Genomic DNA, 133,426 nt, shown 5'->3' with positions numbered 1-133,426 from the left:
GATCCATCAGTTTAGAAATATAATGCACTTACTCCTCGATGCTTTGATGCATGAACACAGCCAAGGGCATTTGTTCATCATCTTTTGCTAAGCGATAGGCAACCAATCTGTCACCATCTCTTATCAAGGATAAAGAATCAGCTGGCTCCTCAAGATACCGTAATATGCGGTTGTTGTATACCTGCATAGAAATTCATGACTTCAGAGGTCACTAAGAATAAAGTAGTTCATGCTATATTATAAAGAAATTAATCCAAAAGCCATCACAATGCAGCCAATTGAAAAGTATTACAATCACAATGATATACCTCGGCAACCAATAAAGTCTCATCAGCTTTTAAAGAGCATGATATACTAAGTGCTTTTATTAGATCTTCCCATTTTCCGGACTTGGGAACTGTAATGGTATGTGGAGCTGGAGTACTACCATCAGTGCTCACAACTGTTAAAGTCATTGTTCGCGTTGTTGTTGAAGGAAGAGGCAGTGATAAATACATGAATGGATCAAAGGTAGTAGAAACCTTTTTGCAAATAGGACAAACTAATGTTGACTTAAATTGACCCTGCAAGGATGAAATCAAATGATGAAAGCCTTGAAGAGATATATTAAATTGGAAATGTCACTTGCCAAACTTAGACATGCGAATACAAAAAAAGTAGCATTCATAAACAAGTCTGATACCTCAATGAACGTAACTAATACTATGAAAAAGTAGATTTGATTTAGGCAAGAACATAAGACATTCATTAACATGCTATTACCAAGGTGAAACGCATGTGGTGCAGGTTATAAAGGAAAAATAAGGGAGGAAGGCATACTTGGCACACATCAACAATAATGGAGTCATTGCGAGCCAAATGGTTTTGCCAATATTCATCTGCTACTTCATTATCGGGTCGTCCATCTCCATCCTTGACTTCTACATAAGGCTTCTTTTTCACACGATTGAGATCTTCATGGAGCCCATCCAACAAAAAAGAAAGGAGCTCCTGTAAAAAAAAATATTGAATCAGACTACAAGACAATTGATGAAATCCTGTACCCAGAACCCTCATCCCTCAGAGGAAGGAATCTAAAACCCTGCTTTTGATAGAAAAGAAACTTCACTGACTTGAGAATCATGTTGATTAAAGCCACTGAATTGAGGAGCAAATCTAGCAAGCTTAGACTTGAACGTTCTGGGTGCCACAGGACTTGCGCCAGGCGCCCATAATTTCCTCAACATATCTCCAAATGCCAAAGCAATTTCTCCCTGAAAAGTTACTGCTTGTTACGGACTTAAAGGGGAGAAAATGAGCAGATTCTTGAAAACTGAGAAATGTTCTATATAAACATTTCTTTTTGGTAGATTTTTTTTAAAAAAAAACAAGAAACAAAACTTTTCATTGATAAAATGAAAAGAGACTGGTGCTGAAAAGATACAAACACTACAAGGGAGTCAATCAAAAGAGTAAGTGAAAGCAGTACATAAAGAGAATTACAATGAAAAAAGATGGAATTCTGGCCAAGACATTAAACTTGTAAAGAGATATCAACAAAAGACTTAGAAAGAAAACAGCATGAACAAGTCTAGAGTCAAGCCAAAGAAAAGTGATACATCTGAGGGAGAAGCTTGATATGGAAGATCCTTCAATTTTTTTTTTTAACCATAAGTTAGAATGAAAAGCCGAATATCTTAAAAAATAAAAGCACCAAAGGAGTTGGAAGATTTCCTTGAAGAAAGATTTCAGACTAGCGGATTCAAAAAAAAAAAAAAAAAGAAGAAGAAGAAGAAGCACCAAGGGGGAAGATTGTTATTAAAGATTTTGAAGATCCTCTCCAACCAAATATTTAATCTGCTCTTAGCATGCTTAGGTTGCAGCATTGATAATTGAATAAAATTTTAAAAAGAAAGAGAATCACCGAGATAAATGGATCCATGAAGAATTAAAATCATAGAAAGCATACATTCATGCCCAATGGGTTGTCATGATTTATTTCTCTACCATAGTCACCGAGAAAGTAGTCAACAAGTTTCGGAGTGTGCACTAAGCATTGCAGAGCACTGTTCATGAAACAGGTGTTGCCAAGATTTTGCAAGCCCGTCAATCCTAAAGAACCAGCTTCACGAGAGCTTCCAGAAAAAACTGAAGAATTTACACGGAAGCAGCTAGCACTCCCATTTCCGGAAACACCATTCATCATAAGTGAAGAACCACATGAATTTCCAAGAATAGAATTTGCCAATTCATCCTTTTTCCCTTCTTTGCACTTTATGAAATCTGACAACCCATAAACTTGTAATTCAAGTAGAAGCTGTGCCCAAAATAAAAACAAGAAACAGCCTTCAGAAAGAAACCTTTTTATTGCCATCAAGTCGATTACTATCTATAATCACAAAGCAAGCTTATGAAAATTTCACTTCATATAATTAGGGACTGGGAGTGGGGACGGAAGAACACTCAAAAAATTATTTCTAACAATTATATTTTCTAATTTTATTTAACTAATGAAAAAAGGCCACTTTTGATCACATCTAAAGTACGCCAATGTCAGATAAGTTGCAAGTAATTACTTGCTTAATAGAGTACGTCTCCTTGTAAAAGACAGTAAAAAGATGCCTGCATCTCATTATAATACTATGAAAAATCTCAATAGTTCTCTTCTAAATTCTATTGCCGTGCCCTAATTAAGAAACCCCGTGGAATAAATGCAACAAATCAATAACGCTAGCCTCCTAGGGAACCACTCATACCTTTCTTCGATTTCATTGTTAATTGTTTTCTTTGAAACTAACCTTGCTACTCTATGCGCACTTCACTTACAAAGAAGTTTCATCAATAAACAGTGGAAGTTCACTCTCTTATAGACATGGTATATGAAATAAAAATAAAATTCTTAAACATCTCATAATTCATGGAAGCTTAGAAAATAAAGTAGATATTACACTACATTTTCAGAAAAGTATTCGTGTATTGAAAATATTATAGCAATCCAAGCATGATCTGACTGTTAATGACTCTAAGTCAAACCAGTAAAGAAGAAATTGTTAAAGACTAACCTCTTGGTCTGACTGTCGTTGCTTGTTACTGTTACTAAAAAAGGATATTGTTTCACCCGAAAAGTCCCAGATTCGCAACTGCATACAGCGTATCATAAGATATACAATTTGATCGTAAATATTTCCTTTTGGTGCTAGAGAAAGAAAGTGACATTAAAAGAGAAGAAAGATTGTTACCAACTCTGACTCGACATTGAAGATTTTGCATGCTCTTCTAAATAATTCGACTACATTATCCTGCCAATATAGAAAAAAATATACTAAGAATTAACTAGCATACATTGGGTGATAGTAATTTTTTTTAAGAAAATAAGACTTAAGTGAAAAGTCCAAGAGAGAAACTAAGTTGAAAACAGAGTTTTCTCCCCTCCGAATTTCATACTCTCTTTATTTCCAATCACATTGCAACTCAGAGTTTCACTTTAAAAGCTGCACTGGAACTACGTGATGAATAAGATGGTCCTTACCAAACAAACAGTACACGCTGGGATGGTAAAAACAAAAGATAAATGGACATTTCTTTTATAGGCTTAAGACAAGGGGATAGAGAAATCAATAGGAGGGTATTCATTTGAACCAAATTCTGTATTTTTCCCAACGGAAAGCCAAGCAAAAGAGTAACGGCAACTAGAGAAAGGGGGGATTCTATACCAACTTTCTTGTCTCAACGATGGGTGATGTACTATGTAAATTGACTAATACATAAAAAATAAAAAAAGGTAAATGGCCGGAAGTAATCTCCATCAAGAAAAATAATTTTTACTTCCCATTTGCCTTTTGCCTAAAAAGCTACTAGGATTTAAATTGAAGACCTCAAAATATTTGAGATCGGAGTTCGTCTTTTAACTGCTAATTCAACAAATAGTTGTAAATGCTAAAGGGTCCGCAAACTATCAATGAAGTCATAGAATCTAAGATTAATAAAATTTGATATGGTAATGAAGCGACCTTTTTGCTTATTCTCACTCCCAAAATATTTGCCTCCCGTTGGATAGAAAGCCTTAGCTGCAAAGGATAAACATCTGCTATATTATTTTCTGCAGCGGAAAAGCTACCACCATTCCTCGTTGAAGACTTGGAATCACTATGCCTACAACACAAACCGCAAGGAATCCTTAAATGGTCTTGCATGATGAAATTCAGCCGTAACGAAAGCATCGGCACATGAAAAAAATTCATGGTTGCAAGGAAGAGCACATCACTTTTTACTAACATGATTAACTAACAGGAGGTGCCTAGAATTAATTAGCTGACTAGTAAAAGTAAATAAGTACAAAATATTTTAGGGGAAGAAAAGAAAAAAGAAAAAGAAAAGGAAAACCCATGTAGACAGAAAGTTTACAGGAATCTATTAATAGTTCAAAATATATTCGGCAAAGACAGGAACCTATAGTGTTACTAGAAGTGATCATCGAAGCTTTCTTTTTTTCTTATGGGAAACAGTTTCATAAATGTATGAAATCGCCGTTGTTCAAGACAATGGAAGTTCAAGAAAGCTTTTTCCTTTCAGAAAACTAAATTACCTATTCTTCAATACAGAACTCAGTTCCAAAACTGGAGACATGTTGCAATTTAATTAGATTAACTTAAAATTTATAGCATTCCAAGAAGTGCTAGTGATGCGTGCAAATTAAATAGTGACATTTCAAAACTAAACTCGGATCCATGTTCGTCCAAGCTAAACTAAAATGCTACGGGCCCATGTTACTTCCTTTTCTGACCAAGTGACTATCAAACTCCAAGCAGGTTTAAGCAGAATGGTAATCGGGAATAGATGCTAACACAGTTATATGGGATAGTGGAGCTAATGGATCACAGACATCTTCAGAAGCCCTTTTAGAGAACAGAATCAGTAAAAATATCATATTTTTGTATATGCCTGGAGGCATATAAATTGAGCACCTTTAAATTGAACTAGAAGCGATTGCATTGGAGTTGTTTCATAGCATACAATATGCATACAGCAGGAATCCAGTACGAAGAGACGATAACATATTACAATCACAATAATACAATTTTATTTTTCTTTCCGAGATTCACTGGAATTATTAATTTTGATGATTGAATAACCAATCAAGTATCTGCTATTCTAGATATGCAATGGAATCAACTCAATTTCCTATCAGAAATAATCCAATTATTGAATATACGCCATACAGCTGGATGAAATAAGTCGTGGCATAGCACTCACCATTTAAGTGCCTGCACCCACATTTCTCCGGAGACCAACGCGTAGTCCCTCCCTGAAATGCCTACTTCACCATTTTCACTATTTTGCGAAGAATCCTCTTCTCTTCTTAGATTAAACACAAGATCCGAGCTGAAAATACTGTTGATGATCTTCATTGGTCCGGCATATGATGAACCTGGCGATGCCAGGAAGGGAAGTCCTCTCTTCCCACCGGCATCGCCAGTTACAGAATCGTGCGCGTCCTTCCACCACCTGAATAATTCAAATCGTAAATTCCCTTAGACACACTGCGCTCGCATTTTGACATCTCTCCACTGCGAAGCACCCTCACAACAGTTCAAAAGAGTAAAAAAGCTGCTTCATCTAAGCTACAAGGCATAACATAAAAGGTCGAAATGCACTCAGTATCCAACTTCTTTCACCATCACAAAGCACATTTCGGTTTTCTTTTATCCAAACTAACCGCGCAAAATTTCTCAACTAAACGCATGGATTAGTCGATCAAATTTGCCTAATTCAAGTTTCCAATAAAGCTGTAATTCAGATTCGTAAATGCTATACCAAAAAGCACGAAATCCAAGTATCCAACAATGAATCTACCTGTATGGAACGAAGTAAACTCGCTGATCGTTATCCGAGTCGAGATGCAAAGTGGATGTAGAGAGATCTTCGGATACACCGCCCATAGCAGAGAAAGTAAGACGGTGAAGAGAAGAGTTCAGAAATCACTGATGGAAAAGTAGATCATTGCAGAGAGATATACACACAGACAGCTCGAGAAAAAATGGCGGATTGAAGAGAAACAAGTGGAGCTTTTGTGTGAAGAGGATTGGAGGAGGGAAAAATAAAATTTTATATATTTCTTCTTCAAGAAATGCAAATTGCAATCCTGTGGTGCCAAATTATGAGATTATATATATATAATTTTTTAAAAAAATTTATTTCTGCAAAATCAAATGCGGTAAATTCTCCGCGGATAAATTTTACCTTCTTTGTTTTTTTTAATAATTCACTTTTTTACGGCTTCCTTTTCAGAGATTTATAAAAGGAAATAAATCCCAAAATTAATTTTTTACATTTTGATATTCGTGTTTAAGATAATTTTGGTGCAGATTTTTCTTCCTTTCCTTTTTTTACCTCTTCCTTACCGCCTATCCGAATGGTAAAAAATTAATAAATGTATAATTTAATGTGAGTTTTAAAAACTGCCTTTGCGGAATATAATCCGAAATTGCTTAGAAGTCCGTTCACTGGAATTATTAATTATTCTTTAATTTTATACGAGGAAAACTCGTATATTTTTATTTTTATTTTTGTTCACTAACTTTTATGGTCTCTTCAAAAGTTCCTGCAGAGCAGAGCCCCATTGTGAGAGTGGACTGTATTGGCTATGAAATCTAGCAAATAATATAAATATATTAAAATTACTTTTTCAATTCTATTTGGATTTTACCATTTTTTTTCCCTTGTCATTTTTCATTAATTACTAAATTTTTTTAAAAAAATCTTTTTTTCCTTTTTCATTTTCTGTCTCTCATCTTTCTTTCCTAGTAAATACTGTCTTGCTTCATAGTTTTAAAATTCGTGACGTCAATTGCATAGTCAACTGCATAGTTCTAAACTTTGTTGTATATCATCAACCTCATAGTTTTAAAATGGTTCTACTAGGGAGAGGTCTGATTCTTTTAGAAGAATTGAATTTAGTACCCTCTTTACCCAAGTCAGGTAAATTTTGATTTTAAATATGGAGAAAAATTACATTGAAAAGACAAACCTAACACAAAAATATACAATATCTACCTTATGTAACACATTGGAATTATTTAGCTACCATGTTTACTGAAGAATAACGGTAAATGGACTAGAACTATTGGAAAATATTCAAATATTCAAATACCTAAAAGAGCCAACTATATCAAAGTAATTAAAGAGCGTTGGAATTGAGTCGTGTGTACTAAACGGCAGTGAAGTGTAAATGGTGATGGTAAAAGAGTAAGCAATCCTTAAACCCCAATAACTTTATTTGGGAATGAAGGTAGGATTCGATTTGGCTTCAAGGAAACCAAACCAAACCCAGGCGAAAGAGAAAGGGAATGGCATCCAATTCTAACAGAATCACTCACAAAGTGAAATATTAAAGCGAAGAACAACATGATTTCTTTTCCCCAGCAAGTAAAAGTGTGTATGCTGTGAATATTGGGCAGGCAGTTTCAGAGGTGAGGCCCTAACAGATATCATTGATAATAATAACACAAAAGAAGAGAGACAGAAAAGTGAGACCACCGTATTGCAATAGCTGGTCAAGATCTGGAGGCAATGGATATGTGCTCACATGCCACGTGATGTTGCCATTGGAACCTAACCTAAAGTAACCATCAAAGAATTTTTATAAGAAAACAAAGCATTATACATTGAATAAATGCTTTCCTGAAAAGAAACTCACGTATATATGCATATTCTTTTCACCATCTTTATACTTCTGGTCACAATACGAGTATAAATGTATTAACTACTGGATTGTACAATACTCAAGTTGCTAAGCTGGTAGCAAGGGCAAAAGTACGAGTGTTCTAATCGCTTATGGATAACATGATTTTTTGTTTAAATGAAGATTAAAGATCATCTATGAGATCTTACATCGGTTGGAGAGGGAAACAAATCAATCTTTATAATAGTGTGGAAACCTCTTCCTAGCAAACGTGCTTTAAAAACTTTGAGGGAAAGCCCAAAGATAACAACAATATATGCTAACCGTGTGGGCTTAGGCTGTTACATATCACATAAAAAAAAATACCTCATTTATAAACGAGTACATTGAATATAGTCTCAAATGAGGATTAGAAGACAACTTTATATTAAATAATAAGTTTAATCAGTTCTACCGCAAGATTATATATATATATACTTAACAGTTGGAGTCCGCAAATCAAGAGAGTGTGAACCAGTGAGGAAAGGAAACCATGCAAATTCACATAAAGAAAACTTTTATGTAAAGCATTAAAGAAGAAGCTTTTATATAAAGTGGCAACGTAATTCCGATACAAGCTCATCAATCAGATCATGGTAAGCCACTATCTCCAACTCCAAAGCTCCTAAAAATTCGAGGATCCTACAACTTAAACATTGATCTGTTCAGGTCGGCAAGAACTGGGATCCAGAGATACCATAGATCATGAGCTCTATAGAGAAAAAGGGTGTGCAACATAAAAGTGCATGACTTTAGGGTGAAAAAACAGCTTAGAGGTTTGTTAAGGAAGACTAATCGGACAATATAAAAATGCGTAATTTTATACTGAAAATTAAGCAAGTTTGATTAGTAGTACCGTGAGCCAGTGTCATAAACTCGAATCCAAATTAGAATTCCGCGCAGAATTCCCAAGAAACCGAGTTCATTCTCTGTAGGAATTGAAATGTTCAGATTCATAATTTTGATGTGCTCGTCCAGAAGCAGCTACGGTTGTAACTCCACTATTGCCACGAGGATTACCTGGGCCAATGCCCCCATTTGGGTAATGGTCCCTTATTCCCTTCTGATACTGATGGTGTCGTGCACTCGATTCCCTTCGTAGCAGCTCATCACGACGACCAGCATGTTGAGCTCGAAGTGCTGCTAATTGCTCCTCGTACTGAGAATTGATAGCGATAATTCTCTGAAGATATGCATCAAAATGAAGTATGTTCGGTAAAGATGATGTGAAAAACGAGAATGCAAGTACTGAAATAGGAATGTGCAAATATACCTCTCTATGTCGAGCATTTTCCTCATCCTCAACATCATTTTGTTCCTTGGAAAAGTTAATGATGTCATCAATGAATTTCTGCTCGAGACCGTCAAAATTCTGTGGCAGCAGGCCATCTCCAAACCTACTTTCCATGTTTTTCCCATGGGATTGAAATCTGAGATCGCTGTTGCTTCCTTTCTCAAGAACGAATTTTGGATTTGGTCTCTGACCTTGAAAGTATGATCTTCTGAGATCACCCCCTTGACCTATGTTTAAACAAGCATATTTCTCAGTGCAGAAATTCTGAAAACTTCGTTTAACAAGAGAAGGCAGAAATTCTTTGCATGGGAGAAGTATATAAACATCTTAAAGGGAAAATATACAAGGGAAAAGGTAAAAAATAAATAGAATAACAATGAATAGAAATTCTCTCTATCAATAAACAATTAACAGCTTGATACTATGAGGAATATCATATCACCCAACCATTATGAAATGGATGCTGTTTTGGCATCAATTAATCGCTTTATTCTTGATAACCACATCTGTGGATACCTAGCTAATTCAACTATCATCTGACCTTGATAGCTTTTGAATGGGGAATGATGAATCTAAAAGAATTAATAGTTCGATTTCTTTTTCGTTAACGGTCTGACTAATCATCTTATATCCAAGAACTATATCATGTGAAAGTAAACTTTGTAAGAGTGTAAATGCCATAAGGCAATTATAGTCATGTTGTTAATTTCTCTTTTCAGTTTCCCAAGGAAAATACTAAATGTAGCTTTGGGAGCACAGGTGAGAATTTCAGATCATATAACCAAGTAGACTCGAACCCACAAAAGAATCAAATGAGTCAACCCAAACATAGCTCAACTGTGTCATCGACCAAGAGGTTATTGGTAGAATCAAAGAGGTTGAAATTGATATCAATAAACAAGTACCTGATATGGTTTATTTTACATGGTCTATGAAAGGGATATTGTAATGTACAAGAGAATAGAACACTTCATAAGAAAACAGGTGCAAGCAACAATAAGTGATGGATGCAATACACAGACTATTAATGCTTGCCTTCATTGAACATGTGAGAGGCCATAGAATTTGGCATCTTCGACTCATCTCTTTCCCGTCTCCATTGATCCTCATTTTTTGAAGCTATATATGAATTCTCTCTCTCTGGAGTGAAGGCTTCCAGCCGTCCTTCAAAAGGATCAGGGTGGCTTTGTTCAATCCTTTGACTGGGAACTTGATGCATTTGAGAAACTGAATATGAGCCAAGTCCTGAATCAGAATATTGCCTCTGCTGTCTCATTGTTACGGCCACCTGTAAAAACCACCAAATTTTAAAGAAGCTCGTATCAACCAAAATTTGAAATCCAACCATTCCCAAGTTGAAGTGACATTTTCAAGATCATATCAATCAAAATTTGAAAACAAACCATTCCCAATCCCAACACCAACACCCCATCCCCTCTCTACAACAAACATATTTAGGTCCTACTGTGCCTTCAAGCACTCTCTAATGCGTGGCAGCTCGTATAGAACATTGTTCCTTTTGCAACCTGCCACGAAACCCAAGTATTCGGGAACAGCCTTCTCAAACTCAGATAATTTAAACCAAACCAAAGTAACTAACAGACCAAAATTTTAAGTATTCTTGAAACTGAAGTGGCCGTGACGCCATATCCAGATACTTCTAGCTCACTCTCTGAAGATTATACACACCAACTCTTGCACTAACGCCAGTTTTAATACCTTAACAGATAAAAAATAACTATGGAAAAACGTGAAATCATTGACTAAGAGGCAGCAGACGAGCAACTACGAGCCAAATCATCGCTCTAGACCGATAGCATCTCATGTAGAACGACACATAACAGTAGTATTGCAGGTATAGCAAGAGTTTCGATCAAACGCAGAAAATTTCAAGAACAAAATATCTTTGTACCTTATATGATTTTTTCTCTGTAATGATAAAGTTATCCTCTCCAGATTGAAATCGAAGCCCGCAACGTCTCGAGGAAATGAGATGCTAGATGAGGACGATCCAGTTCGGGTCATGGCAGATCCGCACGCCCCGTAACTGTGACCCGCTACACAAACCCCGTAGCGCTTGATCAGTTGATCTCTCTACTCCAACAAAAATTCTAGCAAGTCCTTCATTTCATAATTATGTCTTTAATTTCTATAGATAGCTTTAAAATCTTGACCATATTTCTTCGTACCATTATGATGTTCATTGTTATATCATCTTTTCCTCTCTTATACTCCTAATCCGTTTTGTGCTCCTCTGTTATGTTCTTTATTTCCTTTTTTCTCATATTTATATATATATTTTGAGCTATCTCCATTTGCTCTCATACATTTACGATATTGCTTTCACGTGACACTGAAATAAATGAACTTAGCTTGTTCGTGTACAACCCTCTTCAAATAGGCTAGCTACCTTGATTTATGACTTAAATATAGACTTTTGTCCTATTATTTTATTGTAAAACTCGGCTACTATCATAGATCTCCTCCTTCGAGTAGTATAGAACGAAGAATTTTGGAGCTAATTTAACTCGGCACAACCTCACGATATATTTAATCCTAGCAAAAGTAATTTATACATTTATTACAAAATATAATTGTTGTCAATAAATTTAATAATGATCATTTTAAAGTTAAATTTTTCTTAATAAAATAAATATAAGAAAAAACGAGCGGAGTGTGGAGTGTTCGTAACAAATCAACAAAATTAAATTGATTATTCTTTACCTTCGTCAATTAAATAAGACACGTGCAAAAAAATAGGTATTAAAATGAAATAAATAATTGAGAAATTATAGAGAAATGTGTATTATTTGATAATTACAGCACATCATATTGAATAAAAAATGATAATTATTGATAAAAATAAAAGGTATTATTGTATTTAATGATATATGCATAACAGAGGAGAGAAGAAGCTTAGGGAGTTTGCGTAAAATGATTTAGAAAAGGTTGTGTATTAAGGAAAATTATTAATTTTTGAAGCAGTTGCATACTAGCTTTAATTTATGTATTTTGAATTTTGATTTATATATTTTATAAAATAAATAGAGGAAAATAAACTAAAATAAATAAATAAATAAATACACGGAACCAATATACATCACAATAAAAAAAAAAGTTACTGAGAAAAGTAAATTTTAACGAGATATTGACCATAGAAGTGAATATATTTTATTTTTTTTTATTTTTTTATTTTTTTATTTTTTTTGTTGGTTGGAAAAGACATAAAGAAAAGGTTTATTCCAATTTACTTTAAAATAAAAAATAAAAAGCAATGGAAATGACCACCAAATAAAGTTACGGTAACGATAACTTTTGGAGCGGTAAATTCAACTTACAAACAGACAGAAGGGCTTTTCTATTTCTCTCTCACCCATTTTCTGTTAATTCCCAGGTCAGCCGATAAAGCGTGCGATTTGCCCAACCGTCTATAAGAGAAACACCCACGACAAAATGGAATGTAGCAATATTCATTATGCTGGAGAAGTTTCATCATTAATTTTTCCCCACCAGGGTTCTCAATTTTGCCTGCCATGGATCCCTGGATTCACAGGTTCAGGCATCGCCTCCTCGCATGGTTTCATCGATCTCGTTCTGGTACTTCACTTCTGCGCTTCGATTTCGCCCTTTTTTTGTTTGTTTATATTTGTAATGTGTTTCGCATATTTGATTTTGTTGGCACTGGTGAATTTCAAGCAAATATGATATTTGGTCAATTGGTCCATTGGATTCCGTGAGGCTTTGTGACGATTGTTGATTGTTGTGGTTGAATTATGATGCTTCTCTGTAGCTTGGCTCTGAACTGTATCGGAATTTGGAAATTGGACGTTGACTGTGCTTTCACGTGATATTTTTACGTGCAAAATTGTTAAAGAACGCATTTCACATGAGGAATTCAACGTTTAAATGATTTTAAATCTTGCGTTATAATCTACAGGATTTTCCTTACCTTTATTCTCGTCCTGTTATGAACTTTTCGAATTTCAACACCTCATTTTCTAAAGGCGTCGACGAGCTGCTCTTGCTCATATTAATGGCACCTAGTATCGATTTGAGCGATATTATACCCAATCATACACTTAGCGGCATTATACATACGTCAGGGGCTTTTTCTTTATGTTTTGTGCTGATATGTTTGTCTGTTTCTGCATTTTTCATTTTCAGCGATCTAAATCCTATGGATTTAGATCACATCACCTATTTCCTGCAATAATGTTCTTGTACTTTTATATGTCTGGAAACAACTACCTAAATATAACTCAATTGACTTTCTATTTCAGTGCCAATATTATACGTGAGGCGTTTTTCGTACAGGGAAATAAAAAGGGCAACTGGTGGGTTCAACAGAGTTGTCTACACCAATCCTCAGTGTGCTGCTTATAATGCTAGATTTCAAGATGGCAGTGTTGCATTGGTAAAAGAACTGAGAGCTTTGAATGACGATGTCTTCAAGACGGAAGTGCAGCTCCTTGGACGCTTGCACCATCGTCATTTACTTACATTGAGAGGCTTCTCCACAGGGCATAAGAGGTTTGATGATTCTTATCTTGACTGCCAATCGAATGAGTATAGTCTTCGCTTCATCTTTGTTTGTCGGATACTTTACTCTAACATGCATAATATGAGGATATCGCTCTCTTGTATTGTTCATATGGCGCTATACACTGACTATGTTGTGAAATGTCAACTTGCATTCCCGTGGAGTCTCTACAGTTTGGGCAGAAATGTCGATTATAGTATCGCTTATCCTGGATGCAGCATAGAAATGTTTCAAATGGCTAATAATCTTTAACACTTTGTCATATATAGTTGTTTTTCGGTGCCTGTCATATTACTTCATGCATTCTCAAATGCAATTAAGTAGAATAAGCCTCTATGACATAGATCTACCATCATATGGCTGGATTATTTGAATAACATATTGGGATACTTTGTTCTACGAGGATATAGGCTTTTACTCGTTGAGAGATTGTTATGTTTCAGAGATATTGTGATTAGGTGAAAGAATTTGAGTATAGGTTTGAAATGAGATAGGTTTAGCGGAGTAGATCAAATGGGAAGTCTAACTATAATAGTTTCAAGCCCACCGCTAGCAGATATTGTCCACTTTGGGGTTTCTCAAGGATTTTAAAATGCGTATGCTAGGGAGAGGTTTCCACACCCTTGTAAAGAATGTTTCGTTCTCCTCTCCAACCGACGTGGGATCTACCATGAGGAAGAAGAGAGAACCCCACGTTAAGAACTTTTCAAATGCACAAATAAAATTTGATCTGATCGAAACATCTCTGCATACGGGAAGCAATTTTTATTTCGAATTTGATCACAGCAGTTGCTTTTGACTTGTTCAATATCAACTATTATGTCCATTGATTAGTTGCTGTCGTTTGGCATTTTCACATTTCCATTTTATCCTTTGATTCTATGCAGATTGCTCGTGTTTGACGAGATTGGCAATGGAAGCTTGAGGGATCATCTTAATGGTATCATCGAGAACTGAGTTATTTGAATGCATAGTTTCGTTTGACATAGATGATTGCATCACAATGGTCCTTCTGTGGCAGATCCTCTCAGGACTCCCTTGAATTGGAGGGCGAGGCTGCAAATAGCCGCAAGTGTGGCTGCTGCCTTGGTAAGTTCTCTAAACTTAACGACACTGTTGTCACTTGATATATCATAAGTGAGTTCCCATGACCTCCTCGAATAACATTCGAAACAAAGGGCTTAAAGCATCCATAGTTAAATTATCTTTGATGCAGGAATACTTGCTTCTTTTCACCGACCCCCCAATGTGTCATGTCTCCATTTCCTCAAACACTATAATGTTAGATGAAAATTTCACTGCAAAGGTACCGAAATAATCTTTGGAGTTTCCTCGCTCGAATTTTGCGAAAAAACATGTTAAAATTCTTCCTTTTTACCTGCTCAGATATCTGATGTTGGCTTTCTCTACTCCCCGGTAAGCAGCGGTGATCAGGCAGATGCATCAAAGGCAGATGGTTAGTTTTTCAAATAAAGAAATGGGAGAGATCTGCAGTATCATTCTCCCCATGTTTAAGATTTAAGATTGAAGTTTTCGTTGTCTTCTGATAACCACTGCAGATTTCATGGATGAGAAATGTGGAAACATAATTTACCAGCTGGGAATCCTAATCCTGGAGCTCATAACGGGACAATCATCAGATGGGACAAGCGGCGATCTCATCAAATGGATCCAAGGGAAAAACTTTGCGAGGTCAATGAACAAGATGATCGACCCTGATCTGGGAAATAGTTTTGACAACAAAGAAGTGAGAAATCTTCTATCAATAGCAAAGCTGTGTGTAAAGTCCAGAGAAAAGCCAAGATTCTCCATTCCACAGATTTTCCGGTATCTGCAGAGTAAAGTAGATGTTACTAGCACCTACTAGTATTTTCTTCTTCATTTTTTATTTTTATTTTTATTTTTATTTTTTGTTTCTGTTTTGTTCACGACTTATTTTCATACCCACGTAAATTAAATTATTTTATTAGGAAAAAGAAAAAAAATCTATTATTCTGTTCCTTCTTCCTTCATGAGTTCATATAAGAAAACATCTTTTTGGAGGTACACCTTGTGAGCTATTCCGGTGAACACATCATATTAAATGACATTTGTATACTGTAATAACAAAGGCTATGAGAGGTTGCCACGGCTAATGGTAAATAAATTTGGAAGACGGTTTTCAAAAATAAAAAATTTAAATTTTGATTGTTATCTAATGGGTAAACTATGTATATATATATATATATATATTTGTTAAGCAAATTATACAATGACCCATTCTGCCTCCTCCAATAACTACTTGAATTTACTGAAATGTCCTTGTTGAACTTGAACTCTCTGTTTAAATTTACCTGTCTTTAAATTTAAACTAGTTTAAGGAGGGTTCATTAAATTATTAAATTTTAAGTTTACATATTCTTAAATTTCTAATTTTAAATACAATAAATCAATTAATTTTTTGTTTAAATGTCATTTAAAATTATGAGCTATTTTTACCCGTGCTCATAAATGTAGACTAAACTTGTAATATAGTCTAAATTTATTTCAACATGAAGGGTATAACAATGACATAATATCTACCATTCAAAAGTACAATGACATAATATCTACCATTCAAAAGTGCGAATAGATAAATATTATTACTCGAGAAATTATGATAGAAAAATGAAATTGGGATGGAAGATTCAATCTTCATTCATACTCAAACATTTAAATATGATACAAGCTATTCATTCATACTCACACCATTTAAATATGATACAAGTTACCAACTAATATCTAAGGAAAATATAAACTAACTAAATATTGAAAATAAAATAAAATATATTACTAATCAAATCATAAAAGAAAAAATAATAATTTATTATAAATATCTAAAATATATTTTATAACTAATATATTATTCAAATATTAACCAACCAATTACGAAGATTTAACTAATTCAAACTAGTAATAATCAACATTAAATTCTGACGAATAATGTATTATTCATTAGCACAATGTTTTTTCCCCGAATTCATTAACAAAAATAATAATTTATATTATTCATCAGCACGAATAATATAAAATATACCACTAATCAAATTTTAGAACTCAAATTATTATTTTTTTTTTTAGTAAAATGGTAATAAATTAGCGTAGCTAATGTAAAAAATAAAATAATAATAATAATAAAAACAGTGATATTAATTATTATGGTTAAAAGAGAGAGAAGAGCGCAGCTATATTTAGAGGGAGATTTTAGAAAAGGAATACGTATTTTCCCCCCGACACAGATTTGGTGTTGAGGTATGTTTTATTATTATTAATAATCCAGATTACTCGATAAGTTACAAAACCACTCCGAAATCATTTTTCAAATCGCCCAAGGATAAAGAGTTTCCACTTCTTTCAATCCCGATTCCTCTGCTTTACATCCGCAAATCTAAAAGGCGTCTGGAAAGCTTCCAATAATGGCGACGGTGAGGGTCTTCGTAACAGTGCCGATGGAGCTTCTGCTCTTGCTAATGGCGCTGATGCTTCACTCAGAAGCTGTGAATACGAACAATGTATACCAACCTTGTGCGGACACCAAGATTCAGAGGTCTGACGGATTCACTTTCGGAATCGCTTTCTCTTCCAGGGACTCATTCTTCTTTAACCAGTCCCATCAGCTCTCGCCGTGTGACCGTCGTCTTTCTCTGGCATCGCTCAACTCACAGCTTGCTGTTTTCAGACCTCGAGTAGACGAGATCTCCCTTCTCTCCGTCAATACTTCCGATTTCTTTCCGGTACAAACTCGATCTTGATTTCATGATTCGGATTATTTCGAATACTCACTCAGATCAGTGTAGTTTCTAATTTGGTCGAAGTTTTTATTCCGGTTTTCCTTCCAGTTGTAGACGTTGGTAGAAGTAGGCTATATTCTTCTAGTTTTCACGTGGATTTAGCATAGGGATTCTTGATGTTACTTTATTCTTTGAATCGAACGGCCATCTTGTAACATCCTTTATTACTTGGTTGTATCTTTAGCAATCTATGAAACAGTGTCTTGTCTCTCAATATCAGATTGCTCGGTATGAGTTTAAAAACTTGTTTGACTAAATGTGTAGATCGGTAGTCTACTGGTTCTTCATCCTCGCTTCCCTCTCTTGGTTGGTTTTAACTTCGTAATATATGGCGCAATGTTTTGCCTCTCAGTGTCAGATTACTTGTTATGAGTTTATTGTTTGATGAGACGTTCTCATGGAGACAATTAGATAGATAGCACCTTCACGTGATTCGTTCTTGCTTCCATCTCTTAGTCGGTTATAAGCTTGCAATCTATGCCACTGAGTCTTGTCTCTCAATGACCGGTTACTTGGTATGCTTATCAGATCTCGTTTGAGGAAATGTGTTCATAGAGGGGACTGGATAAGTTTTTGTACTCTCCACGTCTGTGCTTAGCAGATCAGTATTCATATGGCATTTATAGAATGATGAAGCTTTACAGTTATGTAATGGCCCCTGATTAATCAAATGTCGAATCTGACTTGAATGCATCCCTAATTGCTAAAGAAGAATTCCCTGCTTAATGCAACATCACTATAAGTAACAGAAATAGCCATAATTCTTGATGCCTCGCTATTTCCAGGATACTTTTGGTGGTTACATGGTGGCATTTGCTGGAAGAAAGTATGCTGCAAGGTCTCAGCCTGCCTTTGTCGCTAATGGCACATTCATAGTGACGAGTTTCACCCTGGTAAGATTTAAAATCTCTGCAAGTAGATGCTAGAGAAGTTGTAGGTTTTGTTAGAAATAAAATTAAGCTGATGAATTCACATAATCTAATGAATGAAATCGATTTTGGTGAGAGCAGGTACTTGAATTTCAGAAGGGCAGGCTGCAGAACTTGTACTGGAAGAGAGATGGATGTGCTTCGTGCTCAGGCAAGTCCAGATCTAGTTATGTCTGCCTTAACAATCAGGATTGTGCCATCAGAACATCAAGTTGTAGAAACCGAGGGGGCAATGTGGATTGTAGTCTGGGAATACAACTGACGTTTTCAGGCACAGATAAGCATCTTGCAGCGCTAAACACCTGGTATGAAGTAAAAAACCTTCGACAATATTCCCTCTATAGTGTTTATTCAAATCTCATGGATTCTCTTACTGGTCAGTATAATAGGTTCTTCTAATTAGTTATTCATCATACTCCTCTCAAGGTCTGTCTTTGGTCTATAACTTCTATACATTTTACTGTTTGTCATGGGCTCCCTGCTTGGCTTTGATATCCATCCTTTTGCGGCCCCCTTTGCTTTGTATGAGACATCCCATTTGAAAAAACTATTTGAACCAATTACTACCATTTAACATAAACTCCTGCTGCTTTGTTTTGGGAAATGCTTACTGAAATTATATGGGATATATTTGATTATGAATTCACAAGCAGTTTATGAAAATGTAAGTTGAGAACAAGAAATTTGTAACCGTCCAAGCCTACCGTTTAGCGGATATTATCTCTTTGAGCTTTCCCTTTTGGGTTTTCCTTCAAAGTTTTAAAAACGTATCAGCTAAGTTGATGTTTTCACTCTTTTATAAAGATTGTTTCATTCCCAACCAATTTGGGATCTCACAAAATTGATCAGGAGTGTTGGTTGGTGGAGAACAACTAAAAGTTTGTTTTTGTGTTCTCAAACTTGTACATTTGCTTTATATTTCCTCTTCCATCTTTTTCTCTCTGCCATTTTTCAATCTTGTAGTGTATTAAGTTGATTGGTTTTGAAGGCTATCTCAGTTTTCTTCTTCTTCTTCTTCTTCTTCACTTGACTATTTTGATTTGTATTGAATGTCCTATGAAGATTGAAGAAATAGTGTGCTTTCCTGGTTTAGTTGATTGGAATTGAGTGTCCTATGAAGTTGGGTGCCGGCGGCATCTGTTTAGTAAGGAGGTTACTACAAGTTTGCTAAATATATAAGCTATAGAACTCAGTTTTTGAAGTGTACACATAGAACTGCCTGCTAACTTTTATAAACTATAAGCTCGTAATACTTCCTCGGAACCAAACAAAATTTAATTCTCATTTAATAAGCCACCACTCTTAGGTGGAATCATCGAACTCTAGAACTATAATTAGAATTATATTTTCAAATAGGGCGGAGTAGTTGATCATATGTATGAGTTGTAGCTTTAAAATACATTAGTAAGTTCAGCTGTAGTTCCAAGAAACCTCTAAGGTTCTACAAAATGATTTTTGTATTAATTAGTTTGTAACTTCTCCCACCTTATTTATCTTTTAGTATATGTTTAATTTTAATTTGATGAGCATAAATACCATCAATCCTAGTATGCAATCTAATTTAAGTAATTTATTTTCATAATGCAATATTTGTCTGGCTTGTTTTGTAACATTCCATATTAAATATTAAATGAAGTTGCTTTGATTGTGTTATCCCAAAGAACAAGCTATAAATTATTTGTCAAGCTATGACTATCTCAAATTACGTGCCATTAATTGACTTCCAACTTTTTTTTCTTTCTTCAGGAAGTTTTGAGGAATTGACCTCAACGTTGACTGATTCATAATATGTTTTAATTGACCTTAATTATCTATAGGAGCATTTATTCCACTTATAAAAAATCTTAAAATCCTCCTCGATAATATCAATCCTCTAAATAAAAGTAATATTGATATGGTAGACAATATAAAAATGCGTTTATTAAGTAGAAGTGGTAAAAATTTTATTTTAGTTTTAAACCCTAAGAAAAAAAATACTTTTTCATTGAAAAAAACATAATATATATATATTTAATACACATGTATATATATATATATATATTTAGCTAGGGTTTGATTGTTATTATTTTTGGTAGGGGAATGTTTTGAGTTGCATAAAAAGCTTTGTTTGTAGGGCAAACAGCTGCCCCCAAACAGAATGGCAAAGATTCACTTTTCACATCCCTACCACCTTATGTTCCCTTTACATCACTTTTTTTTCTTCTTCCAATGAACATGACTATATCATCTCTGCTTATTTACAACAACAATGTATAGAGTTAAAATAATCAAAATTATGGAGATTAAATTAAAAATATTTTAAACTATATAAAGCAAAAAATATAAAAAAAATCATTTTTTAATTTTTTTATGCAACTATCTCTATACCTACATTTGATAAAACTTATATAAGCAAATTAGTAATTTATTTATCTTTTAACATTGCTCAAAATGTAATGTTTAGAATAAAAAAGAAAAATATTTAAACCAAATTACTTTTATCTTTTTAGAAATATAAATTCAAATATTTTATAGTCTTATTAAGAAAAAATTACTGCTTTAAACCAAATTAAAAATAGTAAAAAGTCATTCCTAAATTTTGTCAAAATAAAAAAATAATTGGTCCGAAAAGTCAATTTAGAAATAAAGCATTCAATTCAAACATACTTTGATATAAAATAAAATAATTTCACTTTAGAAAAAGTCGTTCGTTTAGTCTAAATTAATTTTGTTGTTTAACTTCTTAGTGAGCACATTTCAGTAATTACAATTATTAAACTAAGTAAATTAATTAATAGGATAAATGAACTCAATAATTTCTTGTACTGATATAAAACATAAATACCACCAACGGAAAAGACTTAAAATTTAATAAATCTTAAAATGAGAGAATTAAAAATTAAAAATTAATAAATTAAAGTAGTTGAGAAGTGGGATAATAGTAAAATTATTAGTACGGAAAACCATCGGCCAAACGGCCGCGCCAATCTCCGCCGGTATTGTTGTGGCCAATCACAAACCTACGCGCCATCTCCCGCGTCGTCGTCAACACCCGACAAACTTTTGGGAAATAAGAACCGGTAATCACCGTTTATAGTTAAACCTATATTCCCGGTAAAGCCGGTGTACCTTGTGCCAGTTGTTCTACAACGCGCCGCCAGAGCTTAGATCTGACGGCCCAAAACACACTTTCCGTACATACTTAAACGGGCCGTCAAGCTTCAAAGAGAGAAACAACGGCGAGGAAATATATATGTATATATATATAAAACGAAAAATAACTCGTCGAAGCGGGAGAGATAGACATTCACTTATCATATCGTATAATTCGATTACATCTAGATACACACATTTTTTTAGAGAGAGATTGGGATTTTTTAGAGAGAGAGAGGGCAGGATTTTATTTCTGCCCACTTTTTCTTTTATTTTTTTTTTCTCCCTCAAACTTTGATGTGGGTTTGATCGTTAAGGGGACTTTGAAGATTGTCTTGTACTGCTCTTACTTCTTTTTGAGGGAAATAAGGCACAAAGAGGAAGTGATTTTGGGTAAAGGAAGTTTTTCTTTCTACTGCTGGATTTTTGTGCTCGGAATTTCTTTTTCGTTCTTTGTTAGAATCGGGAAATCGAGGATTTCTGCTAGGGTTTTGGGTATTGTTGTGTTGCGGACAACTGTGGGAAGTCCGGTATTGGACTTCTGTGGCGAATCGAAATGCCTGTTTGGAATTTTGTGTCGTCGGAATTCTAAATCCGATCTCCGAGTTTGTGGTTTCAACTGAAGAGCTGAATAAATGGACGTTGATTCGTCGATGGTTCCGGAGGCTGATCACGATCCGGCGGGGCAAAGTCACAGCACTGTTTCTTCGGCTGGTGGAGTGGATAGAGATCAGCTTAGGGAGCAACCGCAAGCCAGCTGTGGAACTCCGCCTCAGCCTTTGTCATCGCCTCAGCAGCAACAGGCCGCCGTGCAGATGCAGCAGACCACGGTTGTTGGGCCAAGGCTCGCGCCTATGTACTCAGTAGTAAACGCAATAATTGAAAAGAAGGAAGATGGTCCGGGTCCGCGGTGTGGCCATACCCTGACGGCTGTGGGGTCTGTTGGCGAGGAGGGGGCTCCGGGATACATTGGGCCGAGATTGATATTATTTGGTGGTGCCACTGCGCTCGAGGGCAACTCTGCGGCTTCAGGAACTCCATCATCAGCTGGAAGTGCTGGAATCCGTATGTTAATTTTGTTAACTATACTCTTCGATTGTTGAATTTATGTTCGGAGAGGGGTTATGGCGGTGTGCGTTATTTGGTGAAGTCTTTTTAAGCTCGCATTACTTCTTGGTGCTGATGGCGTTGGTGGGAGTTACTGCCATTTTGATTGTTCAGTTAAAAACCTTCGTTTCACTTGAATCAACCAGACATAATGTATTAATTCCCTAGGAGATTATCGTTTGAAGCAATCTTCATTTTGAATTTCTTTCTTCTGGAACTTAAATGTTGTGGTTTCTTGACATTCTAACCAGTCAATGCGTTGGTTCGTATGTACAAGTCTAACTTTGAGTGCAAACACATCTAGTTGGGAAGTTAAACCCTCCTGTTTTATTAAGGGCTTGGGATTTCTGATTATGTTTGAATCTTTGGATCCATTTTACTGCAATTTCATCGTGTTGTATAATTACTTTGTGATCAATCAAAAAGTAAAATGAAAAAACTTGTGATCAATAGGGAAGTCATCATCCCTAATTGTTGGATATTAATTCCTGTTTGCTTATTGTTGAGAAGGATGAATAGAATTAATAATACAAGTTCCCATGTAACTTAGTAATGTTTAGGTGGTTATTTCTTTTAATCTTAGCGAACTTGGCTGTGCAACCAATACGTGATAGCAAATTCATAGTTTACAGAAGAGTTAGCCATGTTAGTGATAGATATACCATGTAAAAACCCTTGATTGTTCAAGGCTGCAATTGCGTGAGTCTGTCCTTTTTTTGAGACAGAACAGCGTGTGTTGCACTTAAGTTGTATTTTTTTCACCCATACCCAAAATTCTGTTGTCTGTACTAGATACTTTAATCTTTTGGAACTAGTATGTGGTGCAAGTTTGCTGATCTACTTGTAAAGAATTGAAAATTTTTACTAGGTACAGCTCAGGATATTCAAACTCTTTTTTGGTGTCATAAATTATGTCAGCAGAGCAGACAACTTTAATTCCACTTCAGTTTTGTAAGCTGCAGTTTGATTTCACGGGAGCTAATGTAGAACGACTCTGCACATGGTTTTTGATCTAGAAAACTTTTTATGTTTAATGCTGTAAATTATGCTTATTTTGTAGTTCCTATGTTGCAGGACTTGCTGGTGCCACTGCTGATGTGCATTGTTATGACGTTTTAACTAATAAATGGTCCAGGTAAGTCCTAGACTTCATCTCCTCTCGCCCTCAATTCTCCTTATCTTCATCTGCCATTACTTCCTTCATCACACGTCTTGCAGAATTACTCCACTTGGAGAACCGCCTACACCGAGGGCTGCACATGTGGCAACTGCTGTTGGAACTATGGTAGTCATTCAGGTTAGCATTGTGGAATTTCGGATTTAAGTTGTATAATTTACTTGGTCAGGGTTCTGTTAGTTCTTCATTATGCATTTCTTTTCTTTGTTATAATGCAGGGTGGAATTGGACCAGCTGGTTTGTCTGCTGAGGATCTTCATGTTCTTGACCTTACACAGCAGCGCCCACGATGGCATAGGTTAGACTCTGATGATGTGTTTTGTTAATTTTCAGATATTTTTATATGATAGGCCCATATGACTATTTTCCTATAGAGTAGTTGTGCAAGGCCCTGGTCCAGGACCACGTTATGGACATGTAATGGCTCTAGTTGGGCAGAGGTACCTCATGGCGATTGGTGGTAATGATGGTAAGCAAGTCATACTTCTTTGTAATTTTTAATATGTTCATCTAACGCAACCAATGGTTGATTTTTCAGAAAATATCAATTTATTTTTTTTACTTTTTGTGTATTATTTTACACAACATAAAATTTGGTCTCTGTTTTAGGAAAGCGGCCTTTGGCAGATGTATGGGCACTAGACACTGCTGCTAAACCTTATGAATGGCGTAAGTTGGAACCAGAAGGGGAGGGTCCACCTCCTTGCATGTAAATCCCCTTTCTCTTTGCTTTTTATGTGGTCTTTGTCTTACTTTGTTGTGTGCTTCTGCAACATTTCATAAAATATGATAACAACACAGTAGGTGTATCTCTCGCTTTGTTAATTGAGTTACTTTGAGAAATATGATAATAAAGACGAGTTACTTGAGAAATATGATAACAACACAATAAAATATCACATGTCAACTGTGTCTGTCACTTTGTTACATTCTCTTTGACAATATTTGTGCTTCGGGGTAGAGAAAATAAAGAAAGGCTCTGGTGGTTTTTACACCTCAAACTTAATTCCTTATTTTGAGGTTTTGGCGCAAGGTAAATTGCAATCATGTTATTCAACCAATTTTTTATTCTTCCCAATCATTACTTTTTGGGTGCTTGGAATTGGAAAGTAACTCTTGTTTCGCTAATGCCAAACAAACCACCTCTTGAATGATTAAAAAATCTCATAATTCGAGTTCACCTGTTTTGATATCGTTTGCATTACTTGTTCATATCCTGTAGAACCAATTTTCTTCTTCCAAATATTATGAGTTTCAGCCATTATTTGACACTTCACATATCACTAGGTATGCAACTGCTAGTGCGCGATCTGATGGTCTTCTTCTGCTATGTGGAGGGAGAGATGCTAATAGTGTGGTAAGTAAAAGAATCATTTTTGCACGTCACCTGACTTTGTTAAATGGTTCAATATGAGATATCCTTTTAGCCGTTTGATCTGGACTTGAATAGATCCTTAGCGCTTGTTATAGCTTGCTTTAGTGTCCTTCACATAATCTCAATGGTATTCCTCTTGCCTTGTAATCAAGTTGTCAATTTTAGTTGAATATTGATTTATGAGGTTGAGTTCTCAGCAACTTTTCCTTGTGGGTGAGTGATTGGAATTGGTATTTTATTACTTGATATCACATTTGTTTAGGAAGTAATTCCTGTTATATGATGGGTCAAGAGAAGATAAACCTAAAATAAAGAAACAGAAGAGAGCAGTCAGTGAGTAAAATAGATAAAAGCATTGACACATATGAATAGATAGAAAATCCCGTATTACTCAGTATGTTGGTAAAATATATTAAAGATAAGTATTTACTAGAGATGACTAGATATTTCTAATGTAAATCCTAATGTAATCAATCAATATGCATAAATTATGAGATCCCAAAATCATAAAAGTTTTTATTTATTATGAAAAATATTTCAATTGATCTATGATTTAGATCTTATTTCGTTTGTAAAATTAGTTGAGGTTTGGACATATGGAACACTCATGGTTATAATTAAAGTTTGACTGGCTAGATGCTATTAGAAATGGATAAAATATTTCAGCAGCACAACTTCAGAGTTACATTTACTTTGACATAGAATGTCTCCACTTATTCTGTCTTGAAAGACTCGTATCATTACGAGGAGTCAAGTGTGACATTTGTCTATTTGGTTCTCTGAAGGAAGAAAAGGAAAAAAAAAAAAAAGTCTTTACCGTAGCTAAAGCTATATTATTTTACAATATTTTAAACTTGTATTGAACATGGTTAACGTTCTTCTTACTACCTATCTCCATTGCCTGCAGCCGCTGGCAAGTGCATATGGACTAGCTAAACACAGAGATGGTCGTTGGGAATGGGCAATTGCTCCTGGTGTCTCACCATCTCCTAGATATCAGCATGCTGCTGTGCGTTCAATCATCTTTAATTTTCCATCTTGCTCTCTCTCTCTCTCTCTCTCTCTCCTCTCTCTCGACCCTTACTATTAAGAATCTTTCTGCACTTCCTCTTGTTTCAGGTATTTGTCAATGCACGACTCCATGTATCTGGAGGGGCCCTTGGAGGTGGGCGCATGGTAGAAGATTCATCAAGTGTGGCAGGTACTAAATCAGTATTATTAAGAGCTATCTTCAACTTTCGTCAATGTATTCTACTATTCTGTGAGGTTGTTATTACCCATGCAAAGTATTTTAGAACGAATAGAGGCCTTTATTAATCAACCGAGGTTGGGAAGATTACATGACATAGGGCTCTAAGTTGAGAGGCCAAAGCATCATGAGTGGTTGTTTATCGTCACTTCATCTTCATGTGTGAGGATGTTTTTTCATAGTACTCAACTGTTCTGCAGATGCAGATGATTGTTGATGCTTGTATCAATTCTTAAATCAGCAAATTTGGACTTGATTAAAAATGAGTTGCATAGTTACTGCTGTAGTCTTTATTCATTTTTTTATATCTAATTTACTTGTAATATCATCGTGCCTCCTCCTTTATTCCCGCTTGCACCCCCTCCCCTCATCCTTAGTTGCTGCTGTTGCTTTCGACGTTGCTGTTGCTACCCACAGTCTTCCACCATTGCTGCTGCTTCAGCAGAGGGTTTGTTATTTGTTTTTTGTTTGGAATTTTTACGTCTTCTTCGTTTGGGTAGTTTGGATTCTTCTAGGTCTGACCATTTGGGTTCAGTCTGCCATTTTGCCGCTTCTGTTGGGAATGACACTTCTAGTTATGGGTTTATGGAATTGTTGCATTAAAAACACTTCTAGTTGGGAATGACATTCTCCCAAGAATTCTCTCTTTTGTGATTGTGTCTAAGTACGATCCACAAAATCTTTTACTTTCAATAGGAGGCTCAAAAAGATGCTGAATCTGCTAATGATGTTGTTTCATGGAGAGTTTCTAAATTGCTTAGGTCATTTTTCTGTTCATCTTTGACTTACTGTGCTCAAATGACTTTCATTCCTTCATAAATTAATTGATTTCAGTTAATGTTGACCTAAAAAGAAATTTCTATTCTATTTAAATTGTGTTAGCATTGATTTCTTGCTTTTTCTATTTCATTTTTGTAGTTGTTCTGGCCCTTCAAGTACCTACTGTTTTTGCCTTTTTCTCTACCTTAACATGATTATTTATGTGTGTTTCTTCTAATCCTTGGATCTCTATCCTTGGGAAGTCTTACAAAGTTCTCACTTTACTCTGTTTACAGTGTTGGATACTGCAGCTGGTGTCTGGTGTGACATAAAATCTGTTGTTACCTCTCCCAGGACAGGGAGATATAGTGCTGATGCAGCAGGTGGTGATGCTTCTGTGGAATTAACTAGGCGTTGCAGGCATGCAGCCGCTGCTGTTGGTGACCTAATTTTCATTTATGGTGGTTTACGCGGCGGTGAGTCATAAAAGTCCACTTGCATTACAAATTCTTCTTGTTTTTCAGATTGATAATAAAAGGGGTTTGGTAGAAAAATGGATGGTATATCCAGAGAAGATATGATGAAAAAACTAGCATTGTAGTGTTCAACCTAAGGGGAAACAGCTTTACTTTGTTATTTTTAAATGAAGATAAGATTGGATTACCCAAGGCACCAAAGTTGCCAATAAGCTTCACTTTCCTTGTACAAAATTTATTACAGTAGAATACTCCGTTTAAAATAAAAAGCCACTTAATTGTATTGCAGTGAGGTAAAACATTCTACCAGGGATCTAAGTGTCTCCTGATCCGACTTTAATATTTTACATTTTCATGTATATGGAAATCTTAATTCGATAATTTTCTAGTTGTGCATTTTTTCACAAGGGTTCATTACCGACACAAAGTGAATTATAAAGCAATTATGATGAATCATAGCGGCAAGGGTAGATTTGGTATCCTATGGGCGACATGGTCTAGCTACCCAGACAATCTGGGAACATGCATCATTATGAGTTGATTTGTTGCATATCCTATGATGCTGAGATTACTTGTGCAATTCTAGATTTGGGTGCAAAAACTGTTAGGAGTGTGTTATTCTAACAAAGTGTACATCTTTTTGATATTTTTCATGTCAATGAAGTTCATAGAAACAGTATTCTGAATGTCTGAAGAGCTGAACTTCTTATACTAATATAGTATTTTGTTCATGAGTTTTGACAGAGCATCTGTACCTCAGAATTCATAATACATGGCATGGTAATATTTTTCATGTATTTTCATGTATCCCACAGGTGTTTTGTTAGATGACCTTCTAGTTGCTGAAGATATGGCTGCTGCTGAAACAACAAGTGCAGCTTCACATGCAGCAGCGGCAGCTGCTGCATCTGTTCAACCTGGGCGGTTACCACCCAGGTACGGATTCACTGATGAAAGAGCTAGACAAACGATGACAGAAGCTGCTCCTGATGGTTCAGTGGTGCTGGGAAATCCTGTTGCTCCCCCTGTGAATGGTGACATGCACACTGATATAAGCGCTGAAAATGCAATGCTTCAAGGCCAACGGTTAGTAAATTTTCTTTAGGCTAGATTCTCAATTCTCAACGTGTATTGCAATGTCTTTACTCAGAATCCTGGAACTGGATGTACAATAATACTCTGCAGGCGAATTAAAGGTGTTGAATATTTGGTTGAGGCATCAGCAGCAGAAGCTGAGGCTATCAGTGCTACATTTGCTGCAGCTAAGGCAAGGCAAGTCAATGGGGAAGTTGAACTACCTGATAGGGATCGAGGGGCTGAGGCTACTCCAAGTGGGAAACAGATTTCTAGCTTGATAAAGCCTGATTCTACTGGATCAAATAACATTGCTCCTTCTGGAGTTAGGCTGCATCATAGAGCTGTTAGTATATCTTACAATTACTACTCTGGATGTTTGGCGGGTTCTTCATTATTATTACTTCAATATATGTGTGTGTGTGTATAAGTGGTTGTGAACTAAAAATGCTGTGCTATATTTTAACCCTTTCACCATTAGGTGGTGGTTGCTGCTGAGACTGGTGGAGCTCTAGGTGGCATGGTGAGGCAACTTTCAATTGATCAGTTTGAAAATGAAGGTCGGAGGGTGAGCTATGGGACTCCCGAGAATGCAACTGCAGCAAGGAAACTATTAGATCGTCAGATGTCCATCAACAGTGTGCCCAAGAAGGTATTCAAGGATCAGCTCATTATAATTTAGGTCCTATTAAAGTTATGCAGAATTGTTCTGTGTTGAGTGTTCATTATAGCCCCAGTGAGGCATTGAATATCCTCCAAGCATATTTGCTATAAGTTTATGGTGAATTCTGCTCTGAGATGTGAATTTTTTGTGCCACTTGTTTCTTTATTTTATCTTAAACACAAGACAATTTAGAAAACCTTCAGAATTTTAATTAGTTGTCAATCGCTCATTCTCCTTGATAGGCTTTGCCAGGTCACCACTGGATAGTTGAAGTCAATTATCTCTCCTTCCTTTTATGAAACATTCTTCTTGATTATCAACTTTCTCTGGTTTGCTTAAAACAGTGCTAGAGCTCTCTGGAATGATGCAGAATGGGTAATAAAAAAAACAACTTATTCCTGAGCATATGGGTATCGCTTCCCCCTCCAGAGATAACTAGTTTCTGTGTCCTCTCAACAACATTTTCTTTTTGGCACAATCCTAACTCTCTTCCATTTTCTTCTTAGATATTAGTCTTCAGTGTGGATATTATGATTTCAATCTAAAGCAATATTTTAAAAGGCGCTGGAGTCTTTTTTTTATTTTTTTATTTTTTTTAACGATGCTAAGAATGACCTTTAAAAAACTCGAGTTAGAAATTGATAGATGGGATCTCTCTCTTTTTGTATCTTTTACATAATCAATAATGATTTTCTCCTTGTCTTTCTAATTTAAATCCATGGCTTACGCTTTATACTATCTTGAGGGCCATGCCAAGTTTCCTTTCAAGAAATGCCCAAAGCTGCCTTTGGCCTTTAGTAGAAGGAGGCAGATCAGATGACACTTTCACTTAATTGCAATGTTCCATTATGCATTTTTTTCTTGATTCCCGTTATCCTTTTGGTTTGATATAGTATGCTTTCTTCTTTTATCTTTTTCAGGTGATAGCACACCTTCTAAAGCCTCGTGGTTGGAAACCTCCTGTTCGCCGGCAATTTTTCTTAGACTGCAATGAAATAGCCGATCTTTGTGATAGTGCTGAGAAAATATTTTCAAGTGAACCTAGCGTTCTACAGCTTAGAGCTCCAATAAAAATATTTGGTGATCTACACGGTCAATTTGGGGACCTTATGCGACTCTTTGATGAGTATGGTGCACCTTCAACTGCTGGAGATATTGCGTAAGTAAAGGATTGTTTGGAATATTTGGTTTATGAAAGACAAACATGAATCTTCAATTATCTTTTTTTCAATCTATTTTCGTAATATCTCTTGATGAACAACTGTCAGATATATCGATTATCTCTTCTTAGGAGATTATGTTGACAGAGGTCAACACAGCCTTGAAACTATTACCCTCCTACTTGCTTTAAAGGTACTTGAGTGATGTCGCTTATGTTAGTCGAATACCAATCTGTCACATACCGTGCATTTATTGGCTGATTTTGTATACACTTACTGCAGGTTGAGTATCAGCAGAATGTACATTTGATTCGCGGGAACCATGAAGCTGCAGATATTAATGCTCTTTTTGGCTTCCGGATTGAGTGTATCGAGCGGATGGTATTATTATTGTATACACCCATATATATTTGTTCCATTATATAAACTGGTTATAGTGACTCATTTCATTTCTTATGGAACAGGGAGAGAGGGATGGAATTTGGGCATGGCATAGGATTAATCGATTATTTAACTGGCTTCCTCTAGCAGCTTTAATTGAAAAGAAGATAGTTTGTATGCATGGTGGTATCGGTCGGTCAATAAATCATGTGGAGCAGATTGAGAATATTCAGCGTCCAATTACAATGGAAGCAGGTTCAATTGTCCTTATGGATTTGTTGTGGTTAGTGCATATCTCTACAGTTGTTCTCAACTCTTTTGACTAGCTGAGTAATGATCTAATACATTATCTAGTATGCTGTTCTGTTAACACTTCATCACCGCAATATACTTATTTCATATATTAATGTGAAATTCTACAGGTCTGATCCTACAGAAAATGACAGTGTGGAAGGACTGCGGCCAAATGCTAGAGGTCCGGGTTTAGTTACTTTTGGGGTGAGTGTGCAATGTGCTCAACCTTCTGTCGTAGATAGTTCACATAGTTTCTGCTTGCTACTTGGTGCATTTGCTTCTCTGCTTTACTAACACCCGAACTTCGCAAAAGAAAAAAAAACCATATCTCAGACAACATTAATGCTTTCTTAATATGGAGGAAACTGATCTAAGTACTGGTTGAACAATGAGATTTTGATGCAAAACTCGTATGATGATGGGGTTTAATGAAATAATGCCTCAAGCCTAGCTCAAGTTTTCTAATATTTTGAAATTAAAACTTTGCATTACATTTAGAACTTGAGTAAGTTACAAAGCTTCAAGAGAACAAAACAAAGAATTGTACTACTCGCCCAACACAAACCATACAAAACCCGACTACAAGCTGCTCACCATTCCCTATATCAATCAATATACGTACATATATATAATTACCCCCCCAAACAGTGCATAACATACAAATTCTTTCCAAAAATACTCATTGAGGACAACTAACTTTAGGTAAGTAAAGCACCTCTACTTGTGAAATACGTGGAAAATGATTAAAAGATATATTATCTCTGCCTTCGGCATAGTAGATCACGACTCATGAGTAGCTCCAGTGCATCATCGTTGACTTCTTTGTTAGCACATTCGCTAACTATTTACTTTAATTTGTTTTTGAGATTTTTCACCTTTAAAGTCCACTGCAAATAGCTTCTTAATGTCTATTATTAACAACGCATCTGTTTCACTACGGTGTGGAACTCTTTTTTAACAAATGTTGATTGAATCACTTTTCAAGTACAATCAATGGATTGGCCATTACTGTAAAATGCTCATATGGAATTGTTGTTGCTGCAGCCTGATCGTGTCATGGAATTTTGCAACAATAATGACCTTCAGCTGATAGTTCGTGCCCATGAATGTGTCATGGATGGTTTTGAACGTTTCGCTCAAGGGCATTTGATTACACTTTTCTCGGCCACAAATTACTGCGGTATTCTTCTTGCTTGATCTTATTTCTGGGATATGGAATATTTTTGCTGATACAATTTCGGTTCTTGCATACAGGCACTGCAAATAATGCTGGAGCTATTTTAGTTCTTGGACGAGATCTTGTTGTTGTTCCAAAGCTAATTCACCCTTTGCCACCTGCAATGACTTCCCCAGAGGCATCACCAGAACGTCATTTAGAAGATACGTGGATGCAGGTGCTGCTGATATGCACAGTCACAATGAATTTTCTTTCCCTAAGTTTGCATGTCAACAATACTGATTCCCTCATATTGGTTTTCTATGAGATCAGGAGCTGAATGCCAACAGACCTCCAACACCAACTAGAGGCCGCCCTCAAGTAGCCAATGACCGGGGTTCCCTTGCATGGATATAGCACATTGTTTGGCACGTCACTTAATTTATATCGAGTCTTGTCTCATGCTGCTACCACTATGGCAGTTCTGGTGTCATGTATAGAACACACGCCCCGTCTCCGAGTACCAGAACTTGTGATCGTTGTTCGAATGGATATACGAAGAAGGCTGGAGTTCCAATTTTCACACACCGTCAATAAGCCATCAAATGGATTGTATAGGTTCGAGAATCAGTTTGCTGGTGGCAGTGATGTTTAGAATGTTAGATGCGCTACAAGATGTATTATCGACGCTTGTACCATTCAATATCGGGTCTCGAGCACTTGTGATAGATGGTTTGGGGTCTTTTTTTTTGCTGCTTCTATAGGTATTACCATTCACCAATGGTAATTCTTCAATTTTTTTGGTCCCTATTATTTTTCCCCTTTTTAGTGGACAGATTTTAATTCAAAGATATGGTGGTGGGGTGTGATTTGGTAGTGAAGGTAAAACGTCTATGTGATTGGCCTTTGTATCATAGAGGTTGTTGCTTTGTTTCTTTGTACAATGTAATTGTGTGGAGACGACGGAACTTGTTAATTTCTCATGTCAAGAGCTACCAAGTTTTGATTAGTGAATGCCATTTTCATTTGCTTTTTCCCCACTTTTTTAATCATGAAATTCAATATTCCTGGTAAATAACTCTCAAACTTTTAATTTGGATGAAGCTTGTGAATCCGCTGCTTTTATATTTGATCTTTTTATTTTCAACTTTTGTTCATGCATGTTCATATACTTTTCACCAAATTATTGACTTGCTATAAACATTTTTTCTGGTTTCTTTGATTGAAAAGGGCTCAAGTAACAATTTGTCAAATCAATTTTGATTTTGTTGCGTTTTCTGTCAACATTTTCAAAATTTGTAGTGCCCACCTCAACAAAAACATTATCTTTTCATATTTTCTTTTGAGAATGGTAGATATGTATTGATATGATTGTAAAATATTTTTGAAAACAAGATTTACATCATTGTAATAAATATGTAATTATTGGAATTTTGAAGGCCATGAATGAGCAACCCAAATCAGCGTTAGATTATGATGTTGCAAAAATGGAAGAGTAATTGATTCAGTGGAAGCATATGAAACCCATTGGTTAGATAATAGCGAAGCCAAAAAATAGAAAGAACAGACAGGACAGGACAGGACAGGACAGTCCAGTGGGTCAAAGATCGGCCTCTGATTTTCTTCAGCTTTGAGAGATCGCCGACACTTTTTAAATGGGATCGTAATGTACACTATTTTCTTTTCTTTTCTTTTCTTTTCTTTTCTTTAGATTTTTCTAATTTCTAATTGCTAATTTCAGATAATTCTCTATCGTCTTCTTCGATAGCCTCTCTGTTATTGCTTTTCTGGGTGAGTAGGAAAGAAATGGCTGAGATTTAACAATTCAGAATTAATATGTAAAGAGATTAGGGTATGGGTTTTTCCGGTCATCGGCGGCGGTGGCTTAGGTGGTGGCAATGCAGCAGGGCTCCCGGAGAAGAACAGACCTTCTGGGAATTTTACATCCATTCGACAATGGAACCAAATAGTTAAGAATTTGCTGTTTCTCATCCGCCATTTGATTGTTTGAAGAGATAAATTTGCGGGTTATGCTCTGGATGGGTTGAATTTGTTGTTGGCTCTTTAGGTTTTGAATTCCGGCCGATTTTCCGGTTGGTTTCGATCGCCAGTAGTACTCGTATGCATTCAGAGAAGTCGCTGCTGTCGCCGCCGTGAGCGACGGAGGACGTGGCGGAAGTGACTGTGATAGTGGGGTTAGTGCCTCTGGAGAATCTTTTTGCTTTGGCCATGCTGGATTCCGATTGATGAATCCATTTGGCTTCTTCATCATCATTGCTAATCGATGGAAGTTCATAACAGAGCTCGACAATCTCGCAACCTCATCCATCGGGATTTCCGATTCGTCGGCTTCCAAATCGTCTCTCTCTTCTACAATTTTCGATTCTTCAACCAATAAATTCGCCGGAGTTGTAACAAAAGAGAGAACGAGACGGCCATCTCGACGATCGGCACGGAAGTTCTTCTTTGAAGGAACAGAGACGGCGTCGAGAATTAATCGCCCATTTTCCCGGCGGGACTGAATGCAGACGGAGGCGCCGTCGGGGGAACAGAGAGAAGAAATCGGCGGGGGAAAAGACCTCGGCGGCGATTTCTTGCGACCGAATTTGATGGGCTTCCATTGAAATGTCTGTATGTCGGGGTAATCTGTTTCCGTCGTATCTCCGTCGAAGTCTCCAAACTCTGAAGAAGGGTAGGAAGAGAAGCCATCGGAGCCAGTCTCGGATCCAAGACTCTCAGTGCAAATTAGAAGACTGTTTTCACTGAGAGAGTGAGCTGATTTTTGGAGATGAGGATGAACATAAGGAACAACAGGCGATTTGGGAGCAGAGTTCTGAAACAGAATTGAGTTCCAGGAATCATCATCATCATTATTCCCCTGTTTTTGACACTCTGTTCTGTTCTTCCTCTGTTCTTCATGAGCAGAGCCCCAAAACCCAAAGGTTTCGTCACAGTCCTGTTCGTCTTCAGAAGAAGAAGAAGAAGAAGAAGAAGAAGAAGAAGAAGAATAAGGAGGAAGAGAGAATGCTAGGGAAGAAGCAACCCTCTTGATGGCGGAGAAGCACTTGGAGGAGGACATGTCGGCGGAGAGGGTTCTTCTCAGGGAAGGCGGTGGGAGTGTGGGGAATTGGAGATCCGAGGAAGGGAGAGCGGTGAGGATGCCCTGTTTTTGAAGGGTTTTGTAGTCATGGAACAGAGTCTTCATAGCTGGAACAGAGTCCGAAGAGGAAGAAGAAGAAGAAGATGGAATTGAGTGAAGGCTGAAGCTGATGGGGCTTAGCAGAGAAAGAGGGGAAGGGGAAGAGGGTATTTGTAGGGAATGAAAACTCAGCTTTGGAAATGGGAAATGGAACCATGTCCGTCCGGTGGGGCCATACCCTTACGCCACCATGGAAACCTCCACCATTCTATTTCTATTTCTTCTATCTTTTTATTTATTTTTATTTATTTTCTTTAGTTTAATGGAATTAAATTCCACCTCCAACTTCTTTATTTAAACCAATAATGCTTACTGATTGTATAGTAACGGTCAAATTTACCATTTTATTTCAAACAAAATTTTGTTTTTTTTTTTTTTTTTTTTTTTNTAAAAAACAAAATTTTTTTTTTTTTTTTTTTTTTTTTTTAATTTTTACTTTTTGAGTGATGTTACGGATTTTAATATTACAAGCGAACAAAAATAATAAGAATTACTATTATTATTATTATGTAATGAAAAGCTTATTTAAAACCTTCACGTGGAGAAGTTTTGTTGGAATATGATCCCTACCAAACACAAACTTTTGTGCAAGAAATTTTGTGAATGTCCCACGTTGTCCTTTCGTGGAAAGGAAGCTGGAGTTGTGCTCCATGTCATGATCGGTAATGTGATTGTATCTCGAAAAAGTCATTGAAGATGATGACTAATTTAAGTGGGGGAAAGCGTCACAACCATACTATGAAAAAATTAGATTGTGACGCTCACGTTGAGACAAGTAAAATGGTGACCCTCAATATAGAAGAATGTCATGATGCAATCGAGGAGGACGATGCATCATCCAACACACTGTATAACGTATATATTGAAGAGGAAATGAGGCATGAAAAGATAAGGACAACGAGAAGACACAAATAAACAAGATATGCTTATTTAAGGGCTGGATAGGGTCCAAGACCTTAACCTCGAGATGCAAAGGGAATTTGGACATACGATTTTGGAGTCAAGTCCGTCTATATGAAATATGAAATCCCACCAAATTTGGTGTCAATTAGACATTGGTCAAACGCTCCACAACAACGTATGTTTTCTCACAAAAATTCATGTCTACACCCAGTTTGGAAATGTCTCAAAATATACTATAGAAAGAGGCATGGTGTCAGCTCTCCACCAATCCTGAACTCTGTGACCTAAGCAAGCTATCTTGTGGCACATACGTGTGTCATAGTGAGGGCAAGCATTTTGAGATGAGTGTCTCAAGCGACTTCTTGTGAAATGGATTTTTCAAGAATAGGACTAGGGCGTCGTGGGTGTGCCTGTATTGCCACCCAGCCCATGTGTCGAAGGTTGAATTATGCATCCACTGACTGGAACGTATGTCATAAATGGGTGAGTCTGATGCTCAAGAGAATTAAGATGGATGGATCTTCGGGATGTCTCAATGCAATGATCGGCACATGGGTCAGTTCCCAATCGATGCATTTGAGCAAGCCTAGATGGTCGATGTGTCCCAAGACATGGAAAGGCATCACAATGCACGGATCGTGTTATCAAGAATCAAGATGACAATGAGATACGACGTTGTTGTGTCACAACAATTGAACATGCACGGACGAACAGTGGGTATGGCCAAACAAATTTGGATGCAGCACTTATTCTTGTCATTAAGTAAGTCAGCCAACCAAATTTGAATCACCATAGGCACATACGATATATGCTCAAACCTTCGACATTGCTCTTAAAAAACAACATACAAAACACATGGGAAGACAATATTATAAGTTAGGGAACAATAAGAAACGACGACGACGTTGATAACATATGATCTAAGTAGGAATAGTTAACAATTAATCATGACAGGTTAGATACGACTTCAAAAAATATTCATGGAGTTTTGAATAATACGTCTTGAAGAAGCACGAATCTCGAGATTTGGGGGTGGTGGGCATGCATAATGCATAAAAGGCTTATTGGTGAATGTGATTGGAAGGATTAATGCGGGCTACCTACGTTGGTGCTCCATGCATACAGAATACAATAAAGGTTGACTTCATCCATTTCACCTTATAATTTGGTTTCCTAAATACACTGTATATTCTTTCCTTATTTTATTATTAATTAAGTTGCAATTTTTAGGAAATGGATAACGGTTGAACGTGAAGCTTGCAATTGGAGCCGTTTTAATATTACAAAAAACCCAGTGGGGTTTGCCGCAAACCGAGGAAGACACGGAAACCGTCGCAGATCAGACGCTCCTTTCACCCAACCAACTAAATCCACTGCAACATGCATAATAGTTATTTCCATTTCCTTTTTATTTATTTATAATTTTTTAAATATTTTATTCTCTTTCCTTATATACAAATATAATTTATTTTTAATTAATTAAAGCATAATTAAAAAAAGAAAAAAGAGAATATAATTAATGTTTTGTCTGATTGTTAAGTCAACTTAATTAATTAATTAACAATCAAGCGTGTTCACCGAACAAATGGAAATTAAACATTAATCCATAATATTAATTTAAGGGAGTATAATTAGAACGCACTACAACTGGATGAATCGATTTAAAGTAATTGACTCGAGGAATCCATAATAATAATAATAATAATAATAACTTTATCGGTATAATTTTTAGGAAAAGAGGAATTATGCGATGGTCCAAATGGGGCATTGGAAGAATATGTGCATAAAAAGTGCAAGCTTGTGGCTTCAATTGCTGCGATGGGTAGCAGCAGCAGGCAACCACCAATGGACGCCTGTGGATTGCACTATCTTTATCCTAATCACTAATCACTCTAAATTCCTTAATTAACATTATTTTAACATGTTTGCGAATGGATTACTGTAAGATTAGTGAAACTGTTGACTAATTTTATGCTTTCCCTATGAATTTTAATAAATAAAAAAGAAAAGAAAAGGGAGTATATGGTTCTGTGTATGATTCCCACTTGTAGAGACACAGATATAAATAAGCAAAAAAATGACGTCGTAATGGGCATGCAAAAGGACGAAACCGACCCTACCACCTTTTTCTATTTGTGTAGCTCATTTTAATTCATGGATACCAACCCTTAAAATCATACTATAAGGGTTGTACTATGAAAGAAGGGTGTGTTGTTACTTTTTTTATTTTGAAAAATCATATTATAAAAATGTAAATAATTTTATAATTAATGGAAATTTTGGAATAACTTGGGGTTGTAATTATAATGTTAGGGGGCCCTAAAGTTGAGGAAATTAAAAGGGAACGACAATTTGGTAAAAAAATTGACGGACGTCAGCAAAAGCGATGGGACCGATGCTGGTTTCTGACAAAGAAACTTTTCGGAAAAATAAAAAAATAAAAAATAAAAAATAAAAGAAATGGAAGAGGATGCTCGACCAACCAAGCATATAATATTAATTTAATTATTTTGCTTTTGAATAAAAAGGGGTTTGTGATTATTCCCATTTCCATCATAAACCCTTCTGCTTTCCATTATTGCATTGATTGGACGTTACATTATAAACATGGAATGAAACCAAACAAATGCCGAATATCAAGAATATTATTTTTCGAATTCTTATTTCTACGAATGAGCCTTCGCCACGTGTACGACTCATTTTTACGCGAATATCTGGTCTCCCTCTTAAGGCTAAGGCCAAGAGTATGGATAATGGCCTGGTTCGGGTGGTCCAGGCCCTTTTAGCTGAGCCCACCATGATGGCGAGGCCTCCGCTCCAGTCTGAATACCTTTCAGCCTTTTCTTTTTTTATGGACAGTCACAGCCACGTGGATAGTGGAACGATAAAATCGTCGTTCAATTCTAATTCTTAGCTACTTTGTAGGAATACGGAAATTCCACGTGGAAATAGAAATAAATAAAAGTAAGGCTGTCGTGTCTCTGTCCAATTCGAGATCTTCGCAATCTTCTCCACCAAATTGGATGCCACTGCCCTTCGTCCGTACTCTAAAAAAAAAAAAAAAATTAATTTTAATTTTAATTTTTGGGGTTTAAATGATGATGAGAATGGAAAAGATTGATTAGCATATATTCTTTAAAAACATCCGACCAACAATGTTAGACAGGGCGAAGAAAGACAGAAAAAAGGACAAAATGTCTGACCCAAAATCCAACAAAATCTTGGGAGGGAAAATCACTTTTCTTTAAAGCTACGGTGTCTTAATTTGATTAGAAATAAAGATGCAGGAGGTCCAGCCCGGGGTCGACCGGTGCGATGGATTCGGAGTGGTCGGCTCCTTGTCCGCCCGCCCGCCCTCCGTTAAACCTGGCCAGGCTCCAATGTCTTTGTTCTTGGGCCCGTTTTACAATTGTCAGAGATCTACAGCCCATAGCCCTATTTTGTTCTTGGGCCCGTTTCTAAATTTCGGTCCGGCCCACGTCCAGAAATCTACAGCCCAAATCTGGACAGTGATTTGGGATCGATAAAGAAAGGGCATTATTGGAAATGGAACAGAATTGCATTGTGATTGCTCGTTTCATATGCATTAAAAATGGGAAGGATTAATGAATGATTAATGAGTGAGTTTGAATTTTGAAGAAGAGTGTGAAAGGTGAGGACCGACAACCGGGACCTAAATTAATTTCTTAATTTTAAAATTTGAAAGTCAATTAATTATTTGAGTTTCAGAAATAAGAAAATGGCTGTGGACTGTCCACGTAGACAAGACACTATTTATACAACTGTTTTACTCAACCATATTAATTCTCATTAAATCGTTTACTTTTGAAACATTTCCAAAATTAATAATAATCGTCAACTGGGATCCCATTCATTTGTTTTTTTTTTTATAGGAAGAAAAAACTTTTGATCAATTACAAAAATTATTTATTTTATTATGCGCATTAATTAGAAATAGGAAATTACAAAACATTTTATTATATGGTTTTTAAAATACTAATTGTCAAATCTGAATGATAGATAAATAACGATGAACTCAATTCAAATAAACCACGTCATTATTATATAAATAGATGGGATTGACTTGAGTTTTTCGAGTATTTTATTTTAAAATTTGTTTAGGCATTGAATTTCATAATTTATTATCTCTAAATACCAATGTAAAAGGAAACCCTTAAATAATCGTAATTAATTTATACAAATACCGATGTGTAGCCATTTTCGTTGACCCAATGAATGCGAGTATTTCGGATTAGATAAATGTGGATTTATGGAATTAAATGCATCAGCCATGAAATGCGTGGTTGAATTATAACCCCACCAGGGGCGGTTGGCGCCAGCCATGCTCCTTCAGACATCGTTTTTGACAATACTTTTTTATTATTTAAATCCTGTCACTATTATTATTATTATTATTATTTTTAAATTAAATACTTTAAACCTCTTTTTAAAGGACGTCATATATAATGAACAGTATTTATATTTGCTAAATTGGATTATAGAGAAAGAGGAATTTTATTGGGTTAAGGATATGGTTGAGCAGTTTTTGGTTGTTCCAACATGTTGGGAAAGGGTGAAGTTTGTCTTTATTTATTATGGCTTTTGATCTTTCTCTTTATAATCTAATCCTATTTTTACCCAAATTTCCGTGTGTTGACTTTACATCTCAGTGTCTCGAATTTCCGTGTGTTGACTTTATCGTTATCATCAACTTGGGCTAAGCCAATTGCCAACACTTTGTCCTCATTTAAATCCCCCTCCTTTTTCTAAGCTACGAATTCCGACGAACCCTTCAAAAAAAATTCAAACTTTTCAGCATTTCCAACGCCGAAACCCATCTTTTTATTCAATCCCCCCTTTCCTTTGAGCTTTCTTGTTAGAAGAAATATGAGAATGGAAGAAGACGGCAGCGGCGATCTTGAAGTTCCCTCCTATTTCCTCTGCCCAATTTCCCTCCAATTGATGAGAGATCCGGTGACCATCTCCACCGGCATTACCTACGACCGATCCAACATCGAGAAATGGCTCTTCTCATGCAACAAGAGAACTTGCCCCATCACGAAACAGCCCTTGTCCGATCCCGATCTGGTAACCCCAAACCACACCCTTCGCCGTTTGATCCAAGCTTGGTGCACCCTCAACGCCTCTCATGGAGTTGAACGAATTCCAACTCCCAAGTCACCCATTGACAAAACCCATGTCACCAAGATCCTCAAACAGGCCAAGAACTTCCCCAATTCCATCCACAAGTGCCTCCTTGCACTCAAAGCCATTGCCTTGGAGAGTGAAAGAAATTGCACCCTTGTGGCTCAATCCGATGGAGCTTTTGAGTTTGTAGCCGCCGTTATTAAGAGTGGTGGTGAGAAGAACATTGGGTCCATTGAATTGGCGGTGGAAATTTTGTTCCACATCAAATCCTCGGAAGCCCATCTCAAGAATCTCGTAAATGGAGATGGCAACTTCATAAACTCTCTTACTTTTGTCCTAAAAAATGGGAACTGCCAATCGAGAGCCTATGCCATAATGTTGCTCAAATCAAGCTTGGAACTTGCTGATCCAATTCGGTTGATGAGCATTGAGAGGGAGCTTCTTAGTGAAATTGTGCGCGTTATACATGATCATATATCTCACCAAGCCTCCAAATCCGCGTTGAAGGTTCTAGCCGAGGTGTGCCCTTGGGGGAGGAACCGTGTGAAAGCGGTCGAGGGAGGGGCAGTCAGCATGTTGGTGGAGCTTCTTTTGAACTCGACTGAGAGGCGGTGGTCGGAGATAGGGCTGGTGATTTTGGATCAGTTGTGTGGGTGCGCGGAGGGACGAGAGAAGCTGATGGAACACGGTGCTGGGGTTGCGATTGTGTCGAAGAAAATACTTAGGGTTTCAGCAATGGCAAGCGATCGAGCAGTGAGGATATTGTCATCGATATGTCGGTTTTCGGCGTCGGTAAAGGTAGTTCAAGAAATGTTGGAGGTTGGAGTTGTGGCGAAACTGTGTTTGGTGTTGCAAATGGATTGTAGCTCGAAGACGAGAGAGAAGGCAAGGGATATACTCAAGTTGCATTCTAGGGTTTGGAGTAACTCTTCTTGTATTCCGCCACATTTGGCGTCGGCTTATCCATCGTCATCGTCTTGATTCTTATTATTCTTCTTCGTCGTCCTCATCGTCGTCCTCGTCTTGTACAAACATTCAAAACATAGATTATTTTTGTGAGCAAAAGTTGCTTGCAATTCAAAAGAATGGTATACAATTTTCGGTTTTGTTCGTACTAAGTGTTTTGAGTTTCAATTTTTTTTTTTTTAGTAAATTAAAGTGCTCTAATTTATTAATTTAAATAATATAATTTGCTTATAGTAAATGATTTTAGTTTGAATTTTATTTAAAACTTAGTTTTATATACATCGAATAATGGGCCGGCCCAATTTTGATAAATCACTCAAATCCATCCAGCCCAATCCCAATGTCGGCCCAACTTTTGATCCACGAACAAACCGTGAATCCAATTGACATTGAATTACCACATTAGTTGGAGAAGGGAACAAAACATTCTTTATAGAGATGTGAAAATCTCTTTCTAGTAGACGCATTTTAAACTTTGTAAAACTGTTGATGATACGTAAAAAACCAAACTAGATAATATCTGTTAGCAGTGGACTTGAGTGGTTAGATGGATAAAATTCGAACCTAAACAATTTTAATGGGTAGAAAATAAGTGGGTTTAAAGTTGGAGTGATGTTATGAAGAAAGGAAAGGAGGTGACCCTCCTCCATGTGAGGATGTATTTGAGAAAGAAGGCAAAGGAACAAAGTAAGCCCACAATATTCAATGGGAAGAAGCGGTCACCCTCACAAAATTCAACCCTCTCTCTTCTAATCTCTTTTTCTTTCTATTATTAATTTGGTTTCAACGTATTATCACTCCATAATTACATTATTATCCCTTTAATCACCCCTACTATTAGTACTCTATGTCGGCTTTTCCATAATCTAATATCGGTTAGGAATCACGAACTTTCACCCTTACTAGTAAAATTATGAAGTTGACGAACGACACTACGACAATATCTACTAGCGGTGAGCTTACGCTATTATATTAGTCTATCATGATTTTGCTTTTGATTTTCTTAAAAGATCTCGTAACAACTGAGATAATATTCATTTTCATTTGCTTGTAAATTCATAATATTCCCTTAATTAGCTAACCCCGGATTCCTCCCAACAATTCTCAACAACTATCACTCCATCTTCCTTCAATTAACAAACCCCACAAACTCCTTTTCATTATCATTCTCTTTATTTCCTTTTTCATATTTATTTTCTAAAATGTAAAAATAATAATAATAATAAATAAATAAATAAAAGTGTGAATGAAAGATGATCCACTCACCCCACCCCGGTGGTATGCCGTTCATATCAAACCATCTATAAATATAAATGACTCATTGTCTTACCAAAATGTTTCTTCAATTATGTCAACACGTAGACGGCCTCTAAATGGGACATCAAAATCATATACATGAAGCATTACATATATTTTCGTACCTTGTATTGATTAGGGTTTACATCAGTAGTTAAGACCCATTAGATGAAATTAAAACACTTGTTAATGATGTCTTAAGTATGATGATATGAGTTGATTCAAGCATGGACGTGCATGGTTTCATCCTCTTGGTTTTTGTCGATCCCTTTCCTTAAAAGAAACGAAGCAGTAAAAACAATGAAGTAAATGGTATTCCCCACTAATATTTGTTCTTCAAATCTACTTAATTATTGGTGGAAATGTGTGTGAAAATTTATATATAATACAAATTAAGTTCGGGATGAAGTATAAATAATACATACACATAAATTATATGGTCCTATACTGACAAGTATGGTTTTATATTTCCACTCTCATTCATTCATTCCATCAGCTGCATTGTCGTCAAGCCACAAAATCAGGCAATAATTGGGCGGCGAACCTTTTGGTGGTTTGCATTTCGACATGGTCGTAGGCGGTCGAGGCAGAATGAGGTGGCGGGGGCGGGGGCGGAGTGGGATTGATGTCGGAGAAATCGGGCCCTCCTCCATTGGTGATATCAAGCCTTCTCCCCAAGTGGTAATTGTGTTGGGTGTCCGAATGTGGAAGGCCAAGAGTGAGAGAGACGCCATTTCCATGGAATCTTGGTGTGAGGAGCTCGGAATTGAACCTTGTTCCAATTTCACCAACTGGGTACGCACCAAATCCTCCCCCTCCCCCATGATAATGATGATGATTCATGTTCATCTCTGCCGTGGTTTGAAGAAGGTGTTTTGTTGTGTCGATATCCCTTAAAAGCATGGTTTTTGTGGATGGGGTTTCCAGGTTGTTGTTTGCGGCGGTCGTTGTCCTTTGTTTCTTGGGATTTGCATGGATATTGTTTTGGTTGTTCATCAAATTTTCTGTCTTCGACTGTGCAGGATCATCCTTAATATTGTTGTTATTATTCTGATCTCCTCCTCCGCGGCCATGTTGCTTGTTGGGTTCGTTTTTGTTGGTTCTAAGCATGTCGTGGGAATCCCCGTTTTGTTCTTGTTCCTTGATTTCCTCCAAGTACATTTCCTCAACCATTGGCTTCCATAGACGAACTCTTGCATTTATGAACCAATTAGATACCTGCAGCCATTAATTATTATAAGATTCCTATCAAAAAATGATATTAAAACATTCTCCAACGTAATGGACATTCATACTTGGCTCCTTGTGAGTCCCGTTTGTTTTGCGAGGATGATCTTATCTGAATCCTTTGGATACCTAAGGAATTATGAGAAAAACAGTTAATTTCTAGATATTAGAAATTATGGATCTTTATAATATTATGATATTGTCAAGTTTGAACATAAACTCTCATGACTTGACTTTGCTTTGAACTTCTTCAAAAGACTAAACTCATGATCATGTGAGATTCCCTCCCAACAGTCTTCAACTCTCGAAACAAGAACGGTAAGATGTTGAGACGAAAAATGACTTACGGGTGAAGGAAATGCTCGAAGAGCCAAGCACGAAGAACAGAAACAGCACGTTCAGGCAAGCCTCTTTGGGGTCTCCAAGTGTTGTGTTGAATCATACCCAATTGTTGTAAAGCTCTTTGTTGGCGTAGATGATGGTCCACGTATCTCAATCTTGACCCTTCAATTTTGGCACCCAACCAATCCTCTTCGCCCAAGCTTTTGCCTGTGGCTTTAATTTGTGCACATATTGCGTCTTTTAAGCACCGGAATTGCTTTGAAATGGTTTCGAGTGCGAGGGAGGCGTAGGACTTGGCTGACCCCAACCCTGCCGCCTGCTCGAAGCAATTGACCACTGCTTGCATTTGCTGGTGGTACTGTCTGTACTTCTGCTCCACCTAATTCAACCAATTTCAGATTAATTACACCCATAATTTCAATTCCTAACCCATTTTTATATAACTTTTAAAGGGTTTTACTATGGGTACCCAAAAATCAGATAAACAGTGAAAGATTATTCAATGAGACAATCCTACGTTCTAATACTGTTTTTTATTCTACTTTTTATGTGATTAATTTTAATTATAATGGAGTATGAAACATAGAGTTTCTTGAATTTGATAAAATAATATCAAACCCCATCAAATTTGATTGAATAAAAGGTGTGACATGAATATCTACGGTATGATATTGATATGATATGATATGATGCATGCATATAAATTTTGAATACGAACAAAATGGTTTAATCGGTTACCTCATCAAGCATTCCAATAAGCTTAGCTTTCTTCATCTGAAGGTCTTGTCTTTGAGCAGTGCTAAGCTCGGCGGCAGGCTTGGAAGTGGTTTCACCACCGCCGGAGGGCGCTCCTCCAATCGCAGCCGTTGATTCTTTCTTCATCTTCATCTTGTCCTTTGTCCCATCCCCTTTGTCGGTTTTATAATTTCCTTTCCCAACATTAACCACTTCATCCAAAAGTTCTTGTGCCGCTTTCAAGTATTTGGATCCCAATATCACACTTTGAACCCCCGTAATTCCACTTGACACCACCGACACCGACGTCGGCGAATTTCCCGACACCCGAATATCATCCCCACTCGTCGGCGAGATTGCCGGAGCGCCGCCGCCTCCTTGAATCTCCTGCTCCGCTGATAGCGTCCGGTAAAGCGACTGTTGGGAGGAGAGGCTCAAGGACAAACCCTGTTGTGTCGTCGGACGGCGGAAGCACAAATCGGTAGAGTCGGTGGTGGCCGACACGGTGGAGATTCCGTGGTGGGTTTGTTGATCCATAGGAGCCCATAGATTGTAGTGGAGACGCTGAGATGGCATAGGATGGAGGGCTGAGATTTCGTGAGCGGATTGAGAAGCGTAGGATGGACGTGGAGCGTCGGTGGTGGAGAGTGGAATTCCGACGAAGTGGTTGTTAGAAGGCGGCGCGTGAGGGAGAGTGGAAGGGTTATGCGCGTGTCCAGAAGGGTTGAGAAAGAGCATACTGGGTGGCGTTTGAGAGTGGGTGTCAGAGTAAGGTACGTAGTTTGGGTTCATAAGGTAAAGAGTGTGAGTTCCGTCAGAATTGGCTTGGATTTCTGAACCACCGTGAAAGTACGTCGCCATCGTAATCAAAAGCGGCGGCGGCGGCAGCGGTGTCGGCGGTGTTTACAGAGAATTTGTCAGTTCCGCCGTACACACAAGTGAAAAAAAAAAAAAAAACCTTTTTTTTCCCCCAACAAAAATAAGCTAAAGGGAAAGCCCAGAACAACCGGACAGAGCAATCAATCTAAAACCCACGGAAATAGAGAAGAATGGAGGTCCCTTTTGGTTCTTCTTAATTGGGTTCCATAGATGAGTCCTGTAAAACGAAAATTAAAACAAAAAAAACAAGAATTATACCCCAAAACATGTTCCTTTTAACACCCATGAATTAGAATAAAGCAGAATTTGATTACAAGAAGAAGAAACAGATGTATTATTCTTCAAAAAGCCGGAAGGAAGAAAGAAAGAAGAAGAAGAATATGGAGCCTAATGTTATCTCATTATATATACACACACATAGTAGAGAGAGAGAGAGAGAGAAAACTGGGAGTTTTGATTGAAGGGGAAATTCAGGGATAAACAACACAAACCCACCATTTACTCTCATTCTTCTCTCTAAATATCTTCTTTCATTTTTAAGTAATAATCCAAACTCACCCTTACTAAATATAGTTTATTCATCTTTACAGATAAGGTTTCGTTCTTTCTCTCCAATCAACTTGAAATCTCACCATCCACCATCTCAGGAGTTAGTGGTATCGCTGCCGCATCGTCCGTTGTCGACTTTGATATTATTTATAACAGTTAAAGTCCACCACTAATCGATATTATTCGTATTAGCCCATTACTTATTATGTTCCGTCTGACCTATTCTGAGATATTTTGAGAGAAGCCCCCACACACCACCATAAAGCAGTGATTGTTGTATCTGATTAACAAAATTAATCATCATTATCCACAGTTTTCAAGTATGTAATTTAACTTAGATTATGAATATGTTCTTAGCTCTGCTGTTGACGATATATAGAGAGAATTCTCCAGGTGACTTGACCTCCATTGATTTGATGTAAAAGTATAAAGAAATTGGATACTCAGAGAGAGAGAGAGAGAGAGAGAGAGAGAGAGAGAGAGAGAGAGAGAGACGAGGAAATGTCAATTTCCACTAAGGCCAAATCATGGAGATAAAAAGGAAAGAGGTCCTCTTGTTGGCTTTATATTTTTATTGTGTGGTTGGACAGATGCTAAGAGGTGGCCCTGTGATGAACCACTGGAAACAGGCGCCCACACCCTTTCCTTGCTCTAATTCTCGTGCCAACCACCATTGTACCTACACATTAATTACATTATTATTATTCTTATTATTATTATTGTTAATCTTTGCATCTCAATATTATTAATCAAAGCTTTTGTGTATATTATAAGCCTAAACAACATAGACATGCAAATTAAAACCCCTATGCTCGCTACCTACCTACCTTTTCCCATCATATAAACGACACCAAACAAAAAACATACTGTTTTTTACCTCAAATAGGCAATGGGGTTCCCAAAATTGTACTCTCCCCATCAAATAATCTAACCCCTCCTCACCCAATTTTCCAACTTCTGCTATTCTCTGATAGTCTAACTACACCGTTAGTAGATATTGTCCACTTTAATCCGTTACGTACGACTGTCAACTTTGCGATTACATGTCAGTATCTATCTTTACAAATAATGTTTCGTTTCTTATAGTATCTATCTTTCAATTACATGTCAGTCAAAGTTGGAAGACTTTTGCATCGGACAGAGACTATTGGTCAACTTACGGTTCACATGAAAGGCTGTTATGTGTCAGCCAACCCCTTCATTTTAACTCATCACCCTTTTGCTTATAATTTGAAAAGCTGCTGCCTTTTACCATCTTAATGTAATTTTTCGTCGGCCTTTTGGGATTTTAATGTACCATATGTCCTTCTATTTTCTTCATTTTGATCCAAAAGAGTTCCTCACTCACTGATGTGATATGTTCGTTCATCTGCATAAGTATGTTGGTAATTATAAGGCGTTTAAACACTAAGTTTATGAATTAACTCAATAATAATATCCATGATTGAGGTACTTGACATGGCCAAAACAAGATTTTGGCTTTTGCTAGACCAAGAATCTTTAATGGATATGCCTTTTCTTAAAGGCCATTTTTTATGGTTGGAAACAAATCCAACTGAAACAAAGGTGTTTAAAAGGATAACCTAGATTAGGCCTATTTATTAATTGACCCCTTTCTTCAAATTCTGGAAAAAAAAAAAAAGTGGTTGTTTTTAATATTATTATTAAAACACGAAGACGTTTCTACCCGTTTACGATATATGTTTCGTTCTCCTTTCTAACCGATGTGAGATCTCACAATCCACCGGGGGCTAGCATCCATGTTGCCACACTACCTTGTTTTATTTGTAATAACTCTGATACCATTTGTAATAACTCAAGCTCACCACTAGTAAGTATTATTTGTTTTGGCCCGTTACGTATCATCGTTAACCTCACAGTTATAAACGTGTATGTTAGAGAAATGTTTACTCACCTTTATAAGAAATGTTTGAAAGCGTTATCTTATAAAAGGTTTACTTTCCAAACACACACAAAATGAAATTAAAGTTTTAGTCTTTTGACGTGTTAGTTGTTAGGTTGTGCGTGGAGTGGCTGAAGCTAAATGATTGTTATTATGAGCTTATCTCAACTTTCAACTGATTATTTATTATAATTTCATTGGTTAAAAATAAAGCTTATATTAATTATTAGTTGAGTTTATTATTAAAAAAAATGTAACATGACCCAATCCCACGTAAACTGGTTTAATAATACGAACAATATTCTAAAAAAAATGATATAAGAATGACAAGTATGCATTAACTTTAAGGATCATGTATTAATAATATAATACTATTGGATTAGATTAAAATAATAATTAAAAAGGACTTAATTATCTTGTCGGTGAGCTGATTTAATTAATAATATTTTAATCTCCTAGTTGGTCACTCACGGCAGTGAATATGGTCGGAAGATCTAACGGCTGTTCCGAAACTACAAACACAGCATGTTGATAATATTACCGTACTGGGTTTGGTTTTGTGAATGACTGACCAATTGCTTCAAAGATGCTACGATTATCTCTTCTTCAAGTCTATATTTACATATCCTATTGTCAAATGTCACAACCATGTCTTTCTCCAAAAAGTAGCCCTCAACAAACTATTCCTATGTTTTTTTTTTTTTTTTTTTTTTGAAACCTCATCCTAATAGACGCGTTTTAAAATATCGAGGAGAACCCAAAAAAGAAAGCTCATGGAAAACAATGTTTGTTAGTAGTGGGTTTGAACTGTTGCAAATAGTATCAGAGCCAGACACCGAACGGTATGCCAACAAGGACGCTAGCCCCCTCAAGAGGGTAGATTGTGAGATCTCACATCGATTGTAGAGTGAAACAAAACATTTCTTATAGAAGTGTGAAAATCTCTTTCTAGCAGACGTGTTTAAAAATTGTGAAGCTATCAACGATACGTAACGAGTCAAAACAGATAATATCTATTAGTAACAGTCTCGGACCGTTACAAAAAAATATCAGTAAATTAGCCTTGGAAGACAATTTGGAGGAAAAAGAGTAATAATGGAAAATGCAAAAAGGAAAAGGTAGATGAAGAAGTAGGGTATATATAAACAAAAGGACCACATTTTGGTTACCTCTTTTTATCCATTTAAGTAGTAGATAGGTTGTTTTTTTTTGGTAGATAGTGGAGGAGACAATGATGCATAAAATGGTCCACAATGGACTTAGATCACTCACTCCTTCAATTGAGTTAGCTAACCCAATACCCATTACACTTTTCTTACACCGTATCTTATAATTTTCCTCCAAAAATAAAAAGATTGGGTTATATATTAAGAGTGTTTTATGAACAATGAACGCCGGCTATATCAAAAGTTGTCATAGGCTATGTTTAGTTGAGCTATCGAGGATCATAGGCTTTCACAAAATGTCGTTGTTAATAAATGTTGCGTATATGATAAAGTTTTGGTTATTAGGTCAACTCATAAAACCATATTAAACTATATGCTATATGACATTAGAGTAAGTAGAATAAGTAGGTGGATGGTGGTGATGGAGTTGAGGGGGAAGGCTAAATACTTTCATCCTTTAAAGTTGGCATCAAAATCAAAAAAGTGGTGCCCAATTTCTACTTAAATACTCTTACTTTGTTCTTTCCCCCATTCTATTAAACCCACCCTCCACTTCCACTTTTTCCCTTTCCCTTTCCCTTTCCATAGTGCTTATTATATGCCCTCCCCTCTAAACTCCACTCCCCTCCCTTTCCCAGCCCTCTCTCACCCAGCCACGAACTCGTTTTAATATTAGAGTCGAGTTAATCGAGATTTCATTTCGAACAAAGGATATACTTGATGATTCTATTAACATCGAGCTCGACTCCTTTTCTAGAACCCTCGTACAAAGTACGCATTTGTTTGACAATGGAGGATTGCATTGACGTGGTTAAGTTAATGTTTTTTGTTTGTATGAGAACTTAGGTTGGTCTGTCCACCTCTAACCACCTCAACCGTGAGATGTTAAATCTTGATACCTATATTAAAAGAAATTAATAATTTTTTTGAAACTTACATTGCACCCTCACATTTAATATTTAATTCGTGTGAAATTATAGAAATACCTTGTACTTCAAGGCTCCAATATTTGTTGACTATGAGTAAATAAACCATTCAATTATTGGTCACATAAATTAAAGCGCAACTCATATTTATGCATCATTAATTCCCACTTACCATTTTATGTTTTCAATTATTGGAATTGAATTTCCCATATTCAATTCAACAATTATTTTTTTAAAAAAATTAAATATATCAATTTAAAAATAATAGATATTCAGTCGGGTTAAAGAAGTAATTTTACTTTTTTTTTTTTTTTTTTTTTAGTAATTACTATTTTATGAAAGTTGAGGATAATAATGATAGATATTTGTTGGGTGCATCTCCATTTCCTTCACTTTTGATTAAAGGAGGGAAGACCAAATAAAAACATTTTGAAATTTGAAAGAAAACGACAACTTTTCAAAAGCGTGAATTTCGTACATTTATTTCTTATTTATTTATGACTAAACGTCAATGGAGAAATTGATGCATCATTTGAAAAGTTTTAATATAAAAGATTATAGTTAATATTTGGATAATATTAAGAAAATTAAATTGCATAATTATCCTAAAAAATATAAATTATTGAGTCTAATTATTATGATTCACCTAATCTTAGGGTTTCCAAACGTGACTGTAGATATTAATTTTAAAATTTAAAGTAGATTTATTATCCACGAGTAGTTAATAATCGGCCACGTCATTCACGAATTCTGCTAATTTATAATATATAATTAATTTAAAGAAAAAAAAAACATGAAGCGACCTAATTGGGCTGCTACAAAAGTAGGCCCAAGACACGCTCACGTGACGCTCTTTCACGCAAGGGGCTCCGTACGACTTTTGTGAATTCGCGTTGGAGTTTTGCTGGAGAATCGCGGGACCCACAATGTACGAAAGCACTATACACGTGTCAGTGGGATCTCGATATATATATATATATATATATATATATTTTTTTTTTTAACCCTCCTTGCGTGGGTCCCACCAAGGGTTGTCCGTCGGCTCCTACGCGCGTCGAAAGTCGCGCATGGTGTGGTTCCCACTTCAAGATTCGGCGTGTTCGAGGAGGTTATCTCAGGAGGTGCGGGGCCCGATCCCCCACACCCCAATCGAACGGGTCTCCGGGCACGAACCCGCGGGGCCCACCGGAGTCTGGATGGAGTCAAAAACAAAAAAAAAAGGAAAATGCCAATGTGGAGTGGGAAATTTAATAATTGCTTTTGGGCCGGGGGGTGGTTTGTAAATACGATAAAACTTGTGTGGTTGTAGATAAATTTCAAGACTTTTCCGAAAGTGTAGTGGCCCACCAACATCACGTCAAGAGACTATTAGTCCACGTGGCAAGATCAGGTTCCTAATCCTTACACTCAAAACCCTTAATTTTAATTAGTCGTGTCGCTATCTGAAAACGATAGTTTAACCCCTTAATTACAGCCTTTTAGACTTCCTCATAAGCATACAAATTCACTTTAATAAAGTTTATTGCTTTCCTTCCCACAATAAAATTACCCTAAACCCAAAAGGTACCGCCGTTAAATTTTGTCCCACGAAATAACTGATATTTGTCCAAGAGACTCAGGATATTGAAAAAGTCTTTGAAAATGAAATCGGTTTAAATCATGTTCCAAAAAATAACTGTAGCAGTCCCCCATCAAAATGGAATTGAATTAAATATGTTTCATTTCGTGCATATATATCATAAATTTTGTGAATTCATGTTCAAAGCCCCACACACACACATAGCAAGTTGGGTACAACTCAAAAAAAAAAGAGAGAAATTTGGGATCAAAATCGAGAGGAAGGATGGTGATTCTTAAAGTAGAAATTGGTGGAACTCGTTACATGAGAATAAATTTAAATAGGTTGACGTAGGTAAATGATTTGAAACAAAGAAAGCATATGCATGAACCTCCTCTATCGTATCGATTAATTAGGGGATCGCATTTGGAAATTAAATTATCATAGCGAAAAAAATGGACACTGCCGGAAAAAAAAAAAAAAACTTAATTTAATTATTTAAATAACTACAGGTCTGTTGTAACATGTTTTTTTTTTAATAATTGAGGGAGAGCTTAATGTGCTCCTAAAAGTGTCGACAAAGCATTTGGCATAACTCTCCGACCATTTTATGTACAATGTTAATTTTTAATTTAATTTTAATTATTGTCTTCCGCCTCAAACATACACATGTTTGATGTTTGCCTTTTCAAATAAAACGTGTAGATTTATTCAAGCCCACGAGTATAGGCCCAATAAAGCCCAAATGGTTGCTTGCTTAGGCCCAAGTAGTTCTACCGGGTAATTGGGCTCTAAATGTTGGACTTTGTTGGAAATGAAGTGGAATGGGCCCACTTTCAAAGCCCTTTATTTACCTTACCATATTGGCGCTTGTAATTTTAATGATAAGTCGTTGAAACACGGAGGTAATAATATATTAATAATTAAAGGAAGCAAATTTAGACCAGCTGTGCAAAGAGTAATGAGTGATGAGTTATACAATTTCGGGGAGTGGGAGCACAAGACTTAGATAGGGGGATTAATAATAATAATAATAATAAGGATAATAATGATAAGCCATGTGCGCATCCAGGTGGCAGGTCACCAATTGTGGGCCTCCACGTGTTAGGGTATCGCGCCAAATCTGTACAGCAAGTCTGCAACTTCAGTTCCGCCCCATTCTAACATGCTGACCATGATATGGACAGTGATGAGTACTTGAAAGGCGGGCGGGGGGCGGGCGGTGCGCCATTCAAATGAAAAGGGTGGAGCCTAGACGGGGAGAAGAGCATGTGAGGATGTTAGAGAGGCAGGGCCATGGCGCCAGCATGGGCATGTACTAGACAGCGCACAATTATCGGCAAAGCGCATGTGGATTTTTGTTGTATCATTGCGGCTTCTACACATTGTAATGAGATATACGGATATTTTAACTCTAAAAAAAAAAAAAAAACTAATTTATTTTAAAATATAATGATTTAGATTCGATTATTGAGGTCCCAATTGGTAGTCTATAATTTATTTTAACCATAAATATGGAACAGTCCACCCCGCAAGTTGGCAATGCATTGGTAGCCACGTGCTTCCCCAACGCCCCAACCTGCCCTCCCTTATTTTAATATTATTACTTCAATAATATTAAAAATGATTTATTACTGCCATTATAATATCGTCTCCGCCTATTAATTATTATTCCACCCTACTAACCCCTAAACCACAATTTCATTCATTAATCAATCCAAACTCATTGTTCTTAATTACCATCTGAACAATTTATGTTCCAAAGATTATTAATTTAATTATGTGAAATTGCATTAAGTCCTTAAACATTGTCGCTCATTAATATTTGGTATAATTGATGATGATAGAAAATTAATAAAGTAGTGTCGGCGAAGGAAGATGCATTATCCAGTTAACCGTCCCGACACCGGAGTTTCTTACTAGGCATCGTTTTTTTTTTTTTTTTTTTTTTTTTTTTTTTTTTTTTTTTTTTTTTTTTTTTTTGGTTGGGAGTTGTTTAGTTAATTTACTGAGAGAAGGGAGCGTTCATGTCATGTGGGGACTGAGCTACACCATAAAATAATTGTATTTTAAAGAAATTGAAGGAAAATAGGCGTGGCTTGCTTGAAATATCAAGCAGAAGCGAAAGTACAAGAAGGGATTCTGTATTTTTCTTCAAATTTTTTCTTTTTTTGGGGCTATGAAAAATTTTCGACTTTTGGCGGTGATGGGAGGTGGATCGGGGGAAAAGAGGACTGATTATACAGAAATTGCATTTGGCGGGGAAAGGAAGATCCCAGAATGTTGAATCGCGGAATGATTTTTTCTCTTTTTTGGAGATTGCCTTTTCATTTGCCATAACTTTCACCGTTGTCTTCATTCACTAAATGGTTTTAGCCTCCAGTGGAGCCATTGGAGATCTGAACTTTCCACTTCCATCCTTTTGAAGCAGTTTCGGACGATGGAGTGGGAGTAGGCGAATGAACTTTTTCCACTCTGTTGACGGATTTTGGGTTTCGATTGATTTCCTGTTGGGATTTAGTTGGAAGTGGTAATTAATTAGCCGAATTCGAGGAGATCGAAGAGGATGGAATCTCGTATGGATCAGTACGAGATCATGGAGCAGATCGGCCGCGGGGCTTTTGGAGCCGCCATTCTTGTCAATCACAAATCCGAAAAGAAGAAGTGCGCTTCTCTTCTTCTTCTTCTTCTTCACTTTTTTCTTCCATTGATGTTTTGATTTCGCACCGACTGATTCGTTCCTTTCGGATCTTCAGATACGTGTTGAAGAAAATCAGGCTTGCTCGGCAGACCGAGCGATGTCGAAGATCTGCTCATCAAGAGGTCTGATTAACATTTTTCTAATCTCATTTCGTTTCCCCAATTTGAACAAGTTAAAGAGTTGCTGTTCATCTTTCCATTCCCTGTGTATGGCAGATGGCGCTGATTGCCCGAGTTCAACACCCTTATATAGTTGAATTCAAAGAAGCTTGGGTTGAGAAGGTCAGTGTTCGCTTCTTCAATCTTTCTTCACTCCACCGTACTAAGTTTCTTGTTGATAGTTTTTGATCTCGAAATGCAGGGCTGCTATGTTTGTATTGTCACCGGATACTGTGAAGGTGGAGATATGTGAGTCAATTTTTCTTTAGAGATTTGCCCAATCAATGATTAAGAAGTAGAAACGGTAGTTTAAATCATTTCATTTGATAATTTATCTTCTATAACAGGGCAGAGCTGATGAAAAAGTCAAATGGAATGTACTTTCCTGAAGAGGTGCTTTCATTTCGTCTGTTCTTATTCTCTCTTCTTTTTTGTTCTTTCTTTTTTCACATTTTTGATTTCTTGATAATATGATGAAAAAGTAAATATGTGTTTTACTGTTGAACAGAATCTCTGCAAGTGGTTTACTCAGCTTCTATTGGCGGTTGAGTACCTGCATTCGAACTTTGTTCTACATCGCGACCTTAAAGTATGTGTTTGACTGTTCGAAAATGTCATAATCGTATTATACATGTATGAATTCTAACCTTTAAGATTCATTTAAACCTTTCTTGGCAGTGTTCCAACATCTTTCTGACTAAGGATAAGGATGTCCGTCTTGGTGGGTAGTACAACTTTCTTCAGTCCTAATTGGTATTTAGGATGAAATTTTGAACTGTTCTTGTGACTTTGTTTACTATTGCATGACCTTAATGTAGGGGACTTTGGACTTGCCAAGACATTGAAGGCAGATGACTTGGCTTCTTCCGTACGTCCCATATACTTGAATTGCTTTGTATTTTGATTCATAGTTTTCTGAAATGGGAGGATTTTGTTGTATTATTTCTTAAGTTAGCAATTGGCTGATGCTGCATTTCTGTTTATAAATTTTATGCTTATATATTTGTTGAAGATCAAGGTTTCGATTTGTTAGATACGAGTTGAAATAATAGGGAGATGGCTAAGCTATTTTTTTTTATGCTTAAAGAAAGTATAATTCAGCTTTTAATTCCTTCACGGAACGTATAATGGCTAAGCTATTTGTGGTTAGGTGGTTGGAACTCCAAATTACATGTGTCCTGAACTTCTAGCTGATATTCCTTATGGCTTCAAATCTGACATTTGGTCTCTTGGTAAGCATTCTGTAACAACACTAATACTTTTGGCTTCAATTTTCGGTCTCTAAGTTGTTCTTTTTTCACCAGGTTGTTGTATGTATGAGATGGCTGCGCATCGCCCCGCCTTTAAAGCTTTTGTAAGAATTTGTGCATTTCCACAAATGCTAGTTTTGAAAATTTGGATTGCCTGGCTTTTCTGCATCATCCAAATGTTGTTTTCTTTTAATATTATCTAGACTTGTTTTCTTTCTTTTCGTTTAAGTCCCATTTTGTGCTTATGATGCTTAAACGACATCGATCTTCTTCTTAATAAGTAAGTAATTCGACATTGGATAATCGTTTTCAGGATATGGCAGGACTCATTAGCAAAATCAATCGTTCATCCATGGGTCCTTTGCCCTCATGCTATTCACCGTCCTTGTAAGTCTAAAATTACAGTTTAATCAATTATCGATCGAAAGTTTGACCATCGAAGATCATTTTTTCGAGTTCACCAAACTGAAAATCTGATTTTGAAAACAATGCAAATCAAAATATCTTATTGATATGACGAGGAAGTAGCCGGGTACTTTTTGTTTTCTTTCTTCAGTTTTTGAGGAACCTGTTCCATAAATCATTTCCCTTCTTGGTTTCTCATTTTCAGAATTGTGAACAAATTTTATGAACAAGTGAATATGGTTTGCTGTTTTTGGTTTCGGAAGGCTCATTTGTTATTTTGCATTCATGCTAGCATTCATATTTTTTATTGAAAGATAATATGCTTGAAAAGCAAACTTCGTAAAATGAGATGACTGATTCTTGATTTCTTGATTTCTTGTTATTTCTTGAGCAGTCTAATGCTGAAGCCTTTACTCTATTCTACATGCAGGAAAACACTCATTAAGGGCATGCTACGAAAAAATCCAGAGCATAGACCAAATGTTAGCCTTTCTAAATATTAACATCTTACCAACTTTAAGAATTTTCTACAAGCAGGATTTGATGTTATCTATTTTCATTCCTCAATTGTTCAGGCTTCTGAGCTTTTAAAGCACCCGTATTTGCAACCATATGTCCAACAATATCGTCCTTCCATTAGTCCTTCAGAAGATTTTCCTTCAGATAAGCCTAGGGTGGCACGTGATTCTCGGAGAAGTATGGCAGAGAGTCAAAATAGTAACAGTTCAAACAGTGATAGAGACAGTTTGTTTTCGAGTGATAAAAATACTCCTGTCACTGCCTCAAACTGTGATGATAAAGTCACTGTTAGTGATATGGCGTCTGTTGATGATCATGATGGATCTGAGACCCTCCTTCCTGGTGAAGATGAGCAAACTCATAATATGTGCTCTCTCAAAGTGAATGATCCGATGCATTCCAAAACCAACCAAGAAGACCATCAATCTAATACTGAATCAAGACGGCCAAAGACTATTAGAAATATAATGTTAGCTTTAAAGGAAGGAAAAGCGAGGGAAAATTTCTCACCAGTTCGAGGTAACCGTGTAAAGTCTGGAGTTGCATCAAACCAAAAAGCACATGCTGAAGTGCCACCTAAATTCGTCAAACCTCCAGTGGCAGAGCCTGGTTTCAAGTCTAATCCAGATACACATATAACTGTGCCTACAAAGGCAAATATTGAATCCTCAAGAAGAGTCCAGGTTGTAGCTACTCCAAAGCATCAGGTAGAACAACAATCAAGCTTCATTTATCCGAGTTTATTTTCTATGGTTTATGAGTTATTCATATTTGTTATAGGTACCTGTGGTTGTTCCCACACCAAAGACTAAACCAAGACACGATAATTCTCCCCCGCTCTGTCGCCCGTTGAAGCCAGTAGAAGATGGACTTTCTTCAAAGTCGAGGCAAAGAACCCCTCCTACTTTGCTTAGACGACCTTCATTTCCGGCAAGGATGAGGCAAGTTGGGCAAGCTGTTCCAGATGCAGTAAGTTCCGTGGAAAGGATCCATCAAAAGGAAACATCTCCAGAGGGGAGGACTTCTATTGAAGTGCACAGTAGCCACCAGGATCATGTTGTGTCTATGGAGTTAACAAAAGAGACGCAACACTCCTCTTCAGAACATTGTTCTAAAGGAATGCAAACTGATAGTAGTAATTCCGTTTCATCTTCGGTGTCGATTCAAGGATTTGAAATTTGTGATGATGCAGCAACACCATTTGCTGATGGAGTCGTAGACCCAGTTTTTGACCATCAAAGTATTGAACATGATGAAATTGAAGAAACACATCCACCTAGCTGCTCACCTTCTTTGCAGTACGAGATGTCTGAACACAACCTATTAACGGACAAAGGAAACCATGGAGTTCATGACAAACCAACAGAATGCTCCCTTGAAACTGGAGTTGAGAAAGAGAGTCCGAGTGTGGAACTCGATCTTCCACTGAAATCTGAAGGAAGATTCGTCTTTAAAGACGATATCCCCATAAGCATTCCAAGCACTAGGCCTAATATGGTAACAGAGCCGAATACGATCTCTTTACATGGGGACGGAAAATTCACAGTAAGGGAACTTCTATCATCCGTTGCAGAACCTACTGCAACACCTTTGGTAGCTACTCCAAGTTCATCAACCCACAAGTGTTTGCTGCCAGATAAAGTAACCACATTGCACAATCCCTCAGCCGAAAAGCTGGCCAGTAACCATCTTCCTGCAGCTTTTGACGATGTCATACACGTTATACGGCATAGTAGTTTCCGAGTTGGAAGCGAGCAGTCAGTAACAGAAAACTTGGAGGTGGGGGTTCAGAATGTTGATGTGGGTAAGTTGGTTACGGTGGTAAAGGATGAACTAGAGTTGAAGAATGGAACCACTACACCTTTAACTCTCAAATCCAGCAGTTGCTCTGATGCCATGTGTTTGAAGTCGAATACTTGTGATCACTCGGGCATCAAAGAATCGAGTGGAGGAAACCCTCCGACAGTGCCAACAACGAACTCCGATTCATCTGAGCAAACAAAGCCGGTCGCTCCTGTGGTTGAAGAGGAAGTGCCTGCAAAAGAAATCCTGGATGTCAAATCCTTTAGGCAGAGGGCTGAGGCACTTGAAGGGCTGCTAGAATTATCAGCAGAGTTGCTGCAATACAACAGATTGGAGGAACTAGCAGTTGTCCTGAAACCATTTGGGAAAGACAAGGTGTCGCCAAGAGAGACGGCGATCTGGCTGGCGAAGAGTCTGAAAGGAATGATGATCGAAGAGAATGGCAGGAGTTCTTCGTGAATGTGCAGTATGGCTTTTGTGATTTGAAACTTAATTATTTGGGTGTAAAGCTGCTGCACATGGGAGTGCTGCCTGTATTGTAGACCGGTATCAATTTTTTAGTTTCTTGCCTTATTCTGTAGCTTCTTTATTGCATCTCATGGTGTACATAGTGACAATACATATTAATAAACGTTAAATTCTTTTCTAGTGATGGCAGCCAAAAAAAATGTTTCTGAAAGTAAGGTCATAATTGAAGTAAAAAAACTTTCCAAAATTCAAAGAATTCGCCCCAGTTTACAAATCAATCTCAAATTATTGTTTATTTAAATATTTAGATTTAGATTTAGATTTTTTTTTTTTTTTTTTTTTTTTTTTTTTTTTTTTTTTTTTTTTTTTTTTTTTTTTTTTTTTTTTTTTTCACACTGGCTTAACTGCCACTACTTTATTTTCACAGTCCTAGAAAAAATAAATATCTATATATAAATTCAGGAAATTCTTCTCTTAATTGGTAAGATTTGGCGCAGAAAATTCCCGGAAACAGCATTGGAACCCTATACTTATGTCTTCATCTTCTTCAACCTCTTAATTCTTAGTTCTCTTACTCTCTCTGCTAAACAAAGATCGGATCCGCCATGGCAGATCCCTCTAGACCCGTCACTGGTTATCCTGCTTACCCCAACGGCCGGCCGCCGCCCTCCAATTCTCAGCCTCATGGCCAAGCCTATCCCTACGCTGCTCCTCCTTATTCCTATCCCACCCACTACGCCAACCCCTACGATTCTACCCATCAGAATGCTCGCCTCTCATTTCTTCGTGCTATTATTGCCGGAATCATCGTCGTCTTCATCATCACCGCCATCATTCTTTTCATAATCTGGCTCGTTCTCCGTCCCCAACTTCCTGAGTTTCGCGTCGACTCATTTCAGGTTACCAACTTTTCCGCCGCCTCTCAGTCCCTCTCCGCCTTATGGTTTGTCGGGCTTTCCGTCTTTAATCCCAACAAGAAGATGACCATCTCTTACGACATCGTCGAACCCACCGTCTTTTACAAGAATGAGTTCCTTTCCCAGACTCGAGTCCCTCCATTCACCCAGGATAAGAGGACTCAAACGGCTGTTAATGCCACTCTCTCCGCTCTTAATGCCTACATCGAAACTTCGTCTGTGAATGAAATTAACGACGACCGCCGACGAGGGACCGTCCAATTCAATGTGGTGGTCTCGGCTCGTGTCGGGTTCCGAGCGGGTTGGTGGAGGACCAGGAGACGATTGCTTAGGGTTCTGTGCGAGGACCTGTCGGTTGGCCTGTCGTCGTCGAATAGCAGCACTTCCGGTAAGTTGATGGGTGAACCAAGGGCCTGCAGAGTGGGTATATGAGTGATTTTCTGCTGTTATAGTCGGTGCTTGATTTAAAACCACTTAACCCATATGAGGAATTCATGTAGGCGTAAATGTACATGGATTTTAGGCTATGAGTGAGTAGCAGTAGTCTCTAAGTGGAGGTTGTGTATAGCTTATAATACAATTTTTGCTATCTGATTCTGATGTCGATATCTTATCTCCTCCTTTTGGAATAAGGAAAATGGTTTCTTCTTTTATTGAGATGTATCAATCTTGGATCCTGAACTGAGGGAACTGTAAAAAAATGGAGAATATCTGTTAGTGTCTGCAGACAGGATATGAACAACATTTTTAGTCTCTTCACTAGACGATATTCGATTTAGCTTATTGCAATTCAGTGCATACCATGATTGTTACCGCCCAAGTTATTATTTCTGAAGTGATTAGGTGCATGCTTGTTAAGACTTTTCCAATTTGTAACGAGGGAGGAAGTCAGTTAATTATAGCTTAGTAAACAACATGTGTCTTTTCTGCGAATATTCTTTGATTTCTTTCTTTCCACACATTCCAAAAGAAAGCCATGATGAAGTTTTTCCATAGTAGGGCTTTTGCATTCTTGAAAGGGTTGTACGTTAAGGCCATGTCCAATATATATTTTAACTCCCTAGGAAATGTGAAATGTCATTCGAATATACTAAGAATCATTGTCCTGAAATTCTAAGGATATGTGCATTGCATAAATAGGTGGCTTTGACACCAATTCGGAGAAAGAGTGATGTGCTAATGGTTTTACCTGTTTTGAGTGAGTGCTTACATAAGGCTTGATTTTGTTGCTTCTTTTGGTGGCGGGTTTAATCTTACAAGTGCGGAGGTACTTACAGTGATTGGAGCAATTCTCTACTAAGATTTAATGCTCCGTTTCACTTTAGGAGTTCGAAATATTCTTTGGTTCATCCTTTTAAGTTAGTATCATTCTCTAGTAATACATTTGCACAAGCCTTCATTGACTCAGTGAGTGCCTCTTATTTGTTGCTGCTTAAATCCAAAATTACTGATGAAGATCCTTACGGAGTAGCTGGAGAACGCTTCTTACTGAGAAAGTAATTCATTCTTTTTCTCGTTTGAATAATGTTCTCCAATGTTAGGCCTTGGTAGGTGCCAGCCTAGAAGTGGTAGATAAGAGGGGTGGATAAGCTCAGTAAACGAATGTGAGACCACATAACAAAATATTCCTTTATTCCTTATAAGAGTGTGAAAACTTCTCTCTAGTAGACACATTTTAAAACTGTGAGGCTGATGGCGATTCGTAATGGGTCGAAGTGGACAATATTTGCTTGCGGTGAGCTTGGGCTGTTACAAATGGTATTAGAGCAAGACACTTGGCGGTTGCCAGCGAGGACGCTAGCCCCCCTAGGGGGTGACTTGTGAGATCCTCCATCTCCCTATAAAAACACATTTTGAAAACCTTGAGGGGAAGCTCAAAAGGGAAAATCCAAATAGGACAATATCTGACAGCGGTGGGGTATAGTTGTTACAATGAAGTTGGTCGTTGGTTGGTTTGTTGGGTATGCTTATAGACCTGGAAGTTGGGCGTTACAGTTCGCTACTACGGGAATCGCTTTTGCTTTCTTTTCCTCTGGCTACTAAAAGCCGAGAGTTCGTAGTAATTTCTTCCCATAAATTTCTTGCCACCCACCTCGGTTTGAATGTGTTGCCCTCAAATCATGCTTGGTTAGTTTCAAACTTCTAAAAAAAGTAGAATATGGTTGAGTTTTCCAGATTCAAGGTTTAGTGATGCTGTCTGTATGCCATGGACAGAAGAGAGAACACGGGTTTATTAGCTCTCTGAACAAAACTTCCCCAGGTGGACAATTCTATCCAGAAATCTGACCGACTAATGTCTCCTCGATTCTATTCTATTCTTTGTGGTGTGGTTTAATGGTTAATATTGGTGCCATTAGTTGGTAGCAATAAGAAGCTCAAATCTGGATGCCCGTATTAACTTGCTTCCTTGAATTGAACATACAATTTCATCCATGGCTTAGTGTTTATATGCCTTCTTTGTTTGGCTACAGATGTGAGATTGATTGTTCTAACAGTAACAGCCCACGAGTTTGAGTTAGAACTTAGGGATGGTGGTGTTTACCACTGGTGCCCAAGCAATATAGAGACAGGGACAGGGACAGGGACATGACTTTATTGAATGAAATGATAATCCATTACATTGCTGCCTAGTTTTGGATCAGTTTTATAGATCATCATATCAGTAGTTTCTATTATTCATGTTAGAGGATTTAACGATGGTGATGTTATGTTGTTAACTTCTAAATGCTAATAATAGGACGCTATTTGGGTGATATTATTATTGGCCAATGACAGTAAGCTTCTGAAAGCCTTGGAATGAGTGTTGTGCTATGTCTGGATGCTTCTCTCAGCAGGAAATGGACAACTTTGTGTACTATACAAGATTTATGCCTATATTTATTTCACAGTTCAATTCAAAACCTAGCAGATTTGCTCTCTAAAATTACATTTTGGATGGACAAACCATGTGAGGTTTTGGATTATTTGATGTTTTCCAGGCTGATAAATGCACATGTGACTTGTCGTGTCATAAGTTTAACCTTAAACTTTGTAAAAAGTGTTACAATTTTACTCTAATATCTTTTTTCTTTAAGTCTGACCAAATTTGACGAAGATGAAAGTGTAAAGATAAAGATGTGCACTCTTCCATGTGAAATATTCATCTTTATTCGAGTTTTTTTTTTGTAGTAATCGTGATCAACAACCATTATCTGTTAGCTCGTTGGTAAGGCGAGAGCTTTAAGTTCGATTTTTGGTAGCACACTCCACACACAAGCACTACCTGATGAAGGGCAAACGAAAACTAGAAGCCCAAAACCTTCCAACCTTCTTTTTAAATGGGGTGTCCGGAGCATCTCATCTTCTCATTGTTGCTCATTCCCATTAGACCTTTACTTCTCTACACTTGCTCATGCTTCACTCGAAATTTCTTAAGTTTAGAGGTAGAAACGGATTCTTTTTTGTTAAAAAATAATTATACAATAATGAGATATCTTTTATAATAGTTCTCAAATTTTAAATGGATCACTAAAGTTAAGGGTTTAAATCTTTTCTCTATTAAAAAAAATATAATATTAGAAAAGAACTTGGTTTAAATAATTATAAAGTTATTCTATATTTTTCTCTAATTTTCGTGGGTTAAATACTTTTTTTTTTTTTTTTTTTTTTTTTTTTTTTTTACATAAATTGTTTTCGTCTCCTTTTTTTGCTTTATTTGGAATCTGTTTGACGGTGAAGAGTTGTCATCTTTTCGGTACACTTTATTTTATTCCACTAGTTGTCTTAGCCTTACTCTTATTTATGATTCTTCCAATATCTTCTTTCTCATTTTTATAAAAATTTTGTACAAATATCTCTTTAGCTAATGGTAACGCCCTATTTTAGGAAAAACATGTTTTATAATCACCAAATTGAAACAGATAAAATTGAGATCCCACCTAGATTTGAGAGGAGAACTAAAATTATTTATAAAGGTGTATAAATCTCTCTCTAACAGAGTGTGTCACCAAGGACATTGGGTTCTCGAGGGAGGTGGACTTTGAAATTCCACGTCGGTTGGAAAAAGGAATGTTTGAACTTCTTCCTAGTATGATATTTAAAATCGCGAGGCAGACAACGTCGAAGTAAACGTGTTTGAGTTATTACCCTAATAGTTGATCTTACTCCGTAGTGGCGGAATAATTTAGAATATAGGCTACTTTTGTTGAGAGATGAGGTAGCGCATTTTGGAGCCCATGAACAAGCATATACTTCCATATCCACCAACTGCATATTGTATATACCCTTTTCTTCGTCTCTTCTGCTCCCACTTTGCTTCACACACCCCTTCTCTTCTTATAAATACCCCTGTTTTACCAGTTTTACTTGCACATTATTATTCCCATTTCACCAATATGAGCGCCAAGGACAAGGAAAGCGCCCACCACGACGAGGACTACCAACAATTCCTCCGCCGCCTCGGCATCGTGGTCCTGACCTTAATCATCATCCTGGGCATTGTCATCTTCATCGTATGGGCCGTCCTCCGCCCCACAAAGCCCAATTTCATCCTCCAAGACGTCACCGTTTTCGGCCTCAACGCCTCATCCTCCCCAAATCTCTTGTCCCTCAGCATGCAAGTCACCATCTCTTCCCACAACCCCAACGACCGCATCGGCATTTATTACGTCACCATGGATGTCTATGGCGCATACCGTGGCCAGCAGCTCACTCTTCCGACTCTCCTCCCTTCCACATACCAAGGCCACAGAGACGTCGTCGTTTGGTCCCCTTTCCTTAGTGGCGATGCCGTCCCCGTGGCCCCTGACGTGGCCTTGTCCTTGCAGCAGGACCAGAACGTTGGGGCGGTGTTGTTCAATGTGAAAATAGACGGGCAGGTGAAGTGGAAGGTTGGCACCTGGATTTCGGGGAGGTACCATTTGAACGTTAACTGTCCCGCGTTTATTAAATTTAGGAACCCTGACCACGCCATCGCTGTGGGTTCTGCCATGAAGTTCCAGATTGTCCAAAGCTGCAACGTTGAAGTCTGATCACCTTAATTCATTCAACCCATTTTTATCTTATTATCCCTATGCTTAGTTTACTATTTTTTTTCTTTTAAAATTAAGTTGCAAGAAAACATGTGTCATTGGAAAATTTAATAGTGAAAAAGCTCTCGAAAATTAATATAATTATTGTCCTAACACCGCGTTATCAACCATATCTATTCTAATATAAGACAGTCTCAAAAGTATATACTCAAAGAACACAGTATCAAATATATCAAATATATGTTTCTAACCTCGTTTGAACCAATAAAATATAATTATCTTCAATGACTTTTTCCGTGGACCAAATAACAAAGATCCGATGGTTTAATGTACAAGTTAATTTAGAAAAAGAAAAGGAATAAAATGACATAAAGAAGAAGGGTGAAATTGTCTTTTCACTTGCGCTTGTCTTCCAATTCGACAGATAAAAATGCGCACCGTAGAATCGGCACCGTGCGACGTCCATTCTCGTCACTTTGCACACCGCCAATCGAGCTACGGCTAAGGTGAGTACTGAATCTTCTTCCTTCCTCCTCGTGGTGGTTTTTCGTTGTCCTTTTTGGGTGTGCCACAGTTTCCAGATTCTTCGTTCTCTTTTCTTGCTGTCAAGAATATTCAGATGGCGAAGAAAAGAATCCATACGCCCATTTAGAACTAACCACCGTCTGTGTTATCTGCAAGAAATATTCAAGTATCGAGTATCATTTACTTTATGGCTTCTCTTTTCTTTCTCTTTCCAGTCAGAATCTAGCGCTTTCTAGGAGAATTTTACTCTAATTCAACTGTTTTCTCGTGCTTCGTTTCTTGTAGTTGGAAATCCAGTTTTTGGTTTGATTAATTAGATTTGAAAGGAATTTGATATGCATGGATTCATAATTTTGTGCCAATCATAGTTTATATGTAGCGATGAGATTGTATGGCATTGGGTTAGGGCTTTAGGAAGTTCGGTTGGTTGCAACATTGGGAAATTTGATTCTTCCTGGTTGGATTTGGGAGATGTCATTTCGTTCGTTTTGCTTTGCGAGGCTGTCAGAATTTAAGCTATTTGCACATTTGAAATCAGGGTTAGCCAGAGGGTGTTTGGTTACTCAATGCTCACTGTGGCCTATCACTCCCCTCCAACACACTATTCTGGAATTAATTTACACTCTGAATCTGCTTTTCTTGTGGTTCATATCTGTGAAGTCATGCACTGGTAGGCAGGCTGGTCCTGATATAGCATATCGCTAACGGATATTGTCCACTTTTGCCCGTTATGTATCGCCCTTAGCCTCACGGTTTTAAAACGTGTATGTTAGGAAGAAGTTTCTACACCCTTATAAGGAATACTTCATTCCCCTCTCTAACCAATACGAGGTCTCACAATCCACCCCTTGGAGGCCAGCATCCTCGCTGTCACACCGGTTGGTATCTAGCTCTTATATCATTTGTAACAGCCCAAACCCAATGCTAGTAGATATTGTCCGCTTTGACCTGTTATGTATCGTCGTCAGCCTCACGATTTTAAAATGCGTATGTTAGGAAAAGGTTTCCACATCCTCATAAGGAATGTTTTGTTCCCCTCTCTAACCGGCTTGAGATCTTACATCATGAGATCTCCGGTGGCTAATTACATGTTTGTTTGACAATTGTTGAAATGTAGTGTAGACATTGTTTTCTTGATAATTGGCTGTTTTCCATCTGACCATCTCTTGAATTGAGATGTTCTCAGACTCCGCACCGTTCATGAGTTCGTTTCATTTCTTTACTCCCTTGTTTATGATTGTCTTTGTATGTTATGTTAGCTTGATGGGTAAAACCTTATTTTTACTTATACTCCAGATTTTGTGAACATTCAAAAACTTTCTGATGCGGTTGGTTTTGCTGTATAATACCTTTCTCTTACTAAAATCACCAACAACTTCTAATATCAAGTGTTTTAGATCTGAGCTGCCATGAATCCTTCTTTTTCTTTACACACAACAATACAAGCCTTTCATGTTATTAGATGCTATTATTACGACTGACTTGTGACTTGTTCTTAATGTTCATCCGTGCCAGCGTAGTGGTATGTTTCTGGAACTTCCCACTTAATTGCTTGTTCAGATGCTTACTGTCAAATTTGAAGTTCTTTTGATCCAACCGTCATTACTGTGCACAGCTTAATAAATTATGAAGAGCCTTTATCATATGAACATGTAAAAATCTTTTGTTTTGAGAATTTAATTAGTCTCTTAGCTTCTTTTTTATTTCCTAATTGTCTTTGGTTTATGCCTTGAGATAAGTTTTTGGTTTTCAGCTTCTCTGGTAAGCCTACATGGGAAACAAACCCGCGAAGCAATCAGGAGGAAGGGATGAAATGTTGAAGATAGTGCCTCCTTTGGACCAAGCATATATTAGGTGGCTCGCACGGGATGTCGAGAGGATTCATGGCTTCACCCCAAGAAACCCTCGTGCCGTGAAGCCTCCCGATCACTACATAGAGTTCATGCGCTTGAACGGATGGTTGGACGTGAGTTTAGATGATCCTGATCTCGCACGGTTACTCAAATAGCATTCTCTTGCAACTTGAAAGTGTACCAATGTCAAGTTTTGTGTATCTTCTGCCATTTGCCATTTGAGGTAATTCTGTTTATATCAAACAGTTGCCGGTTAGCAATGTCTGATAGCGAGGAATTATGGAATAAAACTGATGTTTGTAATGCCATACTTATCTCCATGGATGAACTTTCAAGATTATACTGCACTTGAAAATCACGTTCTTTATTAGTAAATTTTAGTTGGGAATATTTTTAAAAGAATATTTTTAAAAGGTAAAAATGAAATGAATAAATTAATTATTCAAAAAGAAACAAAAAGTTATTCTATATTTGGGAATAACAAGGTGGATTCCTTCATGGATCAGACGTAAAGCAGAAAGCCCATTTAAAATTTGGGCCTGTTAAAAGCCCATTATCCAGAGCCCAAGTTTGTTGAGCAAACGTTGGCGTGTAGTGACGGTGAAATGAGAGTGGAATGCAACGAGTTTATTAGGTGATGGGGACGGCTTACGCGCCAAATAATCGCCACTCAATTTGCCCAACAAAAGGCGCGCATCGCCGATTCGAACGTTTTTTTTTTTTTTTTTACTTGATGGAAGTCCACTTAGATTTGGGCATATTTATGCATAATTCGTAAATTCCAGTCCCCGTGCAGTTTTGGTTAATTAATCCATTTTTAATATAGAATTTGTTAATTAAATGGAATTAAGAGATAATCGATGAAAACAACCTTGATGGCTTTAATTAATCTTGGGTAAGTTGGCGTTTTTTGGTTTAAAAATTTATTTGAAATATTAAATATAAAAAAGACATATTGAAATATTAAATATATATAAATTTATTTGTTTTATTTGTTTTATTTTTTTAATAAGCGCTTCCTTCCCTCCACATCTATATCCGAACCAAGTTCCCTCCCTTTCAACCTTCCCTCGTTTTCTGCTCTCATTTTCTCTCTGAATCTCTCCCGCTTTTCTCCATTTTCTCAGAATCCAAACACGCAGATCTTTTTCTTCTTCTTCTTCTTCTTCTTCCAATTCCGTTCCTCCTCTATTTCTATCAATTTCCCCAATTGCACCTAAAACCCCAAACTCCCTCCATTTTTGCTCTCTTTCTCTGACCTTCGTACCCAAATCCGCAGCACACCAAGAGGTTACTCGATCTCTGCTCGCCCTTCTCTTTGAGGCTGTTCCATGTCGGGTTCTAGAGCTCCTAACTCCTCTGGACACCTTCCTGAGCAGATCATGCACTCTCTTAAGCGCCAGCTCCCCTTCTCTTCTTTGAAACCGCCATTTGCATCTCCTGGGGACTATCACCGCTTCGCCCCGGACCCTCGACTCGCCGATCAAGAAGCTGACGCCATCGTAGTCAGATCTCCGGTGAGTTTGCTTCTGCTGTTTTTTTACACGCATATTTCGTTGATTACTTATTGTTCTCCTCACTGAGTAGTATTTTTGGACCCTTGTGTTTGTGATTCTAGTGTAAAATAGAAAATTATTTGGTTAGTAGGTTTTAAGCGGATCTCATGAATTGAATTAGCTGAGATTAGTGAAAATAGTTAGTTTCAGTGATTTGGTCATAATGAGATTGAGAATGTGCCCTTCGAATACTGCACCGAGAAGACCTCGAGTTTTAGCTCAATTTCGGTTACTTTCTTTTTCCAGGGTGTTTTGTGTGACTGAATTAGATGAATTACGCTGTTATCACCTTTAATTCGTGTCTTCCTGCTGTATCTAGAAAAGTGTATTGAGTATCTCAGTCTCCCTGCATTCTCAACCAGTGCATTTGTTGATTACTATAACTCGTTCTCTCTCAGAACTTCTTAATTTTCCCTGAGCAAACTACTTTTCACTGCATTGTATTTGGTCCTTTTGGTCATTGGGTACGTTGATTAGTTTAAATGCAAGGGTAATAGATTGCTTTCGTCCTGTATCTAGATTGGTAGATGATGCACCGTTTGTCTCTATGAACTTGAAGGATTTACTGTTGTCAACCAATACTAGAGGCTGCCAAGATGGACGATACCCCCCACCTCTTCCTATATAGGCAAGCGACAAGTTTGTTGCCACAGTGTTAGAACCTTGATGCAAATAGATGATACTTGTGAGATTTATTTCATTATGATTTTCTAAAGAAAATATGCTAAATCTAGTAAAGGATGTGTTTCTTCAATAGAAAGTTCTCAATTATGATTATAGTACATCACCGATGCTGGATATGAACAAACAATACTGGAAGTAACTATCTCAAGGGATGACATCATAACGGTATTAGATGACTTGATCAAGTCGTGCAGTACTATTGTGAGTTATATATTCAACCTTGGATATCATCTAAATAATTGTGGTTCAGTGGTAAAAAGGGCCAGCAAGAAATACATTCCATTTTCCTCGGTTGTAGGTGCCATCCAATTCTTTTAAGGGCTGCATCTACTGATCATCCTTGGTCATTAATTTTTGTATTCTTAGGCTACTATCATAAGTTTTATAATGATTATTCTGAAAACTTAACTGAACTGCTATTATGCATCGTTTGAATAACCTAGACTCTTGTACTCCTGATGGTGTAGTCTATCAAGAATATTTTCCATACTTGTTATCTTGATTTCATAATCAAGATTCTAGACACTTGTGGAATGCCAGTGATTTGCATCATTTATATGGTAGGATATTTCATACTACACTATAATAGAGAAAGGACGGGCGATTTCTTATTTATTTTTATTTTATTTGTTTATTTTTACTGAACTAGGTTTTTTTCATTTGAGGTTTATTGTTTTTTTCTTTGAATGGTTCCATCTTTTAGAACATTGTTCTCAAATATACCCTTTATGTACTGATGGCAATCCAATTTTTATAAACGTTTGTCATTTACTTAATAAATAGAAAACTAGATCAGTATTAACAGGTTTAATGATAATTATGGGATAGCATCTTTCAGTGTTCATTATTGTTGTAAATTGCGGTAGTTTTGATATTATGATATTTTGGGGCATTTATACAAATTTCTTATGTGGAAAGGTTGGTCAAGTGAAAATGGCCATTGGAGGACTTTTGCATGCCTCAACCCTGATCCTTCTCATCTATATGTTTTAAATTTAAAAAATCGGTACACTCAGCATAACCAAAATAATAATTCTTGAGCTCAGCGACAAATGATCCTTCCATACATTGTTAAAGATTTTATTGTTTGTTGATCATCCAGTCAGAGACAAGTCTAAGATCTTTTCTTCCCATGCTTTCTTAGCCATTTGAGGGTTTGAGAGGAAACATTCTCAAGGTTTAAATAGCGCTTGGTGGGTCTTAGGATTTCATTTGTTGAAAGCTTCCTTTTAGACTACTCGAACTAAAACCTTCAGTAAATTTTTTGTTCCCTTGCTTTACATCAGTTTAAAATTGCTCTTATCAAAATCTTTGGATGTTTGAAAGGCTTTCTTTTGCTTTGGTTGGGAGGATGTGCTGCAACCTACAAGCAAAGGAACCATTGGTTCTTGAAGCTTGCAACTAAACCAAGTTGTGCCGCTGCTTGATAAGACCTCACATGCTTTGGGTTCCATGGATGCAACAGATATTAATCTTCTTTCTAGATGACTTGCTTAGGATAGGAATTACTTTAGGTTTAATAGTATAACAAATTGCATCGGACAAGTGTTAATGGAGCAACTGAGAATTAGTTCTATCTGATTTATATTTCAGGACAAAGATTTCTAGACTTATGGTCGGAATGGTAGATGTTGTACTATTGTTTATTTTTTGTCTCTATTTTCTTTATTATTAAAGCTCTCTGATATTAATCATTTTCTTGCATTAACTTTCCTTCTCAGTTTACGTACAATACTGTATATTGCATATTTTTCCATGCTTATTTGAAATCTTGGATCCTCTTTACCAGCAATTGAAGCGGAAGAGTGAGGTAGCAGATTATGAAGCTGACTCAACCGATAGAGCAGCTGGTCCTAGATTTACTGAGGTAGCTAACAGTCCCCATCAAACACCTGTATCTGTGAAAGGAGGAAAGGGAAACAAATCAAGGCTTACTAAATGCAGTAGATCGGGGCCACAGACTCCCATGTCAAACGTTGGTAAGTTGTATATCATACATGTTGGTACCCTTGGTTTTAAGTTAAAATTGCCATATGTAAAATACCTTCTCAAAGAACTTCTTTTGCTAAAGAAATTGCATCATTGGTAAATTAGAGGGAAAAAAAAATCAATTTCTTCCACTCTTTCTTTCACAAAGTTATAATACATTAATGAAAAAATGCTCCAAGTTTCAGGTTCACCTTCTGCCAACAATCTTACTCCAGCTGGTCCATGCCGTTATGATAGTTCTCTTGGTAGCTTGTTACTTCTGATGACTTTGTTGTAGCTGTCCTATATTTCCTACCAGCTCATGTTCCTAATTTTAGTGACTTTCATCTAGGTCTCTTAACAAAGAAGTTTATTAACCTGATCAAACAAGCGGAAGATGGTATTCTTGATCTGAATAAAGCAGCTGACACGTTGGAGGTTACTATGCTTCTAGAAGATTATAGGCTTCTATTGTGAAGCTCAATTAGTTGACATTTTTATACTTTTATAGGTACAAAAAAGACGAATATATGATATAACAAATGTCCTTGAAGGAATTGGTCTCATAGAAAAGAAGCTTAAGAACAGAATTCAGTGGAAGTATGTACTATTACATACATTCTTTGGAGTTTCACGGTTTATTATTCGTTAGTATTCCTTTCTTGTTATGCTACTTATTACTTGGGTAATTGATTGATTAGGGGGCTTGACGTCTCAAGGTCAGGGGATGTCGATGACAATTATGCCGGTCTACAGGTATGCAAAAAACAGGCCATTTTGACTAAGTCCATTTAGTTTACTTACGATTGTTGCTGTTTAAGATTGCTGTTTCTATTTGATCTCGATGTGAACAAACTTGTACTCTATTGAAACCAATAAAATTGTGTTTGTTGGGTGGAATGCTAGCCTGAAATCTGCAAGATATTATATGTGAATAGGTACTCTATCGAAAAATATTCTATTATGTTCGTTTATGCCCTTTAGTTCACATTCTATCTCAATATTATTCTTGACGTTGGTAAGTTTCTCTTTCGTGAAATCTTTGTTTGCAAATACTTCCACATTTTAATTTCAAGCTACCAGATTTAGCCTTAACCATAGTTAATGTGCAGGCAGAAGTAGAGAACCTTTCCATGGAGGAGCGTGGATTAGACGAACAAATAAGGTTGTTTAACTGAATCCTTTATTCAGTCTTTGAATGAAAATTTGTGTTCCCCTATTGTTATTCCAAGGCTTTTAATAATTGCAGAGAGATGCAGGAAAGATTAAGGGACCTCAGTGAAGATGAGAACAACCAAAGGCAATAGTTTTCACCTAGATTCACCTCTACAATGTTGTTTTTTCTTTTAAACGTAGAATTTAAAGCTTATTCTTTATTTAATTGTTAGGTGGCTTTTTGTAACCGAGGAAGACATCAAGGGTTTGCCCTGTTTCCAGGTTAGTTTATCATATATAGAGTTGATTGCAATAAATTTTGATTTACAAATATAGAAATGTCGTTCCATTTCTAATTATTGTGTCTATATTTTGCATCTACTAGAATGAAACTCTCATAGCCATTAAAGCTCCCCATGGAACCACTTTAGAAGTTCCAGATCCTGATGAGGTAATTTAATTGTAAAGGCTTGATGTAAAAGGTACCTATTCACATATTATATGTTCCAATTACTTCTCCTATCATATGTCAGGCTGTTGACTACCCCCAAAGGAGGTACAGGATAGTCCTCAGAAGCACCATGGGACCCATTGATGTTTACCTTGTTAGGTAACGTCTTATTTTTTTGGTTGTTGAGGAATGTTTGGCTTTGTACTGAAACACAACCACTATCTATGGCCATATTAATGAATAGGCTGGGAATTGGAAATGCCCAGTGTTCACAATATCCCCTTTTCCTACTATCAATATCCTCCTTTTCCTACTACTACTAAAACTGTGATATGAATTTCCATTTTGTAGTCAGTTTGAAGAAAAGTTTGAGGAGATAAATGGCGTGGAAGTGCCACCAAGCTTGCCGTCAAGTTCAGGCTTTAATGAAGCACCTGCAACGACGATAGGAACTGAGGATACCAGGGGAAAGGAAATTGAAACGCGGGAACAAGATGTACACAGAATGTGCTCCGATCTAAATGCTTCGCAGGACTTCGTGGGTGGAATTATGAAAATTGTTCCCTCCGTTGTAGATGTAAGTCTAATTTTTCAAAATTAAGGATTGGGGGAAGGATCAGGGGGACTAATACACCTTACTTAAAAACAATAATTGGTTGATTGGGATACGGAGAAAATAAAGGCAGAAGCATCACGTTAGTTTCTAAGAAATGGTTGGTTTCGTTCTGGAGGGCTTCATGCATGAGAGCATGAACATTGTTCTATCCGTTGGAGTGAGCCTAGATTCTAGAAGATGCAATCTGTATAAAAAACATAGGAATTAATAACACTTGCAACAAGTTAGTTTTTCCATAAAATTGTCGGAGGACAAGATAATGAAATGAAGCATTTCAGATCAGATGGGGAAGGGTAGTTTAGTTATGAAACCTTCGATGGTCAGAGAGCTGTATTTGTTAATAGTCACCCATTATTCATCCGAGGGGAAAATGTATTGAGTTCATTATATAGTTTATGTAAATTAAGGATGTATTAGAACAGAATAAATGTTTGCAAGCATCTGATATCTTTGTTTCTTATTCAGAGTGATGCTGATTACTGGCTCTTGTCTGATGCTGATGTTAGTATCACTGACATGTGGAGAACTGAACGTATCCTCACAATTTAAATCTATCGCCTTCATAATAGTTTGAGTTTTCCCCTTTGTAATATCAAAGTGATACTGCATACACACCTTGACTCTTCATGTAGCTGGCGTTGAGTGGAATGATTTGGGTACATTTCATGAAGATTACAGTATTGCCAATGACAGCACCCCCGAAACCCAGAATCCACTTCCCAATAATGCACCTGATATGCCTTCTTCTGCTAATCCTTCTAGCAGCTGAAACTGTAAAGGGTATCTGTTTAGATAAATCTTGATGATAAATGCTACGGTCGTGCAAGAACTTGTATGATGGATGTATGATCCCTGTGATCCTTACTTAGCACCGGGGGGATTGGAACCGATTATCTAAGATTGGGACCAGCCTCCCTCCATGATAATTCCTGGAGAAGCATCTCTACCCAAAAAGCTAGAGGAAACTGCTGATGGGAAGGGCTCTGGTGTACAGTTTAGTGTCAAAAATATGTAGTAAATAAAATAGTCATTTCTGCATTGTACAATTCTTTGTTTCCAGATAAGAATAGCATGTGTAGTACATTCATTTTAAGCCAAGTTTAGTTCAGTTCAATTTGCGTCTCACGTGCGAAGCTGTAACCCCACCCTCCGCCCCCCAGTTGAATTATATTCTTAGTTCCTCGTTTAAATGGTTCATTTAATTTCTGAAGTTCCAGAAATGGCTGATTTTAAATTGGTTAAATTACACCATTTGTGGCAAATAGGTTTCTAAACTTTAAAGATTGTATTTAAAGATTTAACTATTGGATATCTAATTTAGTGTGTTGGAGATTTTGCAACAATACACACTCGATCTACATGAATACAAAAGAGCAAGAGAGCATTAAAAGTTTATATTGATGATGGTGGAGAATGAGATATTGATGATGGTGGAGAATGAGATATTGATGACGGTAGAGAATGAAAAGAGTGTATATATATATATAGTAAGGCATAACTATCATATATATATATATTATATATAGTACTATATAGTGCTAGATAACTAAACAATAGTTTAGTTTATGACCATATATATATATGATCATTTCCTATGTATAGTTTTACTATATAACAATTGAATAAGCTGGTAGGCTCCATACACAACAGTGTGCTCCCCTACTTTCGCACACAGGGTGGGTAGGGACTGTCGAGCTACCTTCGCTTTTGAAGTTCCTTCGTAGATCTTTAGATTTCACCTCTACACACGAAATTCCACTCTCCTATGTCTCGCTCAAGTGAATGAGTTTCGAAATTGAGACTCTAACCATATTATTAACTTCCACATCAAACGCCCATCTGTATGGGATTTAGTATACAATCTATATGGGATTTAGCTCAATATACACTATCAAATAAAATAATATCTTAGATAAACCTCTAACAAATGACTAATACTGAGAGTTATGCTAATTCTCTTCCTCTACTTTCTTCCCAATCCAAGTTGCAACCACTGAAGTAAGGGCCACTGTTGGAGGAAACCTTATTGGAGAAGTTGCTTTATGCGCTGCATATGCCAATGCAAACGTTCCAACTTTCTCTCCATTCCCATCAACCGAAATTCCTACCTGCAAATTTTCAAGTGTTACAAACAAAACCAATCTCCCCATGTGAAACATATTTGATCAAGATCAAGATCAAACAAACTCATGGAACCCTTCCTAAATGCCATTACCTTCTGCAGAAGAGCTTGAACGTCGACACCGGCGCTGATGAGCGCGTAACACACAGCAAAAGAGATCAGGGATAGAGTTATGGAGGTGGCTAAATATGCACCTCCATATTTTGCAAGCAGCTCCTTTGCCTGATCCCCCTTTGATTTGTCTTTTCCTTCACCCTCCTCCTTTGAGCTAAATATCTGCACACCAACATGAATTTCTCATTTGCTGTTACCAGGAAAGGATAACCATCCATTATTCTTTGCTGTTACAAGGCAGAGATATGAACAATTGAGACAGAAAATCAATATGTTCGGAAACTATTTGTCACGGTTTATTGAAAATCCTATGGACCTTCTGATTGGATTTAATTTGCTTTCTTCTTTACTACTTTCAAATCGTGAGGAGGTATTGATAGCAAGTACATACATTATCACTTATGTTCTAGTCCATTGCACTTTTTGGCCGAACATAATATGAACAATTGAAACAGAAAATCAATATGTTATTGTTTGCCACAACAACAATCAGGAATAAATAGACTGCAAATTTTTCTTTCTAAGGTAAATTCGTAATTAAAATGTACGCTATCAGTCTTCTAACTTCTATCTTCCGTTCAAGTTCATAGCAGATTGATAGAGGAAAAGGAACGAAGAGAATGGTACCTTCCAGAGACCAGCTTCAAGTCCATACTTCTTGGTAACTTCATCTGCTGAAGAGGAAGACGGAGATTGAGATGGAGATGGGCGTTCGATTTCGCCGGTTTTCTCTTTAAGGGCTTGAACCCTGAGCCTTTTGGGATTGAATTTCGGAGGTCGAACAGAAGAACTAAAAGGAAATCTGAAATTTGTATCGGGAAAGGAAGCAGGAGAGGAAATGAAAGAAGATGAAAAGCAAATTGGAGAAGGAGCAGTTGCCATTATCAGAAAATCAGAGGTCGTAATCTAGTAATGAGGCATGCCCTCTGAATTCGGAGGGTGGGAAACGAGAATCCCACGAGATCAAAGAGAGAGAGAATTCTATGTGAAGCGTTGTAAGCCAGATATTTGCTTCAACCACAATCGTCTTTCGTCACCACCATTCTTCTTCACACACTTTCAAACAGAAAAAGGTTAAAAGCCCAATCCGCATAAAGATAAAAGCCCAAAGGACCAATTTGCGCAAAGCCCAAAGGCCCAATCCGTGAAAAGTTCAAAGCCCAATCCGAAAATAGTTAAAAGCTCAATACGCACGAAGTTAAAAGCCCAAAAGCCTCATCCGGACAGTTAAAAGCCAAACCCGCATAAGTTACAATCCCAAAAGCCCAATCCGGAAAAAGTTCAAAGCCCAATACGCACAAGTTAAAAACACAAAAGCCCAATCCACACGAAGTTAAAAGCCCAATAAGAACAAGTTAAAAGCCCAATCCAAATAAAGTTAAAACCCAAAAGCCCATTCCCAAAAAGGTTGAAAACCCAATACGCACAAAGTTAAAAACCCAAGAGCCCAATCGACACAGATAAAAGCCAATACGAACACGTTTAAAAGCCCCATCCGTACAAAGTTAAAAGCCCAAACGCCCAATCCGCAAAAAGTTAAAAGCCCAATACGCACAAAGACTAAAAGCCCAAACTCCCAATCCACATAAAGTTAAAAGCCCAATACAAAAAAATTAAAAGCCCAAAAGCCCAATACGAAAAAAGTTAAAAGCCCAATACGAACAAGTTAATAGCCCAATCCGTATAAAGTTAAAAGCCCAAAATCCGAATCCGCAAAAAGTTAAAAGCCCAAAAGCCCAATCCACACAAAGTTAAAAGCCCAATTTGTAAAAAGTTAAAAGCCCAAAACCCCATTCATTAAAAAGTTACAACCCCAATGCGCACGAAGTTAAAAGCCCAAAAGCCCAATCCGCAAAAAGTTACGCACAAAGTTAAAAGCCCAAAGCCCAATCCACACCGTTGAAAGCCCAATAAGAACAAGTAAAAAGCCCGATCCGCACAAGTTAAAAGCCCAATCCGTACAATGTGAAAAACCCAAAAGCCCAATCCGCTAAAAGTAAAAAGCCCGATCCGCACAAGTTAAAAGCCCGAAAGCCCAATCCGCAAAAAGTTTAAAGCCCAATACGTACAAAGTTAAAAGCCCAAAAGCCCAATTCACACAAAGTTAAAAGCCCAATAAGAACAAGTTTGGCCCACTCCGTACAAAGGTAAAAGCCTAAAAGCCCGATCTGCACAAGTTAAAAGCCCGAAAGCCCAATCCATAAAAAGTTAAAAGCCCAATACGCATAAAGTTAAAAGCCCAAAAAACCCAATCCACACAAAGTTAAAAGCCCATTCCGTACAAAGTTAAAAGCCCAAAAGCCGAATGCTAAAAAAGTTAAAAGCCCAATACGCACAAAGTTAAAAGCCCAATACGAGCAAGTTAAAAGCCCAATTTGTAAAAAATTAAAGCCGAAAAGCCCATTCCGAAAAAGTTAAAACCCAATACGCACAGTTAAAAGCTCAGAAGCCCAATCCACACAATGTTAAAAGCCGATACGAACAAGTTTAAAAGCCCAACCCGTACAAAGTAAAAAGCCCAAAAGCCCAATTCGCAAAAAGTTTAAAGCCGAATACGCACAAAGTTTAAAGCCCAAAGCCCAATCCACACAAAGTTGAAAGCCCAATACAAACAATTTTAAAGCCCATTCCGTACAAAGTTAAAAGCCCAAGAGCCTAATCCACACAATGTTAAAAGCCCAATACGAACAAGTTTAAAAGCCCAATCCGAAAAAAGTTAAAAGCCCAATAGGCACAAAGTTAAAAGCCTAAAAGCCCATTCCACACAAAGTTAAAAGCCCAATACTAACAAGTTAAAAGCTCACTCCGTACAACGTTAAAAGCCCAAAAGCTCAATCGGCGTAAAGCCTAAAAGCCTAATCTACACAAAGTTAAAAGCCCAATAATATATTATAATTATTTTTTATAAATTTATGCAGACCGGTTAAAATATATGGGCAGCTCAATAAGACGAGAAAATGCATATTTTTAAGAACATGCATGTACTTAAATCTTTTAGTAAATAGATTTAGTTATTTTAGGAATAAATGGTATGATATTTCATGTAATAACTCAAACCCACAACTATTAGATTTTGTCTTCGTTGGGTTTTTACTTTTCGGTTTTCCCTCAAAATTTTAAAACTTGTCCACTAAAGAGATTTTCAATGTTTGGTTTTCCTCTCCAAGCAAAGTGGGATCTTACAATTGGGAGCTCAATGTCCTTGCTGGCAAACCACTCGACATCTGGCTCGTATGCATGAAAACCATAACATAAATCATACACAATCAAATAATCACAAGCTCAACAGAGAGATAACGTCCATCAATCACCCTGAGCACATATAAGAATATCTCTTCCTCCATCATACCACAATAGAAGACATTAAATTAGGCATTTTTATCATTTCTCTCGTTTCAAGGACAATTTCGTAGTTTTATCATGTACGTATTATAATGTCCAAATTGTTCATTCTATGTTCTAATCATACATATTTTAGCCACCTAAGATACATTATGCTCGCATGCTAGCTTGTCCTAGCGATCCCTACAAGTATCACTTCCCTAAAATCCAAGTGATTACTTACCAGAATGTAGTGTACTCTTCAAAGCTTGCTTTTTCGCTAGTTAAGAACCCAAATTTTCTTGAAAGCTCGCTGATAGGGCTTGAATTATATTAAATTTAAGTCCGTATCAAAATAAGGACGAAAAATAGTTGAACGGGTCAAAATCGGGGTAAAAGGGAACCTCACGCGCTCAGAGGGGGTTCGCTTGCGCGTACCACACCCTGGGTGTAAGGAAGTTGCACTGGAGCACTTGACACGTGTCGCCCACTGACTTGCTCCTTCAACATCGACGCTGTGGGTTCAATCCCTGAAGCATGTGGATTTTTCTCGTCATTTTCTCTATGCCACACGCGACGGACGTTGATAGGGCGTCAGATCGGGTTGGTAGTCCGGGTCACGCGCGTTCTCGGGTCTGGTAGCGGGTACCAGTCTTCGAATCCTGCTCTATGTGAAATTTGTTGATTTTCTTCCGCGAATGAAGTTAAGGAGTGAATGACGTATGAAGAAGCATCACAAAATACAACTTGACCACAAGGAAAGGAGGAAGAAATTATAGCCTTGGAACTAGTGTCAAGACGAGGAGATATAAAATCCATCTCGAGCAAGTGGGTTTAACAAATAATGTGTCTCTCATATGGATTAATCGAGAGATACAAGGCTCAGACTACAATTCAAGGTTCTCTCAAGAATATGGCGTATAGATATTATGGTTCTCGTACAGGGCATATGGATTAAGCTAGCTAGATACCATGATGTTGACTATGTAGGATATCACTGTAACACTCCAAGCCCACCGCTAGTAGATATTGTTCGCTTTGATTCGTTACATATCATCGTCAGCCTCATAGTTTTAAAACTCATCTGCTAAGATAAAGTTTCCACAGTTATTATATGGATAATTTGACTAGTTTATGCTATAAATACTCTCCCACTCGTATTAATCTCTTATCGATTCGTATTAATAAATAGTACGAATGTTTTCCACAAACACTTTAACTTAAATTTTGATGCGTAGTTGTAAATAATATTTTAAAATAATATAGAGGAAGAAAATAAGAAAAAGTTGGTTAGTAGAAGCAAAAGTGGAAATTTGTACATATCCATAAATATAATATTTGTGAATTACAAGAAAAGAAAAGGAAGTAGAGGTCAGAATTTAACGGTGTAGCAGAAGGCGACAGGTAAAAAATTGGCAGAAACAACCACTCGTGCTTGCCTTTGGTTAATTTAGTGAAATATCATGGATTTATAAATGAGAAATACTATCTCCAATGTTAGCTTATACTCTCCTACCCTTCCTATTTTCGTATTGCAAGTATATAAATATATATATATATATATTTATATTTGGCAGTAATTTGTGTAGGAAAAAGTTAGGAATAATGTGTAGGGATCCAGAGTGATAGAGTGAGATAAAAGGACACAGAAAAAGGTGCACATGGGAATTAGTGATAGCAACCACAGGGCAAGAACGTATGGAGGAGAAACAGAGGATTCAGAAAGTTAAGCCTAGGATTCATGGTGATTTTATAAATAAAAAAAAAGAAAAAAAAAGCGAAGAACATAGAAAATGATGATGAGAAAGGTTGATATTATTGATAATAATGGCGGTGTGGCTTGGCTAGGCATGATGCTGCTGCTGCTGCTGCTGCTGCTGCTGCTTGAAGAAATCAAGGAAGACGTTGTTGTGGCATTTGGGGCATTGGGAGCTCTTCTCGGTCAACATGACATACATGAAGCACCCCGGACATCCCACCAGCATCATGGATCTTGTTATTATCTCTTCTTCCACTCCCCCCTCCCACCCCAAGCACGAATTCTCCACTGATATGTCCGACGACGATCCCGACCCCGACAAAGACGACGTCGCTGGCGATGGCAACCGGTTCAGGTTCACTCTCAACTCGACCTTCGGCTCGCTACTCCTCGACCTCTTGCTCATCGTCCTCTTCAAAGTCATGCAAAAAAAACAAAAAAAGAAAAACAAATGAACATGAGTTTATCAGAGAGGGTTACGCAGTGTGACTGTGAGAGAGGCTTACCAAGTTTGGTTTGTTAGGGAAATTGGAGTTTAGAGAATGAAGAAAGGACGGATGAATTTGTGGGTGACTGACTGACTGAGTGAGGTTTGATATGAGGGGTGAGGATATTATATGGGAATTCCAACCTAACTAAATAATAATAATAATAAGAATAATGAGAATAAGAGAGGGGCCCTTGGAAGTTAATTCATTCACCACATCATTATTGTTATTATTATTATTATTATTATTATTATTGATGTTCAATTATATAACTATAGACGACCCTCTTTCAATATCAATGTCCTAACCCTATTCCCTCTTCACATTTCTAAAGTTTTAGTCAACTTTGTGTCGGATAAGACTCGAACCTTTTAATTTTAAGTGGACTATTGTGAGACCCTACATTGGTTGAGAGTGTAACCAAACATTCTTTAGAAGGGCGTGAAAACCTCTTTATAGAAGAGTAGACAATATCTACTAGAGGTAAGTTTGTGCTGTTACATCTATGAATTTTTAATCGTCTCCGTGTATATTCAAATTTTTAATCTTGTTAAGATCCGAACCTTTCAATTTTAAGTGGACTATTATGAGACCTCATAGAGAGTGAAACAAAGCATTCCTTACAAGGGTGTGGAAACCTCTCGATAATATACGTGTTTTAAAATCGTGAAGCTGACAGCCGCACGTAACGGGTCAAAACGGACAATATTTATCTTAGCTTGAGTGATACAATTATGATATTTATCTTAGACGATAATATACGTGTTATAAAAATTTGAGAGTCAAAATTACATAAACAAAAGCAAAATTAGCGTTTAAATGGTAAGAAACATGCCTAGATTGAATACCAGGCTAAACCCTAATTATAATGATTGGTCCCCAGTCTCAAATCAATTTATTCAAATCAATAACAAAAATAATGTAATGTGACGTTTTTCTTAAATCATGATATAAATTTTATTTAGGTTTTTTTTTTTTTTTAAATACAAAAATCACGTAAGATAAAGATATCCGAAGACATTAGTAATTATCCCTACACTGTTCAGTTTACTGTGCGCAAATAAATGTCCTTTTTTTTTTTTTTTTTTTTTTTTTTTTTTTTTTTTTTTTTTTTTTTTTTTTTTTTTTTTTTGTAAAAACAATGAATTTATTTATTCGGATATATTTAACATGACTTAAAATATTTTAATATTTAAGATCCCACGAATTATTGAGTAGAATTTGGCTAATTAAAATATATAATTTTAATTAAATAGTAAAAATATTGAATTTATAGGAGAGAGTGAAAGAGGTGGATTAAATTATTGAAGGGGTAAGATAGTAGAGGGGAATATTGTGAATAATTGGATACGTTTTTATGAACCGTATCCAAATGTATGCTATATCATATTTGCTATGGTAGGTGGTGGGTGGTTGAAGTAGCAATTAATTATTCATATTTTCCACTCTCCATAAATTATTAATTACGCTCCTCTCATAATTCTCATCTAATTGTTTCTTGCATTTAATTATTACTTTCTATTTTTATTCATATATATATATATAAATAACTTGAATTTAGCCGACATAAGGACGTGAATAGCTTAACTTGCGAAGACTTTAAGATTAAATATGCATGGTGGTCCAATCTCCAATAACTTGGAATTTAATTCTAAGAATTAAGTATAATATACCTCTAAAATTTAAATTTATTCATTGGCTTTCAAAAGTGTCAAATTCTCAGTAAAATTCTAAAATGAATATGTTTTATAAAATTATATTTTCTTAATTAGTTTCAAACCGACCATTTTTTAAAAATATTTTTAAAAGAAAAATAATAATAGGTATGAGAGATGGTAAAATTTCACATATGTTAAATTAACTAATATATTTTGTACTACCATAAGTACAGTCGTTGAGACTTAGAATGTTTGATTCTATGAGAATAAATAGATATAAACTGTGACAAATAATAATGTAATGTGTCGTTGAAATTGAAGCGTGACATATTCTAATCAATAATAGTGTCGAATAGAATAACTTATGAATCTAAGCTAGAGGTGGCTTTAAAGGCCCCACTAAGTTAACGGAAAAAGAAAAAAAACTAAGTGATGGGTAGGTCAGTGGGTGTCACGTTGACTAACATTGTATTTCGAAAAAATCAATAATGTGATGGTCGTCCATATTCCACACCAAGAAAATTGGAGTTTGGTATTCCCTCCAAAGCCTCCACATTAAAATAAATCTTTGTTTTAGGAAAATGAAAATCTTTGTTCCAGGATTTCTATGCCCACCATTAATATAAATCCTAAAACAATTTTCCCTACTCAACTTTATTTACACGGTTGACCGACTTCGGCATTTTTAATCTCTGGTCTCCAAGTTATTTACACGGTGTTATATGCGTTACATCTTATACTATACGATGAATATGATGTTCATGCATACATTTGTTATGTACATTGAAAAATCAATCATAAGACCTAATGCATATTTTTGAACAACTTAATGAAAAAGATGTGACAATTACCTAATTTACGATCACAGGAAGCTAAGTTAGGAGAAACTTGACTTGGCTAACGAATCAGTTTGGGTAAAATATCCCAAGATTCCCGCTTATACACGATAAAAAAAATATATATTAGTATAACTCAGTAAAACGAGTTAATTGCCTACCATAACTATAGAAAAATGACACCAATTAGGTACAACAAATAACTTTGGTCACTTGATGAGGCAAACATGCCCTTCTTAATACCAAATTTCCAGCTTTTCGTAAATGATATGATAGGCTAATTACTTGAACTATCTTCAGATATTCCAACCTATAAAATTGAACATAATCCATTTTATATGACATGAGGTAGATTAACTTACCCAACACCAAATGACTCGGTGGCATAGGTGATGGAACCCTTGAGAAAGATATTCTACTAACAATTGGCACCCAAAAAAACATACCCAGTTCAATTCACATATTAGTTTTATCAAAACATTTAGTGAGAGTAGACATTTGATAAAAAGAATAATAAGACACAAATTGATAAAACAATCTTAAACAGTTAAAAGATGAAATTAAAAAATAAAAAAAAAGGACCAGAATATGTTTCTAGAAGGAAGACACACAAGGCTAGTAAAATAGGAGGGTACAATAATTTTACTTTGACAAAATGGTAATAGAAATGAATGTCTCACCAAGATATAACGGCATTTTAATGGAAACATAGATAAAGGTATCATACTTGTAAGCCTACGGACAGAAATATATGCCTTTAGGCCCTAAAATTGGAAGAAAATGAAATTTACAGCAATGTTGCTGATCATAATTGGTTGATTCTTCATGCTTTCTAGTTCTAGAATGTGTATGGTAGACATTCAAACTTTCGACTTCTTAGTCGATAGTACATATTGTTGAGGATTGTTGGGAGGGAGTCCAACGTTGGCTAGTTAAGGAGATGATCATGGGTTTATAAATAATGAATACATCTTCATTGGTACGAGGCCTTACGAGGAAACCAAAAGCAAAACTATGAAAGCTTATGCTGAAAGTGAACAATATCATACAATTGTGAAGATCCTAACATGGTATCAGAGTCATGCCCTTAACTTAGCCATACTAATTGAATCCTCAAGTGTCAACAAAGAAGTTGGTAGCCTCGAATGTGTAGTCAAAAGTGACTCAAGTATCGAACAAATGGTGTACTTTGTTTGAGGGTTCCAAAGAAAGAGGTCGAACCTTGATTAAGGAGAGGTCGTTTGAGGGCTACATAGGGCTCAGGAGAGGTTTTGTGGTGTACTTTGATCGAGGGAATGATTGTTGAGGATTGTTGGGAGGGAGTCCGACAATGAGAGCTTATGTTCAAAATAAACAATATCATACCATTGTAGAGAATCTAAATGAGTTCATCTCTGCTCAATTGGCTCACCATCCCTCATGCTAGTTTTTCTAATATTTATTCAAATTGTAGATAAAAATAATAATATAAAGAGAGCTAGAGATCAGGGACCCCACCCCCCCAAACTTGGGGACTAAGGTTGCAAATTGAGCCTAAATAGTGCCGATAGTTACTAGGAGAAATTAATGATAAACCAAGATTATCATTAAATTTAAATCGTACATCCCTCTCATCTTCGAGGAACAGAAAAACCTACCTTGGTAGGAGAATTACATTTCATGCTTGGTGGAATATTTTTATCCACGGCCAATAACATGCCAAACAATTATGAACTTAGGAGATATATCTACATAAGAAAAAGCCATACCAAAACCAGTGAATAGACGAGCAATCAGTGGTTGGCCATGAAGTTCTTGCATCAGTCCTCTAATACATGAAGTCGTTCGAGCTCAAGAATATGTCCACTCAGAAGGGCTGTCCCATTCGTAATGTTCCTGCCTCTGCACTGCTGCAGCTGTTCCCGGAGGCTTCGCACAACTTCATTGAGCCTCTGGATATTCCTTTCTTGAGACAACAATATCTGCACCAATTCAATAGAATAGGTGTAAAATGACTATACTAGAATAGAAAACGTAGTAGAATATCACGATGTAGAAAACAAAGCTCAGACAAAAATGGGAACTAAACGGCAGGATAAGTTGTCTATCTGGGAAGGTGGCACGAAACTGTCTATTCCTCAGGTAATAAAATATAAGTACCAGCACTTCCAAGAACCCCACGATCCCCCTTGATGTCATGTTATACATTCCATCTAAAATGGCGGCTCGTAGGTAATGCTCAAGCAATTGAAGTTTGGGATTGGTATGATGTTTCTCTATGAACTTCTATTAATTCATTAGTTCTGCCACATCAACTGACAGATTTTTGAATTCCTGTAACTTATCATCCTCTCAGCAACCAGCATCGTTTATACCAAATCTGAAAGTAAAGCCAGATGCAATTCAACGTGCCACAGCCCAAGTCAGGATATGAATCTAAATAAAAATATAATGACGGTGACGATCATAATAAAAATTAGACTTCAGGATTCTCTTAATCTGGTTTTTAAATTTTGTGCCTGTCCAATTCAGCTTTCAACTGGTTTATTATTTTTGTCCCTGTTAAATGGGCTTACCGGGTGCAGATACCCATATCCCTCCTCCTTTTTCTTTTTGTAGTTATATTTTTTCTGTTTTTTACCCAAAAAGGCGCCCCATGGTTCTATCTAAAATGAGCATGGAGGAGTCGTCAAGCTAAACCTAACTTCTATTGGTATAGTTAATTAAGTCTATAACATTCAACAGAAAAGATTTTAGGCTGAAAAGATGCTTATCATTTACTCGAGGCCAGATTACTTTTTCAACCCCTAAACAAATAGTTTTCAATTCTGCTCCTATACAAGTTTTGAAGATGTCTTCCAACTTTTGATAAACTCAAAATCACCCCTTCAATAACTCCATGAAACAGAAATGTATAATTTATAACAAACCGAAAAAATGTAGTCAAAATTTAAAATTACAACACGATATTTAGTTTGAACATAAAATTGTAAGATACACACATTTCCTAGTTCGATAAATTTCTTTAAAGGCATGCTCAAAGAAGAATTCTTAAAAAAATTTAAAATGAAGGAAATATTTAACAGATACAATCTCAAGGGCTCATCTATGTGACTCAGATAACACATTATAGGATCACACAAGAGATTCAAAAAGAAACTTACACTAATTGGAAGGCAGATAGGAAAAAAAAAATGGCCAACAAACAGCACTCAGAATGAAGAGGATGATAATGATTCTCTACCTGGTTAAGAATTTATGCCTTTATGATTTAACTGGCCTCAGCATTCAGTGACATGTAGCTCATTTTTCAGGGGTAGATATAATTTAAGCTTTCATTTGACCATATGCAGAACATAAATATTTTTCATTCAAGTCTAACCTTAGGCAGAAAACAAAAAATAATCGCTACTTTTCAAGCAACCGTGTGGAGCAACTCCTTTCCTAGCCAGGACATACAATCTACTTAGGACCTATACTTCCTTCATTTCTCTAGTAGGACAAGCAAGCTTTTAATGTCATAAAATTAAGGTAACATCTGGAACAAAAAGTAGTTTAATAAATGACATGAGATATAACCAAATTGGTAATTAAGACATTTTCTTCAAACATAGCTCAAAGAGTGGCTTGCTAATAATCAAAATATAACAATTAAAAACAAAGATTCATAAAATTCAGATAGATTAGGTAATCTCCATATCTTTTAGACACTTCCACAGAAAAATCAAGCGTTAATTTGGCAATAGTTACAATTGCTGCTTCAAACCCAGTACAATGTCCACAGCAAAGGCTCGATTAGTAAACTTATTGCCATGTATATGCTAAATCATTAAAATGTTCATTGGTGAAATCTTGCCAAGAGTATCAGCCAGATTACTATTTTATTTCTAGTGCATCACATAGAGAGGAAATGAATGCATTTTACACAGCGTCACAGCCTGAAAACTAAATATTACCGCATTAGGATCACTTTTTTCTTTTTTTAGGGGGGAAATGAAACTCATAATGGAAGCCAATGTTCGCTCACTAGTCCTATCCTAGAACTCCTAGAATTCTCGAGTTAAATTTATTACTAATTCATTCTTCTTCTATTGCTCGACCAGCCAAACTATTTAACATGCCATCCTAAAGTTATACCCAGGGAAAAGAAATCACTACATTACATAATTAGAAAGTATCCTGCACCCTGAATGTAGCACGATAGACACCGCTACCGATCCACACTCTACACCCCTGTGTGCCTGAACTAATCATTCAGCCACCCTAAACAAATGACAAACGGATATTCACAAGTACTTCAATTTAGGCCATCATAAAGCATAAGTTCATTTAAAAGAAAACGGTACGGTTGATGGTGTAATTGTAGAGGACATATTACCTTCTCCTTAACTGCTTCTTCCCTCGTTGATATCTGTTGCTGCTTCTGGGAGTTTACCCTGGTATCAACCTCAGGTACTAGTTGTTGCTTCCACTCGAATTGAGAAGTGATAATGAGAATAACGAACAAAAACACAAGTAACATGGATCTAGACATCTTTACAAAGGGCTGTCGATATATCTGCACATGATTAAGATAAGATTCAACTATCACACCGCATTGATTTATATGAACGCATAAAAGACCTCGCATAGACATAAAACAAGCCTGAAAATCAGGATTCACAGAGCAACCCTGGGCGTAGCGATTGGACCTCGGATGAGGTTCAAACAATGATCGAATTGGCTTAAATTGAACTCAGGATATCGAAAATGAAGAAAAGAACTTACCTATGGACAGCTATGAGAATTGAGAAAAACCCTAAGTCGAAGATCAAGCGGAGAATTCGTGGTAGCTTCTTTTATCTAAACTTGACGTAAGATGGCGAATCAGAAAGCGGTTCCGCACTTTTGAAGAACAGTGTGGATCGCTTGAAAATTAAGGAAGCGGAAGATAGTCACGAACCCTTCAATTCAACTGTAAACCGGCTGCGGCGAAGCTTTGGAAGATGGCAAACAGCTTATTTTGCGATTTCAGAAGATCGCCGACAAACAAGAAGATACTGCTTCCAATTTGGACGCGCTTCAGCTTCACGTTTTAACGCGCGCAAGTGACCACACCAGCACTAATTATAATAACATTGTCTTAAAAGTTTATAAATCTTGGAACAAAAAAAGAATAATAGTAATAATTTTTTTGTTGTCTCTAAACATTTTCAAGAATATTTATTTTACTTTTCATCATATTGTTTTGTAATAAATACATAAATTCACATATAGGTATTTAATTGGTTGATTTAATATACTTAGTATTAAAGTTATTTTTCAATTATTTAGAATAAAGTAGGCATATAAAAATTTTGAGATAAAATAATTTTTTAAAAAAATTAAAGACTAAAATATACTTTAATAGTCTAATATATCAAAATAGGCTATAAAAGACGAAATCTTTTTTTCTTTTTTTTTTAATAAATAATATATGATACCGATGGTCAACTATAATATGTATAAATGCTTGAAAACAAATAAATAAAAGAGAGTGACATTAACATAACCATAAATGTAAATGTAATAATGAACATGATAATTATAAGTTACAAAGTACATGAAGAGAAGCTATAAAAATGATGAGAAGAAATGTTAGAAGGCCAATGTTAATGTAGACGTTGTTACGCTCTAGCTTCTTTAACTTTATTCTCCTCGTGATGCTGCCTTGACACGGCGAGGCCTCCGCCTCTGACAATGCGGTCGGTATGGGCAAGTGGGTGTATTTCTCCGATTCTGAGAAGTTCATGATCATCGGAGTTGGATTTTGAGTTGCAGATAGCAAATTATCGTCTAATGTAATTATGTCGTCTTTCAACAAATCTGCATACAATTCTTCATCTTCATCGTTACCCTTCAAGAGATTGACATCCAATCATTTTCTTATGACTCGAAAAATTCTATCAATCTAATTCGATATAATTTGGATTGGATTATAAAATTATTTGAGTTGGGCTAGCTATGGTTCTTTAAAAAAAAAACAAAAAAAAAAACATATAATTATATATTTATAACTATTTTTAATATTAAAAAATAAAATAGAAATTTTTAAAAAAGGCAAAGAAATTTAGTGACGGATTTGGGAATTGTGAAATTGAACGTGAGAATCTGATGAAGCTGACCTTTTCACGACTGAGGGATTCGTGCAGCGCCGGGTCGGACGTTTCTTTGCGGTGGAATTCAATGCCCGAATCAATTTGCTCCAGCGAGTGAGAATCGAAACTACTGCTGCAGTTCTTCGAAAGCCTATCGCTTTCACCCCCCACCTTCTGTCCAACTCCGCCGTCCCCATCCTCGCCGGAACCCTGCACTTTACTCGAACCCGCCTTGTCGGAGTTGTTCCGGCGAAAATCGTTGTTCTTCCGGAGACGACAAACCACCATGGAATTAGAATCCTGCAGTGATACAGAAGTTTAGGTAAGCAGCAAAGGAAAAGGAAGGAAGAATTGCAATTGAATTTGACCTGGGAGGTGTCGTTCAAGCAATACTCGTGCATAATCCACTCTGTTCTCTCCCCTGTTGGAGCACGTCCTAAATGGAAAACCAGAGTCCTCTTTGTTCCGATAATCTCCGAGCCGGACTTCACGTTTCGCTCTTTTCCGGTGGCCTTCCAGTACCCCAATTCAGTCGCCCTCTTGTTCTGTGTTCCGTTTGGGTATTTTCTTCCTCTCGGAGAGAAGAAGAACCACTCGTTGTCGGAAGGGATTCTCGATTTCCCTGTTGTGAAAGCCCAATTAAAAATCACCAAATCAGCCCTGTTTAGATAGGAAGTGATGAAGGAAGGAAGGAAGGAAGGAGAAAAGGGCAAACCGGGAAGGTCCCATGGCTCGAATTTGCAAATCTCGATCTCGGAAATGACATCGACGCTGTCGTCGGAGCCTTGGAGCTTCTTCTTGAGGTAAAATAAAATCAGTTCTTCGTCTTTGGGGGAAAATCTGAAGCCGGGGAACATGGACAGAGCTGCCATTGACATCTCCGCCTCTCTTGAAACTCCTCCCATTTTCCCCTTCCCCTTCCCCTTGGATTCCAGTTTGTGTTGGTTTTGTTCGTCACAAATTCTAACTGGAATTCGTTTCTTTAAGGCTTCCGGAATTAGGAAAACAAAACTTCTCGACTCCGCCGTCAACCTCGGTTAAGCCGTCTTGTGCTTCGCGTTATGCTTTTCTTCGTTTCTGCTCCCGGGTTGCTCCAGTATTCAGATTCGTTCCCCCCCTGCTCCGCCGTCTCTCACGTGCTCGCTGCCTCTCCGCCCACTCGAACCAACCACGCTGCTTCGCTTTGCCCGTCTGGTGCCGAATGCAACCATCACCTATTGCTAAACAGTTTAGTATGGTCTAGCGTGATTTTGATTTTGAGATGTATAGTCATTGTCATTTTTTTATTTACTAGAGATACCTTTGCAAACACTTTGGTTATAGTGATTGACTAGCACCAATAGAGACCAGAAATTTGTTCGGATATTAAGGTACAACAAATGAGATCAAAGCAGAGCTTTTAGTTGTTTCATTTGGGTACCGTAAAAAACTAACCTCATCAACTACTAGTCGGGCTTACTCGATCAATTTTAACATGAAATTGGCTAAAAAAAAATTAGAAATTTAAAATAATATATTGGATATGGTGGCAGTCTATTTACATTTTCCGTCGTATTTTCTTCCTTAAAGCCACCGAAAGTAGCCATTTGGAAGCATTGAATAATATATATGATGTGTGGAAGAAGAAAAGATTCTTAATCAAAGTAATTCCCAATGAAAAAGAAAACGAAAAACAGAGTTTTTATACGTAATTATGTGTATTAATGATCATCCCTTCATAATCTGTGGAATCCCATTATGATTATCCGTTTTAGCAGCTGGAATTTGATCCAATTCTGGCGTTGTTTCTGGAAACAGAATATCTCGAAGGCAGTTGAGAGATTTAACTTGATGATCATCGCCCTGTTCTTGAAGATTATGAGTAAAAAGCTCCGAAAATCTGTTTGAATTTTGTTGGTGGGTGGCCGTCGATGGGTTAGTTGTATTCAAGCAAATACTTCCCCATTGGATTTTCTCAGAAATGGGATTTGATTTTTCTAATGAGTTCTTTTGAGAGCCGCCATGGACGAAGCTCCATCGGTAACTCTTCTTGTCATCGCCGTCGTCCATGTTGAGCTCAATCGAGTGCAGATCACTTTCCTCTGAATCCGAACATTCTTGTTCTTGATCTTGATCTCGACATGACCCGAAATTGATTCTCTTCAAATACGCTTCCAATTCCTTAATTTTCTCAAATTTGTTGCAACAATGGTCTTGTTCATGTTCATCATTTCCGACGAGATAGCCTTCAAGCTGGTGTTTAAGTCTTTCCACGGCGGCGTTTTTCTCCTCGAACTCAAATTTGGCCTCCGACAGCTTCATCTGAACTCTCTCCTCCCGTAAAACATCCACCAAACGAAGCATTTCCCTCTCCTTCTCCACTTCTTCCCTTACCTTCGCCGATTCCCTCTTCAACTCCTCCAACTCCGCCCGGTCTTCTCCGATCCCCGCCGCCAACTCCTCACAAATCTGCTCCAAAATCTCCTTCGCTCTCTTCTCCCTCTGCAAATCTCTCCTTAATTTCGAAACCAACGCTTTGGTGTCAGCAAGCTCCTTCGCAATGCTCTTGTTCAATCTCTCCGCTTGTCTTCTACGCTTCTTCTCAACCTCAATTTCATCCGCCATTGAAGTAATAGCTCTCTCTCTGTTCTTCCACGCCGCCTTCATAACAACCTCAATTTCATCGTCACGGAAGCTCTGTTCTTTCACTATTAATTCATCCACTCCGCTCTTCGCTCGATCCAACTCTGATTTCAGAGCTGAAATCAGAGACAAAGCTGATGATTGCCGCTGTTCTTCATGTCCACAAACATGATTTAAAACTCTTAAAAGTTCCTTTGATGTCGTCAGCCAATTGCTCACTTCCTTCAAACGGGTTTTCACCACATTACCATTTTCAATCTGCATTGATTTAATTTTAGAAATTGTGTTTAAAATAATCAAATCTGGTAAAGAATATAATTACAGCGAATCTGTTGATGTTAAAGAAATATATAATTAATCATTTGGATTCTTTCTTGAATTAAAATATTTGAAAAATCAAATTAAAAAATAAAAAAAGGGTGCCGCAGAAGTACAGATGGAAAATGACAGGAACCGAAACAAGTGATGGGTGAAAAGAGAATAGAATTGATGATTTCGTGGAAAGGAAGCAATAATGGATGAATCGTACCTCCATTAAACAGTCTTTGCCATGAAAATTCGAACCACCCATCACCTCCCCTGTTCCTGTTCTTGTTGTTGTTCTTCTTCTTCCCTGTACTCTGCCACCTTCAACCTTCTAAAATTTTTAAAAAACGAGTTTAATCAATCGAATCCCACTTTCCAGAGTTCAATACCGAAATCAAAATCATAAACTCACCTCTGTTTCTAAGATGTTGAAACTCGGATCCGGATCTGATAAACACGAGTGCCAGATCTGAGAAACCAATTCCTGGGTTTTGATTACCTCCTTCTTCAACTTCTGGGTTTTCTCCGCCGCTGATTTCCGGGCTGAAACTGAAACGGAGCATTGTTTACCCTTTCCGCCGCCGCTGTCGACTGAGCATGACGGCGACTGGTTGGCGAGGTCGCCAGAGGATAACTTGGAAGAATGGGATTTCGTGTTCATTTTCCAAGTGGGTGGCTTCTTGAACCTATACTTACGGACCAAAGTGGAAGAAGACGGCGACGATAAACACACTCGTTTTCTAATCTTACATTTCTTCTCTGTTTTCTGGTCTGTCCAAGACATTATTTATGTTTCGAAAGAACTAAAAAGGGGGAAGAACAAAAAAGGAAACCCCGAGAGGTTGGAATTTTCTGTGAAGAGTTTACTTACTCGGCGGTGGGCGTTGCAGAAATTACGGTGGAGTTCATGTGAGCGTGAGAGAGGGTTTTGGTTTATAGTAGGAAAGTTTGAAAGAGTAAGCCTTGAATTCAGCGACGAAAAAAATCCAAAGTATTAAAGATTCTATTTTTTGGTCGGGCGGGCAGTGTTGAGTCAAAGGGATCTCGAAACCCAGTAACAAAAAAACACAGAGGGTAAAAAGAACCAAAGAAAGAAGGCGTTTGTTTGTTTGAATGGGAATAATACCTTTGTTTCAGAAATCTTAAGAGGGAAAGAGATGAGTTGGCAGCCACGTAGGCATCAACAGACCATCAGGGGGTCCACGTGTAAATGACATATTCCTAGCCACCCCAGTTTACTGAATGATCCTGAGTTTATAAATAAAGAATAATACGAGGCGTTGCATGTTCAAAGTGGACAATATCACTCACTTAGTCTTGTCACTTAAAAAAGGGGAGGGGATTGTTGTTTGGGTTTGTGTTTGTTTGTGTATTCAAAAGTTGAGCTTATGCCCCCGAGATTTTGAGTTGAAAAGTAGAGAGAAACAATGAAAGGAAATTTGATAGACAGATATTCTTAGGAAGGCAGTAAGGAAAGACAAAATATGGGGTAAAAGGGTACAAAAGGAAGTTGGTGGTGACTTTTAGATACAATCAACATTTATCATTGTAGACTCATAATATTATACCTACCTTTTAAACCTCTCCCTTTGACCCTATTTCCCTACTCAACCTTACAAGCTACAAACTTTCTTAGTATAACTTTCATACCAGTGTTAATTATCTCTAAATCTGTAATTTTTTTTATTAATTACTTAGCATGAGATACTTATTTCAATAGTTCCAATACTCAACCATCTATTTACCACATAATTACTGTATTTACGTTATACAATATTGCATTTATTTCTTAATTATTGTTTATCTTTAATTCAAAAATCATTATTCTGCAAAATTATTCTCAGTTATATTATGATTATCATATTATAAAATAGATGTTGAATCTTGTATTCATATAAATAAATAAAAAATCAATTTGATTGGATAGTGAATACAATACAATTTTAAGAAAATAAAAATAATCAACATATCCAAATTGCTGATTTTATAAAGTTTAAAAAACGTGGTCCCATGGTCTAGTGGTTAGGACATTGGACTCTGAATCCAGTAACCCGAGTTCAAATCTCGGTGGGACCTTTTTTTTTAAATTTAATTGGGTTTTTTGGTGGGCCGAAGCCCACTTGTTGGAATTTCGGTGGGACCTCTTTTTTTTTTTTTTTTTTATAATTTAATTGGGTTTTTGTGATGGGCTGAAGCCTACTTGTTGGTATTGTCGAAGCCCACTTGTTGGTATTGACGTTAGTAGGCACCGACTCCAAATATTCATATTTATTGACATAATTAGATAGAAAATTATTTGATCTATTTGATGAAATATTTAGGCAGTAAATAGTGAAAATGTGAAATAATTAAGAGGGAATATATTTGTAATGTAATTAAATTCAGGAACGGTATATCTACGTGGAGAGGAAGAGGAAGAAGAAGAAAGAGCAGAAAGAGAAGAGAATGGCGATTCCAGTGAAAATACAGAGCGTATCCAAAGCATTCTCTGTCCTCTCCTTCCTGGCCTTCCTCAACCTCCGCCGCTCTTCGTATTCTCTGAACCTCAACTTCCCTTCCCATTTCTTCCCCCTTATTCTCTTCCCCCTTTCCATGGCTTCCCCCAAAATCTCCATACTCTCCTTCCCCTTCAAATGCTTCCCTTCCATGTCCAACATCCGCATACTCACCTCCCTTACGCTCATCTTCATCCCCTCCTCCTCCTCCTCCTTCTCCCCGCAACTCACCACCACCGCACATTCCACCATCTCCTCTGCCGACCCTATCCTCCCGTCGCCGCCCATCACCGTCGTGTATTCCACCTCTATGTCGCCGGACAACCACTGCCATCGCGCTTTCACTGGCTGCCTACTCGAGACGTTCGCCGCTCGATTCTTAATCGGATCGATTACTATCCAACTCACCGTTAGATTCTCCTCTAGATGCCCTAGCCAATCTTCGTATTTCTCCGTGCGTCTAATTGGCGACGGAATCGAATCCTTCGGGTCGATTAGGTCAACTCGAAATGGAGAGCCGAGGAACCAATTCGTCTTCGTCTCGATTGAGTGAACTTTCGAGAACAGGAGTTTGTCCTTGTAATGAATGTCGACGGCAGAGATCAATTCAGAGGTGGAGGAGGAAGAGGAACGGTTGAGGTCACACCGTAGCGATCGGCAATCGAGCACCGGAAAAACGTCAGAGAAGAAGGATCGGTGTTCGGAAGGGAAAGCGGAAATGGCCTGCTGGACTCGCGGATGAGTGGTTGACGGCCAGGAGGTTGAGCAAACCCGGCGCCAGAGCTGGTCCTCGCGGGAGAGGCGGCGGAAGCGGGAAGACGCGGAGGCGGCAGAGGTCAGAGCCGCGCCATCAAGACGGGTGAGAATATGAGTCTGAAGGATGTCGGAGTGTAGAGCGACAATGGCGTCGCCGTCGTCGTCAGCGGCGGCGGGGGCGGCGGCGGCGGAGGGAGGATGATGAAAGGTATAAGGAGGAGGCATGATTTTGATCAAAGCTTTGTAGAATGGAGGGAAGGATTGAGAGGTTTTATATAGGACTAAAGTAACAGTCAAATTTTGGGGTAGATTTGGCATTTCGCAAAACTTTTGGATCAAATCGAAAAAAAAAAATTACATGTGGGGGAAGGAAAGCAAGACCGTGTTTCTTCAGGGGATTCTTTTGAGATATTTATTTTGCCCTTTTTGGAATATTCCCAAATAATTTCATAAGATAAAATAAAAATATCCATTCTTATCCGTTCCTTAAAATATCCGACCTTCTCATTTCATGAATATCAACCTATAAATTTATGTCACATATCATTAAACTATATTATAAATTAAATATGCAATTAAGAGAGTATTAGTTAGATAACGGGTCAAATCTAGTATTAAAGCAATATTTCCCTTTTTTGAGTTTAGGCCTTTAATGTAATTAAAAATTCTAGATTTTACTATTTATCGCAATTATATTTTACATAATAAAGTACATAAATATTATAACTATATATATTATAAAAATGTCATATAGGCCGATGTACATTAATGATGATCGCAATGAAACTGATGGGCAATTTTTAGCTCAAAATTAAGTTCTAGATTTTTATATGCAAGGACAAATAATATCCATAATAAATAAAATTAAACAAAAAAAGAAATTGATTAGCACATTGAAGAAATTATAGAGACCGTGGCGCATGCAAAACACGTGCCTTCCTTGACCTGACCCTGAACGTAGAAGATAAACGCGGCTCCCTTACATTCCCATCCGTTGAAACGACGTCGTTGAATTGGAAGTCGTGGTCGGCACCGTCGCCATCCGCTGGTCGTTGATGCAGACGCCCTTTTTTTTTTCTCCCAAACATTAAATTGCTTTATTTTTAATAGTTTTAAAATTATATTATTATTATTTTATTGAAGTATTAAATAGCAGTATGTGGATTTAAATTAGAAAATATGGGAACCAAACCTACTAAAGGAAGAGAATAAAAGTATGTTTAAACTAATTGTGAAGTAAAGTGAAGATTATGAAAAGATTAAAGACTGATTTTCACTTAATTTCTAACTAAATCTCAACTTTTCTTCTTTAAACCATCAATTTTGGCAGTTTCTTCCAACTCCAATTTCTTTATATTATCAAACCTTTCAAAAATTAGAATTCTATTTTTCATTTTGCATTATATTATTAATTTTTCCAATCATAATTAAAATCTAAATCTTAGATCAAACAATTACTAAATTAAAAAAAAAAAAAAATCAAAGCAGATATTAAGAAAAAATAATTATAATATAAATATTTTAAAAGTACGAAAATTAGAATAAACAAATTGGATGAAAAATTAAAGAAATATCCTAAACTAATATTTTTCAAGTGCATTTCCCTTTCCACTTGACCGATCAAGTTAAGTGAGATTATGTAAATATTAGTGTTAAGTATTTCTCTAATATTCAACAAAACCAAACCTACTTGAATTTGTGATAAATTTACCCACTATGTGTCTTGTTCAAGAATCTGATAGAAAAAAAAGATACTAATTTCACCATTCACATAACTCCAGCAGCCATGGAAGAACACATGCAAAGTAATGTTGCAGAATGAAAGCAAGAGTTCATTGAAAAACCAAGATCTTCCAATTCAAATAATAACACATTGCAACACTAAATATTAAGCAATTTACAAAACAAAAAGAAAATCATCAGAAGCAGAAGTATGAACTCCACAAGCTTTCCAAGAGCAATAGCAGCAGCTACAAACATACTGCAACCACAGGAGAAGAATTTACAGGGACAAACCTAGAAAGTTCAAAGCTTTATGAACATGGTATTATATGTTATGGTTCTATAGAGCAAGGCTGCTGAATCCATCCTCAAATTTGAAAGTCCCGCAAATGAGCTTCAAATCTTTCATCATGGCATACCCGTTCTGGAATTCAAGATCTGCAAGAAGATAGGGTAATTCCCCCACAGAAAGCAGCAACTATTGCATACAGCAATACTACGATCAAGCATGTCATCAGGGCTCTGTAAACATGGAAATATAAGATTCTATATCACACCTTGAAAGTGTATATGTAACAGCCCAAGCCCAAGTCCACTGCGAGTAGATTCTGTCCTCTTTGGGCTTTCCCTTTCGGGATTCCCCTCAAGGTTTTTAAAACGCATCTGCTAAAAAGAGGTTTCCACACCCTTATAAAGAATGCTTCGTTCTCCTCTCCAACCGATGTGAGATCTCACATTACAACAGACAGAAAAGCAGACTAACTATATGTCCCTACTAAGGTACTCGTAACATCATCAGGTTTCTTTTAATCGTGAAACCAAAAACTGATTATTCTTCAATATCTCAAGTAAGCAACATAAGAATTTGCTTCGGTGTTCAATCACCATTTTCTTCTTAGTCACCATTATCTAAGCTGAAAACGGTATGTTCTCGTGACTATCGTTTTTCTTTAAGATCCCAGTTACTAGTGTCATGCTATGAACTCAATGGGCTCGTTGGAAGTAATGGTTGAAAACAATTCTGTTTCTAAACATGAATATCAGCTATTCGAAGACCATGGACAAAAGAATTCTGAAAACAATTTTCAGCACAAAAATAATAGATAAAGGAAATAATGTTTTGGGTTCTACAACAGATATTATACACCTTTTATGAATAAATCCATTCAAGCTCATTATATATTCAAATTAGTATAAATAAATAAATGAACAAAAACTGGACCATAAAAAATACACGATAACTTTCAAACCATTTTTTAGATTTTCAGAATGATTCTCTGAGTGATTTAAAAAATTAAAATGAAATCCAAACAGCTGCTAATTACTCACAGAAGTTTGGCATTTTTCATCCAAAGAGCTCGACGAAGTCGCTTGGACTGTTTCTTGAAATGGAATGCACCATCTTGCATTGTTGCAGTTTTATCAACAAGAAGTTCAATACGATCACCTCTCTCCAGTATTTTTTCAATGTTGTCCACCATAATTGTCCGTATCTGCGAACCAGATTTTAGTTTTTCAGTACATGAAAGAAGCAGGCAGACATGGTAAAAAAGGCAAGGTACAATGAGGGAAAGTATACACAGATACAGAACAAAATGTAACGGAAGCCTGGAAATGAAATCTGCCAATTCCTGGACACTTGACAATTAATTTCAGCGGAAAAGATGATCGTCAGGTCTTGTTTGTATAAACCCTTTTAGTACTATTCTCCTTCAATTTAAGAACTTTTAGAAAGCTTCACTGGGGAGGGGGAAGATATTATCTTCTCCATTAGTTATTGAATTCTTTACTAAGTACTGAAAGGTTCCAACACAATATTTTAGGGGCGAAAAGGAAAAGTGCCACCAGAAAAAATGTTGCTACCATTATGATAGGAACCAAAAATTCAGTAGTATAGCTAAAAGAGAGCACGGGGATGATATGGTAAGTATTTGTATTTCCTACAACTTTTTTAATAAGAACATTCATATTACATTAGCACTACAACTTTTTTTTAATAAGAACTTTAGCACCATAAATTTAGAATAAACAAGAAGTGAACGATAACAACGCATAAAAATGATTAATGTCTACAAAGTTCTTTAGAAAGAAAAAGATGCACCAACCAGCCCTTGATCATATGTTCGGAAACATCAGGCAAGAAGACGAGATATTTAAACAAGGAGAACGATGAGCGGACAAATCTTTGTTGGATGAATGCCTCTAAACATCCCCTTAAAGTAGTTGCTTAAATTAGTGGGAAAAACAATATGCGCCTTACATTTTATGCTCTCAAGCAATTGAGCTATTTTAACTTCTACCAGAAGATGAAGTATGCTGGATTAGTAGAATTGTACAAGATAAAGACTAAGACTCCGTCCACTAGAAGAAATAATGGGATGTTCAATACACTTACCTCATTTACTTCACCTCTAACACGGTTGAGGGTATCAGCACTAAGATTGCTAGAAAAAAATTCCATTTGTTGATGTAGGACCCTTGAAAATTCATCATTCATTGCATATGCAGGGGCATATTGGGCCACTCGACCATAATTTTTCATGAACCTCATATGGATATCCTCCAAATAAGAAAAAGGAATCCTCCCTGGAACGATAAACCAAGAACTTCAAAACCAGAAAAGTTAAAGACCATTGATCTTTAAACCTAAAATGAGGATCTAACAAACAACAAAAAGTTGGATATCGAAATCAATATAACGTGAATCGAGAAGCTTAAAAAAAGGAAAATCCTGCGCTCTTGAAAGTCTGACAATCCCATACATAGTAAGTTCCCAAAATTAAGAAAACCTATAACTTTCCCCCTTCTTTCATAATTTAGAATCCGCAATTCGTTAATTGAAGGTGATGGCAATTAATTAAGCTAAGTATTCCACTTTCTACAGCTAAAGCTAGTGGCGTGATTTGCGTTATCACTATCAGTTGAAATGCCACCGATATGCCTCAGACACCAACACCATCTATCAGCCTCGGACACCAAATCGAAAACCTTAACTCAATTCTCAACATCGTTTTACACGTAGTAGAAAACAGGAGGCGCGAAGGCAGAAATCGATAAAATAACAAGGAGAAAACACTTACTGCCGAATGAGTCGTTGGCCATACAGAGGAAGGTCAGGCCATCAGATCTCAGAATGTGAAAGATGTAGCGTTCCTGAGAGAAGCAGAGCCTAGAGTCCGCTTCATTCGGCAGCTTCTCGAGGATCCGCCGCGCGACAGCGCCAGTATTGCCAGTGACAGCACTGAACTCCGCCAAAATCACCGTACCTCTTGCCACCACCGCATACAGGATAGCCATTTTGTTCAGCTGACGGAACCTCCTGCTTTCATCCAACGCCCGGAAGATTCAAAATTGTTCAAGACCTTGATTAAGGAAGAAATCCTCTCTCCTGTCTCAATTATCGAAAAAGGAAGAGAGTTTTTTGATTTCGCTGAGGGCGAGAGTCGGGGATTGATCGGCTTGGTTGCACGGCGAGTCCACTGCGTAGTTGTTCGGGCATTCTAGATAAAGGTACCTACAGAGTCACCAAAACTTCGTACTGCGTTATACTAACGTGAATCACGATCCAAAAATGGATTTTATTTATTTATTTATTATTATTTATTTGTTTTAAGTGCACAAACCATCCTAAACTATATAAAATTAATTTAATTAAGAAAAAAATTAATTTAACCCCAAAAATTATACCTGATCCATAAAATTAATTAAATTACTAATAGTTTATATATACAATAATTGAAATTTTAACCTAATTTTAAATTAAAATGTTACGTGTGTATATATATACATATATATAAACATTTGAGGGATTTTAAAAAAAATAATAATAATAGAGTTCTACCATCTTTAAAGTGAGGCGAAATGAGGTATTTATCATAATTTTGATAGATTTTTTCTCTTAAATTTTGGCTTTATTATTAGGTAGCTACGTACTTGATAATGCTATAACAGTTGATCAAAATTAATTTAAGAAATGATTTGGATTTCAGGAATGCAATTAAAATCATACCAATGGGGTAACGTATTCAAGACCATTTTTACCACAGCTGAATTTGAACAAAACCGAGGGCAAAACACATTAATTAATTTGAACTGTAACCTCCTAGGTAATGTTGATTAAAAAGAACTAACCACCACATTACAAAGCAGCCCATAAATTAGCTAGGAAGACTCTACGATCACGATGTTAGGCGGAGGGAGAGGCAACCTTTAGCAGAAACCTTTCGTGTTCGTTCACGGGCACAACGTTCACTGCAAGAATTAATATGGGCGATACCTGCGACCATGGCTACTGTTGTCATGTGTATGTCTCCCCCTACTAGAACTGCCGCCATTCTTACTGCCACTTCCGCCACCATTGCCGCCACTTCTTGGATGTGGTGGAGGGGTTAGCATCTGTGATCCTGGTTGTTGCCTGCAAAAGGATATAGGAGGGAGAGCTTTTGATGAGTCATCAGCGCAGAAGCTAAAGTATCAGATGCAGCAATTTACTTCAACATGGATTTGCATTCTCCAACTGTAATAATAAAGGTAGGAGTGAGATGTATGAGCTTACAAGACATAGCCAATCCGTCCATCAGGAAGCAACATCGGCATCATTGCCATACCAGCAGGAGTTGGTCCTCTTCCATATATCAACGGCTGCAGCTCAAATGCATTTCAATCAGATTTTTCTTTTCTTAGTTTAAAGAAGGGTGTACTTCAAGTCATACGTCCAAGGCAAAAAAGCAAATGCAACAGCACAGTCAGACTAATTTTAGATAAGTTATCAAGGTGTCCATTAATGGTCATTGTACTGAAACAGAAGAAAAGATACACATGCATAATTATGGATTGAGGTATTTTCCCCAAATTTCTTAAAAGAGAGAAATAATCTCTCTAAATCCCATCGATCAGCAAATGGTTCCTCCCATTGAATTCTTCTGAGTTTCAATTATAAACTATAAGCCAATTAGCCACTTCTCAAGACGAAGGGAACAAAATGAGATGGCTAGGTTAATCTTATCAAGACAAGAGCATACCAAGTTTAGAACCCATGAATAAGTTAAACAAATGCACAAATACTTTACCTGACCAAAACCAGAAGCACCATATCCTGCATTTACAGCACCATAAGGCCCCCCAACAAAGCCATATCCAACACGAGGTGGATAGTTGGGAAGCAATCCAGACTTTTGGCTATTTGATCCTCCAGACTTCTGATCTGCTTGTGGCTTTGCAAGAGAACACTCCAAAAGTTGACCTAATATATAAGCATAAAAAATGGATATCAAAGACCAGCCTCACTTTGGTGGTGGGTAAAATGAAAAACTTCAGAAGAGCTTCTAGATAAATTATCACCATCCAATTCATATTTTTCAGTATTTTTTAAAGCCTTCATAGCACTGGATCTCTCCGAAAAATGTACAAAACCAATTCTATTCTTCTCTTGTCCAGCTTTTGCAGGAGGCAAAACCACTTTTGTAATTTTCCCATGATGATCAAATAGCCTTTTTAACTGCTCCTGTGTTACATTCTTTGGCAAATTCTTCACATAAACTGCCTTCACCTGTATTGTCCAAAAAAGATGGGAAGAAAAAAAAACTATTATGAAAACAGATCACTCAAAGATAAGTCGAATAACAAGACTTAACATGTGCTGTCTTCAGTCAATAATAAACTAAGGCCATAGATACAAAAACCAACTAAAAGGTGCAAGGGAATAGACATGACATATCACACAAATTTTACATTAGTCATTATGTTTATCGGAAAAGAAATTTAGACAACAGCCTTGATGAACCTAAAAAAAGGTTAGTTGTTAGATTAAAAAAAACCTTCATAAAATAATAATTTAATTGTTAATTTGATCATTTGGCTTTCGTTCATCAATAAATTTGTGTACACAAATAGGAGTTGTCAACAATATATATTTGATAGTTCAAACTCATTGGGAGCTTATAACTAATTACATGAAATTCATTAGCAGCTATTTTATAAATAAATAAAAATTCAGTGTACATTTAACCCATAAGCTAATTTATTTAACAATTTGAGTTATAGATATTTTAATAAAAGCCATTTATTACTTATTTTAGTATAACATGAAACAAAAAGAGAAACATGCCTAATCGTGCAAAGTCTAAAAGCAATCGAGCAAGACCTGTGAAGCAGCAGATGAATCAGCATTTTTAGGGTCTGCCCAGCTAACAGTTGGAGCATTATCATCTAGCTTAAATTTTGGATTCATCATCTTCTGCCTTGAGTATTCAGCACATGCATGATTATAGTAGTCAACAAAAGCAAAACCCCTGTTATTGCTAGTATTCTTCATATCCTGCAACCAAAAATTGGGTAAAATCAAATCAAAGAAAGTAGCACCAGGTTACGAGCACAAACTTATAAATTCTTTGGAAAGAGAAAAGTACAATAATTCTGGAACAAAAAGACGTCATAATACAGATGTAGCAAAGTAAAATCCAACATGAAAAATTCTTTCATGTTAACCTTTACTAGTTCCACAGCCGTAACTCCAGGCCCAATGTCTTTCACAACCTTCTTAAGATCTTCCTCGCCCCAGCTCCTGGGAACATTACCAATGAACAAACGGTGCTTTGCTTGAGATGATGAACATTTTATCTTCTTTCCCTATGTCACATGCATAAGCACAGAGAAACAGAAGATAAAAATACTGAAAAGGATAATGGGAAGAAAAGGCATGGAAGATTCTAAAAAAAATCGAAGGATATACAAATTTTAAACATTAGCTTCCAACTTTGCACTTAATGTATCAACTTATTGACATGCAAACTATGAACAGATGTAAAAAGTAAACCTTGAATTCGGTGTTATTCAGCTCATCAATTGCTTTAGAAGCCAACTCAACGCTTCTGTAGGTAACAAATGCAAAGCCCTTATTCTCATTTGATTCTTTATTTCTCATAATGCGAACCTGCTTGAAGCACAATGCTGTAAGTCCTTGTGAAAAGCCCATATCTGGAAATGGAATAAACATGACCGAGCTTACCTCTGTAACTTCTCCTATGGGTTCACAAAAATGCCTTAAATCTTCTTCAGAAGAATCGTGAGGAATACCACCAACATATACTTCAGAACCATGAGGAGGTAGGGAAAGAAGCTCGGCATGTTTTTTCTTTTCATCCTCATCATTGTCAATTTCATTTTGGCCATTAATTCTATTGTCATTATTCCCATCATCCTCCACTTCTTCAACATCTTCTTCCTCACCCTCCTCTTCCTCCTCCTCTTCCTCCTCTTCTTCAACTTCTATTTCTTCTACCTCTTCCTCCTCCTCTACTTCTTCATACTCGACATCTTCTTCCATTACCTCCTCAGGATCATTATCAACATCAAGATCTACCCTCTCATCAGAGTCAACTGGCTTTTCGGATTCATTTTGCTTTTCAGGTTCAACTGGTCTAGCAATAGATGAAGCATTTCCTTTTCCACTTGGCATCTTATTTGTCTAATTAAACAAGCTTGCAAGGTAACTGTGAAGAAGACACAGAGGCCAGAAGAATTCATGGGGAGACATAAAAAATTACTGAGAGGAGGAAACAAACAGAAAGGCCAAATGGAGAAGAAAAATATGAAGCTGAAATGAAAAGTTGTCATGAGAATAGACTCGAGGGGATTGAAATGTGAAAGAATTTTTTTCTAGAGGGGTAACGTTTATAACACAAGTAGCATAAAAGAGACCGGTTAACGAGTCTCTCAGTGATTGCAATGAGAATTACGGAGGTGGTGCAAAAAAATATAAAGATATGAACGTCTAGAAATCAGAATGATTGCCATACCAAAAAAAATCCTTTTGACAAATTAGCTTTCTACATCTTTTTTCAAGGGGTGTCATTTTCTGACTATCTCACGAAACTAATGTTAATGACAGCAGAATAAATTATGGAGACAATTGAATGTTTTACTTAAATGCAAGGATATAACAATGCCACGCAAAGTAGCATATGAGATCCAATGGAACCATTTTGATATAAAAGGTTTAGACAAAAAAGGAATGAGACTGCTGCTACAAATGGAGAATCAATTTTGTCCATCTCACAAAAACATATAGCAGTTCCAAACAACATACCAATCTGTGTAAACCCTGCAAAAAGAACAAAGAAACTGCGATCAGATGTGGGCATCATCGTCCTGACCATCGTAACAATCAGTAAATAACATCATATACAAAGACTCCTCATTCAGCTTTATCTCACAAGCAACGCATAAATCAGTAATCATTTCAAATGAAAGAAGTGAAAACAAGCGGAGGCATGTATTCACAATAGTAATTCCCCTGCCAGTTGATTCTCGGCATTTAAAGGGATAGAACACCTCATAGGGTGGCTAGGTGCCATGGTTATACTTGTCCAAGAAGTGTTCTCTGTGGCCGCGTGTCGGATGTCCTAGCCATGCTTGTCCAAGGCGTGTTGCCTATGGGCACATGTCCATTCCAAACCCCTTTTTGCTTGCTTTCATGTTAGTTGGGTTTTAAATATTCATGCCATGTCAATATAAGAGTGTATGACCGTTCGCCAAAATCATGTCTACACCCGCCAAGGTTAAAATGCCCCAAAATATGTTACGAGGGATGTGGTTAGTTATCAATTCTTCCTACCCAAGTTATACGCTATCAAAGTCGTGGTTATTGTTTATTCGCTTTTAGCCTATATATATTACAAACGTCAATTGCCAAAATTGTCCAAATTGAGAAAATAGTCAAAACCTACAAACGTCAATTTGGTACACTAGTGTCCTACTGCCTTACCATATGTTAAATCAAACCTCATGGAGTAACGCAAATTCTAATCTATCTTTTGACACATATCTCTCCCTTAAAAGTTTAAATTTCCAAAGTCTCAGATATTAAACAGTTGGATGCTCATCCAAGCGAAAGCACCAGTAATTCCTCAGATGATTTTCTATCGCTTTTCCTAAAACATGGCAGGAGCATTCCTATAACAACGGATTCTCAATTTCAGAATCCCTCGATAAAACCTTTCGCCTTTAAATTGTATCCCCAAATTTTACATTGCTAGGATTAGTATTCCAATAATATTCCACCCGTCTCAGTATTATTAATTCCGCGGCATAGAAGAGAAAGGTGCAAGTTTTGAGTTCAAACAACACGAACCTCAGAAAAATTCCGCGAGTCACAAAGGAAAATGAAAAAAACAAATAAATAAATAAAGAAAGAAAACAGTAGCGCATGACAAGAGTGGAGAAAAAGATAGATTGAAGAAAGACATGAAAGATGAGATAAGAAGCAAAAGAGTACCAAAGACGCTCTCTGCGAAAACTCAGCGAAACTACTTAGAGAAGAACTCTGCCGAAATTGTGAGCTTCAAATGAAGAATCGTAGAAAAATAATAGGACCCCCTGTTCTTAGCCGAGGAACGAACCCTAGGCTCCTCCTTCAATGAAGACGGGTCATTAACCCCATCACAACTCAAACCACGAATTGAGGCTCTATTGGGCATCTATTTACTAATTTTGCCCTTCATAATGATAAATAAACATTAAATTATACTAAATTAAATAAAATGTAAATACAAATTATTTCCTCTTTTATTCTCTCTCGTCTACTTCATTCAATCAAGGACCTAATAATACCTTTTTTATTTTATATTCATTCAATCTTTTTTTTGGAGACTTAATGTCCTCGCTAGCATATCTCCCGTGTCTAATCCTAACACCATTTGTCACACTTTCGGAATCTGGCTTTGATACTATTTGTAACAGTCCAAGCACATCATTAACCAATATTGTCCGTTTTGGCCCATTACGTATCGTCGTTAGCCTCATGATTTTAAAATATGTTTACTATGAAGAGGGTCTCACTAGCAGTTGTTTAGGTGTCATAGACGGCTTGTTTCATAACAAGGTGACATAGCACCATAAGGATAATCAGTCTTATTAATGCTAGCTTGTTGTTTTGGCATGCTTGAAGACGTTTGGCTCTCCATGGGACTTTATTTAATGGAACTTTCTAGCTGGTGTCGTGACCAAGAACCGGTTTGTTTCGCTTGGTGTGCCGGGAGCCTTGCCCCCTCTCTGCACATGGTTCACGAACCCACTTCCTGACTATGTGAAGAAAGAGGTTCGATGGAGCAGTGGTGGATGTTGGGGGTTGTCTCGAATTCTCGTCGATGGTTTTTCTTACCCTCCTCAACAAGGTATTGAAAAAAACTGTCTAATATCTCGCACATGTTAGTGCTATATCCAGAAGCCTTACTCTAACTAATGCCTCTCGTCATTCGGTGACTGTCTCTAAAACTATTTATAAGACCATTGTTACTAGATATTGCATGTTTTGGCTTGTTACACATTGTCGTAAGCCTAACCATTTTAAAAACGTTATAAACTTTTGGTTAGTATATCAGGAACAAAAGATCCTTTACTTGAAGTATTGCTCTTAACATCATCCAGTTTACCAGTAACCAAGAACAACAGAAGAAAGAAGATTTGACAGTTCTCTTACACTTGTTTTTCTTGAAAACCATACACAGAACAGAACAGCTTACACAACAGAGGACGAGGGTGTCTCTGCTTCTACATCATCATGTTCTTCATCTTCCTCTGCCTCTTCATCTTCATCTTCCTCATTGGGTTGAACAATTTGCAGCTTCAGCCGCCCATCCTCTCTTCGAGCTTCTACAAATTCCCGACACCCAATTCTTACTTCTTTCAACACCAACCTTCCATCTTCCCTGTACGATATGAAGCAAACCCCACCCTTTCCACTCCTTCCCATGAAAGACAAAGGCGGAGGCAAAGCTTTGGTACTCATCCGTGATGCAGCGTGCTTGACACAACCAATCCCCACTTTCCCTTCTTTGATTTCCCAATTTTCATTTTCAACATCATCCGAGCTTTCTGACCCCAATCCCTCTGTGCAGAGTTGCAGACTCTGCCCCACAGGCTTAACGTTGTGGGTCCATGAGGACGTGAGTGACTCGAGAAGGGTTTGATTTTCAGGCAATGGGTTCTCAAAGATGGGGTGGAGGCTCTTACAGACAGCCATGGCTTGGCTCTGCAGGAAATGAACGATTTTTCTCTTTCTTTTTTGGTGTCTTGGAGTGGGAGATGGACGGGTGGCTGTAAGGGGCAGGCATGGATTGAGAGGTTCTCATTGTTTTGGAGATTTTAAGCTATAATCGCTAGCTTGAGGCTTCCAGTTAGCTAAACATACAAAGTTGATCTCTTTTGGTAATGTTTGTTTGCTCTGCTTGGTGCTGTGTTGTTTTGGCAGTTGACAATGAAATGAGGAATATTCGAAAGGATACTGGTCACATGAGACGCCCAGATGGTTGGTGGGCTATCAAATCTACTGCCAATGGACACTTCATTGGCTATGGCTCTTAAACTAACACGTCCTTGCGTTTCATGAATGAATTCAGCTGTTGTGGCCTCCGGATGTTGGTTTCTGAAATCAAATCTATGCATGCATGTCCTTCTAGATGGGTTTCAGGGAAACCCATCAAAATCAGTGCACTCTTTTCGACCCACCCCACTCGCTAGTACATATTGTTCTTTTCTTTTTCCTTTCCAACCAATCTGAGATCTCAAAATCCACTCCCTTTCAAGCCTCAACGACCTCACCAGCCCTGCTGGGAAAAGGTTTCCACACTGTTGTAAGAAACGTTTCATTCTCCTCTCCAATCAATGTGGGATCTCACAATCCACCTGCTACCATATATTGTTCTCTTTAGGTTCTCCCTTCTGGACCCCCTTCAAGGTTTTAATGATTTATTCTCCTTTTTAACCAACCTGTGATATGTACATTACCTAAAAAAAAATATTAATAAAATTATTAACTAGAATTGATTATTTACATCTAACATAACCGAGGCAATTCTTGTGCTAACGTTAGTCAGGAAAGGAATACACGAAAACTACACCGTGTGTATGATATTACGTTATGCTAACGCCATCCATAGCGAAGCATAAACATATGTAGAAATTAGAAAACTCGTGGGTCGGGTCAGCATATTTAAAAAACATATAAAAACATCTATACCACAGCAAATTTTGTTCACTGTTTGCGTATTATCGCCACGCTTCAATTCGCTCTCTCGATGAATTTATACATCTCAGTTTGCTGAGCCGCTTCTGTACCAGTACCGGTGCGAAGACTCGAAATACAGAGTTCTGGTTAGTTAGTTTGTTAGTCTCGTCTTTCAGATTTGAAACATTTGATAGACAAGTCCTGTTCTTTTCAGTTTGGATTACAACTTCTGCCTTTAAGCCATTGCCTGCAACACCTTCTTTGTCTTTGTAGGCATTCAGTAAAGCTCCATACTCATTAGGCAGCAGTTTTTTGACAAGGCTTAATGAAAAAACATCTCCATCAGAAAAATGTGCATCTTCTTCATCAAGAACAGGCAGTTCTGCAACAAACTCAGGCTCGGCCTGCTCTGCCACCTGAACCATGGTGGCAGTATTTCTGAGGCAGGGCTGTGAAGGACTCTGGTGGCCACTCTCATCAGGTGGCTCTAAATGTGCAGCAGCCGAGTCGAAAATGGATACTTCCCTTCCTCGCAGTGTCCTTAAGATAAGCATCCTGAGGCAGTTCATTACTTGAACAGCATACATCAATGCAGTCAAAGGGTCAGCCATCTGCACAACAAGAATGCCAGAGAACCATTGTCAGATGGATCGAGCAACCAATGATACATTGACAGGAATGTTTTCGTCTCGAGACAGTGGACTCAACTAACACAAGCTATTTGAATTTCACCTGAGTCATATTTGGAGAAAAAACCATAGCTATGTTGCGAGCATTCATCTTGTTGAAATGTTCCTGCTGGACAACATCTGCCATTAGGTTGATAGCCCAACCTAGCAAAGAAGCTTCACTAGGAGGTAGATGCCTTATTAGATCAGCACATTCTTCTTCTGTCTGACACTCCATGACCCGCTCCGACAACAGAGAATCCAAAATCCCAGCTGGGAGTTCTCTGAACTACACCTGTGAGTTACAAGTTTCTCGTTTCAGAAGCATTTCAATGATTATAACGAAGTTTCAATATTTCGTGGACTCGTCGAATCTAACTTAAATTGAGATAACCTTGATAAGGCCAGCGAAACAATGTAAATCGATGTTGTCTGGTACTACTCCTTGGTTTAAATGCTCACGTGCATACTCCTCGACTGTTCTCTGCAGTGATTCTGAAAATACCTTCAGCCTAAAGGGGTAAAGAAACCGATCAGACGCGCACACTAGGCCAAACCAATTAACAAGACTTGAAACAACCTTCTGCATTGTGGGTAAACGTAAGGGAGAGGTGTACGAACCTGCAAGCCACCTTGAGCATACAGACAGTGTTGCATTCGTATAAGAATTGTGGGAACGCTGTTCCCTCTCGAGTCGTACGAGAGTTGCATGGATTCCGTTGAAACCCCGAACACAGTTGAACTATAAGAGAAACAGCTCCAAATATGCAGTAAGGATCATGGAATCACATGAAAGGTGATGTAGAGAACCAAAATAGATTAGGGCTCTACATTTGGAGAAATCATTTGAGGAGCTTAGAATGATATGGTTGACAGTTCTCTATAGCATGGGATGCGAGAGAGAAGCCAAAAGATTAACCAGGCGCATCCGAGGGGGTTTGGGGGTGAGGGGAGCCACAAAGTATGCGCTTCTCTTCTCATTCTTTTCCATTTCTGGTAGAAAGTGAAGCAACAGGATTCATCAGTTCTGCTTTCTTTCTTAAAGAGATGCATTAAATATGTAGTATTTAAGGAGAATTTAACAACCGAAGGCTACCGGTGTTGTCCTTTTTGAGCTTTCCCTTTCGAGTTTTCTTTCAAGATTTTTAAAACATGTCAGAGATTTCACACCCTTAATAAATAATAATGTTTTATTCCCCCATCCAACCCATATGGGATCTCATAATCCACCTCCGTCTGAAGCTCGTTCCTTTTTCCGATCAATGTGAGATCTTGCACAGTCCACCGGGCCCAGCATCACTTGTTCCTCTCTCCAATCGATATGAGATCTCACAATCCACCTCTCAAGTGTATGGAGAAACACGACAAATGTCCATTTCCATGATGCCTCAAATCCAGTAACAGAAACATTGCACAACAAATCCTTAATCTAAAAGGAAAGGAAGAAAGAAGAAGAGAGGCAGCAGAATTTCACAACAGACAAAAGAGATAGCTATTGAGGTAGAGAAATAGACAGGAACAGGAGAAGTTTGAAACATCAGAATTCAAGAATGGCATAACCAAAGGCAACAAAAGAGCAGAAGCAATGAAAACATACCTAGCACTGGGAGCCCTGCGAGGCACTTCAGGTTCAAACTCAACAGGCAAACCCAAGAATCCATTAAATCTATCAAAAGTGACATGCGTGACATGTCGCACATCAGTCGGCCAACCGATCTCCATTGCACATACCTCTCTTCTATCACTCTTGCAAACAATCAAAGATTTCCTGAAAAGGGTCACAACTAAAGCCAACAACGAGAGCTGATCTCTCCTTTGCTTTAACCGCTACTTCCCTACCACCTCCCCTTCCCCATTGCCATCCACAGAAGAAGAGGAAGAAGAACACGAAGTGGGTATTGGAGAATGCATGTCAACAAGGGGAGATCCATCGCCATCGCAGGGAGGATCGGAAGAAGAAGAAGAAACCCTTGAATGGGGTGAAGCAAAAAGGGAAGAGGAACGAAGAACAACCAGAGTCATTGCTTTGAATTGTTGGGAAGAACAAAAAAGGAATGGTGTGTTTTATGTTGATATGATCGTGGAAGAAATAGAGAAATGTGGGCGAGGGAGTTGATTCAACCAGACGCCTCCTTGTTTCCCTCCTCCAATCGCTTTCTCTAAATAACTTGAACCCTTTTTGCTTCTTTGGATCCGCATTTTCCATTCCTTCCCACAACAACAAACGCTCTCCAATTCATAATCTCCCTCCTTAACCCTCAATACTCATAAAAATAGCAACCTCCCAAAGCTTTATTAACTTCCTTTCTCATTTTCTGGGAACTTAAATGCATTATTATATTCATAATCACCATCCAGAATCATCGGTTTGTTCCTTCAAATCTCATCCATTTATGTGAACTCATGAAATCTACTCTCTTTTTTAGTATAACAAATACATACAAAAACATAAATTTATAATTTATATACTAAATATGATTACTCTAGTATAACCCTTTTTCTTTTCACTTTCTACATGATTCAATGCAACGTAAGTTCAATCAAAATCAAATTAACCTTTAATTTTTCCGTAATTTAATCCTATTATTGTTCTTCTTTTAATTTAAAAAAAAAATTGCTAAATGAAAAAAATGTCATACAAAGCAGACAAATTAAAACAATGACACATGATTGAACCGTCATTTTGAGTACTAAAATGACCAAAGTCGCTATCAGGCTGTAATTTGGTAACCCATAACATTAGAAACTTCTTAGAGAAAAAGGGTTCAAATCCCAAATGATAAATCAAATAATTAACGATATTTGAGGAAACTCCAGAAAAATTAGAGCAGAAAATTGATAATTAATTATGAAAACAAGAGCAAATGAACTATGATTGGCAATTCAGTAGGATTATCCATTAATCTCACAGAAGCTAACGCAGGGAGACGGAAATTAACACTATATAGCATCCCCGATCAAGTAAGAAACAGCTTAAGTTGAGAAGTATTTTCCTGATCAAGCACATCCAGGAAGACGGGATCAACGGTCAGATGGCTGTCCACGTGCACCTTGAACCTGTGATTCCACCACAGCACTTTCGCAATTCCCCCAATGTCCACACTCGCATCCAGAACCATCTCCCGCTTCGCCACATCGGAGATGAACCGACTGCGATGGTGGGCCAGCTTCAGGCCGTCTAGACGGGCCGGGAGCCGGAGGACCTGGCAGGACCGGGACTGCTGCGAACCGGCCTCGACCAGGGCAGACCCCAGATGGGAGCCGTCGTAGAAAATGGACATGGCTGTGGAGGAGTAGTGGATAGGAGCCACGTTGGGGTTGGTAACGTGGACGGTCAGGATGAGCTCTGCGTCCACCACCGGCGGCTTCACCTTGAGGGAAGTGAACTTTATAGAGATCAGGTGGAAGGTCGGGTCCTTGGGCTTGGCGGAAATGATCGCCGTCGCAGCAATCGCCGACGCAGCTCCGACGAGGGCGGAGCCCCAGCTCCAGTTACGCTTCTTCTCCATGTTCTTTGGTGGAGGAAAGAAGAAGAGGTAGGTAAGACACAGACTTTCGAGAAAGTAGAGTTTAATTGGAGGGGCAACAGCCTACTAAGGAAGGTGGTGAAACCAAAGATGGTAGAGTTGACGGTAATACCCCTTCTGGCCCGAAGAGATCGTGGTCGGTGGAGGGCAGCTTTTGGAAAAGAGGAATTATGTTGGATCAGGGATGAAATTGACGGCATGCGACCAGAGAGATCACGTGGCCGACCAAAGCCGCTGTTTGGAAGGACGGCGGTTGACGACGATACTAATCATTTTAAAGCAGCCGCATTAACTTAAATTTCATTTATTTCTTCTTTTTTTTTTTTTTTTTTTTTCTTGGAACAATACTAATACACGACGGAGGCATGAAATTTGAGAAATCTATCAGATTTCAATGTTTCAGCTCAATACAAAATGTCATATTTGCTTCCCTATCGATGGACAAAAGAAAAATATATAAATTCGTCGGAGCTGGAACAAATAAAATACAACTCTGCTGGGTTGTGCACAATATCGACGAAGATTGAGATAGACTCGAGATATAACTATAACGAACTTGTCAACCTTCCTCCCCAAACTCCTTCGTAAACTTTTCGTGAATCTCCAGATCAGATTTACTCACCGTAGGCCTTTGTCTAGCTAGAACCTTGTCAAAGTCTGTTCTTGTAATTGGAGGAGGAAGAATCTGCACCCAAACAAGTAAAAGATGTTAGTAATATATATATATATTTCTCACTTCATGAAAATTGCCAGTAACTAGCCACAGGGAGCACCTGTACTGCACGTCAAATATCAAAATTTAAATCCAAACACTCATTAAGGATGGTAAGATGCGATGTACCTTTGAGGCGAGTCCTTTGGCTGCCAACTCTTGCATGGTAATTTGGACAGCGCCTTGTTGCTTTGGTCCACAAGGTACCCACATACCATCAGGGGTCTTGATGAAGAACATAGCATCTTGTGTTTTACGAACAGGCTCAAAGAGCACATCCTTCACCTGCAAATTTAAGAAGGGGTCCATGAACTACGTTCTGACTAATCTCTGATTACACTTCAATGAATAATTCAGTTCCTCCAACTACTATAATACACTTACACAAACAGAAACATCTGAGCCAGAGAAACCATCTGTCCTGCGGGCTAAGCTTTCAAAATCTGCTTCCGTTAAATTATGTGGTGTATCCCCCAGATGCACCTATTTAAATACATCTAGGAATTTAGCAGAGTTCATTCCAGGCGAAAAAGAAAAATCTAGCTTTTTACAGGACGAAATAAAATATAATTCCCAGGACTTTGAACATGTGCTGCCTGGCTTTTGCGTCGGGAAGAGGGATGTATATCCGCTTGTCGAATCGTCGACGAATGGCCTGTACACACTACTTATCAGCAAATATGCATTACACTTCCGTAATCCTTTACATGATGTGGAAATAGACAATTTTCATCTTCACCTGATCCAAAGCATAGGGAGTATTTGTTGCAGCAAGGACAAGAACCTTTTGATCATTGTGTCCTACACCCTATTAATGCAAGAAATATATGCTTCAATTTTCAAATAACATTAGTAACAAACAAGGTAAAGTGAGATAATACCCATGGATTTTGTTTCAAAACCATTTCTAAATACATTCTCTATTTTTTGGAAGAAGAAAAATCGATGAAAGCATATTTGGATTCCATCCCCTTTCCCTAAATTTATTCCTGAAGTGAATCACAAAGTACTCTTCTCCAAAATAAAATAACACAGACACAATAAGTTCTTGCTTAATTAGTGATACATGAGTAAGATTATTTAACTGTAATTAGAAAATAAACTACATTTTCATTGTGCAAATTTCACTAAGCATCAAAATTCATCTGACAAATTATTTAATACAGAGATAATTCGCAACATACATACAGAAAAATAAAAAACAAACAGCACGCATGAAACATGTGGAACACACATTAAAGGGTGGGCACGTTAAAAAAACAAGAGAAAATTATAATGAGTTCAAACCCCTCGGCCTCAGGCTTGCTCATCCAGGTCCCCATCTTTGTCCATTGCCCAACTACCAAATGTTAAAATGTGAACACAGTAGTAGCAAACCCATACAAATGGAGAAGTTTGAAAATTTTTGGATTTTTTTGCAAGATATGAAACAAACCAGACATTCTAAAGCCTTAGGTTTAAGCAGTGAAAACCCAGGTCGATGGGCAGAATCTAAACAAGTAATTGGACTGTTAATTATTACAAAAGTCTTCAGATCTAACTGAAGTCAACTTTCAACTAGCAAGAAAACACTTGAATGTTGGTCAGCAGCAAGTAAGGACACATTTTCAGAAAATAAGAATTCTCAAGACAATGGAATGGGCAAAGGGTGCATAAGATAATAATAATCAACCCCCTCCTTCAATACACAAAATACTAACACTGTTACTCTACAAAAAATACCTGCATTTGCACAAGAAGTTCTGTCTTAATGCGCCTTGAAGCTTCACTTTCATTACCTTCACCTCGTTGACCACACAGCGAATCTATTTCATCAATAAAGATGATAGAAGGAGCACTATCACGAGCCATTTCGAAAAGATTTGAAACTAGCTTTTCACTTTCACCCATCCATTTCGAGACAAGGTCCGAAGAAGAAATGCTATCAGCAGAAAATGAAAACATACTCAATTTAAAACAAAAGGTATAGAACCAGCAAAGGACTGAGATTAGTGATAACTAAAAACACATTCAAATAACCGCCAAAGATATCCAGATAGAAAGTGGAGTGTGTATGCACTGCAATTCAATATAATGGGAATGAAAGGAAAATCTGTTATCAGACATGTTGAATAGAACATTTATAAAATGATATTCCACACAGCTAAATCTGTTATTAACCCCTTGGATCCTCAACTCTAATGCAAATAAGCGACATCGCCTTAAAATGATATTGTTCATATTCGCTGCACTCTTTTATACTAGCTGCTCACATGTCATAAATTTTGTTGATGCCATAATTTAAAAAATAAAATAAAAAAAATAAAAAAAAAAGAGCTGCATGAGTATTTGAGGGTTGTAAGTTGCTCACAGGGTCACCTTATAAGAAAACAGCAAGGTAAGTGAAGAACTATATTGAGTCGCGACTAAACAAAAATAACAGAAGACAAGTTCATATGCTCGAAGGACCATTACCTGAAAAATGTTGAGTCGGCCTCCGTCGCAACAGCCTTTGCCAAATATGATTTTCCAGTTCCAGGAGGCCCATATAACAAGAAAGCTCGCCATGGTCGCCTCTTGCCTAAATAAAGCCAGATAATTATCTTTGACATGTTTTTATTTAAAACCTAAGCAGAAACCTTCATAATGAATTGAAAATGAGAACATGTCTTCTACACATGTTTATTCCATGTCCAATTCAGTAATTGAAGGGGTAGAATCAAGCAATTGATCAGGATAAGATTCACCGTTAGAATTAAACAAGAAGATGGTGCTCAGGATCTCCTTCCAACTCCAAGAAAGAGGAGAACAAAAAGGACAAGCAAGCATTCATTCCAGCTTAATCGTAATCATTACGCATCAAATCAGACTCAAATGCGAAAGGAATAAAATCCCAATCTCAAGGAGACAACGCAACTTTACCGACGTGATAAAGACCATTGCAAACGAAGAACGTAGATCAATATGTAGTATATCGAAAGAAGTCAAATGGAACTAACCAGTAAAGAACTGCGGGAACTTAACGGGTAATATTACCGCCTCTTGCAATGCCTGCTTGGCGCTCTCTAAACCAGCGACATCGTTCCACTTGACATCCGGCTTCTCCCTAATAATCGCAGAATTAAGACCGGCCCGCAGCTTCGTCTGTTCTGGATCCTCTCCATCTCCTCCATCGCCATCCTTGGGCTTCGTTTTGGGCTTAGTCGCAACCGCTGCATCCCCATTGGAAGCCGGACCAGGACCGCCATCATCGAGAACCGCACGTATCTCCTCGGCACGGCGCAAATACTCGGTGAATTTCTGGGTGATGGCTTCCTTGATCTTAGGATTCTTCTCATACTTCAAATGAGTTTTGAAGTACTCCAAAGCGTTCATATACAGGGGGAAGGCTTTCGCGTAATTGCCAGCATTATCTTCATGTACCGCCTGCTTCACGTATTCGATAGCTTGCTCCTTGAAATTGCTATACATCTCTGGAATAACTTCAACCAAGTTTCATAGATAGGCTAAAACAGTGCGTGCAAATTGTGTCCCGAGGAAAACAAAAACCCTAGAACATCGATCTTTGACTCTTGGAATCTCAAATCAAAGCAAACAAACGATTGAAAACCTAGATTTCAAGTGGTGATTTCCAAGGAAGCATATAATTTACCGGGAAAATTCTTTGGCTCGAGATCGGAGGCTGAAGCTTGAATGGATTAGATCGGTTGAAAAATAACGTTAAGCAAAGCCTCACAAACAAGGAAAACAATTGCAAGGGAAAATCTTATGCCTCCGGGAGGCTCAGTTCAGCAAATAGCCCTCGCGTGTTGAAAAGTACACATTATTCTTTTTTATTATTATTATTAAATTAGCAATTTAGTTAATTTATTTTTTTTCCTAAGTTTCTGATTTTAATTTAATGCCTGCGGAACTTTAAAATTGTCGTTTTAAATTAATTTAGGTGTATATGTTTAACTTAAGAATCGGATAAACATTTCTAAATTTATTAAACTAAAAAATTGAAAAATTAAGAGCATAATATTGGTAATTTAATTAGTTTTAAGAAATAATAAGATTTTATAATATCTCACCATACGAGGTTAAAAACTCGAGACGTAGAGAAATGGAACATGCCTCTTTTTTAATAATTAACTTTAGGTAACATGTAAGGTCAATATGCGAACAATATTAAGTCAACCCAAATGGGTACTAGTGTTTTTTTTTTCTTTTTTTTTTTTTTTCATTTGAGGTGTTTACTTAAAAAATAAAAATAAAAAATAAATTACGATATTGAATAAATCAAATTTTATTTTGCATATTAACAAAAAATTAAATTCTTAAAATATAGCCTTTTACCTTAAATGTACAAAAATAAAGAAAATGGGAAATGAATAAAAAAAATAATCCGCATTTAATATGTTACTTTAGAAAACTAATAGTATTTTTTAAACACGAAATTTTTAAAAAGTTCGATAACATTAATCATTTTTAAAAATTAAACTGTATTTTTTAAACAATTTTGAGCTGGTATTTTGACTTTTTTTTTTAAAATTAATGGTATTTTTTGGACTTTTCATAAGGTGATTCAAACTTTTTTTAATTTAAAAATATATTTTTTAATTTAGTATAAAGAAAACAACAGGTAATTAATTTATTGGATAAACAGAATGACCTTTTTCATAAAATAACAATTGAGATGAGTATGCATGGTGATGTTCTTGATAAGCTTCAACGTCAACAATATCTAAAAAAATAAGTGAATTTAGAAAGAAAAAGAAAACTTATATTATCTGCAAATTAAAAAAGAAAGAAAATCGGTAGCCATGGACTTGAAAACGAAATTAAAATGAATTAAACTCGGCGATTTCTAGATGATTTGGATCGCCAGCCTACTTACAACCCTGATTTGGTTTTCACGCGTAGTTTTTATTACGGCATTGAACCTGCGAAACGCGCATTTAAAGAGATGGAATCGGCGTTTGTTTGGTGGCGAAGAAAAGTGGAAAAAGAATTAAAAATAAATTATTAATGTTAAATTCAATATAATTAATAGAAATAAACAGGTGGAATACCAAATACGAGAGAGGAAAAAAAAACGGGGAAGGGCAAAGGAAATTGTCTGGAACTTTCTTTCAGACCCAAAAGGAATCTCCAGAGAACTCACAACCGCCCTTTCCCGTCTTGTCGGTTTACTCTTCTTTGGCCTTTTCAATTTCTTCCTTTATAATTATTTTGGAGATTCCTTTGCTGTTCTTCAAAGCCATAGCTTCGATTCCTCTCCTTCCTTCGGTTCTCTCTTTCGGAATCGGTTGTTTTTTCCAGTTCGTTTCGTTCGATCGTCTATTTTATCGATTTTCTGCGGATCGTTTGAATCATTGCAAGCAGGTAATCCTCTGTCTTCTCTGGATTTTTTCTTCTTGTTTGTGGATGATTTTGTTCGTTTTCTGATTTGGAATTTGACCTAATATGTTTGTTTTGTTCTTCTGATTTGTATTGTTGTTGTAGATTATAGATATTGTTTAATTGAGGTTGGAGAAGGATGGCGGAAGAACATCGATGCCAAGCGCCGAAGCTCTGCGTCAATAACTGCGGATTCTTTGGGAGTCCCGCGACTCGAGATCTTTGTTCAAAGTGCTACCGAGATCTGCAGATAAAGGAACAGCAATCCTCCTCCGCCAAGCTTGCCCTAAACCAAACCCTAACATCCGCCGTTACGTCATCCTCGTTCGCGGATGCCGCTTTGTTAGATCTGAAACCGGCTTCAACAGAAGCGAACCAGCCGCTGGCGGAGGTGGCAGAGAAGGCGCAGACGAGGACGGAATTGGCGCCGGCACCGGCACCGGCACCGGCACAGCAGCAGCCGAGCCGGTGTATGACGTGCAGGCGGCGCGTGGGATTGACAGGGTTTAAGTGCAGGTGCGGGATGGAATACTGTGGGACTCACCGGTACCCGGAGCAACACGGGTGTGAATTTGACTTCAAGCAGATGGGGAAGGATCAGATCGCGAAGGCGAATCCGGTGGTGAAAGGAGAGAAACTGCAGAAGATCTGAGAAAGAGAGGGACATAATGGTCATTTTGATCATCATCTTTCTTCCTTGATGCATGTCGATTTCGTGTGGGGCCAGCTTGTGGTGGGTTAGCCGACGGGACGGGTGCGTTGGACCATTTCGAAAATATTGGTGGTTGTATAAATATTCAATAATGTTACCTGTATTTCAATTTAATTCTACTTAAAACATGGAAAAATGTTTACCTGATCTAATTTTAGGATTGCATCAATTAAATCATTGACCAAACCCAACATAAAACTAATAAAATATTTATCATACAAGATTATTGAGACTTGTTTTCGTAATTACAAAACATAATGAAGGACTGGTCAATAGGGACGTAATAGGTAGTTAAATAAATAAAGAAGGTTCATAATTTATGGTTAAAAATAAAGAGTATGGTTAAAAATAAAGAGCTTGGCATAATTTGGAGGTAGTTTAAACGTCATACGCTTGGCTCGAGAGTGCGAGAGGTTTGAATGAGTATATACTGAACTCTGCATAAACGGTCAAATATTCACTCTTTTTGTCATACAAAAAACGAGTATCCTGCCCGTGCTAGCAAATTTATCTAAATTTAATTTGCAAGCGTGGATTGCACTCTCGACATTGTTAATTAATTTAATTAAATAATATTATCGTTAATCATTGAAAAAAATAATAAAAAATGATTTTTTTGTTAGAAAAAATAAGTTTTGAGTTGGATGATAATGGTGTGTTTTAGCCACTAAACCAAGCATGATCCATGATATAAAAAGTTAAGTTCGGATTAAAACTGATTTTGTTTTATTTTGTTTATAAAAAAAAAAAAAAAAAAAAAAAAAAAAAAAAAAAAAAAAAAAAAAAAAAAAAAAAAAAAAAAAGAGAGAGAGAGAGAGAGAAAAAGGAATATTCCCCAATCGAGTTCACGAAAAATGACAGGTAAAAGTAGCGGGCTGATCTGATTCTGAAGTAGACCGTCATCTTATGCCGAAAAAAAAACCAGTATCGTTCTTGTCGCAACATTCTGTATCTAGGAATAATATTATATTCGTTAAACCGATCCCCACCAATAATTAAATTTATAATTCATTAATTAATTCTATATTATAAGCTTTAATCATGCTCTTTCTCGTGATTACCAACCAAACCCCTCAATAATAATAAGGTGCCACGTCAAGTTCCATTTAGGGTATAAAAACACTCGAGAATTTCTTGGATTATGTGTGAATTCCAGTTCCATAAGCGTGGTACATTATGAGCCAGAGGCGTGATCTGAACCGTCTGATGTAAATACCATAATAAAAAAGCCACGTGGAGCCATCCATTTGGTTACTGACATGTACTGCGCCTTACCTTATAATTTTTTGTGTATATAAAGCGTGCAATAATGGCCGGAAGATCGACGGGAAATACCGTCGGAATTCGAAAGACAATGCTTGTGATTCTGAGCTTTCTTTGCTTCTCTCAATGGAACCCGCGGATCTATGTTAGGGTTTGTAACTCTGGTTTCAATCTTATGGTTTCTGGGATTCTTTGTTTGTCCGTCACTTCTACTGAACTCCCTGATCTTCTCTGAATGCTTTTTTTTACGTTTTAATGGTGAATGGTGGCTTGGAACCGACATTGGGGTTCTAAGTTCTAACAGCAAAATTTGTAGTTCAGTTACTTGTAGTAGTGTTAATTAGGTAACTGCTTGCCTGCTGTTTCTTTCGGATCTTTATTGGTGTTACTGTTCTTTGAGACGATTCTCTTTTGGATCGGTGTATTTTGTATCTAACTCTGTATTCTGGATCTTCGGGATTTCATTTTCGCTCGGATTCTCTGGATGCGTGGTTCTTGTTTCTTACCTACTCTTTCAAATCTCGTCACCGACGAGATTGCATTCATGTTCACTGCTTGTTGCTTTTCAAAATCTCTAAGCAATCACAGAAATCTCGCCTTTTCCGAGTTCAAATTCGAAGCATCTTAACTGTTCCCCTATTATCTCTTTGGATGCCGAACTTCCTGGGAGTCGATCTGCGACATATTGGTTCAAGATCTGTCCAGCCAATGCTAGGTTTCATTTAGCATTGCCCCACAATCGGTCCGTCGCGATGAAGCGCACGGTCCGTCCAGTGTTCAGCGTGCTGCTGTTCCTTACCTTTGCCGTCACTCTCATCTGCCGCCTCATCTTCCGCCGCGGCCTCAGTTTCTTTGAGATGGAAACTAATGTAATCTCTCCAAGATCTCCAGCATTCATGTTCAATTCCACACTGCTGAAATTTGCTTCGGTTGATTTGGGAGAGGCTCAGTCGAAGCGAGAGATAGAGCAGTTATTGGAGGGGAAATTTGGTGGTCCGAGGACGTACAAGACTTTCGCTACTTGGCGAAGATTCAATCACTATGACATGAAAGCGAGGCCCTCGAATAGCTTTCCAGTGACATTCCGCTCTCCAGCTTTCTACCGACATTGGTTGGATTTCAGGCGGGCATTGAGTGGCTGGGTGAGAAGAAAAGGGTTTACAACGGATATAATGCCAGAACTGGTAAGGCTTATCAAAGCCCCACTGGACAGGCACAACGGGTTGGTGGGTTCAGATCAACGGTATTCATCATGTGCCGTCGTGGGAAACAGTGGAATCCTATTGAACAGTGATTATGGGAAGCTAATTGACAGCCATGAGATTGTTATTCGATTGAACAATGCAAAAACAAACAAGTATGAGAGCAAAGTTGGGTCCAAAACCAGCGTTTCTTTCATCAATAGCAACATCTTGCACCTTTGTGCCAGAAGAGAAGGGTGTTTTTGCCATCCTTATGGGCCAAACGTGCCGACAATCATGTACATTTGTCAACCTGTACATTTCATGGACTACACTGTCTGCAACAGTTCCCACAAATCCCCGCTGCTGATAACAGATCCAAGTTTTGATGCTCTGTGCTCTAGGATTGTAAAGTATTACTCAATCAAACGCTTTGTGGAGGTGACAGGGAAATCGTTGGAAGAATGGAGCTCAGCCCACGAAGGTCCCTTATTCCACTATTCTTCTGGCATGCAAGCCGTTATGTTGGCCGTAGGAATTTGTGACAAAGTAAGCATATTTGGGTTTGGGAAATTGGCTTCAGCAAGGCACCATTATCACACAAACCAGAAGGCCGAACTGGGTTTACACGATTATGAGGCAGAGTATGCTTTCTATTACGATTTGATTGCTAGGCCACAGAGAATACCTTTCTTGTCGGACAAGTTCAAGATACCTTCTACGGTTTTATATCGATGATTTTGATGTTATTAGGTAACTTGCTTCATTATTTTTTGGTATATTTTCGTTAGGCTGGCCAATGACTGGTCGCAAAGGAAATTTTTTTTCTTTAGTGCTTTTAGGCTATCCTGTGTACAAATGCTTTTTACAACTTTGCACATAATAAGATTTTTGAGCGAGCATGATTTGGAACTTATGAATAGGTATCATGAATGAAATCCTAATTCCCATCCAAATGTGGGGAAGGGAAGGAGTCACAGAGAGCTGTCTTTGTGCTCTGAATCAATTTAAGAGCCACAAAGGTGTTCTGGTTCGTCTGTCCTTGTTCTACCCAATGCTTTCACTCCCACCACCTCCTAATGACTTTGTGTCCTGTCCCAACCACTTTAGCTCATTAAATACAACCTCCTACTACTACTAAAAATGTAGGTAGTAAGATCTGTTTATACACACTATCTCAAATAGTCCTTTTTTTGCCTTTCTTTTTTTAGTTTCTTCTTAAGGTTTTTAAGATTTCTACACCCTTGTAAAGAATGTTTCGTTCTTTCTCCAACCGGTGTAGGATCTTTTGTTGTTTCTATAATCTCTTCTCCAAGAGAAGCAATGGCTATGACCAAAGACCCTTCTCGTAAAAACGTACCTAGCTACCTGTTCTGCAGCATCAGAGGACACAACCGCTCAGCCAAGCTTCAAAGTAGAACGAGAATCCTGGTTGAGGTACATTTTGATTTGATGTTTAAAAGAAAATATTGGTACTGCTGAGTACTAAGTAACCTAAAAAAATCAAAGGTCTGGTGGAGTGCATAAGAGTGAACCATCTATTACCATAATCTGTCTTCTCTTATATCAGATCCAAGTGAAAAGAAAAAGTATGAGATCCAAGTTTCCAGCTTCAAGCACTTGGGGGTTAAAGATTTGGAAAGTAGCTGAAAGTGAGAGACCATTCCATGGGTTCCCTTTAACATTGCTTAAACTTTATGACAGAGACACGTCCATGCTTGTTCCTGACTTCTCTGTCATACTACTAGAATTAGAATTCCATGTGTTATGGGACACCAGGGTGACTGCCACATATCCAATTCGATTCCTTTTGAAAGCCCCACCCATTGACAAGTACTAAATGTTAAGGGATAATATCATACCAAGGTATTTATTATGTGAGCTCCAAAGATGCAGTTAAGTTAAGTGATTCAAGTATCGAACAAATGATGTAACTTGTTGGAGTTCGATACACAAATGACCACTACAACACAAAGCTCATTGCCTTTATATAAGTTTATGTAATGTAAGAGTTATAATATATAGTGTTTTATACATCCTTAACTTGTTGTAAAATTTTCAGCATTTTCATATAAAACCCCAACTCTTTCCCCTTCACCAACCCGTGCTTGCATTCCTCCTCATCGTCATCAACCTCTGTGTTGGCTTCTGTCTCTTTTCAGGCTTCCTCTGCAGTATCTGCAATGGATATCCATTCAAAGGGTTATGCAAGGCAATCACAATAATCTCATACTGAAAAACCTCGAAAAATCGACCCGAGTTGCTTACCTCTTGCTTTCTTTTCCTCTCTGATTCAGCCTGCACAGTTTTATGTTAGATAACAATTGTAGTAATGTAGAGAGTTGCTAGACAAGGAAAAAACTTTACCATGATTTGCTTTAGTTTTACATTCTCTTCTTTAAGCTGTTTCAGTTCTGATTCCAACTCCACTGTGTATGCCTGCAATCCAAACCCAGTAACTCGGATGAACGAACAACAGCAACAGCAACAACAACAACGACTCAATGTCTCGGTGCATCAATGACTTAAACAAATGTAATTTACACGATCATATGAATCATAGTTTAGTTCAAACCTGCTTTCTAGCCCGAGATCGAGCAGCCGACTCCCGATTCTTGATCATCCTGCGCTGTCTCCGCTGCACCACAACTTCTGTGGGGCCATCAACTATCCTCTTCTTGTTGCTAGGCTCAGCCCAATCAGTCAAGCTTTGGCATTTCTGAATCGAGCTGCTATCAGATGGTTCCCCAACTGATGGGGTGAGCATTTGGTAAGTTGAAAAGCAATTCCCAGACATATTTCTGATTCTTGGAGCATCATTCTGTTGATAAGACAATGAAAGCCCCAAGTTATTTAAAGAACATGCCTGCTGCTGCTGCTTCATTGAACAAGAAGAGGAAGCTTCTTGAACCACTCCAGCTTTCACCAAGAAATCTTCCAAAGTCATTTCTCTTAAAGCTTGCTGGCTTTGGCAAGCGTTTTGCTGAACATTTATGAACTTTTGGCGATGTGGGTTCTGTTCATCTTTATGAATCTCAGACCATATCTCATCCACAGTCTTGCCACAAAGTGGAATGGGGATAGAAATAGAGCCCTGTTCGTACAGGGCTGGCCTTGAATCATTGACAGCCATGAAAGGGCGATCTTGAGGTTCATTTTCATTGGTTTGTAATTGTGAATGAAATTGGCTTTGAATATCTTCAACATTCCAGATATTAGCAAGAAACTCATCCATGCTCATACCCCCAAAATTCTTCCCACTTTTGCACTTGATTTCATCAAGTGTCAGCGACAAAACAGAGTCGCGTTTATTCAGTGAACACAAGAAATTGTCTCTTGAATCTGATGATGCCTGTATTCCTGCTTCTGATTCTGATATCATTAGCCCAAACCCAGAATTCTCCATTCCTCCAACATCAAGCAAACTCTCGTGTTTGAACAGCTACAAATACACTGTAAAAGAGCGAGAAACAGGGGAAAAGAAAAAAAAAACAGAGCACCATAATTTAACAAAAGAAATTGCAGATGATTCGGCCCTCAATCAAATCAAATTCAATCACTTACCGCAATGTTCGTCGCCGTTCAGAGATTCACACAGAAACAGAGACCCAATTCAGAAGCTGCATGCAAGCATTTCAAATCATTACCCAAAAATGATGACAGAAAATTGTGGGAAAACAGAAACCCATTTGGGAAATGATGTTACCTTTGAGAAGAAAGAGCAAAAAGCGATCCAGAATCTGAAAAAAATGGTGAATGGGAGGAAGAAGAAAGCAGGAGCGGAGTAAACAAAGAGAGATGCATGATGATGATGTTTATATATGCAGAGGGGAGAGGGATTTGGTTATAATTTTAATGAACCAACAACGTCTTTCTTTTCCTTCCATTAAAGCAGTTTCGAGATGCAGCGGTGGGGAGTGACAAACAAGGCTCACAGACTTGGAAACTAACCGCCGTTTCCCACTTCATAAATAATAATAATAATAATAAACCTCCAAATTTAATTATATAATAATTTCAAAACCTTATTTTATAATCGTGCTTAGGTTAATTTTAATGTGTATGAATTTGGTTTTTTTTTTTTTAATTTTTTTGCTCCATCATAATATGGTTTAGTTAATACATTTAAGGAGATAATTTAGATTAAGCCATTCAATAAATTTTTAAAACAAATTGAGAATCACTCAAATATGAAAACTAACTTAAATATTTAATACGATAAGACTTATCTGAATTTAAAAATCGAAAACTTTTATAATAGTCAACAGATTGCATACCTTTTAATAATTAACGAATACGAGTTTAAAATAATTAAAAAAAAATTATCGGATGAATATCACAATTTTTATAATATATTATCAATTAACTTATCTTTAATTTAGTATTTGGAGGTGAAAAGTGTTAGACGAACGCGACTCTCCACAATGGTATGATATTGTCCACTTTGAGCATAAGCCCTCATGGGTTTGATTTGAACTTCTCAAAAGACCTCACAATCCTTCCTAACCGATGTGTAACTTTCATTATTGAGTTAAATTATAATAATTTTTTTTATTATTATTTTATAAAAAGAAATTATTATTTTTGACACGTTTAATCCGGCATGCAACTTTTTTACATAGCTGATGTAAATTGTTTTGGAAATACGAGGAAAACAAGGACAGAGGCAGTTAGCATCCTTAAATATGAGCCGTTGGATTTGACTGCAATTGATGATCCTCAGGCTTTGCACACGCACATGATTGGCAGGTGAGGTAGGAGTCCGTAATCTGCTACTTCCAAAACCACACGTAACTGATGAATCTGACCAATTACATTCTTAAGATCCGGTAATTGACAGTTGACTTCGATTCCTATTACAATAAGTGTACTTTAGAATGCTTTGTATTTTCTCTTTCATTCAAAGACTAAGGTGTGCGCCAAATCATGAGTTAGTTATGTCAGAACGACACATTTAGACGCATTTTAAAACTGTTAGACTGACGACAATAGATAATAGACAAAGACGAACAATATTTGCTAGCGAGTTGGACTTGAGCTGTTACAAATGGTATCAAAGTTAAACACCAAGCGATGTGTCAGCGAGAATGTTGGGCCCATAATGAGAATGAATTGTGAGATTCCACATCGATTGGAGAGTGGAACGAAAAACTCCTTATAAGAGTATAGAAACCTCTCCCTAGTAGTACGTTTTAAAACCGTGAGGCTGAATACGTAACGAATCAAAACAAACAATATCTAATATCAGTTGAGATGTTTCGAACATTAGTATTCTTGTATTCACACAAACAAGCATGGCTAAGAATAATAATGATTAGACAAGAATGTCTTGTTTTCTTCCCCCAAACTAAAACAGCAAACCAATGAATTGACTTGTGTTCCTGTGTAAACTAAATTCCTGGAGACTTGTCTGGTTCCTGCAGAAGCAGGATGTTGTTGAACCTTAAATTCAATGATATATGTTTCTGTGTCTCTTAAAGAATCAGCTACTCAGGTTAAATTCTAAGACACAGATTTTGGTCTGTAACAAACTGGTTCTTCTCCAACTAGAACTGCTCTTAAAATGGTGTCAAACAAGCCTTTGTAATGAATAATCAAATGCCCACCATCAGGGACTTCATGGTACTGAATCCATGGAAGCTGCCCTGAAACATATCTTTGGAGTTGGACTGGCACAACTTTGTCCTCATAACCTTGCCATATATGAACCGAGCTTTCGTTTTCACCGTACGGGTTACTTAGTTTAAGCGGATCAAATTCCCATTCACCAAATGCAATCATGAAATCACTTCGAAGGGTGTCGAAAACGCGTTGCTCCTTTAAACTCCTCTGCAAGCAGAACAACAAACTTAACTCCGATGCAGATCAACACATATAGCGGGCGAAAAAGAGAGAATATTTACCTTGGATAGCATTGGGAAGCCTGGAATCGTCTTCAAGATGTCGATGTCTCGTTCGTTGAAGAATATCGGATTCTTTTCGAGTACAGAAGTTGAAGGAATCCAATTCTGAGTCACCCACCAGTGTAGCAGCCCAGGGACATAGGTTGAAAGCCACAAGCCTAAGCTTAAGAACTTTCTCCTGTAATCCTCTTTTATTAGGCTATATGGAAGTGAAGGCCACTGATAGTTCACCAAAGGGACTAAAAGAGCTGTGCCTGCTAACCTACATTCAGTTACTTTTGGTGAAAGGAAGCAATACATAGCAACTGAAAACAGCTCAAAGACAGCAAATGGACCAAAAATCTTGCCTGTGTGGTATGTGTTTGAGACAACTCCACGCCGAATACGACCCCATCGACACGCCGATCATATAAAATCTGGATCCAATCTGCAATTGATCAGCCAGTTCTTGAATGTCATAAGCTTCATTCTCAACTGAGCTATTGGGGTTTGGATCACTTTCACCATATCCAGGCCGATCATAGAGCAAAAAGTAAATCCCCAACTCAACAATCAGATCCTAAAACCATCAAAGTTCATCAATTACAAGGTTTCTTTTAGCTAACACAAACATCAGAGACTATAAAACCTAATTTTGAAGCACACCCAGATAAGAAAACATGAAGAACAAGGGAAGAGATTGAAAAACAAAGCAAGTCTTGTGTGTGTGTACTTGAGATGCCAAGATAGTCATGTCTTTGGAGCTTCCAAAGCCATGGCAGACAATGATTCTGAATTTAGATTCGTCCTTAGAAACGCCCTTCTCTCTGTAAGCAAGGTACCTTCCATCACTGAGTTTGATTCTGTGAGAAGAAACAGGAAGATCCTGAGAAGAAGAAGAGCCATTAATTTGAGGGGGAGGGAGCTGCTTGGCCTGATAAAACATCCCCAAAAAACCAATCAGCAACACAACAGCAAATCTCGAGACCATTCCTGGGAAAACCACAGATCTGACCAACATAAACCCCAGAATCCACAAACCCCACTTCAAAAATTACACAAAAAAACAAGAGAAATGGAAGATTTAGAATCACCTGATCGAAGAAAATGGAGGTGAGATGGACAAAGGGGGTTGAACGATTGAGGCGATGCTGAGTTTTTTGGGGGTTTTACTTTGGTTTGACCTCTGAGGCGGCTCGTATTTTGGGTGTTTGTTTTAAATATATTCTGTAAATGTACTTTGTCGCCCATTGGGCAGCGGCTAATGGGCCGTTATTTCGAGTCACAACCGATGTTTTGGCGTTTTAATTTGTGTCCGTCTTCTTCTTCCATGTCTTTGTTGCTGTATTTTGCAATAAAAGCTTGGAATCCGAATCAAAATGGCATCTTTTTTTCATATTCCCCTTCAATTTTTGTTCCTCAAATGACAAAACCTTAGAAGACATGGGATGATGTCATTTCAATGAAATTATAAGACAAATGGATAACATCTAACAATAAATAATTCAAAATTTCGATGCAAGGTTTATTGGAATTAGAGGTAGAGAAACATGTATTGCGAACTTGCACGTGTGCGAGGCTGCTGTAGTGCTTCCTCCGAGTTGATATCGAGCTAACTCTGAAAAAGTCTTGTACCTCTTGTTTTATTGGAAATTATTGGGGTTTTAATTTATACCAAACATTGCAACATTAACTTCTCTAATAACGAGTGCAACTCGACTAGCCCTACCGTTAAGCCTTAGATAGGCTCATATTCTATGCGTCAAGGGCGATCAAACATGACCATAGACACTTGCCTTGGTCGAATGACACGATCTCTTATAATTTTTAATTTAGCATTTATTTATTTAAAAGTTGCTTTTTTTGTATTGTTTTTATTTATTCAAACTTTTTATAATTTAAGAAACGAATTTGAGATTAACTTAATCCAACAAAATAAAACTTTTAAAATTACTAAATATAAATTAAATTCATTGGATTAAAAAATAAATGTTATAAATCACTAAATATTTAAATTCTTTAAAATAAAAAAGTTGCATTAATATTTGCATCAATAATTATTTTCAAACCACGTCATGGTTTGCCTCATTAAGAATATTCTATACTCTTAATCGGATTATTCTGTTTTCTTGTTTTAAACAAAAAAGTGATTGTCTTTATAATTATATATATATATGTTTAAATAATATATTTTAATTGTACATTTTTATTGGGCCGCTATTTTTCTACTTTTGGGCCTCCAACTGGTGTTTCAGAGTTCCTTCTATTGGGCTGGGCCGAGCTGCCCGTCGAAGGACCAAATGAAGATTTTAATATATCATTGAACCACCCTGTCTATTATTTCCCCTAAGAGTATATGCTTCTATGCTTGCCTATTGAACCCCGTACATAAAATAATAATTAATAAATCATAGCATTAAATATTTTTAATATATACTCGCCCAATGTCTCTTCCCATAAAGATGGGGTTTCTTTCGTTAAGATGTGCCACTGAGGATGTTAGACTTTCTTAAAGAGGTGGATTGTGAGATCTCACGTTTAGTGAGAGAAGGAACGAAACATTTCTAAAGGGTAGAAACCTCATCTGAAAAGAGAGACAATATTTGGTAGAGATTGGATAGAGCGGTTAGCATATTAAAATGTTAGGAAAATAATATTGTATATATTTTAAAGAAGATTTGGACACTGATTGTGGTTATGCTTGATCCTACC

General features: G+C 37.3%; 27 protein-coding genes, 3 long non-coding RNA genes, 1 other non-coding gene and 1 pseudogene across 43 annotated transcripts in view; 12 read left to right on the top strand and 20 right to left on the bottom strand.

Annotated features, from left to right (window-relative positions):
* LOC111484573 (ubiquitin carboxyl-terminal hydrolase 8-like) overlaps window positions 1-6,118 on the bottom strand; it is a 10,060-nt gene extending 3,942 nt beyond the window's left edge. The window contains exons 1-10 of the mRNA XM_023131218.1: window positions 5,833-6,118; window positions 5,233-5,484; window positions 3,990-4,131; window positions 3,219-3,278; window positions 3,042-3,119; window positions 1,949-2,296; window positions 1,113-1,253; window positions 820-990; window positions 309-563; window positions 33-181 (exon numbers count right to left, since the gene is read on the bottom strand). Of these exons, the coding sequence (XP_022986986.1) occupies window positions 33-181; window positions 309-563; window positions 820-990; window positions 1,113-1,253; window positions 1,949-2,296; window positions 3,042-3,119; window positions 3,219-3,278; window positions 3,990-4,131; window positions 5,233-5,484; window positions 5,833-5,918 (1,682 nt within the window). The 5' untranslated portion in view covers window positions 5,919-6,118. The remainder of the gene's footprint in view (window positions 1-32; window positions 182-308; window positions 564-819; window positions 991-1,112; window positions 1,254-1,948; window positions 2,297-3,041; window positions 3,120-3,218; window positions 3,279-3,989; window positions 4,132-5,232; window positions 5,485-5,832) is intronic.
* A 1,107-nt stretch (window positions 6,119-7,225) lies between these two features.
* On the bottom strand, window positions 7,226-11,188 carry LOC111484575. 3 transcript variants are annotated; one of them, XR_002718530.1, is made up of 5 exons: window positions 10,906-11,188; window positions 10,029-10,281; window positions 8,973-9,220; window positions 8,556-8,882; window positions 7,226-7,595 (listed from the first exon to the last, which is right to left on the bottom strand). XR_002718530.1 is itself a non-coding variant. In XM_023131220.1 (4 exons), exons 2-4 carry the CDS (start codon window positions 10,267-10,269, stop codon window positions 8,622-8,624), a joined length of 750 nt encoding a protein of 249 aa, XP_022986988.1. In that variant the 5' UTR covers window positions 10,270-10,281; window positions 10,906-11,188; the 3' UTR covers window positions 8,222-8,621. The 3 variants fall into 3 exon arrangements, 1 of the variants encoding a protein (XP_022986988.1); XR_002718531.1 differs by lacking the exon at window positions 10,906-11,188 and adding an exon at window positions 10,713-10,880; XM_023131220.1 differs by lacking the exon at window positions 7,226-7,595 and having other exon boundaries at window positions 8,222-8,882.
* A 1,203-nt stretch (window positions 11,189-12,391) lies between these two features.
* Window positions 12,392-15,579, top strand: LOC111484369 (probable receptor-like protein kinase At1g49730). The gene is made up of 7 exons (XM_023130924.1): window positions 12,392-12,590; window positions 13,274-13,523; window positions 14,421-14,473; window positions 14,555-14,622; window positions 14,750-14,839; window positions 14,920-14,989; window positions 15,093-15,579. The coding sequence occupies exons 1-7, from the start codon at window positions 12,527-12,529 to the stop codon at window positions 15,398-15,400; spliced, it is 903 nt and encodes a 300-aa protein (XP_022986692.1). The 5' UTR covers window positions 12,392-12,526; the 3' UTR covers window positions 15,401-15,579.
* A 1,282-nt stretch (window positions 15,580-16,861) lies between these two features.
* LOC111484349 lies at window positions 16,862-18,851 on the top strand. The gene is made up of 3 exons (XM_023130893.1): window positions 16,862-17,285; window positions 18,128-18,235; window positions 18,353-18,851. Exons 1-3 carry the CDS (start codon window positions 16,968-16,970, stop codon window positions 18,668-18,670), a joined length of 744 nt encoding a protein of 247 aa, XP_022986661.1. The 5' UTR covers window positions 16,862-16,967; the 3' UTR covers window positions 18,671-18,851.
* Window positions 18,852-21,541: 2,690 nt separating this feature from the next.
* On the top strand, window positions 21,542-33,310 carry LOC111483641 (serine/threonine-protein phosphatase BSL3-like). Its single transcript, XM_023129874.1, has 21 exons — window positions 21,542-22,468; window positions 23,585-23,645; window positions 23,729-23,807; window positions 23,906-23,985; window positions 24,062-24,156; window positions 24,297-24,396; window positions 24,975-25,044; window positions 25,970-26,071; window positions 26,182-26,263; window positions 27,367-27,546; window positions 28,362-28,632; window positions 28,732-28,966; window positions 29,102-29,272; window positions 30,205-30,443; window positions 30,553-30,637; window positions 30,727-30,825; window positions 30,909-31,108; window positions 31,248-31,323; window positions 32,164-32,299; window positions 32,374-32,513; window positions 32,609-33,310. The coding sequence occupies exons 1-21, from the start codon at window positions 22,039-22,041 to the stop codon at window positions 32,690-32,692; spliced, it is 3,015 nt and encodes a 1,004-aa protein (XP_022985642.1). The 5' UTR covers window positions 21,542-22,038; the 3' UTR covers window positions 32,693-33,310.
* Window positions 33,311-33,754: 444 nt separating this feature from the next.
* LOC111483957 (protein FAF-like, chloroplastic) lies at window positions 33,755-35,605 on the bottom strand. Its single transcript, XM_023130347.1, has one exon. The coding sequence runs from the start codon at window positions 35,478-35,480 to the stop codon at window positions 34,161-34,163; it is 1,320 nt and encodes a 439-aa protein (XP_022986115.1). The 5' UTR covers window positions 35,481-35,605; the 3' UTR covers window positions 33,755-34,160.
* A 5,562-nt stretch (window positions 35,606-41,167) lies between these two features.
* On the top strand, window positions 41,168-42,640 carry LOC111483760 (E3 ubiquitin-protein ligase PUB23-like). The gene has a single exon (XM_023130062.1). The coding sequence runs from the start codon at window positions 41,265-41,267 to the stop codon at window positions 42,504-42,506; it is 1,242 nt and encodes a 413-aa protein (XP_022985830.1). The 5' UTR covers window positions 41,168-41,264; the 3' UTR covers window positions 42,507-42,640.
* A 1,475-nt stretch (window positions 42,641-44,115) lies between these two features.
* Window positions 44,116-47,449, bottom strand: LOC111483727 (BEL1-like homeodomain protein 1). Its single transcript, XM_023130011.1, has 4 exons — window positions 46,095-47,449; window positions 45,362-45,735; window positions 45,083-45,143; window positions 44,116-45,005 (listed from the first exon to the last, which is right to left on the bottom strand). Exons 1-4 carry the CDS (start codon window positions 46,950-46,952, stop codon window positions 44,295-44,297), a joined length of 2,004 nt encoding a protein of 667 aa, XP_022985779.1. The 5' UTR covers window positions 46,953-47,449; the 3' UTR covers window positions 44,116-44,294.
* A 7,680-nt stretch (window positions 47,450-55,129) lies between these two features.
* On the top strand, window positions 55,130-60,554 carry LOC111483678 (serine/threonine-protein kinase Nek5-like). The gene is made up of 14 exons (XM_023129934.1): window positions 55,130-55,736; window positions 55,829-55,895; window positions 55,989-56,054; window positions 56,134-56,180; window positions 56,279-56,324; window positions 56,440-56,520; window positions 56,610-56,652; window positions 56,750-56,799; window positions 57,082-57,163; window positions 57,236-57,285; window positions 57,495-57,568; window positions 58,017-58,068; window positions 58,162-58,812; window positions 58,886-60,554. The coding sequence occupies exons 1-14, from the start codon at window positions 55,639-55,641 to the stop codon at window positions 60,365-60,367; spliced, it is 2,889 nt and encodes a 962-aa protein (XP_022985702.1). The 5' UTR covers window positions 55,130-55,638; the 3' UTR covers window positions 60,368-60,554.
* Window positions 60,555-60,866: 312 nt separating this feature from the next.
* On the top strand, window positions 60,867-62,082 carry LOC111484172 (uncharacterized protein At1g08160). Its single transcript, XM_023130653.1, has one exon. It carries the CDS (start codon window positions 60,982-60,984, stop codon window positions 61,723-61,725), a length of 744 nt encoding a protein of 247 aa, XP_022986421.1. The 5' UTR covers window positions 60,867-60,981; the 3' UTR covers window positions 61,726-62,082.
* A 3,563-nt stretch (window positions 62,083-65,645) lies between these two features.
* On the top strand, window positions 65,646-66,408 carry LOC111484581 (NDR1/HIN1-like protein 1). Its single transcript, XM_023131235.1, has one exon. The coding sequence runs from the start codon at window positions 65,667-65,669 to the stop codon at window positions 66,300-66,302; it is 636 nt and encodes a 211-aa protein (XP_022987003.1). The 5' UTR covers window positions 65,646-65,666; the 3' UTR covers window positions 66,303-66,408.
* Window positions 66,409-66,648: 240 nt separating this feature from the next.
* Window positions 66,649-69,035, top strand: LOC111484357. 6 transcript variants are annotated; one of them, XR_002718495.1, is made up of 2 exons: window positions 66,649-66,808; window positions 68,562-69,017. XR_002718495.1 is itself a non-coding variant. In XM_023130910.1 (2 exons), the coding sequence occupies exon 2, from the start codon at window positions 68,599-68,601 to the stop codon at window positions 68,833-68,835; it is 237 nt and encodes a 78-aa protein (XP_022986678.1). In that variant the 5' UTR covers window positions 66,817-67,000; window positions 68,581-68,598; the 3' UTR covers window positions 68,836-69,017. The 6 variants fall into 6 exon arrangements, 2 of the variants coding, with proteins under 2 accessions (XP_022986678.1, XP_022986677.1); XR_002718494.1 differs by having other exon boundaries at window positions 66,664-66,808; window positions 68,567-69,017; XR_002718492.1 differs by having other exon boundaries at window positions 66,701-66,808; window positions 68,581-69,017.
* On the bottom strand, window positions 67,981-68,336 carry LOC111484358. The gene is made up of 2 exons (XR_002718496.1): window positions 68,145-68,336; window positions 67,981-68,101 (listed from the first exon to the last, which is right to left on the bottom strand). It is a non-coding gene; the product is annotated as an uncharacterized LOC111484358 (long non-coding RNA).
* A 653-nt stretch (window positions 69,036-69,688) lies between the features above and the next one.
* Window positions 69,689-76,235, top strand: LOC111484041 (transcription factor E2FB-like). The gene is made up of 14 exons (XM_023130454.1): window positions 69,689-70,197; window positions 72,710-72,899; window positions 73,095-73,154; window positions 73,241-73,326; window positions 73,400-73,488; window positions 73,590-73,644; window positions 74,001-74,053; window positions 74,138-74,188; window positions 74,277-74,325; window positions 74,429-74,494; window positions 74,577-74,653; window positions 74,846-75,071; window positions 75,576-75,642; window positions 75,743-76,235. Exons 1-14 carry the CDS (start codon window positions 70,012-70,014, stop codon window positions 75,877-75,879), a joined length of 1,392 nt encoding a protein of 463 aa, XP_022986222.1. The 5' UTR covers window positions 69,689-70,011; the 3' UTR covers window positions 75,880-76,235.
* A 658-nt stretch (window positions 76,236-76,893) lies between these two features.
* Window positions 76,894-78,365, bottom strand: LOC111484182. The gene is made up of 3 exons (XM_023130666.1): window positions 77,974-78,365; window positions 77,326-77,508; window positions 76,894-77,218 (listed from the first exon to the last, which is right to left on the bottom strand). The coding sequence occupies exons 1-3, from the start codon at window positions 78,226-78,228 to the stop codon at window positions 77,060-77,062; spliced, it is 597 nt and encodes a 198-aa protein (XP_022986434.1). The 5' UTR covers window positions 78,229-78,365; the 3' UTR covers window positions 76,894-77,059.
* A 3,944-nt stretch (window positions 78,366-82,309) lies between these two features.
* On the bottom strand, window positions 82,310-83,043 carry LOC111483754. Its single transcript, XR_002718413.1, has 2 exons — window positions 82,933-83,043; window positions 82,310-82,838 (listed from the first exon to the last, which is right to left on the bottom strand). It is a non-coding gene; the product is annotated as an uncharacterized LOC111483754 (long non-coding RNA).
* A 3,926-nt stretch (window positions 83,044-86,969) lies between these two features.
* On the bottom strand, window positions 86,970-90,470 carry LOC111483810. The gene is made up of 3 exons (XM_023130128.1): window positions 90,155-90,470; window positions 89,766-89,945; window positions 86,970-87,369 (listed from the first exon to the last, which is right to left on the bottom strand). Exons 2-3 carry the CDS (start codon window positions 89,919-89,921, stop codon window positions 87,208-87,210), a joined length of 318 nt encoding a protein of 105 aa, XP_022985896.1. The 5' UTR covers window positions 89,922-89,945; window positions 90,155-90,470; the 3' UTR covers window positions 86,970-87,207.
* A 419-nt stretch (window positions 90,471-90,889) lies between these two features.
* Window positions 90,890-92,731, bottom strand: LOC111483809 (NAC domain-containing protein 40-like). The gene is made up of 5 exons (XM_023130127.1): window positions 92,477-92,731; window positions 92,219-92,437; window positions 91,872-92,125; window positions 91,531-91,803; window positions 90,890-91,262 (listed from the first exon to the last, which is right to left on the bottom strand). Coding segments are annotated over exons 1-5 (1,059 nt in total). The 5' UTR covers window positions 92,478-92,731; the 3' UTR covers window positions 90,890-90,950.
* A 274-nt stretch (window positions 92,732-93,005) lies between these two features.
* On the bottom strand, window positions 93,006-95,552 carry LOC111484580. Of its 2 annotated transcripts, none has more exons than XM_023131233.1 (3): window positions 94,844-95,552; window positions 94,655-94,762; window positions 93,006-94,383 (listed from the first exon to the last, which is right to left on the bottom strand). In XM_023131233.1, exons 1-3 carry the CDS (start codon window positions 95,213-95,215, stop codon window positions 93,211-93,213), a joined length of 1,653 nt encoding a protein of 550 aa, XP_022987001.1. In that variant the 5' UTR covers window positions 95,216-95,552; the 3' UTR covers window positions 93,006-93,210. The 2 variants fall into 2 exon arrangements, with proteins under 2 accessions (XP_022987001.1, XP_022987002.1); XM_023131234.1 differs by having other exon boundaries at window positions 94,655-94,759; window positions 94,844-95,551.
* An 883-nt stretch (window positions 95,553-96,435) lies between these two features.
* On the top strand, window positions 96,436-96,507 carry TRNAQ-CUG. Its single transcript has one exon. It is a non-coding gene; the product is annotated as a tRNA-Gln (tRNA).
* Window positions 96,508-96,827: 320 nt separating this feature from the next.
* Window positions 96,828-98,000, bottom strand: LOC111484036 (probable F-box protein At2g36090). The gene has a single exon (XM_023130450.1). The coding sequence runs from the start codon at window positions 97,998-98,000 to the stop codon at window positions 96,828-96,830; it is 1,173 nt and encodes a 390-aa protein (XP_022986218.1).
* Window positions 98,001-99,493: 1,493 nt separating this feature from the next.
* On the bottom strand, window positions 99,494-102,933 carry LOC111483961 (vesicle-associated membrane protein 714-like). Its single transcript, XM_023130351.1, has 4 exons — window positions 102,485-102,933; window positions 101,800-101,990; window positions 100,734-100,897; window positions 99,494-99,926 (listed from the first exon to the last, which is right to left on the bottom strand). The coding sequence occupies exons 1-4, from the start codon at window positions 102,699-102,701 to the stop codon at window positions 99,836-99,838; spliced, it is 663 nt and encodes a 220-aa protein (XP_022986119.1). The 5' UTR covers window positions 102,702-102,933; the 3' UTR covers window positions 99,494-99,835.
* Window positions 102,934-103,384: 451 nt separating this feature from the next.
* Window positions 103,385-108,833, bottom strand: LOC111483958 (heterogeneous nuclear ribonucleoprotein Q-like). Its single transcript, XM_023130349.1, has 10 exons — window positions 108,679-108,833; window positions 107,491-107,505; window positions 106,411-106,894; window positions 106,219-106,335; window positions 105,891-106,031; window positions 105,547-105,720; window positions 104,745-104,952; window positions 104,474-104,646; window positions 103,960-104,045; window positions 103,385-103,818 (listed from the first exon to the last, which is right to left on the bottom strand). Exons 3-10 carry the CDS (start codon window positions 106,858-106,860, stop codon window positions 103,665-103,667), a joined length of 1,503 nt encoding a protein of 500 aa, XP_022986117.1. The 5' UTR covers window positions 106,861-106,894; window positions 107,491-107,505; window positions 108,679-108,833; the 3' UTR covers window positions 103,385-103,664.
* Window positions 108,834-109,807: 974 nt separating this feature from the next.
* On the bottom strand, window positions 109,808-110,550 carry LOC111483964 (protein FANTASTIC FOUR 1-like). The gene has a single exon (XM_023130354.1). It carries the CDS (start codon window positions 110,422-110,424, stop codon window positions 109,921-109,923), a length of 504 nt encoding a protein of 167 aa, XP_022986122.1. The 5' UTR covers window positions 110,425-110,550; the 3' UTR covers window positions 109,808-109,920.
* Window positions 110,551-111,245: 695 nt separating this feature from the next.
* On the bottom strand, window positions 111,246-114,773 carry LOC111483959 (annotated as a pseudogene).
* A 167-nt stretch (window positions 114,774-114,940) lies between these two features.
* Window positions 114,941-115,864, bottom strand: LOC111483962. The gene has a single exon (XM_023130352.1). The coding sequence runs from the start codon at window positions 115,583-115,585 to the stop codon at window positions 115,034-115,036; it is 552 nt and encodes a 183-aa protein (XP_022986120.1). The 5' UTR covers window positions 115,586-115,864; the 3' UTR covers window positions 114,941-115,033.
* A 110-nt stretch (window positions 115,865-115,974) lies between these two features.
* On the bottom strand, window positions 115,975-120,105 carry LOC111483960 (protein SUPPRESSOR OF K(+) TRANSPORT GROWTH DEFECT 1). Its single transcript, XM_023130350.1, has 8 exons — window positions 119,294-120,105; window positions 118,770-118,875; window positions 118,038-118,236; window positions 117,055-117,123; window positions 116,896-116,970; window positions 116,700-116,798; window positions 116,445-116,600; window positions 115,975-116,288 (listed from the first exon to the last, which is right to left on the bottom strand). Exons 1-8 carry the CDS (start codon window positions 119,763-119,765, stop codon window positions 116,163-116,165), a joined length of 1,302 nt encoding a protein of 433 aa, XP_022986118.1. The 5' UTR covers window positions 119,766-120,105; the 3' UTR covers window positions 115,975-116,162.
* A 796-nt stretch (window positions 120,106-120,901) lies between these two features.
* Window positions 120,902-121,430, bottom strand: LOC111483966. The gene is made up of 2 exons (XR_002718441.1): window positions 121,349-121,430; window positions 120,902-121,219 (listed from the first exon to the last, which is right to left on the bottom strand). It is a non-coding gene; the product is annotated as an uncharacterized LOC111483966 (long non-coding RNA).
* LOC111483963 (zinc finger A20 and AN1 domain-containing stress-associated protein 3-like) lies at window positions 121,356-122,557 on the top strand. Its single transcript, XM_023130353.1, has 2 exons — window positions 121,356-121,661; window positions 121,782-122,557. The coding sequence occupies exon 2, from the start codon at window positions 121,816-121,818 to the stop codon at window positions 122,326-122,328; it is 513 nt and encodes a 170-aa protein (XP_022986121.1). The 5' UTR covers window positions 121,356-121,661; window positions 121,782-121,815; the 3' UTR covers window positions 122,329-122,557.
* A 957-nt stretch (window positions 122,558-123,514) lies between these two features.
* Window positions 123,515-125,748, top strand: LOC111484174 (beta-1,6-galactosyltransferase GALT29A-like). Its single transcript, XM_023130655.1, has one exon. It carries the CDS (start codon window positions 124,404-124,406, stop codon window positions 125,568-125,570), a length of 1,167 nt encoding a protein of 388 aa, XP_022986423.1. The 5' UTR covers window positions 123,515-124,403; the 3' UTR covers window positions 125,571-125,748.
* Window positions 125,749-126,840: 1,092 nt separating this feature from the next.
* Window positions 126,841-128,755, bottom strand: LOC111483731 (ABSCISIC ACID-INSENSITIVE 5-like protein 1). Of its 2 annotated transcripts, XM_023130020.1 has the most exons (6): window positions 128,539-128,755; window positions 128,397-128,452; window positions 127,408-128,285; window positions 127,200-127,271; window positions 127,101-127,130; window positions 126,841-127,010 (listed from the first exon to the last, which is right to left on the bottom strand). In XM_023130020.1, exons 3-6 carry the CDS (start codon window positions 128,236-128,238, stop codon window positions 126,927-126,929), a joined length of 1,017 nt encoding a protein of 338 aa, XP_022985788.1. In that variant the 5' UTR covers window positions 128,239-128,285; window positions 128,397-128,452; window positions 128,539-128,755; the 3' UTR covers window positions 126,841-126,926. The 2 variants fall into 2 exon arrangements, with proteins under 2 accessions (XP_022985788.1, XP_022985789.1); XM_023130021.1 differs by lacking the exon at window positions 127,101-127,130.
* Window positions 128,756-130,086: 1,331 nt separating this feature from the next.
* On the bottom strand, window positions 130,087-131,980 carry LOC111483730. Of its 4 annotated transcripts, none has more exons than XM_023130016.1 (5): window positions 131,809-131,980; window positions 131,448-131,707; window positions 131,083-131,294; window positions 130,736-130,997; window positions 130,087-130,661 (listed from the first exon to the last, which is right to left on the bottom strand). In XM_023130016.1, the coding sequence occupies exons 1-5, from the start codon at window positions 131,963-131,965 to the stop codon at window positions 130,335-130,337; spliced, it is 1,218 nt and encodes a 405-aa protein (XP_022985784.1). In that variant the 5' UTR covers window positions 131,966-131,980; the 3' UTR covers window positions 130,087-130,334. The 4 variants fall into 4 exon arrangements, with proteins under 4 accessions (XP_022985784.1, XP_022985787.1, XP_022985785.1 ...); XM_023130019.1 differs by having other exon boundaries at window positions 131,557-131,707; window positions 131,809-131,900; XM_023130017.1 differs by having other exon boundaries at window positions 131,448-131,600; window positions 131,809-131,900.
* Between the last annotated feature and the right edge of the window lie 1,446 nt (window positions 131,981-133,426).

Source organism: Cucurbita maxima, unplaced genomic scaffold (genome assembly GCF_002738345.1).
Source record: "Cucurbita maxima cultivar Rimu unplaced genomic scaffold, Cmax_1.0 Cma_Scf00009, whole genome shotgun sequence".
Taxonomy (NCBI): Eukaryota; Viridiplantae; Streptophyta; class Magnoliopsida; order Cucurbitales; family Cucurbitaceae; genus Cucurbita; species Cucurbita maxima.
The sequence above is the reverse complement of the archived record's forward strand: the minus strand, read 5'-3'. Positions and strand labels throughout refer to the sequence as shown.

Bases quoted from the DNA above. Each gene is read 5' to 3' on its own strand.
- LOC111484575 (XM_023131220.1), bottom strand. From the start codon at position 10,269: ATGAGACAGCAGAGGCAATATTCTGATTCAGGACTTGGCTCATATTCA. The intron at 9,221-10,028 runs GCAAGCATTAAT...GTTTAAACATAG, and splicing joins CTCTCACATGTTCAATGAAG to GTCAAGGGGGTGATCTCAGA. The intron at 8,883-8,972 runs GTATATTTGCAC...GCATATCTTCAG, and splicing joins AAAATGCTCGACATAGAGAG to AGAATTATCGCTATCAATTC.
- LOC111484369 (XM_023130924.1), top strand. From the start codon at position 12,527: ATGGATCCCTGGATTCACAGGTTCAGGCATCGCCTCCTCGCATGGTTT. The intron at 13,524-14,420 runs GTTTGATGATTC...GATTCTATGCAG, and splicing joins TTCTCCACAGGGCATAAGAG to ATTGCTCGTGTTTGACGAGA. The intron at 14,840-14,919 runs GTACCGAAATAA...TTACCTGCTCAG, and splicing joins ATGAAAATTTCACTGCAAAG to ATATCTGATGTTGGCTTTCT.
- LOC111484349 (XM_023130893.1), top strand. From the start codon at position 16,968: ATGGCGACGGTGAGGGTCTTCGTAACAGTGCCGATGGAGCTTCTGCTC. The intron at 17,286-18,127 runs GTACAAACTCGA...CGCTATTTCCAG, and splicing joins ATACTTCCGATTTCTTTCCG to GATACTTTTGGTGGTTACAT. The intron at 18,236-18,352 runs GTAAGATTTAAA...TGGTGAGAGCAG, and splicing joins TAGTGACGAGTTTCACCCTG to GTACTTGAATTTCAGAAGGG.
- LOC111483641 (XM_023129874.1), top strand. From the start codon at position 22,039: ATGGACGTTGATTCGTCGATGGTTCCGGAGGCTGATCACGATCCGGCG. The intron at 23,808-23,905 runs GTTAGCATTGTG...GTTATAATGCAG, and splicing joins GAACTATGGTAGTCATTCAG to GGTGGAATTGGACCAGCTGG. The intron at 27,547-28,361 runs GTGAGTCATAAA...TGTATCCCACAG, and splicing joins TTATGGTGGTTTACGCGGCG to GTGTTTTGTTAGATGACCTT.
- LOC111483957 (XM_023130347.1), bottom strand. From the start codon at position 35,480: ATGAAGACTCTGTTCCATGACTACAAAACCCTTCAAAAACAGGGCATC.
- LOC111483760 (XM_023130062.1), top strand. From the start codon at position 41,265: ATGAGAATGGAAGAAGACGGCAGCGGCGATCTTGAAGTTCCCTCCTAT.
- LOC111483727 (XM_023130011.1), bottom strand. From the start codon at position 46,952: ATGGCGACGTACTTTCACGGTGGTTCAGAAATCCAAGCCAATTCTGAC. The intron at 45,736-46,094 runs GTAACCGATTAA...TGGTTGAATTAG, and splicing joins TTATTGGAATGCTTGATGAG to GTGGAGCAGAAGTACAGACA. The intron at 45,144-45,361 runs GTAAGTCATTTT...ATAATTCCTTAG, and splicing joins TTCGAGCATTTCCTTCACCC to GTATCCAAAGGATTCAGATA.
- LOC111483678 (XM_023129934.1), top strand. From the start codon at position 55,639: ATGGAATCTCGTATGGATCAGTACGAGATCATGGAGCAGATCGGCCGC. The intron at 55,737-55,828 runs GTGCGCTTCTCT...TCGGATCTTCAG, and splicing joins CACAAATCCGAAAAGAAGAA to ATACGTGTTGAAGAAAATCA. The intron at 57,569-58,016 runs GTAAGTCTAAAA...TTCTACATGCAG, and splicing joins TCATGCTATTCACCGTCCTT to GAAAACACTCATTAAGGGCA.
- LOC111484172 (XM_023130653.1), top strand. From the start codon at position 60,982: ATGGCAGATCCCTCTAGACCCGTCACTGGTTATCCTGCTTACCCCAAC.
- LOC111484581 (XM_023131235.1), top strand. From the start codon at position 65,667: ATGAGCGCCAAGGACAAGGAAAGCGCCCACCACGACGAGGACTACCAA.
- LOC111484357 (XM_023130910.1), top strand. From the start codon at position 68,599: ATGGGAAACAAACCCGCGAAGCAATCAGGAGGAAGGGATGAAATGTTG.
- LOC111484041 (XM_023130454.1), top strand. From the start codon at position 70,012: ATGTCGGGTTCTAGAGCTCCTAACTCCTCTGGACACCTTCCTGAGCAG. The intron at 73,155-73,240 runs GTAGCTTGTTAC...ACTTTCATCTAG, and splicing joins CCGTTATGATAGTTCTCTTG to GTCTCTTAACAAAGAAGTTT. The intron at 73,489-73,589 runs GTATGTACTATT...TTGATTGATTAG, and splicing joins AAGAACAGAATTCAGTGGAA to GGGGCTTGACGTCTCAAGGT.
- LOC111484182 (XM_023130666.1), bottom strand. From the start codon at position 78,228: ATGGCAACTGCTCCTTCTCCAATTTGCTTTTCATCTTCTTTCATTTCC. The intron at 77,509-77,973 runs GTACCATTCTCT...GTTGGTGTGCAG, and splicing joins TTGAAGCTGGTCTCTGGAAG to ATATTTAGCTCAAAGGAGGA. The intron at 77,219-77,325 runs GTAATGGCATTT...GAAAATTTGCAG, and splicing joins TTCAAGCTCTTCTGCAGAAG to GTAGGAATTTCGGTTGATGG.
- LOC111483810 (XM_023130128.1), bottom strand. From the start codon at position 89,921: ATGTCTAGATCCATGTTACTTGTGTTTTTGTTCGTTATTCTCATTATC. The intron at 87,370-89,765 runs GTAATATGTCCT...GAATTGGTGCAG, and splicing joins AAGAAGCAGTTAAGGAGAAG to ATATTGTTGTCTCAAGAAAG.
- LOC111483809 (XM_023130127.1), bottom strand. The intron at 92,126-92,218 runs GTTTGCCCTTTT...CTTTCACAACAG, and splicing joins CGAGCCATGGGACCTTCCCG to GGAAATCGAGAATCCCTTCC. The intron at 91,804-91,871 runs GTCAAATTCAAT...GTATCACTGCAG, and splicing joins GCTTGAACGACACCTCCCAG to GATTCTAATTCCATGGTGGT.
- LOC111484580 (XM_023131233.1), bottom strand. From the start codon at position 95,215: ATGTCTTGGACAGACCAGAAAACAGAGAAGAAATGTAAGATTAGAAAA. The intron at 94,763-94,843 runs GTGAGTTTATGA...TAAAAATTTTAG, and splicing joins TCAACATCTTAGAAACAGAG to AAGGTTGAAGGTGGCAGAGT. The intron at 94,384-94,654 runs GTACGATTCATC...AAATCAATGCAG, and splicing joins GCAAAGACTGTTTAATGGAG to ATTGAAAATGGTAATGTGGT.
- LOC111484036 (XM_023130450.1), bottom strand. From the start codon at position 98,000: ATGCCAAATCTACCCCAAAATTTGACTGTTACTTTAGTCCTATATAAA.
- LOC111483961 (XM_023130351.1), bottom strand. From the start codon at position 102,701: ATGGCTATCCTGTATGCGGTGGTGGCAAGAGGTACGGTGATTTTGGCG. The intron at 101,991-102,484 runs GTAAGTGTTTTC...TTATCGTTCCAG, and splicing joins GGCCAACGACTCATTCGGCA to GGAGGATTCCTTTTTCTTAT. The intron at 100,898-101,799 runs GTAAGTGTATTG...TCTGGTTCGCAG, and splicing joins TTAGAGGTGAAGTAAATGAG to ATACGGACAATTATGGTGGA.
- LOC111483958 (XM_023130349.1), bottom strand. From the start codon at position 106,860: ATGCCAAGTGGAAAAGGAAATGCTTCATCTATTGCTAGACCAGTTGAA. The intron at 106,336-106,410 runs GTAAGCTCGGTC...TGCTTCAAGCAG, and splicing joins CCATAGGAGAAGTTACAGAG to GTTCGCATTATGAGAAATAA. The intron at 104,647-104,744 runs GTGATAATTTAT...CTTATATATTAG, and splicing joins TGAAAAATATGAATTGGATG to GTCAACTTTTGGAGTGTTCT.
- LOC111483964 (XM_023130354.1), bottom strand. From the start codon at position 110,424: ATGGCTGTCTGTAAGAGCCTCCACCCCATCTTTGAGAACCCATTGCCT.
- LOC111483962 (XM_023130352.1), bottom strand. From the start codon at position 115,585: ATGGAGAAGAAGCGTAACTGGAGCTGGGGCTCCGCCCTCGTCGGAGCT.
- LOC111483960 (XM_023130350.1), bottom strand. From the start codon at position 119,765: ATGTATAGCAATTTCAAGGAGCAAGCTATCGAATACGTGAAGCAGGCG. The intron at 118,237-118,769 runs GTAATGGTCCTT...TTCTGCTGATAG, and splicing joins GCCGACTCAACATTTTTCAG to CATTTCTTCTTCGGACCTTG. The intron at 116,289-116,444 runs GTACATCGCATC...GTTTGGGTGCAG, and splicing joins CCAAAGGACTCGCCTCAAAG to ATTCTTCCTCCTCCAATTAC.
- LOC111483963 (XM_023130353.1), top strand. From the start codon at position 121,816: ATGGCGGAAGAACATCGATGCCAAGCGCCGAAGCTCTGCGTCAATAAC.
- LOC111484174 (XM_023130655.1), top strand. From the start codon at position 124,404: ATGAAGCGCACGGTCCGTCCAGTGTTCAGCGTGCTGCTGTTCCTTACC.
- LOC111483731 (XM_023130020.1), bottom strand. From the start codon at position 128,238: ATGGAGAATTCTGGGTTTGGGCTAATGATATCAGAATCAGAAGCAGGA. The intron at 127,272-127,407 runs GTTTGAACTAAA...TTTGGATTGCAG, and splicing joins GATCTCGGGCTAGAAAGCAG to GCATACACAGTGGAGTTGGA. The intron at 127,131-127,199 runs GTAAAGTTTTTT...AAAACTGTGCAG, and splicing joins TAAAACTAAAGCAAATCATG to GCTGAATCAGAGAGGAAAAG.
- LOC111483730 (XM_023130016.1), bottom strand. From the start codon at position 131,965: ATGGGCGACAAAGTACATTTACAGAATATATTTAAAACAAACACCCAA. The intron at 130,998-131,082 runs GCAAGATTTTTG...AACTGAATGTAG, and splicing joins CTCAAACACATACCACACAG to GTTAGCAGGCACAGCTCTTT. The intron at 130,662-130,735 runs GTAAATATTCTC...TTCTGCTTGCAG, and splicing joins GCTTCCCAATGCTATCCAAG to AGGAGTTTAAAGGAGCAACG.